The sequence below is a fragment of the Podarcis muralis genome, chromosome 2, assembly GCF_964188315.1.
Source record: "Podarcis muralis chromosome 2, rPodMur119.hap1.1, whole genome shotgun sequence".
Classification (NCBI taxonomy): Eukaryota; Metazoa; Chordata; class Lepidosauria; order Squamata; family Lacertidae; genus Podarcis; species Podarcis muralis.
The window spans coordinates 55895824-56002617 of record NC_135656.1 but is presented as its reverse complement, the minus strand read 5'-3'; the positions used below and the strand labels follow the sequence as shown (position 1 = coordinate 56002617).

General features: G+C 41.9%; 1 protein-coding gene and 1 long non-coding RNA gene across 3 annotated transcripts; both read left to right on the top strand.

Moving 5' to 3' along the window:
* The first annotated feature begins 24315 nt into the window (after positions 1–24315).
* PDLIM4 (PDZ and LIM domain 4) lies at positions 24316–85657 on the top strand. Of its 2 annotated transcripts, none has more exons than XM_028717991.2 (7): positions 24316–24611; positions 38133–38284; positions 48563–48647; positions 75808–75986; positions 77568–77725; positions 80820–80940; positions 81976–85657. In XM_028717991.2, the coding sequence occupies exons 1-7, from the start codon at positions 24519–24521 to the stop codon at positions 82178–82180; spliced, it is 993 nt and encodes a 330-aa protein (XP_028573824.2). In that variant the 5' UTR covers positions 24316–24518; the 3' UTR covers positions 82181–85657. The 2 variants fall into 2 exon arrangements, with proteins under 2 accessions (XP_028573824.2, XP_028573825.2); XM_028717992.2 differs by lacking the exon at positions 24316–24611 and adding an exon at positions 24675–24805.
* A 4247-nt stretch (positions 85658–89904) lies between these two features.
* On the top strand, positions 89905–103612 carry LOC114591255 (uncharacterized). The gene is made up of 2 exons (XR_003705225.2): positions 89905–92068; positions 103261–103612. It is a non-coding gene; the product is annotated as an uncharacterized LOC114591255 (long non-coding RNA).
* The last annotated feature ends 3182 nt before the right edge of the window (positions 103613–106794 follow it).

The window sequence follows — 106794 nt, the reverse complement described above, 5'->3', positions numbered from 1 at the left end:
CAACAAGCCTGAAGTTCTTGTAGTTTAGAAAGCAGCTTTGCTTGGAAGAGATGCACATTTTTTATTTTCTCTGCTCAGAGGCGGTTTTATGGTAGTGCGACCGATTATAATAAATAATAATAATTTCTTATTTATACCCTGCCTATCTGGCTGGGTTTCCCCAGCCACTCTGGGCGGCTCCCAACAGAATATTAAAAACTTGATAAAACACCGAACATTAAAAACTTCCCTAAACAGGGCTGCCTTCAGATGTCTTCTAAAAGTCATCTGATGGGAGGGTGTTCCTCAGGGCAGGTGCCACTACTGAGACGGCCCTCTGCCTGGTTCTGCTTCTCGCAGTGAGGGAACCACCAGAAGGCCCTTGGCGCTGCACCTCAGTGGCTGAATGATGGCTGTGGACACGCTCCTTCAGGTGTACTGGGCCAAGACCGTTTAGGGCTTTAAAGGTCAGTACCAACACTTTGAATTGTGCTCGGAAACGTACTAGGAGTCAATCAGGACCAGTGTTATATGGTCTTGGTGGCCACTCCCAGTCATCAGTCTAGCTGCTGCATTCTGGATTAATTGTAGTTTCCAGGTCACCTTCAAAGTAGCCCCACACAGAGTGCATTGCAGTAGTGTAATTCCCTGCCACTGGGCACTGAGTCAGTGTCCAGTAAGCACTTTCCTGGCTACGGGAAGGAGGTGTGAGGGCTCTGACAGGGTCCTAGCATCCCTCTTCCCCCTTTCCAAAGCCTATTTCAGGCTTCCTCAACCTCGCCCTTCCAGATGTTTTTGGCCTACAACTCCCATGATCCCTAGCTAGCTGGACGAGTGGTCAGGAATGATGGGAATTGTAGACTCAAAACATCTGGAGGGCCAAGGTTGAGGAAGTCTGGCCTAGTTAATGCTTGTCCAACTTTGGGAAGGAGATGGGAAAGCTCTAGGACCCTGCCAGAGCTGTCAGACCTCCTTCCCAACGCCTGACATGGTGTAAGGGGCTGGGCAGGTTGGGAAGCAAATATTGGCCTAGCTCAAGGAGCCATAGTATCAAGGTCCACCCCTGCTCTGCTATTGTCCAGTATCTGTCCAGTTGCATGCCTTCCTGGCTACTACTCATGATGGCTGTACCCTACTAACCCAATGTGTGTGAGCCAAAACATTGAGATAATCGGAAAGGCAGTCTCCTAAAGTGGGGAGCCTTATCTACTTCTGAAGGCTCCTTGCATTATTTCTTTAAAAAGTTAGAAGAGGAATCCATTGGAGTTGAACTAAGGTACTGGGCAGGGTTTTATAATCCACTCCCTGCTGTTATTTTTGCAGTTAAAAAAACCCCCACCAGAAGCTATTTTCTCCATAAGGGAAAGGTTCCAAGTAGTATAGAAGAAGAAAAAACCTTTGCTTTGAACAACACTACTGTATATGGATTCCTAACCAAAAAAACCAGTATAGGTAAATAAGCACCTTTTAAAGATGATTTTGATTGGGGAAATAGCATAGGCTGAAGAGGCTGGGAAACCAAAGGAAAGTGTGGCTATATGGAGGTTAAGTTGTAATTAAGCAATCACAATATGACGTGAGAAGAAGTATCCTACTTATACTGCAGGAAGGAAATTAAATCCGGCATTTTAACTTGCTATTTCTATGTTTTTGGGTGCAGGAGTGAATTTGCAAGCACCTTAATTGTTAGAGAATTTTAGAATTGTATTACATCTGTTTCTTTAGCTGTAAGGTAAAGGGATAAAGGGACCACTGACCATTAGGTCCAGTCATGGACGACTCTGGGGTTGCGGCGCTCATCTCGCTTTATTGGCCGAAGGAGCCAGCGTACAGCTTCTGGGTCATGTGGCCAGCATGACTACACCGCTTCTGGCGAACCAGAGCAGCGCATGGAAACGCCGTTTACCTTCCCGCCGGAGTGGTACCTATTTATCTACTTGCACTTTGACGTGCTTTCGAACTGCTAGGTGGGCAGGAGCAGGGGCCGAGCAACGGGAGCTCACCCCGTCACAGGGATTCGAACTGCTGACCTTCTGATCAGCAAGCCCTAGGCTCTGTGGTTTAACCCACAGCACCACCTGCGTCCCCACAGCGTCACCTGCGTCTTTAGCTGTAGAGATATCTATAATTGCTAGGCCCAGGTGCTAATATCTATAACTTGGCACTTAGCAATGGAATAGCATGGAAAGCCCCAGTTTAAGCTGGGGAGGGAAACCAACGGACTCTAGCCTTTGTTTCGGGTCCAGATACTTGTGTTTAGTTTCCTGTTGAGTTGCTTGGTTATAGATATGTGGTACAAAGGCAGCACTTCTCCTTATAATTAAAAAGAAGAATAAATAATACGTTGGGAGAGAAGCCTAAGAAGGTGTTACAAGAGATTTACTATGGAAGAGAGTTCTAATGATTCATCCCAAGCTAAATCCTTGTCCTCTGAGTGCACGTAACTCCCATTAGCATTCCTGGGAACTTTGCCAATGCACCAGGAAAAAATGGAATAAACAGTGCTGTTTGCACTTGAAAATAGTGTTGCTTAGAGAGTGCGGCATAATCCTTTAAAACAGCTGGAGCACGTGTGCAATCGATCTCCCTACCACCATGACACTCTTTGTTTATGCTGAACATCAGGCTTTCCTTGTCAGCCCGCCAGGGTTGGACCAGACCTCTTTGAGCAGATACTCAGAGCTAAAGTAGTCAAATATGCATGTGAAGCACAGCAGATCTCAACTTATTGTTGGCTATACAGATATTTGACTGCTGCCATTTGCCACAATTATGCTTCAAGGAACGTCAAAACTCAAATTCTGCATGACTTTCATTTGTTTCATGGAACAAAGTCCAGCGGCCTTTCCATCAAGAAATTGCCAGCCTTGGCAGCTTGAATTAGGGAACAATCCAAATGATATAAGAAACACTGGTAGGGCAGATAGGCAAAGAGGTAAAGTAGTGCCTTCCAGATGTTGTGAACTGCAACCCCAGCCAGCAGGGTCCACAACATCTGGAGGGCAGCAAATTGCAGGCTCTGGTATAGAATCATCTCAAGGCACATTCATGAGTATTTAACCAATAAGGTTTATTAAATCAGAGCATTATGCAACCACCTTTCTATATCTCACATGCAGGTTTTTATTTCAGGGACAAATTTGTAGAGAAGTTCTAAGAAAGAGCTGTCAGCCTGACACTAGACTCAACTTCTGCTCCTAGATGCTTCTTGTAGAAGCAATATACTTTCGTATTGACAGCACAACATTTTCCATGTGAATATTCCTCTCTGCTGGGAGAAACAAAATTTACATCAGAATCAACACATTTTAATTTTCTTTAAAAGGGGGTTTCCCCTGAGGTAATCCAAAATGACGGTGCACTATATTATCCAGAAGTCCATAAGATTCTTCTGCCTGATTTATGTTGGGAGGGCCAAATTCCTCTTAATGCCACGGGATGTTTCTGTGCTTTGCACCTCCAGATTTGACATGGGAAGCTTTTCACCTTATTACAACACTGATACAGCAAAGATAGCGTGGCTGCCTGTGATGGGAGAGGCAGAACAGGCGAGGCGGTACCTTTTCCTGGAGCAAGAATGTGCAAGTTCCAAGGAGGTCATCTTCAAACAGAAAAAGAAGTTGGGTGCAGGGAGAGTAAGCAGGTTTAGACTGCAATGAGGAGTAAGCCTTGTTGAACACAATGGGCCTCACTTTGAAATATGCATGCCTAGGACTGAGTGGTCAGGAAGCAATGGAATGTTCGAACAAATGGCTGAAATTCTGGTCCACTATTGCAGTCACAAAGAAGTCATAGGCTGTGCACACATGACAATGGCATCTTTCCTCCAGAGAGGTCAAGGTGGCATACATGGCTCTCTCCCCACCCCCATGTTATCATCACAACAACCCTGTGAGGTAGGTTGGGCTGGTCACCCAGTGAACCTCATGACTGAGTGGGGACTCAGTGCACTCATTCAACACTTCCAGCAACTCCTCCAAGCTAAATTCACACACTCCACACGGTGTGCTGACTTACACCAGATGAGAATTTATGCCACAGAAAAAGACCACTTGACAGTTTATAGTCAATGAGGCAGAAACTGATTTAGAGGACAGCTTCCAAATGCCTTAAGAAAAACCTAATAAAAAATGCCGTGTCTCCTAATCCACGTCTACTCATTTTTTGGGAAAGAGTTGAGAAGATCCAAAGCCAAACCTCCCAGCTGCAGTCACTGTGAGAAGACAGGCCAGAGCTCATGGTCTTCCATCTGAGAGATGTATGGACATGTTTTCTTTAATTCTAGGGTGCAGCGTCAGCAGGCCTGAAAAAAAGAACAGCTGGAAAGACACATCATGCTAGCAGCTGAAAATAAAATGCCATTTCAGCTGTCTGAATGTAGCCCAATAGCAATGGAGTTGTGTTATAACAGTCTTCATCAGCTAACCCCATTCGTAACCCACACCATCCCTACCTGGGCAAACGGGTGCAGTATTCTGCTCCAACAGCAAGCACTGACTCATAAAAAGTTGCTGTCCAAGATCTGAAATGGGTTTTTCTACCAAGTGAGCAGAGGCAATGATTAGGAAACTGCAGGCTACATCTGGATAATTTGGCTTCTTTTCTTTCAAGAAACAGAACCCCGGAAGCCATTTGCTATGGCAGCACTACAGTTTTTCTGTTGGTATCTTGTAAATAATATTTGGCAAAACAAGTGGAACCATTCTTTACTGCTACATGCATGTTATTATTTCCTCCCTCCGGGATGGAAAAATTATGGCACAACACGCGATCAACTTCTTGCTTTCCTTAATTGCACAAGTAGATAGAGTATGAACTTGGAGACCAGAATTATTGATCAGTGTCACCTCAACTGGAAACTTAATAGCATTCTGATTGCATACTTCACAAATTCCTTATTGTTTTAGACACACCTATGATGGTCTGGAACACACCATTCAGCAAAGGCAGAGGACAGCCATCTTCTGTGTATTCAAGCAGCATCTAATTAGTCATTTCTTCAGGAACACACAATGCTAGTTATGATGAAAGAATCACAAAACATGGTCTTAAACTGTTTTATGTAATCAGTTTTTTTGGTATTTTTTTAGATTTTGCCTGCAGCCTCAACCAGAATTTCTTTGCCCTCCCCCGGCCTGAAACGGCACCTCAGATTAGAGCATGAAATCTGATGAAGTCTAGCCAAGACGGCAAGCTCTGTAGGGGGAGAACTACAAAACACAGACCCCAAGAAGCTGATGACACATCCATGAAGTGGTAATGACAGAGAGACATGATACTCTGTTGTAATTGCTGCAAAATATTTAGGAAGCCCGAGCAGCATTTACATGGAGTTGAAAGGTCAAAGGTCAACACGCGTGAGAGCGCACATAGATCCCACTGGACTAACACATTGCTATAGCATAAACCATTCCAGATGTCCAGAGGAACCTCCGGCGGATATTCATTTGTGTCTGGGATCTGTACAGCTGAATTCCTTGATAACATCTGCCCATTGGTGGTCTAGGAAGACTATTTCCTATAAAAACAAAGAAATAAGAGGCAAGACCTAGACTTTTACAGGTCATTTCATGGCTATCTTTGACAGTCTGCACAACTAGAAAAACAAAGGCATGACTCGGCATGCTTAAAAGCACAAAGGGGGCGGAAGATTATGATCTAATTATGATCTAAAACACCACTCTGTTTGTTTACTTTGTTTCCAGTAAAGAAGTTCATGAAGCAAGCCATGCACAGTCTAATATGAAACTGAGAAAAATCCGAAATGATTATAGATAATAGCTGTGTTCAGGATTACCTTTCAGTGTTCAGCAAACAAGTGAGGGGCAAGAAGTGGGAATGGATGTGTTCCCTCCCTCCCACTCATCGTCATTTCACTCACCCTCCCTCTCAGTGAGGGCAACTTTCTGAAGCCAGGAACCTCCTAGACCTTGGGAAAGCAGGGTTCAACTAAAAGGTGTGGGGTACCTTCATTAGTTAAGAGTGCTTCCACTTCTGCAATGGTTTCCCTACATTAGTTGGAGAGCAACAGAAAGCATAATTGAAGGGGTCGAAGGAGACTGGGAATGGGGATTGAGAGGGCAGGGGGTCAAAGCCTGACATTTCTTATTCAACATTCAGCTTTCAGTGGGAATGAAGAGCTGAGACAGTACTGCCCCCAAACCCCCAGCTTTCTTAATGCACTGTGCCAAGCTAATCTAAGTAAGGATAGCTTTTACATATCCGATAAGTTGAAGGTGATTTCATGCAGTGATATTTATTACAAGGGCATGCAAAATGGGTGTTCTAGCTATGGATATCCTTTTTCAAGCAGAGGATTGGATTTAGATGAGCTACAAGGCCTTCTCCAGCTCTGTAAGTCTATAAAGATTCATGGTTGCATCCAAAAGCTTCACTCCACACCTCCCATCCTCCTCTTTCATTGGAAAGATGTGGTAGAACAAAATACGTCAGATCTGATGTCATATTACATCCTTTGTTTGAATGCATATTATGAGGAGATAAAAAGAAGAGACACAAGACTGTGGCTTTTGGTGGCAGCCACACAGTTCCAGCAAAACCAGATCTTTGCACCCAGAAATCATCACCAATCTTCAATTAGAAAGTGATTTGATTGCATCACTCTGTTTAATGAGTAGGATAGCATATGAGGCAGATTCTTGTTCATTTAACTTTTTTTTAAAAAAAAGGTTTTTTAGCATCTAAAAGTGGAGAAGTTAGAGGTTAGCCCTTTTGAAATAACAGTGTATAAGGATAGAAGGTCAAGCAGTACCAAATACAGCTTCAGTGAATCTAACAAAGTCACTACTGAGAATCTGATATTTTTAAGTAGTCTCCCAGCTGGAAAACTGCATATAAACCTAGCACTTAAGGAGTTATTTGGGGGGTACAAAATGAGCCTCCTAACTTGATTGGATTATCATAAAAAATTTCTCTCATCTCTAACAGCCACAAAGTAATGCAATATCCATGCTGAAGTAAACGAACTCCATAAATGGAAATATTAGCAAGAGTTCAAATTCAGACCAAAATCAGCTCTGTGGTTTTGCATAGGCTTTGTGCCCTGAATATTTCATACCGTGATTAAGTACCAGAGAGCTGCTCTCCTGCTCCAGAAAGTTCTAACCCTCAGAATCCTTGCTGAGATATTATGTTCTGTGTCTTTCATACACATTTATAGAAATTAATTAACAGAGTAGCAGCATAAACAAAAAGGAAATAGCCTATGACAGACAGGCACATAGGCAGTCACCAAGTAAAAGAAACATCACTTTGATCCATCTTAGAAAGTAATGTTTCCTAGTAGGAAATTCCTACCTTTACTTCAACTATTTGTAGCTACTACATAAGTGCATGGCGTTTCAAGATATCTGTGAAGCCTGAAACAGTGCAGTTATGGAAGCATTGAATCAGGCTAATGTATAGGGATGCGGGTGGTGCTGTGGGTTAAACCACAGGGCCTAGGACTTGCCGATCAGAAAGTCGGCGGTTCGAATCCCCACGACAGGGTGAGCTCCCGTTGCTCGGTCCCTGCTCCTGCCAACCTAGCAGTTCGAAAGCACGCCAAAGTGCAAGTAGATAAATAGGTACCGCTCCGGCGGGAAGGTAAACGGCGTTTCCATGTGCTGCTCTGGTTCGCCAGAAGCAGCTTAGTCATGCTGGCCACATGACCCAGAAGCTGTACGCCGGCTCCCTTGGCCAATAAAGTGAGATGAGCGCCGCAACCCCAGAGTCGGTCACAACTGGACCTAATGGTCAGGGGTCTCTTTACCTTTATGTAACAGTGGCCAATGCAGGAGTGGACAAATTTCAGGCTTGCAGGATCTGCTTTGTTTTTCACTAGAACCTGAAGATCCACCAGCTGGAGCCCAATGCAAAAGACATAGACTTAGAATTAAAGAATTCTGAGCCAAAGATTTTTTATTATTATTCAAGTGCCAGAACTAAACAAGAGTCAACAGGCCTTCCACACAAAAATCAACTTATTCTTACCATCTTCCAGCTTTCTTTATTTCAGGAAGGTATATAATTTAGGGGAGGAGAATCACTCTGCTGCTGCTACCATTGTTAAACACCGGTAATAATAAATCCTTAATGATTTCATATCACCCAGAGATCTGATTTACTTCCTGCCCACCCTTGCTTTAGGAAGCAGGGCTTTGCACCCCCAAAAATGCTTGTATCCAAGAAAACTCATTAAAAAAATTGACTCGCAGCATCCAGTGAACTTTTACAAGCGCCAACTATCCAAAATATCCAGCACAGAGGATGATTTTAACCCAAGCCAGAACCAAACCTATATTTAAGACTGGACATGGACTGCACCAAAGCAAAAGTTTAGTTGAAGTTCTGAGCCACAGAGATTACTGTCTATCCCATAAGGCCAGAGGGCATTTTATTCAAACTGACGAAAGCAAGGAGTCCTTTTTCTGGTTCCAATACAAGAGAAAAGTGCAAGCAATGAAGAAACAACAGAGAAGGACTAAATGAGTTGTAGAACATGAGGGAATAGGGTGATAAAGAACAGGACCAGAGAAATAAGGAGCTTTTGAAGAAGTTCAGAGAATGAGGCATTTCCTAAATTTAGAGTAGTCGGATCCCAGAAACAGTTGAAAAGTTGACCTTGAAGGGTAAGTATTGACTAGAAACTTTCACACCAGGTAATATTTAAAGAGTGCTGATGTGTTTGGTGTGTGGCCTAATAAAAAGTTACATCTTATTTGCAAAACTGGCCAAAATCAAATATTGTCATTGGAAGTACACATGATTATCACCTGGCCTGTTCCTGCACTTTGCCATTTGATTTAACACAACCAACAAGTCCCACTTAACAGGAGGAGCTAAACATTGCCACCCACTAATTGTTGTTCTTCATGAAGCTGTGAAACGTTGGGTTAAATCTGTACTTGTTTAAGCGTGTATGATGGCCGTCTCAAATGTTCACTCTCTTCCAAAGTATGAAGCGAATGTGGCTTCAGTTTTCTAGCTGGACTGAGGCTGGTTTGAGAGGGGTGCAACAAATGGCAGTATTTGCCAAGAAGCTACAAGATCACTATGGATTGTGGCCAACATCGTGTGAACGTGGCTTCAAAAACTAGCAACTGGAACACAATGGATGCAGAGTAAGCAGTAATTTGTTTGTTTTTTAAGACCTTAATAAGCTGGAATCAATAAGCTGGAAAACATCCTCCTACATATGTTTTAAAGGCTTACTCTTTTTCCTGAGATGTTCAGAGCATGCATACTCTCATAACAAAAGCAAATGACAACATTATCTGCCCATCTCTCCCTCTTTCTCTCTCTGTCAATGTGTAGCAAAGTTGATACCTATCAAAGTAGTTGTGAAATGAAGCCTCATTGAGAAATATGATGCTCATTTATTGGGGTGTCTCTTTAAAATTCCAGATAGAATACCAAGCCACTGGTAAAATGGGAAATTGCCAAGTTCTTTGATGTTGCAGCATTCATAGCACATGGAATGACAAAATAGTTTACAGGCATTTTACTCTCAAGAAACATTCAAGCCAGTGGTATACTGACATAAGCCTTCTGGAAAGGGAGGGGGGAAGATAACCTGATCGTTAAAAGAACATTAAAGCCATGCTGAAACTTTAATCTTCAAAGCTTCCGAGATGAATTAAATACCTAACTTATTCGAGCTTGCCATTTTATGAGACACAAAATTACTAGCTTTTGCTTGATCTTTGTAACACCCCCCTTGCCTTACCATTCATAAGCACCATAAAAAGCAATATTCCTTAGCAATCTTCTCCTATGTTCCATATCTTAATGATATAATACAATATTTATTTTGATGAATTAAGATCCCTTCAAGTACTGCAAATTAGTGGCTTTCTGTGTAGGTCATGTCAGGAAAAAAATACTTGGCATATAACCTTTGATGTGCCTTACACTCTGCTTCAATGAAAGATGAAAGCTAATAGAGATGTGTTCCTTAGCCTTAGAAGTTATAAAGAAAGCTTTTACTTACTTTTGTACAACACTGGAGTTCTTTTAAAGACCTTTAAAGTGAGTTTGGATTAATTCGTTTTGTGGGGCATGTTTTGATTAATTCCCAGAGAAGTGAAACACTGTAGAGGTAACTGTCTGGCCCTTGACCATATCTGGTCCCAGTTCTCTTGTCTGCTGCAGATATTCCTCCTGGAACTTACACAGGGTGACCAGGGGAAGAGCTAGCGCACTCATCCACACTCCTCCCCTCATATGTTCATTTAAGCCCCTATATCACGTGCGAAAACCTCAGGACTGAGGCAAAACATGACTCTCCAAGGCCTTTCTGTCTGGCCATTGGAACTTCCTCCATGACACACCTTTCCTTCTCATGCCACACCCCTCAGAGCCCTACACCACTTTTAAGTGCTTCTGCCCAGCAAAAACATGGCATTGCCAAGAGGCTTGCCTGGATGGAAGAAGAAGGAGAAGTGAGTGAGTGAGTGAGTGAGTGAGTGAGTGAGTGAACACCTCTACTCTCTGCCTGTTTAGAATCCACCCTACTATACAAGGGTAAGAATCATAGAATTGTAGTGTGGGAACAGATAATGACAGTCATCTAGTCCAACCCCCTGCCCAACATGGGGCTTGAACCCATAACCTTGAGATTAAGAGTCTTGTACTCCTGTCTGTAACAGGTTATAGCGAGTAATTGGAAAAATGCAGAAGAGCTAGGGGTGAACCAATGGAGGAAAAAACTGGATAATATTATAATTTTATAATACCTAACTGTGAAGATACATAAAATGAAAGGGTTTAAGGTCAGTGAGAAAGAGGAGGATTGGTTTGAGAAGATATTGAATTATTTGAGTAGGTTTGAACAATTTGGGGTAATTAAAATGTTAAAAGTTAAATAAACCTTGTGGAAGGAGGAGTGTAAAGGTATATAGATGTGTACATATGGTTGATTTGAATATGTTATTATTAAATGTTATTGAATATGTAGATTATTGAATATGTATATTATACCTAACCCTGGGGGGTTTCACTGTTTGTGTTTTGGTGGCTGGTAATAATAAAATATTAAATATTTAAAAAGAAAGAAAGAAAAAGAGTCTTGTACTCTACTGACTGAGTCTCCTCTGTTGCTGCTCTACTTACTTTTTGCTTCAAGCCACTGACATGGGGTATTAATTACCAGGCTCCATAGTCACCACGGCCCATATTCACAATTTAAAAACAAGGTACATCTCTATCCCTTCTACGAAAACAGTTAAGAAACAAAATGTGCAGGTACAGTGGGAAAGGGCTTCCATGTAGTGCTCACTTTTTATGTACAGGATTGTGGAGGAGGAAGAGCAGCAGCAGCAGCATTCAGTGATTGAAACCAGGGGGGGCAGCTGTAACCTTTCAGATGTCAACGGACTCCAGCACTGGAGACCCAGCCAACGTGGCCAAGAGACAGGGAGGATGGGGGTTTGTAGTCCAGCAACATCTCAAGGTCCCCCAGCCTGATGTAATTTCTGAAGACTGAAGTGGCACCTGTGGGACTCAGGATTACCAACTTAGTGTGCTACGTGAGACCTATGCCCGAGTATAAGTTATTTTATGTAAACTCTTTAAAAATACTGCTTATATTCTACAGTCCCTGGATATACAGTGCAATGCTAAAACATTTCACTTTCACAGTTCAATTTTTAGAAAATCTATATACACAAAAGCCAAATATAAAATGCTTAAAATATTAGGATTTATATGAGGCATGAGGGACTGGAGTTACAGCTGGATAAACCTAAGTCTTTCCTCTGTTGCCTCAAGTGAGAAATAATATAAACATTTAGACAATTCTCCAAAGCATAAGTTGCTCATTTAATAAGAGACAGAATTCTTTATGTTCTAACATCTCCCCTAATTTATTAACAATTCTCACCTTTAATGCATTAAACATGTTGTCATTTTCAGGATCAGCATGTGCCTCAAAAGCCCTTAATCCAACTTTAAACTAGAAACAAGGAAGAGTAACATGGAATACGTGCAAGGAAATTAATATATTACGAACTAGATTTCTTTGACTCCCTGCCAAAATGGAAAGCAACACTTAATTACAATTTTCCTCGATTTCATGGCTATGAAAGGCAGTCATATTGAAAACTGATTTGTGACTATTTGATTCCAAGCATCTTCAACACAAAGTCAACTTAGAATTGCTTATCTTTAGACTGGACGCGTCTGTGTGTTTTTTTATTTTTCTGCAAGAATGACTCACTGTTGATTTAGATTTCTCTTTTATCTCCAATTTGATGGAGGAGTCTAAATCAACTAATAAAAGCTGTGAAACTAAAGATCTAGAGCAGCCTTGGCCAACTTGATTCCCTCAGTCTAGCTGTTTTTGGATGAACACTCCCATCAGCCCAAGCCAGGTTGGAAAAGGTTTGCCTAGAGAGAGGTATGGGAGTGGTAAGGTGGTGATTTCCGTGGGATGGCCAGCTAAGGTTGCAAAATGTTTCTGAAAGCTGATCAAATGTTTCTGAAAGCTGATCCCAATCACAGCCTCTGGAAGCAGAATTTCCTCTTCTAAAGAGCCGTCAAGGTATCAAACATTTTGAGATAACAATTAAAGGGTAAAGGTAAAGGGACCCCTGACCATTAGGTCCAATCTTGGCCGACTCTGGGGTTGCAGCGCTCATCTCACTTTATTGGCCGAGGGAGCCGGCGTACAGCTTCCTGGTCATGTGACCAGCATGACTTAGCCACTTCTGGCGAACCAGAGCAGTGCACGGAAACGCCGTTTACCTTCCCGCTGGAGTGGTACCTATTTATCTACTTGCACTTTGATGTGCTTTCAAACTGCTAGGTTAGCAGGAGCAGGGACCAAGCAATGGGAGCTCACCCTGTTGTGGGGATTCGAACTGCTGACCTTCTGATCAGCAAACCCTAGGCTCTGTGGTTTAACCCACAGCGCCACCCACGTGGGTTTAGCCCTATTTAGGTTAGCCTTAAACCAGAAGACACACAAGACTGATTACAGAAGGACTATTTGACCTGGTAGCTCTAGATTTGTACTTAGGTCACTCTATATCTGTGTGAACATGCACATGCATGTCCACACATGTCCAAACACACTTGTGTTTATCTTTATTCCTCCAGTCCTGGAGCGCTCAAATCCCCAAGGCTGGGATCCTCAGACTTGTATGAAGTGTGGCTAAGAAACAAAATGCTTCCTGAGGTTTAGAAAATTTCTCGCTTACAAAATACGACAGTGATGCATGTGTCTGAAACAGAAATAGAACGAAACAGGACAGAGAACCATTGTTCAGCACAGTACTATCCTGCAATTTATATCACATCAGAAGTTTTGACTTTCCTCACCCAACTACTGTTTCTTACAGGAAATGGATCAGTTTAATCCCATAATAAGAGTAATTAATGTTTCCAGAAAAACCCGCCACTGGCATAATTATATTGTCAACTTTGAAAATTACAATAGAATTTTCATGGCCTGTTTTGCATGTGTGCAATCATTTGGTTAGCTGCATAATTTATGGAAGCTGTGCCCTTATTTGTCAAACTGACCTTCCTATGGTAACTCATGACCTGTTGACCCCAAAGCTGAGTTCCCTGTAATTACCTCCTGTGTCTGTTTCTCGGACTTGTTCAGAATGTGCCAGCATTGTTACTACTTTTCCAGGCATCCACGACTAAATTATAAATTATGCCCATCCTGTATGTCAACAAGCAAAGTCAATAGGAGTTTAGACCAGAGTGGGGAGTCTGTGGCCCTCCAAACCTTTTTGGACTCCAACTCCCCAAAGACCTAACCAGCATTCCCAATAGTCAGATATGTTGGGAGTTGTAGAGCTATAGATTCCCCATTCTGGGCTCAGGATAAGAACACAGATCATCTGGTTTGTAATGTGCTGCAAAACTAGAAAATAATAAATGGGTAGAAGTGAGAATTTTGTCAGGTGGCGACACTAATGGACCTTTCCTTAATATCTGACCACAGGCAGTAGATAATAGATATAATTAAACAGCACCAATGTTTTAAATGATCATTTATCCTCTCATTTCAATATCTCAGGAATGTGAGAAGCGGCAGGACAAGGTGGAAACCTGTAAGCAGTAACTCCCTATCCACATCTTTATTCAGTTCAGTGACCTTTTAGCCAAAAAAGAGCAAAAACTGACCAGACAATTCATTCTACATCCTAAATAGGTAGTAGTGCCGTATCAGCTAGGAACCTTGGGCATCATTGTCTGGGAAATTAGGATGAAAATTAAAATTATGTACAGTAAAATAAACTTGCTACACTGTAAATGGTTTCTCCTTTGAGAGACTCAAGAGAGATATACGCACCATTGACCCAAGTGAGGTGGTGTGAGAAAACATGCATAAGATTGTTCTGTATGCCTTCTTTTACCAGCCTTGTTGACTTATCACACCTTGCCTGGTACTGCTGGTCTGAACATATACACACAATGAAATCTGCAACCATTTATGACCCCAACATACACTCTGGTAGCCCAGTTTTGGGTTACAATCAATGATTAAGGAAGCATTTTGTGGAGGCTTTGCCTTTTTCTAATGACATTCAGAGGAATTTGTAAAAAATAAAAAGGTAAAAGCCCTTCAGCTTTAGTTCTAAGTACTACACAATGCAAAACATTGACTGACAGGTAGAAAAAAATGCTTGAGTAACTATACAAAGAATATCTTCAAAGTAACTGTCAAGTTAAGCATGTTTAATAACATACCTCTTTTTTCCATTTTGCGTAAACACATAAATTTTCCTAACAAATGCCTGCTTCTCATTGCTTTGACTTGTTTTTGAAAATATGGTTCTGTAGGCAGATAGGTACGTGAAAATGTATTTGGTCACCTGTTTTAGATTTGTGTTCATTATATTTGTGTTCATTTTCATTTGACTTATATGTGTACTGTTTAAAATGCCTCAGGGGCCAGAGCACTTTAGAAACTCAATAATATGAAACATTGCTATTCATCAAATTGAGGCTAGATAGGACCACATGTCCCTTTCCACTCCCACCGCCAGCCAGAAGCTAATTCATTTCCCAACCATTCATTTTCTCAAGTTCTTCAGCTGGGTCTGATGGCAATTTGGAAGAACCACAGTTGTTCCTTTTGTATGCCGCCAGATGTGTGGCCAATAAGTTTCTTGTCTGAAGGTTTGAAAGGCTTAAAGAGCACTACTGGGGCTGATACTGATCCTTTTGGTGATTACCTGGATATAAGAGCAGTTGGGTTTAGAACTAATGGGGGAGGGGTGGAGATTGTTGAGTATAATTGTACATTGAAATGGAGAATAACTCTGTATGTGTATTGCTAAAGGGAACATGGAAAATTCCAGTGGAGCTAAGTGCCTAATGGGTTGATAATTACCGTATTTTTCGCCCTATAGGACACACTTTTCCCCCTCCAAAAATGAAGGGGAAATGTGTGTGCGTCCTATGGGGCAAATACAGGCTTTCGCTGAAGCCTGGAGAGCGAGAGGGGTCGGTGCGTAGATATGTTAGATATGTTGTTAGATATGTAAGACCCTCCCCCTCCTTGAGGTCCTTAGTAACCTGCTACGTTTCTTATTAATTGATTTAAGGAAATTATACCTTGCTTTTCACTATAGCGTCACATCTTGCCTGTGGGCCAGAAGTTCTCCACTCCTAGTTTATAGCGTAAGAAATTCTAATGTGGTATATAAGTGTTTAAAGTTATTTAATCTTTTACATTACCACTTGGCTTTTTTGCTATATATCAGTCTTATGTAAATTATTATAAACATTTTATAAATGTTTTAAACACACATGTGCAGCCACAGCTCTCGGCACATGAGGATGTTCCAAAAACCTTTCAAAAGGCAAAATAACTCTAAGCTGAAAGTTTCTGCAGAGCCAAGCCTATAAATTAAGTAATCCTTTTCAAATCTCAAGTAAATTCTGCCTTAGGGTTCAGGTTTGCTGGGACATAGTCCAAACAATGAGATTCAAAGATTTGTCTATAAACTCTCTTGCAAAGATGCCATAATTTGAAAGAGTTATTATCAGGCTGTTCATTTAGGTTGAATTATTGTCAAACTGCTGAGTTTGGGACTGGGTCACTGAGGTATATGGGGATGAACTGAATTATACTAAGTAATAAAAGCATTATTGTTGGTCGGACAGTGGACATAATCTAAAAAGAAAAGACCACCAACTAACAAATAATTAAAAATGCTATACAAAAGGAAGAAGGATGGTTGAACCAGAAGCTGCAGTTGGTGTAAAATGTGATGGCTTGACTGCTCACTGGAACACAACATTGCCCATTTTACCCCACTGTTGAAAGAATTGCACTGGCTTCCAATTTTATTTTATTTTATTTTATTCTATTTTATTGATTGATTTTATATACCGCCCTATACCTGGAGTTCTCAGGGCAGTTCACAGAACAAAATCAAAATATAAAACTACAAAATATATAATCAAAATGAAAACAACAACCCAGTAACCCCCCAAAAAAAAATCCCCCACATTTTAAAAGGGCATAGGATGTCAATCAAATCAATATTATGTATTGGCTAACAGACTAATTTCATAGCACTGGCAGAGCTTTTTTTTTCTCTAGAAAAAGAGGTGCTAGAACCAAAGCCATTGAGCTTACCTCCTCCACATAGCCCCAAGCGCAATGCCGGGGAATGGCTACGCAACATTGCAGAGGTGCTGGAATGCATAAAAGAGATGCTGGATCTCAGTTCCGGTGAGTTCCAGCCGAAAAAAAAGCCCTGTAGCTTGGGACCAGGATACCTGATAGATTCTGTGACCCCTTATATATCAAATCTGTCACTGCAGGAGGTGAGGGCTTCCTGCTGCTGTTGGTTGGCATCTGTCCGTCTTGAGAGATAATGGAAGAATGTGCCTTCAGGGATGATGTCAAACCATTGGCGAGTTACAGTGCCTGTTGTGGCTGTAGAGATCAATACAGGAGAGGCTGGTTGTGTTGTTGTTGTTGTTGATGATGATGATTTCATGCAGGTGTACCATGGCATTACTTCTTTCTGAACTCCTCCCAGTGGTCATTCCTCCTCTGGTCACTGCTGTGGATACGCGACCTGACTGTCTCCAGGCGCTTTGGTCGTTTGCAAGGGATTCCCACATGGCAGGCCTGATGTGTGACAGCTGTCACGTTTGCAGACATCTTTGTAATGCAGAGTTGGAGTGCCAATGGGTCTGATGTCGGAAGCCAGCTCCTCACAGTGCACGTCCCTGCGGATCCTGCCACCTTCCATTCTGTGGAAGTGACCAAGCCGGCATAGACGTTGCTAAAACAGGAGTGTGAACAGGCTGGGAATGTGGACTTGGGACAGCACATCTTTTGTGGGATGTGAAACACAAGAGCAGTCAAGTACAACATCCCTAGAGTGAACATAAAAGAGGATGTCTGGACCAGCCAGTCGGAACTTCCTGTTTCTCCTAGGCTGGGACAGACTTCCTCTGCATGTGACTAGAGGTGGGTGTGACCTCACCTGCCCAGGTAACAAAAGAGCAGGACTGGTCAGCCATCTCTCTCTCTGACCACATTCATCGAAGACGCAACATCTGCTTAGGACAAAGGGACTTCTCCTTATGGGATAGTTTCCAGGTGTATATTACTTTTGTAACTTAAAGTCTGCCTTTTGGGATCCATTTGTGAACAGAATGTGTGAGTAAACTCATTTTATACTTTTATAGAAGACTGTGTCGAGTCTATCTTTTTATGAGGGGCTAAAGGGGAAATTATAAACAAAACGTATTTTAGAGGCTTTAGCGAGCCTGAGCAAATGTATCTGCTGTGCAAGTTTAAAAAGGGGAATTTTACTCTGCTAAATTGTAGAACTTGTTAACACAAGTTGGAAAGGATATAATCAAACAATATATCCTCTCCCGCATCCCTGAACATTCCCACATCTTTGAGAGTCTGTCCTGCCATGTGATGCCCGAAATCTTCCTAACACAGAGCATGTGGTGTCTCTCCTGGTGAGTGCAAGTTGCCCACATATCACTACCATAAAACAGAGTGCTCAATGTACAAGCCTAGTAGACCTTCTTCTTGGTGCTGGCTGTATCCTGCAAATGCAGGAGACCTGTTCTACACAATGTAAGAATTGGGCCTTTTATGTTGTGGCACCTTCCATTGAATATCAGGCAGGCACCATCTCCATTTCTTTCCAGTGTCTACCAAAGACTTTCCTCTTTCAACAAGGCTTTCAACAAAGCTCTTTCCCAGCCCCCATCTGTATTGGAATTTTAAAGTGGTTTGTATTGTTTTATTGCTTGTTATTTTGCCTCCCTGAGCTCCCTTGGAAGGGAAGGATATAATTTTTTAAAATATATAATGAACTCAGTTATAATAGTGAGCTAGTTAGTGTAGTGGTTGGCATGTTAGAATTTCGCTGAAGATACTTACCTTCACATCCCGCATGTGGCAAAACTGAAATCCTGTGCATAGTTACCTGGGAATACATTCCATTGAACTCCGTGACCCCTACTTCTGACTGCATAGGTTCAACTTGTATAAAACACATTGTGGTTTTCATGAGAGTTCTTCCGCCATCTGAGATGCAGCCATTAGCTTTTAATTAGAAATGGAAACCAGCAAATAAATATTACCATTTAAACTGCTCCCATGAACCAGGAAAAAGTATCCAGCCTCTGCTTGATCCTTTTCCTCGTTCTCCCATATCCTCTACTAAGCTGTTACAAACAACAGTAAAAACATGAAAAGCTTTGTTATCACCTCATTCACTTATCAGAGCAAGGAGGGTCCATTAATTACCCTGGTGGACCAAGTGGCCATGTCATCACTCCTGCTCTGAACATGTCCCAGAGCTGTGTTGCCTTCCCTCTAGGCCTCCACACCACTGGCTTTGAAAGGGCCTGCAGACCATGTCTTTATTTTCCAGTCCTAGTTCTGCCTATTGAATGATCTGAAATAGCAGCTTGCTTCCCACTGATGGGAAATGTGTCAGTGTTAAATGGAGCAAAGCAATATTAACACCACTAACAGCATAAAAGTAGCTGATAAATGTGTGTGCTTAATTTTTTTTGTGTAGTCAGCTGCTTCCCTTGAAGATATTTCCAACTTTTCAAATATGAAAATTGTGTTCTTATTAAAATATGCTCCATCATCCTTAATGATGCTTACATAATAACCACAAGTATACAAAATTGTTATTGCGATGGAAGAAGAAAAATCACACTCTTGTACCCAAAGGTAAGGCGTAAGGCAGCGGGGCTGTAAAAATATCCCCCTCCTATTCTCCTTTCCCCTTTGGCTTGCAAGCAGACTGTTTGAACTCTCAAGAGATAAAATTAAATATAGTTTGGTGTTTCATTTCTGCCACATTACATCTGAGTGCAATAAGAGCTCTTTCAGAAAACTCATTCAGCTGGAACCTTTGAGTGAAGTAACTATAACAAATGTTGCTGAACTTGATGGATGTCATTTTAAAAATGACTTTTCAGAGCCTGTTATTTTTCTTATTAAATAGGAAAGCACAGTTCTCTGAAATTTTGGAAGTTGCTATCTACTTGCGAAAGAAAACATGAAAGGGATATATGACAGATCCAGTTGGAAAGCTGCAATCATTTCATCCGTATGGAAGAAACAGGACTGTTTTACAGTGCTCAGAATCTTTTCTTTTTCAAGTTTATTATTTTTCCTGCTACTACAGTATAGGAACAATGATAGCCATGCACCTTCATAACAGCATGGCTGGGAAATTCCGGACATATGGCAACCCTACCAGAATGGTGTGCCAAATGGGAAAATAGGTTCCCGTACTTACCTCCAGCCCACTATGATACAGTTGGTTTAAGGAGATGGAGTGGAATTGCAATATAAAGGCCAGCGACTTTCTGTCTGTACTTATAATTATATGTACCAAATGATGTAGCTGTGATTTTCATAACATTATGAAATCAGTTAATCTTGATTAATCTCAGAACTCAGCGTGTTGCCTCAGACTTCATAGCTGACTTCCAATCCTGATGCTGATGAAGGAACGTTTTGAATATATGGAAGTGCCACCAATGGGGCAACATATTCTTGTTGTCAGGATGATAGCTGTCAGTTTGAGCTTCCATATTGAATCAACACCAACAGAGGAAATGGAGGGAAATGCTAGCTTAAGACTGGTCTTCAGCCATTCGCCTGAGAAAAAGAAAACCTTTACTTCAACATGTGGGTGGCAAATGGAAATAGTTCGCCTTAAAAATAGTAAATGAAGTTGGACTTTGTATTAAACACATGCCTTTTGTGGACAGATGAAGGGAGATATTTGCTTTAAAAGAAGACCAGAATGGAGCATTGAGATAAAGAGATGAAAGCCTTGCAGTAGAAAGAGGAATGGGAAACAAGCGTTTATCAAAATTCTGGGGAGGCAAGAGGTGTGTGTAGGGGGGAACACCCATCTGCTGTCAGAATTGTTAATAAATTCTATATTTTGTTTTAATGGCAAATATAAACATGAATGAGCAAATGTGTAAGCTTTGCCTGCAGTTTCTACATCGAGGCAGCACACAGTAATAAAGGAGAATTATATTTCAGTAAAGTCTTTAACAGCCTATCATTTCACACTCTGTTGATGCTTCTCAAGTAAGACAGGTGTTACTTTTCAAAAGGGACTCAGACTTCAATTACTTATTTTAATGACTTGCACTCCCATACAAAGAGTGACATAGACAAGGAACTACTACCATAAAAGAAATCATTGGGGGAGGCTGCCGCTCAGTCTATGCAGGATGTACGGTATGTTCAATCCCCAGCATCTCCTGGGAGGCTGAAGATCTTGGCTGCAGTTCTGGAAAGCTGCTACTAATCAGTGTAGATTAGGGGTTGCTAATTTGGTGCCTGTGGATGCACAGGCACTCATAGAGACCTTCCGAGGTGCCCAAAGGGTCCTATCTTGTTTCCAGCTGAAACTAGGATTGAATAAAGAATTTATTGAGGCCAATAATATAGGATGTGGCTTGTGCTTGTTTGCAGTGTGGGTGTGGTTGTCCGTGAGTTTCTTCAGTTTGCAAATGTGCCCCCAGGCCCCCAAAGATTGGCAAACCCTGCTGCAGACAATACTGGGCTAGATGAACCAATGGTGTGACTCAGTATAAGGTTTCTTACTATTCTACTGCGAGGTAAATGGCTATGGGTCCCTCCCCCCCCCCCCATAGTCTTGTCCATTTTGCTTAGCATTCTCTGTTCAGGATACGCAAAATTCTTGCAACATATGATAACTGCCAATGTCTCTTCTGCCACATAATTACAATTCCTACAGATCCTGCCATCACAAATCCGTGGGCACATTTCATGCTGGTTTCATTCAATACACTGAGAAGCAGTGCATAGTATTGCATTTCTGCATGTGTCCCAGTATTGCTAAACCAGTGGTTATAGGAACTGTCATGCAAGTGGCAGTGATATATGGAATCAATAAATCCCCCTTGGGCAATCTGCACGTAAAATGTTGAAATGTGCATTGACAATACTAGGCGTACTATTGTGATTGCATCAGCAATCATATCTTAGTAATGAGGTTTGCCTAAGGTAGGCTAGAATAGTTAGTATACTGTTACCCAATATGGGCCTTTACAACAGGGTAGATTATAAATCCAGTCAATCAATCAGACTGCAATATCACTTGGGAAAGGTTTATTACTACGCAGCTGCCTTTAAATATCCATGGTGTTAATTTTATGTGTAAGGACTTTTTTAAAGTGTTGTGTTATTTTGTTTTATTCTAATAATATGCTGTGCCCTATCTCGTGTCAATGACAGAGTTGCCTTTAAAACTTCAGTAATGAAAGGAAATGTGATTGCCAATGGGGCACTGTGGCTCACAAAAGCTGCAGAGGCTGGGAATTTTATAAGTTACTGCATTCCACTAGCCACAAGACCACAGCCACTTCTTTACAAAACTTGCACCTCTCTCTAGATGGCGGGGGGGGGGGAGTGATAGAAATGGAAAATGAAGTGGCATCAATTTAAAGCACTGTTTTACTTAAGTAGCACAACATATGAGGAAGTAGCTTTTTGCTTTTTTTTTAACATCATTGTCTTGGAAAAGGTAATTTGATGTAAATGCTCTAGTTGAAATTGGGTTGAATATCAAACCACTAAAATCAATGAAATCAAGTTTGGTCATGGCAGGTTAATTTCAATGGAAACTTAAGTTCTACTGATTTCAATGGGCATTATCAGAGGGGTGAAAATGTAAGGGAGTTCAGGTGAAATTCCCAAATTATGTGAATTCCTAAACTAATTATGAGGTTCCTCAACACATGACTATATATGTTTGGAAATTGCATTAAAACATTTGATACAAGCAAGCTGAAAGTGTGCAGAATCTGATAAAAATCAAATGAGCAGATATGAAGAAAGTCCAGTTTTGCACACCTGTGCCTGAACAAGTTCTCAGTAGTAGATCTCTTGGTATATCGGGTTCTCTGTGTGTGTCTGTGTCTCTCTCCAAGTCCATTTTCACAGAATCATGTTTCAAACAAAGGCAATTTTGTTTAGACTTCCTTGCAAGAATGACTTTCCTGTTCCTGCCTTTACTGGAAAATGAGGGGTTTTCCACTTCACTGGCATGCTGATGTATTTCCTTTCCATAATTTCCATGCAGGTTACTTCCATGATTCCTGCTAATTGTAGTTACAGGTGCCAGGAATTATTTAACTCACCAAGACAATGTTCAGAAGAAGGTGATCACGTATTCTATTTTATTCTCTCTCTCTCTGCCTTTGCTTTCTCTATTAACTCATTGTATTGCAAAGAAGAAATTCATGGGAGCAAGTCCTTTCCTGCACACTCTGGGACTGCAAAAAGGATCAGATAAAGAAATGTTAGAGCACTTGGTTCCCTTGCCTCTCACAACTGCAACCCAGATAGACTCTTTATGCCATGCTACCTCTGAGAATGCACAGAGACCAGGTCAAGTAAAGGTCACAGAGTTGGGTTGCAGGAGCATTTGGCACCTTATCAATTATCTGCACAACAGCCACCAGTGAAGACAAGCCTACAAGTCTATGTGCTTGCGGGGAGCAGGTTTGCATGCAAATTCTCCTGTCCACACATGCAATGTCAGCATGTGGTTGAAACAAGAGGGCATCTAAGGAATCTCCTTTCATGTCTTTGGGTTTTGGTTCTGTGCCCTAGACACGGTCATTCCCAACCTGCCAAAAATGTGCATGGTGCACTGGCATAGACTTTTCATGACCTTCTTCAATTATGCTACATTCCAAGAGGCAGGCGAAAAGGCATGTCACACAAAACTCCTTATTTTGCAAGTAGACAACTAATCAGAAATAGGTCTTTGCACGCAAGTGGGGGAAGTGACGCTATTGTTTTTAGAAGTCTATGATATGGCTAATCTGCGAGAGGCCAAGTTACAGGGAACCAGGCAGAGGGCCTACTCGGTAGTGGCGCCCGCCCTGTGGAACGCCCTCCCATCAGATGTCAAAGCGATAAACAACTACCTGACATTCAGAAGACATCTGAAGGCAGCCCTGTTCAGGAAAGTTTTTAATATGTGACATTTTAGTGTATCTTTCATATTTGTTGGAAGCCGCCCAGATGGGCTGGGGAAACCCAGCCAGATGGGCGGGGTACAAATAATAAATTATTATTATTATTATTATTATTATTATTGTTGTTAGGGGGTGCTGGTTAGGAGATGGGGCTTGTGGATTTTATTACTTTATCCAAGTACCTCCTTTAGCAGAGGTGCTTTACGTATTCACAAAGCAGATGGGGACACCTGTGGGGTTTAGACCTTGGCTTTAGGACCCAGCCCCTATTATAATCTCTCTCTTTTGACAGCAGGTGAGCTACTGTTTGCCAAGTTATTTTAGAAGCCGTTTTCGTTAGAATTTTCCCTGGCTCTGCTCTTTCGTTTTATGTTTTTAGTCCGACACTCCCTCACTGTATGCTTTCGGGTGGCTTTATCCAGCATTTATCTGTCCTGCAGACAGTTTTAATCACACTTTTGTAGGCCCCTGGGGAATGTTTTCTATGAAAGGTGAAGGTAAGAAATGTTCTATATCCATAGCCCAGGCTGCTCATTTCTTCTTCTGTGTAATTCGAGAACTGGTGAGCAACCCACTAGTCCTTGGTGAGAAAACACCTGGTAGGAAGGGCTTGTGTGTGTTGCTATCTAACTCCTACAGCTAAGAGAAGGGCCCTGAGCAGAAAGCCTGAGAGAGAGAAGTTCTCCAGCTTCTCCAACAGGGCTCCTCGGAGCGGGAGGGTCATCCTGAGGACACCTGAGAGCGACCCGTCGGGCTCCGAAGCCCCGACCGCCCTGCGCGCCAAGCGACCCGCCTCTCCCCGCCTCTCCTCTCCCGCCTCCTCCGCCTCCTCCTCCTCTTCTCCCCGAGGTGGAGAAATAGAGAGACGTCAGGCCGGACCGGAGATTAGCAGTCGCTTTAAGTGGATTAGAAAGCAGCCGAGTTTGGGAGAAGCGAGCTGAGAGTGAGCGGAGCAAGCGCCGCTTCCCCCTCCTCAGGCTTCAGCCTCTCTCTCTCGCTCGCTCGCTTTCTCTCTCGAACTGAGGCGCCCCGCCATGCCCCAGACAGTGGCTCTGAGCGGCCCTTCGCCGTGGGGCTTCCGGCTGGTCGGGGGCAAGGACTTCAGCACCCCGCTGACCATTTCCAGGGTAAGTCTCCCGAGGGAGAAACCGCGTCCCTTTCGTTTTCTTCAGTGGAGGGGGGGACGGGCTGGCTGCTGGCTTGAGAAGCGCCTCAGGCACCGGCCGGCGCGAGGCTGTCACCATGCCCTGACCCGCGTTGGGCTCAGCTGGGCTGCTTTCTGAGGGGACGACGACCTGCGCGCCGCGAGGCGAAGAACTCGGTCAGTTTGGGCAGCGCGTGAGGCGAGGGAAACCAGCAAGCCTTTTGCGCCATTGGGCTCTCAACCGACGGGGGGTGGGGAGACGACGGTGCCCCGTCTTCTTGCCTCCCGGGCGCCGCGGGGAGGAGCAGCAGCAACAAAGGCGGCATTCCAGGGACGCCAAGCGCTCCGCGGAGCATCGCTCCCCGCAGAGGCACTTGTTGCGCGCCTCGAGTTCCGCTCGTCGCTGCTGGATGCGGGAGGGTGGCATGGCTTGTGAAAACTTAAGACGACGGAGGAGGCAGGATCAAGACCCGCCTTCAGGGGTGCTGAGGCAGGAGGCTGGCTGGTTTTGCCCAGCTGCTTTGGTTTCAAAACTCAGCAGTTTCCTCTCCGGTGCTGTAAGTGGAGAAGAGGGCTATTATTTGGGATCGGAGTGTGTGCTAAGCAAAGCTGGGTAGCGACTTAGATTTAAAGGAGAACCTGGAACCGTGGATCTTTAAAAACAAGAGCGGCTGCTGAGCGGACCAGAAAAAGATGTTCTCCTTTAACAGCTATGGGTTGCTGCTTCTAACTAGCAGGCTGGGTCGCCTGAGATCTGTTCCAGGGAAGCAAGTGAAAGAGTTTGCACAAAGTGGTCTGACTGGGTGTTGTGTTTGGCCCACCAATGAATGCAGAGCGTCAGCGCGGAGCAGGGAACCTCCAGCCTTTGAAGCGATTGGGTTTATCTGCTGTTTATCTCTTTTCTGCTTGGGTCTCAGCATTTTCGAGCGCTGTGTAGGCAAGGCAATCCTTGGACCAGTCATTTATCAGGAATGAAATTACACCAGCGGGATTTATACCTGAAATTATACCAGCGGGAGGCCCCATTAGCTAATGCGGTGCTTCAGGTTAAGAACAGTTTCAGATTAAGAATGGACCTCCGGAACGAATTAAGTACTTAACCCGAGGTACCACTGTATATGTACACTTCTTGAGCTTCATTAAGCAAGTGAATGTACCACAGGGAAACAGTGGTTTTAAGAAATGAGTAAAACTGTTTCCAACAGGAGTCCAGTAACTGGCAAGATGTCCTTCTCTCTTGGAATTTTTGAAGTGCCTCCTTCAAAACATGCCTCTGACAGAAACCATATATTTAGATACTAGAGAACATCTGATTCTTTCCCTCTCCCCCATCCAGCCACTCAATGACTGCAATCCTATACACGCTTTCTTGGAAGTAAACCCCTTTAAACAGAGTTAAATACATTTCTGAGTAAACAATGCATAGGCTTTGGATGCAAATGTCAACTCAAAATGCCGTAAATATTTTCAGTGGTTCAAATTTGAAATACATAAATAGAGACCCATGCAAATTTGTGGATGTAGTTTTCTCTTTCGCTATTACATTTGTCCTGTTTACATATACACCACTCACAAACCAAATGGCCTGCTTGCATGTTTTCCTATAGCCATCTGGTTGGCCTCTGTGACACTAGGATGGTGGACTGGGTGGGCCTGATCCATCAGGCTCCACTTATGTTCCTACATAAAAATGCAAAGTGCATGGGAGGAGTAACCCCCCCCTTCAACCAGCACCCTTCAGGCACTCCTCCCACCCACTCCAGCTAATTACATCCCTGTTTGACTCTTTCTGCAAACCATTCCTGGTGCCTACCATAATGGTATTTTAAAAGCAGTGAATATGTATTTGTTGTCATTTTTCAAGGGGGAAATGTAACAGGACTTGCTGGGAGAAGAAAGAAAAGGTACAGCCAAGCTAGGCAATACCTGTCAGACTGAGTTTTCCACAGATATTAAGGAAGCTAAAAAGTAAGATATGAATTGCTAGACCAGACCAGGGTTCATATAAATCTGTGATGTGGAAATTTGCAAGCTGATGTAGAGGTAATGGGGGATATCTATCATTTCTGCCCAGGATCTAGCATTCCGTACTTCTAAATATGGAGTTTCTATTGAGCTACCGTAGTTGCCAGCCACTGACCAACTTTTGTCCCCTGAACTGAACTGTTGCGATGTATGGGGGTCATAGGTGCCAGAGATATGCCTTAGTTTTATTGTAGAGGCCACATGTGAGTTCCTATGCACATTGGCCTGAAGATGAGATGAGAGAGGAACAGAATACGAATGAAATTTCTGAGAGCTGAAGATTTCAGGTAGGAGGAGACTGAAGCTGGTTCTCAGCCAGATCTAATGAGAAGAAAAGCTCAAGGGAGGCCTTCAAAGCAAGAAGCTTTTAGACACCTGAACTTATCTCAAAGGTGATTTCACTGTGCTGGAGGATAGAAATTCATGTGATAAGACCAGCAGCAGGTGATGTCAACAGAGCTGGGGCTAATGAGAATAAAAGGGCAGCTTGGAGCACTTTGAAACGGAATGAGCCATAGAATACAGTGGTACCTCTGGATGCAAACGGGATCTGTTCCAGAGCCCTGTTCACATCCAGAGCGGAACGCAACCCACGTTTGCAGGTCGCGATTCACCGCTTCTGCGCATGCGCATGACATCATTTTGAGCATCTGCGCATGCGTGAGCGGTGAAACCCGGAAGTAACGCATTCCATTACTTCCGGGTCTCCACGGAGCATAACCTGAAAACGCTCAACCTGAAGCAACTTTAACCCGAGGTATGGCTGTAATAGAATTGTAGAGATGGAAGATATCATGAGGGTCATCTAGTCCAACCCCCTGCAATGCCAGAATCTTTTGTCCAACATGGAGCTCAAACCCATGACCCAGAGATTAAGAGCCTCCTGCTCTACTGACTGAGCTATCCATCATGAGCCATCTTGCCAGTCAGTGATCAACAGGACCTGCCAGTCCTGTTAATCAGATCAAAGCTTGTTCAACTTCTGTTAAGCATGGAGGGATGCTCCCTTACTATTTAGGAGGGCGCCAAATGGTTGGGTAGTTGTAAAGGTTTTCCTTGTAGGCCTACTGCAAGCTATGTGAGGAACCTGGGCAGACTTTACATTGTGGTGGCTATAGTCATGGCTGTAGTCATGCCATCTTTTTCAAATCCTAGCACCCTTTTTTTGTTGCTTTTTTCCTAAGGAGAAAAACAACAGTGCCTTGGAACACAAAATAAATCATCTGTTTAAAATAACAGAGCTTTATATTTTAAAGTCTCTTCCCCACCTCAGCTTGAGAAAGGGAATCAGTACAATAATCTCATGTGATAAGAAAACAATTGAGGTACTATTTCTTATTCACCTGGAAACACAAAGCACATGACATGTGACCAGCTGGCCAGCAGCTTTCCAGTGTCGCACTAGATTCCGCCTGCAGCAACACTTTTGAAATCTTGTTTTCATAAACTGAGTTTCAGGGAGAGGAGACAGTGCAGAATTTGGCACGTTGTGTGGTACAGGCTTGTTAATACAAAGTTAACCTTGCTATGATTTAACCCAATGGTTAGTAATTAAAGAGTAGGGCTGCATTTTGCCTTTCAGAGAGGCCTTTTGAAGCAACTTCACCGGAGATTATGACCATTTTAGTAGTTAATAAAAATTAACTTTGAATCCTCCTCCCCCAACAACAAAATCTTTACACTGCTAAAGCTAAGCTATTCAACACATCCCAAGCTCTTTTCCTAATATAGAACATCAGCTACTGTCCCAGAGACATAGGGAACATTTAATCTCAAATTAAAATATAAAGTAATCCTACAATAAGTTGTTACCCATTTCTTCTTCAGGCTGCCTTGAAAAATGGATACGTAAAACTCTTATATATATTACAAAGCAGCGAGGGAATTTTTTTTTAGTATTAAAGAAGTATTTTATCACAAAAATACAGAACTTGGTAAATGAGTTAGCAAACATGGTACTATGCTATTTAGACCATTCCATTTTGGGTATTTGTTGTGTCAAAAATACTGACCTCCTTTGTCTTTTCATTGCAAAAATTTGTGAACTTTGAATCTTGGGAGTGTCTTAAAGGACTGAACATTTCTCTTTAAAGTCAAATAGATAACTTGCCTTTTTTATATCACTTTTGTAGCCATTTTGTGTTTGGGATAGGTATACATAATGGCTCATAAAGCTGTCACATACATTGCAAGGAGAAACAGCTGCTAAAAGGTGTTTCCCCCCATGCAGCCTGCAAAATTCATTCTCTGTAGCTGCATTCAGTCCGGAAGAAGTCGCTGCAGTAAATGGGAATCACATCCAGCAATCCTAAAACAAAATGTCAAAGACAGGCAAATGAATAACTTTTCAAAACTATTCTATTTGTAATTGTTACAGTCAATTTGAATATATTTGGTTGCAAAACTCTATATATTCTTCTTAATTTAGATAGGTTTTCCCCAAATCCCATTATTTTAATGGGGGGATTTTAATAACAAAGACCTTGAGTAGTAGCAGGCAAGGAACATGTGACAAGGTACTGATGAGGAGTGAGTAAAATAATACAGACATCTGTTAAACAAGCACATAATAGATATGCCCAGAGGGAAAGCAATTGGTCTCTAGGCATCAACACTTTTTGTTTATTTAAAAAATGTTTGCTAGCTCTCTGCCACCCTTTGGTCTTAATGGAATTTATCATATCCAGAGAACCACCAGATAACCTATTCTTAAGCCGTTTTAAGTGTGATCCTGTTCAGGTTCACTCAGAAATTAGTCTCACTGTGTTGTGAGGTTTATTCGCCAACAAATGTGCATTGGACCACAGCCTTACAGAGCAATCCTATAAATGTTTATTCAGAATTAAGCCCCACTAACCAGGGACTGTGAAAATTTTGGGCCAGTGGGCAGATCTGGAATTTGGACAAAGGGCTAGTCACAAAGTTGCTGCCATTGGGGCATGGTGTCAGGGGCGTAGAGTAGGTAGCTGGAGCCTGGGGCGGGGCAAGTGTTGCATCCCCCTGTGTTAGGAACTGGCTGGATGAGGAAGAGTGGTGGAATCCACCCAACCAAGAGCCCCGCAGGGAAGGCACAGAAGAAGAGGATCTCACGCCTGGGGACTGGTGGTGCGAATCTGGTCTTACCTCAGAGGAGGGGAGAAGCTGGGATGTGCTAGAAGTAGGGTGCTTGTGGGATAGTAGGGTGCTTGAGGGATAGCAAAGAGAGGACAGGGAGAGGAGGTTCCCAGTTTTGATGTAGGTGCTGATAGTGATGACAGAGGGGAGGTAGAACCTGCAATTCTCCCTCAAGGCCGCTTTTCTGCTGACAGCTTCCTATGCCCCACCGAACAACTGCTTCGTTAAGACAGGATTGCCCTCTGTGTGTTCTTTGTTCTGCTTCCTTAAGAAACTAACTGCAAGTTAGCCAAGTGTTTCTCTCTCTTTCTCTGACTTACGAACAACCTGCTCTCCCTGTCGGCTCCCTGACACCCTGGTGGACTGGGCAGCAATCAGTCCATTTGCTGGCCAGCATCTAATCAAGGGAGTCTCTCCTTGCAAACTAGCCCCAACCTGGCAGCAGAAATAAGGCAGAGAAACGTGAAGCCAATAGCACTGCTGTGTCGCCTTGACCTCCTGTCCTTGCAGCTAGGTGCTCTGGGCAGCACACGTGGCTCTGGCATTGCTTTCCTGCCTTCCTCTTCCTCCCTGCCTCTTCTGTGGGTGGTGGTGGCACAAGTGCAGCTGTCCCTCTGCCAGCCATGAGGAGGCACTGCCACTGCCCAGCACCAAAGGCCTGGCCCAGGCGTGGCTTGCCTCCCTACAGCTCTGGCCTCAATGTGGGAGCCTGTTGTGGAGGTGCCTGGTTGTGCCCCCTCATAAATTTGCGCCCGGGGCCATGGCCTCCCTGGTCCCACCCCCACTACATGACATAGCACAAACATGGCTGTCATGGCAGCATAGTGTAATGGCTGCTTCATCAAAGAAAGCACAAAAAGAGACAGAACTATAAAATAATGCAGGTTTCTCCCTTCGCCATCAATGGGGGAAATGCGCCTACATCAGCCACTGGCAGAGGAGATGGTAGGATGAATGTCCAATCCTGGCATCCATGAAATGTGATCATGTTTAAGGGAGCTGGACTAATGCAAACAGGAGCTGAGCAGGAAGTCCAAGCAGTCTCTCATGTGGATTTTTGATGGAATATTTCTTGAAACCTTTCATGGGTATCATAGGATGTATTGGTGGGCACACTGATGCCCATGAGCACCACATTGGCAACCCTAAAGGGAGATGTTTCCAGCTCATGAATATCACAGTCATTTGTGTTTAGGTTGGGAACATGTGCCAACAACTATCAATGTCATAAAACGTTACAGATATATACACTAGAGCAAATCTAGCTTTTGAGTGTTAATTTGAAGCAAGGAAAATATTGATTGGCTTGCATCCATCTGTCTTGGGAGACAATGGAAAAGTGCCCTTTCAGGGGTGAAGTCAAACTGTTGGAGAGTTACAGCGCCTGCTATGATTGTAGAGACCACAAAAGAAGCCTTTGTGTCTTATGGCTGGAATATGCTTCTAGATCTACTTCTACACTATCATGTAATCCATGTGTATAATTTAATCATGCAATACAGCATGGGTGGTGTTTCTCAACAAAAATGGTGTAGCTGCATTAATGGTTATTATTTCCTCTATTTAACAGTGCTTGGCTCCTGATAAATTTTTGGATTTACTGTAGAAAATTCAGTTCTATTTCTTAAGTAGCAATGTGCGGGTCTTTACGGCTCAGTTTTAAATTTCCCTGCTTTTGAACATCATTATGAACTACCCTTACCTTATGCACTTAATAGTGCTTTCCCCCCCACAGAAAACTAAGATAATCTTGACTTTGTGCATAAAATGAATTACTTTAATTAATCAGCCCCACTGATAATCTGGGATAGGAAATCAGACGGAAGGGATGATTCATGTTGTTCCATTCCTTCAAGGTCTGACCTTGGTGGAAGCTTAACAAAATAAACCTCACACACCCTAAACATTTTCAAGCTTTGCCAAGCTGGACAAAACAAAACACATTCAGCCTAATGGAGGGGATTTACAGAACTTTTACAATGTTAGTGTAATGACATCAGTATTTTAAAAACAAAGTTTAAACTATTGTTCTCCTGACGCAGGTGCTCCAAGTTTCTGTGGAAATAATATGCAAACATCAAGGTTCCCACTTTGAACCAAGGACTGAAACCATTTCATCCATTTCTCAAGTAGACTGTCATGATTTGACATTTTCAATAGAAAAACAACCAAAAACATTTTAAAATAGAAAGTGTCACTGAGTCCAAACCTTGTACCTGAAATAAAATGGGAATAGGATCAGGTTCCCAGTTTATAATAGTGATGCTGCTAACACATAAGTATATTTACAATATGTAAATTTAATAGCTTGGTAATAGTAATCAGATCAGTCTAGCTATTGTGCTTATATTTATTCAAAAGAAGCAAAAACAACAACATCCAGTTTTAAAAGGATTGTTTTCATACTCAACCATTTGTTGTGCAAAAGCTCTAAAAGGGAATAAACAGAGGGCAGTGAATTGAATTACAGAAATGGCACTAAGAGATTAAAAAATATATATTATTGCCAGTGATAAATTGATACACAAAGAATATAAATATATTTATATTGTTAGAGACATCTGAGTGAGTGCATCAAGAGGTCCTCATTATATGATTCACAAATGAGGGAGATTTGTTTAATTTCATTAGATAAGCACAATAGCTTTATTGGGCTGGGTGCACGTGTACCTCTTGGGCTCTCTTTAAAAATATTTTCTCAGCACTGGGTGGCTAAGTCATGCACCCACCTTGACACAGGGTAGGCACTCCAATAGGAATAGAGATTTCTGTAAGTAAGGGTCTCCTGCTTTGGCTTTTGAGCTTGGCAGATGGGTTTGAAAAGTTCCTGTAACAAGTTCTCAGCTCCATTGAACTCCTCATCCCCTTGGTTCATGATCTTTGTGCTGATTAGAACAGATTAAAGCACCCCTGGTGCCATTGTTGTCTGTTGTCACAGTCACTAGGTAGGCCCACTAGGGCTCATCCTTGAATAGGAGAAGGCCCACTGAGAAAGGAAAATGCTCTACATTTGTGCATTCCCTAACAGTCAGGGGTGGCCAACACATGGAGCCAAGTGAGGCGATTGTCTCAGGTGGCAAGGTACCCAGGGCCAGTAGATCCCAATGTTGATCTTCCTCTCTTTCCCCTAATTCATTCCTAATGTTGACCTTCACTCACTCCTTCTTCACTGGCAGGGAGAGGGGTAGCTCCATTCTGGGGTTGCCTGAGGTGCTGAAATGTCTTGGGCCAGCCCTGGTTACAGCCCTCATACTTGCCACTGGCCCTCAAAAACACCAGCCCTATGTCTCCACTTCCTCTCTTTCCCATAACCTTTGGTACAAAATGTGTGACATGATGTCACTGAGCTGAGAGTCTCTTTATCCATTCTCCAATTGATTCCCTTGGCCTTCGAGGGTTGGGATTGGCACATTATATGCTTTGTACTGTTAAATGTTTGCCGGGGGAGGAAGGGAGAAAGAGCTGTAAGGTTGCTGCTTTTGGCAACAGCCATATGATTCCTGTAACCGAAACATATAATTCTACCATTAGAGGATGACATGGATGGGGGAAGCCAAGCACTGTGGTGCTCTGCTTCCCTTTTCCTCACTCGTGAGATAAGTCAGCTCTTCTTGGCTGGCAACAAGATTCATAACTAAAGCCATACATTTTAGCAGCAGGCTCTTGCAATCTCTGGAGAGGGATAGCTTTATACTGTGAATGTGAAGGAAATGTGTCAGTCTCCAGGGGACAGAGCTGAGCACTCCACACATCAGCAGATGGAAGCAGCCCTCACAAAGGCAGTCATTGATCCTGTTCTCCCACATTCATGGCTAGAAGAGAAGTTGTGGGTAGTAGCGTTCAGAAGGTTGGAGGGATAATGGGATTACAAGACCTTATAAAAAAACAAAAACACAACCCTAACTCTTGCCTTTCCTTTACCAAGCTCGCACAATCAACTGGAAATATTTAGTGTTCCTTTGCCACTCATCGGGTTGGATTCAAAGAAGAGCAAGCAGAACTCCATTCATGCAGTAAGGCTTTCCTGGCTCCTTCCACCGTTGTACCCTCATGCACCCTGCAAAAAGACGTCCTTGGGAGTTGAGGGACCCTTTGGAACAGCATAGGGTGTTTGCAAACAAACCAGTATAAAATACCAGCCATGCATTGTACTGAAATATGATTTACTCGGACTCTTTTCTATATTTTGCAAGGAAAAAAAGCAGGGAGAAAAATTACAGCAATAATTAGCACAGAAAATCATATTATCATTGACAGCCAAACTACATGCAGCACCATTTTAACAGTAAATAGCATGTTTAGGAGGGTTTGATCTATGCTGGAACCCTAAAGGGATAGGAGGTGGCTCTAACCTTTTGCCCCTCATTGTGGTTACAATCCAGATTGGGTACCCTGTGTCTGCTAACTGCCACGCAGTAAGCTCTTTCTGATTCATAGTTCAGTCTCTAACACTATGCTAAACCAGAGAAAATGCAAACAGTATATCTTACCTTCGGAGGTCATGACTTCATTTCCCTCATGTGTCAACCCAACCAAAGTAATCACGCAAACAGATGAAAAGCAAGGAACTAGGCTGGAGGATGCCTGGCATCCCTTTCAGTCCTGCAATGAAAGCAGAAATGAAGGTACCATTGTCTGTTAAATAGCCCTGCTTTGCTTGGCAAAATACAATAGAGAACTTTCAAGTTCAGAAACTTTTCTAGTCTAGACAAAACATCCAAAGGAAGGTGTCTGTCATGCACTGACTCACTTCATTCAGAATTATGTAAGTTCATCTTAAGTCTTCCTTTGGCTTGCATACGTTTTCCACCCCCATACCAAGAGAGTTAAACTTGCATGATTGTCAATTGCAACTCATCTGCTTCTTGCCAAAACTGCCTGTGGCAATTGTAATCAATAACAGTCAGTGATATTTGCAATCCACTAAAACAAACTCTTCTGTGTTGTTTTAATGGAACCCAGTTAATGAATCTTGTTAAAAGCATATGCTTATTTTAATACAGTGGTACCTCGGGTTAAGAGCTTAATTCGTTCCGGAGGCCCATTCTTTTTTTTTTAAAAAAAATAATTTTTATTAATCGGAGGTCCGTTCTTAACCTGAAACTGTTCTTAACCTGAAGCACCACTGTAGCTAATGGGGCCTCCCACTGCCGCCACACCACCGCCACACAATTTCTGTTCTCATCCTGAAACAAAGTTCTTAACCCGAGGTACTATTTCTGGATTAGCGGAGTCTGTAACTTGAAGCGTCTGTAACCTGAAGCGTCTGTAACCCGAGGTACCCCTGTACAGTTTTTGTCTGGTCTCCTTAAGGAACTGCTAGTTAGGGACAATTCTAAACTTAAACCATTTTATGGAACATTTTAGTGTTTGTGTTTTGGTTAATAAAAATATGTTGCTACACAGGTGTTCTTTTTTATGCTTTTTAAAAATCTAGTCCTTTAAAAGTCAGCAATAAGCTATTTATTCAACTTCCTCTCACCACCATCTCAGTTCTGAAAGAAACGGGCCTATAAGGGGTTTAATAAAAGGCAATGGCTAGAAGGGTCAGACTGAATGTTTAGGTTTCATGACACAGCATCTGTATAATATTGTTAAATTATATAATACAGCATTTGAATAGAAAAGTGACTCTGTCAGTACATACTTCCAGGGTTGCTGCATGGGAGTGTTTTTTATGATATAGAAAGCTTGAGAAGCTGAATAAAATGCTTCTTATACAGCTGCTGAGGTGTATAAAGTAGGAATATAACAGACAACCCAAAACTATAGCAGATTAGATAGCCGAAATAGCTAGGGGAGTTCCAAAGCCTGATTTATTTATTTTTTTAAAAAAGCTTTAAGTGCCTTCCTAAATGTAAGGAGTGAGGGAGCTATTCAAGAGGTGGAGAGTTCCAGAGGTGGTGGGCCATCACAGAAAAGGACCTGTAGAATATTGTCACCTTAGGAGTACCTGAAGGTATGGTTAGAAAGGCTTTTTAATCTTGGGCAGGATTATAGTCCTAACCTGACACAGTTCCAATTGACATTTCTGCAGTGCCAATCTTGCATACGTTTGGGTGCTGATGTTAATGGGGGAGGGGAAGACAGAGAGATGAGGGGAATTGCCTGGAAGGAGCTTGCCTTCTGTGGATTGAGGGGTTTGCTAAATTCAAACAGAAAATGGTGGGTTTTTGTTTTGTGGCTCGGACCCTACCTCTGTTTTATACTTAATTTTGTTTTGTGATGGCACCCTCAGTCATCACACTCATCTAACCTAAAGAAAGCAGGTTTCAAATCTTACATCATTCATGTGCTATGCAATTCGTTTCTGAAAAGCCTGCTTCAGAGAATTCTGCTCTTTTATTGTTTGTTGTTTATTTGTTCTGTTACTTTAAATTATTACTGGCGTTCTGTGAATTAACAGAAAAGTCGTATATAGTTACAGCAAGCTATTAACTAAAAACTACTGTGGTGAAAGTTTTGTCATCTATGATCTATATTAGGCAGCAAGTGCTTATTTATTTGATCATTCTCAGCTTATTTAAAAGAAGTTACACATCTCTTGAGGAAACAGAATTATGGTCATTGCAATAAGAATGATCTCTTAACGCAGCAAGATATAATTAACCAAAACTCCAGAGAAATGTTTCATTAGATAACACTGGGGAAACCCAGCCAGATGGGTGGGGTATAAATAATAAAATAATAATAATAATAATAATAATTATTATTACCATAGTAGTCTAGCTTTTCATAGCAATTGTGCTTGGAAGCAATAACAGATGCTGTGAATGACTGTGGAGAAAGCTAGAGGGTAAACATGGAGTTAAATTATTCACAAATTCATTGGCCACTGATCTACTTCCATTATATCATAATAGATTAATCTTGTGCACGAAGACTATTTGTTCTGATACCCAGTGGTTCAAGGAAAACTTTGTTTCATTTTGGAGTGTAGAATCCACTCCCCATTTTTCATTCAAATTCAAACTACAAATTCAAACTACAGGATGTGTCATTAGCCTCCCTCAAAGGGAGTTACAAGCTTTGCAAGATTTTGGCATTAATACAAAAACAGCAGGAGGGGAAGCGATAAAGATTTAATAAACAGCATGATATTTCATGCATGACTGGAAAGTGACAGGTAATCTGAACAGCAGTCAGGGAAAGTTGTTGTGGAAGATAACACCCTGGCAGAAGGCTGTTAGAATAGTTGCCACCATGTTGACTGTTTCTTTCAATTATAGAAACAATTTCTCATTTGTCCCTAGAACTGAATGAGCTGATCCAAAGCATGTGACAAAACAGTGAACCTTGGTAATAAAAATGGGGGTTTCCAAGGGCCAAATGCATTTGCAGTCTGCTCACAGTATAAGATTCAGCTTGGATTTATCTAGCTTCTGAATGAGTCTCAATTGTAACATTTCCCCCCAGAATATCACTAATAAGTTAGCAAGGTGCAAGTTATATCCCTGTGGCTGTCGTCTGGTGCTGGAATGCCCAACCTGAACATCTACATACTCTGTCTTCAGCTGCATATTGGACAGAAAGTGTGCTTTATCACCTCTCTGCTAGTACACACCTCCCCCATAATGCAACACTGACTTCCCACTACTCTATGGTCCTTATACACCAGGTCATGGAACTGTGTTGGAGTACAAATGCTGCACTGGTGGACTCTTGTATGGCAACCGCCGGATGCTCTCGCAAACAAGGAGCATGAATACATGGTGCTGGAAGTCTCTCCTGGATCAAAGAGCATGAGAACATTGTTGGGTGAAACCTAATTCAGTACAGTGAAATTTCAAAAATCCAGCAGAAGCAGATTCCACAAGCATCCTTAACACTCTTCATTGACTCCAGTGATTCTCCAGTGATACTTGGCCATACAATCATGGCCTTGGTTTCAAGCTTCTAACCTGAACTATTGTCAATGGAGACTAAGTTCACCAAGCTGTTTAACTCGAAATAGGCATCATGCTGGCCACATAACATACGGCACTCAGAGAAAGAGAAAGAGAAAGAGAAAGAGAGAGAAAGAAATAAGCCAATACATTTTAACCTTAGTTACAATCCTTATGAGCTGGAAATCGTTGCAGAGAGACTTTGGCCGTTTGTAATGGATCAGCAGTTTTCCTGTGGGTTTCTCTGTTCTTTTCTGCTGGCTCTCTCAGTTCAAAGCTGCTTGCTCAGGGAAGCTCTAAAAACAGCGTGCTACCAGTTTCTACTCTGCTTTCTTCACTCTCACAACCCCAACAAGAATTAAAGTCAATAAATGTCCTGGATCTGCTTTTTCTCCACATACAGTTTACTTTGAGGAACAAATCTGAGTCGCTCGCTATTAAAACTTGATAGTAATTAAACTTTTCTTTCTCTCTTGCAGATTAATCCTGGAAGTAAAGCCGCCCTTGCCAGCCTTTGCCCAGGTGATGTCATCTTGTCAATTAATGGTGAGAGCACAGAAAACATGACACATCTAGAAGCACAAAACAAGATCAAAGCTTGCCTGGATCAGCTGACCCTATCTGTGAACAGGTAAACTATCTGTGCTTGCCTCTTCATGCTCACATTTGGTGAATGTCTGTGCACACATTCACCAAAATGTATGTACTGAACCTGTGGTTGGACAGCGGGGTTATGCATCTGCTTGCACCTCACTCACAAATGTGCCGTGTGTTGTATCCTAAATGTTGGAGGGTACATTCCTATATCCATTGAGTGGTATTCAAGCAGGTTTTACTCAAGAGTAGACCCATTAAAATAAATGAGCATGATAGGCCCATTAATTTTAATGGGTCCACTCTGAGTAAGACTTAGTTGAATACTGCCCATTCTCTCAAAATGTTCAACTTTTTACTTTCTAGGAGTAAAGATGACCCTTTTAAAAAAGTCAACATGCATAGGGATGTGTGCCTAGACATATCAGAATGTATGAAGCAACTGACAGAGCACAATCAGTTGGTAATTTCCTACCTAATGTTCATGATACACACTTGTGGGTTGTATAATGGATTTTTATCACACTACATTTTCAAGTGCAACCTGTCCTTCTCTCAACCCAAAGAGTCGCCCTCAGGGCAAGTGAGCAACCTGCCCCAACAAGGGTTGGAAGTGAAGCTGAGGCCTTTTGAGCCTCTGCCTCCTAGATTCTTCCCACCTTTGGAGAACTAGAGCAGATCCACACCATACATTTAAAGCACATTCAGTGCACATTTTAAAGTGTGTGAATTCTAGCAACGAATCATGGGAACTGTCAGGGCTTTTTTTTCTAGAAAGAGGTGTTGGAACTTGCTGAGCACCCACACAAAGCTTTTGAGCTTTTTTTTAGGGGGAACAGCCACTTTCGGTAACCCTGCTGCTGACTTCCACTTCCGGCGCGCAGCCACAATTACAATCACTGTGCCAACATGATCGCTGCAGCAACCCAGTCGTCATACTGCACAGCCACAACCCTAAAGGGCTGCTGGAATGCACTTAAGAGGTGCTGGAACTCAGTTCCGTTGAGTTCCAGCTGAAAAAAAGCCCTGGGAAATGTAGTCTTTTAAGGATGATAGGAATTGTAGCTCTGTGAGGGGGAAACTACACTTGCCAGAATTCTTTGGGGGGTGCCATGTGTTTTAAATGTATGTTGAATGTGCTTTAAATGTATAGTGTGGATCTGCTCCAAGTATTTTAAAGCTCCAGTTGCTGCCCTTAAATATTTGCAGCCTGAGGCATCTACCTCACTCTGCCTCTTGGTAGGGCTGGCTCTGTAGAAATGTAGAAAAGATCAAAGCGGTAGTAGGCGGAGGATATTATAGGGAAGTGTCTCAACTCTAATGATAGCTTAGCAATAGAACACACTCAATAGAGAAGCTTTAAAATGCAAACTGAATTATCATCAGTTTCAGTGAATTTAAGTATTGCATGTATAGATACTCTAGATGATATCTGGGGCCCTGTTTCTTGCTATCATTCTCATATTGTAAGACAATGAGCTATGTGGGGGTGTTTATCTCTAGTGCAGCAGGTCTCCAATAACTGTGATTGAATGAGACCACATTGTTCAGAGACAACATGATGTAATGCTTTCAACACCACATGTGTTTTCACATAACTTTAACTAGCATATTTCTGCACCAAAATAAACTCTATTGTGGCTAAAGTAGATTTCTGGCATTTTGATAAAAGCTTAGCTGAACCAGGGAAATGAGTTTTGTAAACATTTGTGCAAACTCAGAAACTGCCTCCCATTTTGGCTTCATCCCAACACCACCACCCTAGAAAGGATATCAAAGCATTTGCCCTGGGGGAGGAATAACCCTTGCAATATATGAGAACTGGGAGGGCAGCTTCTAACATCTTTGCTCCATCTGCCTTCAGAACCAGTGAGAAAGTCTTGGCCTGTGAGGAACTAAAATCTAGCTGCTTATGCAGCCATGTTTTCTAGGAGACCTCCAGCCAATTGGTAATCAGAACATCTGGCATTTTTGCTACCCAGCGCCTCCTGCATTCGCACTGACCGGATGTCACTGAGTAGCTAAATCAGGTTGGCTCTATGGCCCGAAGAAGTCATCACAATAATTACATGGTCTCTGAAAATTTTATCAATTATTGAAGGAGAAATTCATGAAGGACAAGCCTATCAATGGCTACTAGCCAAGTTGACTATGTTCTGCCTCCATCTGGGAGGTGGTATGCCTCTGAAAGCCAGTTGCTAGGAATTATGAGTGGGGAGAGTGCTGTTGTGCTCAGGTCCTTCTTTGGAGCTTTTCATAGGCATCTAGTTGGCCACTGTGAGAACAGGATGCTGTACTTCATGGGCCATTGGCCTGATCCAGCAGACTCTTACGTATTTAGGAAGACAAAGCCCAGTTAAAGTATTTTTTTAAAGTGCCAAAGCAACCAAAGTTTGAGTGAACAATGGCTGCAAACGTAATTAAAACTGGAAAGTAGAGTTTGGGGGAGTGCACACATTCTCAGAAATGTGTGAGAATGAAAATTCAACATAGTTCTAATTTTGATCACAAATCTATTGCTCTGTAATGCTCCAATCTGTTGGAGAATAGAGCTGTTACTTTTCCACAATTCCTCACTATTGTACTCTGCTCTTTCTTGTAAGGATTTGATTACTGTCCAGGACCTACTAACATTACTGGATGATACAGGAGTTGGGGTTTCTTTTGTTCCTTTCACTTCTCCATGTCAGGTCATTGTTGCATTTATGAATGCTTTATAAAGAATTTAAATCTAAAATATATTTGCCTCCAAAACTGAACAACTGCCTCTTTGTAAAAAGCAAGGCCTCTCCTAATGGGGAAAATCAATTTGTTTATTTTGTGCTTCAGCTAAAGCAACTACAGTAACATTTTTATTGATTCTGTTTTTAGACTGGACCAAATTAAACATAGGGGTAACGTGGGTTTTTTTATTTCTCCACTCAGCATTTAGAAATTTGTTGAATTCCTAACCATTCTGTCTGGCCAATAAAAGTTAGTCACTATTCAAGCCACATCCAGGTCTGTTTTGTCACTGAGAATGAGTCATCCTTGCATAGCAACGCTTCTCAAAAGAAATGGGAAGCTACCCTTCTGATAATTAATCTAGACCTCCCGTATCCAAATACTTCTATAAAATCAGCATGTTTAACATCCATTCCTTACCAAAAAAAAATACATATGTGTTTTATGTCCACAAAATTCCTGCATTGTGATGTTCAGACATCAGAAGCACAGAATGCATTTGCTTTCATTTTCCTACTTTCAGCAAAAAATATTGCATTCTATTACATAAAACTGATTTAGCATTTACACTGAGCTGACTTTCACTTGTTAGATGATTAGGAGAAATGTTCAGCTTACTGTTAGGAGCTGGCGTAACCTACAAATACCTTGCATTTCCCTCCAAAGTAAGTCCTGTTGAGTTCCCTCCAAAGTAAGTCCTGTTGAGTTCCCTCCAAAGTAAGTCCTGTTGAGTTCAACAGGACTTCAGCCTTGGCTGCATCATTGTAAAAAAATAATTTAAGGCCCAGTCTTCAGAAACTCTTTTCAGTTTGGACCTCACTGAAAGGAATAAAACTTGCAAGTACTTAAGAGTTCAGTGATACACATTCCACAGCTTATAAACTGGGGGCTACTGTCTTAAGAGCATTAACAGTTAGCTGTCATTTATATTCTGTGATTCAAAAAATGATTTTTGAAGGATTCCTGTTTATGTTTTAACGTAATAGCCTTCTGGAACCTAGTGGATGCCTCTTAATGAAGTACGTTGTTCTTCTTAGTACTTCACAAAACAGATATCATAGCTTCTCATTTTATATTTTTAAAATTCTGTTATTTCTTACCTTGGCAGACTTGAGGGACTTCAATGAGATTTGAGATATTAAGTTCCAGTGCCAATTGGAAGTATGATGCTTTGGTTTTCCTTCAGGTTGGAAGGATGATTATATATATATATATATTTTAAAAAAGGCCAGTCCTGTAGGCCAAATTCTCAGCTGGCATGTATTAGGATAGCTTAGTTGGTACTAAGATTTTCACTGATTGCATATGTACCCTTTAGGTTTGGATTCAAGCTAAACTTCTAAGAAAACACAGACAGGGAGGCTGGCTGTTCTTAATAGTTTGGATAAGTAGTTCCTGTAGTTTTGAGACACTGTGTTTTCACACACATGCATTCCTATCAATGAATTATGTTTCTGCTTTCCTGTTTATGTCCTTGACATGTTCTACTTTGTTTTCTTAATTTATTTTCTACCAGACAGAAGGGAGGGAGGAAGGGAGAAGAGAAATGAAATAATAATTAAAAAAAACCCCACTTTACTTATTTTCCATTTAGTGAGAGTTAAGAAAAAGCGCTGGGGGGACTTCTGTAGACCAATTCAAATAGCCTAGTTGTTTATGATTTTGTTTCTCTTTATATATGCTGAGTGAATCCTCATGGAATTTGTTGCTGCTCACTCTTTGCCAAATAAGGTTCCATGGATACCCAGCTATGGCCATGTGATTAATGGTTGTGTCAAGAGAAAGGACATGTCTCAATGAACATCTTTCATCCTCTGGCAATTGTTTTTCCATCCACTATCCTTCATTAAATGAATTATTCCCATTGTGATATGTAAGAATCGCCCCTCCCGCGGCCCCTCTTCATACTATGTTCAGCCAATGCCCTTTCACTCCCATTGGAAAGTTCAGTAGGAAAATAGCAAAGTGACAGAATATTTCCATGTTACCAGTAAAATAAGGATTTTAGTTTTGAACAGTGGCTGAGTTAGACACCAGAATCATTGTTCTAATTTCAGAAGTGTGCCTTAGTTATCATTTTGATATATTTTCATATAATAAAATTCAATTGTATTTATTCATATATTCTGCTCTTCAAGGATTCTCAGAGAAGCTCTCTCTCTCTCTCTCTCTCCACCCAAACACACATTCATTTAAGTGTAAATGAAACTATAAACAATGAAACTATAAACATTAAAGTTAGGAATAATGAGAACAGCACTGCAGGGACAATGCAAACATTAAACAGACGTCAGACTAACAAATCTCAGAGACCTGCTGTATTCATACATTATATTTAAAGGTGTACACTTAAAAGCATCCTTGGTGTACATCGGAATGTGTGAAGCGGCCACAGGTAGAACACCCACTGACTTCAAAGCATAAGGATTAAGCCATAGATATGTGAGACTACTGTGTTGACTGAATAAGGGTAAGACAGTAGCCCATTTGTTCAGATATGAGGCAGTGGAAAATTCTGACCAGTTCCAAACACATCCAGCTTATGGCAGTGATTCATTTGTGGTAACTGACATAGATGAGGAATTACCTAGACATCACCATGAATGCTAGCAGATGGTAGGTCTAAAGTCCTTTTAGACGCAGGGGCAAAATGACAAGGCAATACAGTAGTAAGGTGAGCTAGGAGTAGCACACATCAACCATTTTATGTGGGAGAAAGTAAGTGATGGGGGTAGGTGAAGTTTTAGCAGAGCAATTTAGGCTATAAATCAACTTATTTGCTTCTGTGTCTTCTTTGAGCCAGCGTAGAACATGGTTTCATTTATTACTCTGATGTGGCCAAAAGAGACTAAAATGTCAAGTTTATAGCAGATGTTTAAGGAAAGTTTTCTAACACGATTCTCTATGAATTCTGGTTCACAGAAATGTGATGTAAAGATATTTGCTGTTTAGCTGTTAATGATGCATTCAGGGGACTTTAAGAAAACATTTTCTTTAATAATTCTTCTTGCATGTCAGCTTTATGGACAACTGAAGCTGTTTTCTTCAGTAAGTAAAGAAAAGCATTCCAAACCAGTAAAGAATGCATGATATAATGCAGAGAATTGAAACAATATGGGTTTAGGAATTGACCTTCCAAGTTTCCTTAGGCTGAAACTCTGAAGGGTACTACTGAGCACAGTGGTCACATAATAATGATGTGTAGTGCGCAGAAGGGGTGCAGTATGTGAGGGCAGTGATTTGTCATTGGGATGAGTAGAGGGAATGCCGCACTGTGTTCTGTGTGCCCTTGCCAGCCCACTTCCTGGCAGAAGGAGCACAGGAGGCAGGAGCCAATTCCACTTCATGGCAGCTGAAAACCACAGGCCCAATCCATTAATTTAGGCAGTGTGTTTGCAGCACATTTGGGTATAAAGCAAGGCTCCTTTGACAGGGATGCTCTATATATGTTCGTTCTGTGCCGAGTATGGAAAGTGTTACTATGCATGACGGTCTCAAGTTTCCAAAGAAGGTGCCACTGAAAAAATGAATCACACAATTTTCTTCTTGTAACTCCTCAAATAAACGTGTGTGTGTGTGTGTGTGTGTGTGTGTGTGTGTGTGTGTGTGTTAAAAGTATGCAACTAATGGTCCAAGGGCAATATAGGCAGCTATCAATCAACCATTTTAATTAAAACCTATTATTAGGAGAAAAAGAGATACTACCTTCTAAAAGGTTGATGGGCATTTCAAATAGTAAGCAGATTTGGACAAGCAATCTCAATAGTTCTGTGTATTCTTTTTAGCATGAAGGAACTCTCCCACATACATGTGGTTCTTCTCTGATGAGGACTAAGTTATGATGTGACCAATTTGCATCCCATTTTATGGGACTAAGTTATGATGTGACCAATTTGCATCCCATTTTATACTGGACCAAGACTTAGGGTTTGTGAGTTGGACACCCCATATGTGAAGGTACAGCGCTGCAGATGTATGCCTTCCCCCCATTTTTCCAGGGCTGCTGAAGTGGGCAGAAAGGATCTCCGTGTCCAGCCCCAATGATGTGCAGTTGCCAATAGCCAGACCTCATGATGGAATAGAATTAAGCTGAAGTAATGCATTTGTCTGGTGATTCAGAAGTGTCTGGTTGGAAGAACTTTCATGGTTGTTCTCCAGTGCTTTTTTTCACAGTGCTGTAAATCAGTAATATTTTTACCAAGAACTTTACAATCAAACTGTGATGAAGAATTGTCTCACTGTAGTTTGTTTCAGACAGCTGTATGGCCCAAAAATGAAACTCAGAAGCATTGTACTTGCTTTCCTTGGGCATTTTTGTAAACCACTGAATCAGATTGTTTTCCAGTTTTTCTAAGTATAAATTTTGATGGGGAGAAAATGTGTCAGCTTTGGCCCTGGCAGCAACATTCACAGCTGTACAGATTTTTTTGAAGCCTAAAAGCTAAATTTCTATAATACCTGTAATGTCTCTGCTGTTCTGGCTTTAAACCTAATTCTGAATACATTTACTGACTACATTTATTTGAAGTTCTCCTTGATCACAGTAGAACTTGCTTCCAAATACTGTATGTCTGTTTAGAACTCAGTTGTGGGCATAAATTCTTCATGCAGCTGTGGAAGATTTTATTTGTGTGTTTCATTGTATCTTTCATTGTGTCTGTTTCCTGTTCTGCTATTAGCAAGATTTATTTAAGGATTTTGATTATTTAAAAAACCACTTGCCGTTTGATTGCAATCAGAACACAAACACTGATTCTTGCTACAAGCAAATATCAAACTAATTGGGCTCATTCTGATGTAGCCTGAAACCATGGACTTAATTTGGGGGTAAACAAGCTTTGAGTTTCTGTGTTCCACATTCTAGACAAACTGGTTAGTTTTAGCTATGGTTTAGGGAAACAAGCCAACTTCAAATCATGGTTTATGATCCTGGTTTGCATTTCTAAACCATTCGTTGTTGTCGTTTAGTCGTGTCCAACTCTTCGTGACCCCATGGACCAGAGCACACCATAGTTAAGGTTAATCATGTCTTCAGGTTCATGCCTAACTATAAATCACAAATAATTGAAAATGGAAGTGAAAGCTTCTTACCTCCTCATGGCCGCACCAGAGAGGGAGGAAGGCACTAGACCAAGGGTTGTGCATATGACACTGAACCATAGTTTAGCATTACATTTGAGCCAGATCAAATGGATGGATGAAAATGTATACATACTGCCAATCTAAAAGGAGAAAGTTACACACACACACACACACACACACACACACACACACACACACACTTGCTTACCTACACCTACAAGGATACTTTCTTCTTGCAAATGCTGGCTGAAACCAAAACAGCAACTTGCAACTGATTATTTCAGTTTTAAATGTCAACAATGATAAAGCACTTGGGCGGTTTCTGTTCAATAAGATACATAAATGAAAATTCAACTGTGTTAGGCTTTACTCAAGAGGAGCTTAAAGCATCAGAACCCTGCCCATGGATTTCAGTGGCTCTTCTGTTAGACTCAGCATTTTTCAGAGTTCTGAAGTTAAAGCAAAAATCACATTAGTTTTGAAACAGAAGCCTCTAGGTAAAATTTCCATGCTTAAGTTGCACATGTGTCCTACAACCTTTCTGCTTAATAAATGCCATCAATTCATATTAAATAAAACTGTAGTGTTGGGCAGATTGGGACTGAAATCTAAATAAAAGATTATGGGCTACAACAGTAAAGCTGTACCTACCAGGAACAAGAAGATCCATATTTTCCAAAGTGACATGCATAGGTCTCCTAAGGCTGAATGGAAAGTTACACGTTATACACAGAAAGATTCCAGTTTTTCCCTAGATTCACTTTCATGGCCAAAATGAAAAATACAGAGGCTTGGATCCAGACAACTGCCAATGGAAGGAGGTGGGTGGGAGCTACTCACAGGAGGTGCCTCGACCCAGTTTTCATAGAATCATAGAATCATAGAATCATAGAGTTGGAAGAGACCCCAAGGGCCATCGAGTCCAACCCCCTGCCAAGCAGGAAACACCATCAGAGCACTCCTGACATATGGTTGTCAAGCCTCTGCTTAAAGACCTCCAAAGAAGGAGACTCCACCACACTCCTTGGCAGCAAATTCCACTGTCGAACAGCTCTTACTGTCAGGAAGTTCTTCCTAATGTTTAGGTGGAATCTTCTTTCTTGTAGTTTGGATCCATTGCTCCGTGTCCGCTTCTCTGGAGCAGCAGAAAACAGCCTTTCTCCCTCCTCTATGTGACATCCTTTTATATATTTGAACATGGCTATCATATCACCCCTTAACCTCCTCTTCTCCAGGCTAAACATGCCCAGCTCCCTTAGCCGTTCCTCATAAGGCATCGTTTCCAGGCCTTTGACCATTTTGGTTGCCCTCCTCTGGACACGTTCCAGTTTGTCAGTGTCCTTCTTGAACTGTGGTGCCCAGAACTGGACACAGTACTCCAGGTGAGGTCTGACCAGAGCAGAATACAGTGGCACTATTACTTCCCTTGATCTAGATGCTATACTCCTATTGATGAGGCCCAGAATTGCATTGGCTTTTTTAGCTGCCGCGTCACACTGTTGGCTCATGTCAAGTTTGTGGTCAACCAAGACTCCTAGATCCTTTTCACATGTACTGCTCTCAAGCCAGTTTTCAAAGTTCCCAATTTCCTACTCATGCCCCTTTCTCCTTAGCCTACCCTGAATTCAGGAAAGGCTTGGGGGGGGGTTGGCAGAAGTCTGAGATAAAGCTCTTTGATCCAGTGGTGACTTCCATCAGCAGAATGGGAAAGGAGGCAATTATTACAGTATTAATAATAATAATAATATTACATATATATTTATACCCTGCTTTCCCCCCCGACAGGACTCAAGATGGCTTACAGATAAAGACAGGAACCGCTAAAAATTAAAAACTGATAGAATTAAAACCATATATATATATAAAAGCCCAGTAAAACCATACAAGTATTTACAATACAATACAGCATAGCACCAGCCCTTTCATTACAGGGAATTCCAAAGTCTGGGAGCTGCCACCAAGAAGGCCCTCTCCTGCGTCCCTACCAAGCTTGCTTGTGAGGATGGCAGGACAGAGAAGGGCCTCCCCCAAAGATCTCAAAATGCGGGCAATTTCTGCTAATCCCTCTCCCCACCCCCTGCCACAGACCCCTTCCCATGTTCTCCTCAGGGGTTCACCAACCCTTTGTATCAGTTTCTCAGCAAAAGCTAGAGTTCCGTGGGCAGCAGTCTGGATGGGGGAATAGGGCTGCTGCCTATACATCTATGTGATTGGTGTTTGTTGTATTATGGTTCTGTTCTGGGTATTTCAATTCCTGCTCACACTAGGGGGGGGAATGAAGCAGGAGGTATCCTCACATTCACAGTAAACCATTCTATGGCTTACTACAGCATGTAAACTGGGCCAGTCTCCTCCAGGCGTTTGACTCTTGGATGTGTATATGTTTTCATTAGAAGAACACCAATATCTTAACTCTGCTCAACTTCAAGTTTACTGCAAAGTAACAAGCTATATTATTATATAAATATATAAGTTATATAAATATATGACTTTGTGTTTCGTATTGCAGAGCTGAAAGCAAGGCTTGGCCCCCTAATATTTTAGAAGATGGAAAAGCACAAGCTTATCGAGTCAATGTAGAACCAGAGCCACAGGTATGTGACCCTTTGACACTATACTATCTGTGCCATTTTATAAGATAAAGCAGGAGGCTACTGCCTTTCACCAATTAGCTGATCAACAAATAAATAGACACATGAGATGAAATTTTAAAAGATAACATTTTTAATGTACAAAGTGCTTTCACTCATATCCCATATACAGTGGTACCTGGGGTTAAGAACTTAATTCGTTCTGGAGGTCCGTTCTTAACCTGAAACTGTTCTTAACCTGAGGTACCGCTTTAGCTAATGGGGCCTCCCACTGCCACTGCACGATTTCTGTTCTCATCCTGAAGCAAAGTTCTTAACCCGAGGTACTATTTATGGGTTAGCGGAGTCTGTAACCTGAAGCGTCTGTAATCTGAAGTGTCTGTAACCTGAGGTACCACTGTAGTGCCAAGTGACTGTTCATCAGCACAAGGGTTTCTACTTATGCAACAGGACTCTCTCTCTGCCCCCCCCCCCCTGCTCTGGGTTCTGTTCTGGAGTCCTCCAACCCTCTGGAGCAGATTTGGGGAGTGTGCAGTAGGAGGGGGGAGTTCTCTTGCACAAGCATAAATCCTTGCCCTAAGAGGGCAAGGGAGTTGAAAACATTTACTGTATTTCATTCATGTTTACTACAAGCCTTGGCTTAGCTACCATGCCACACTGAGCTAAAAATCTTGCTTTTCTCATGATGTGTGACTGGAATCAATTCGTGGTTCTCTCAAGCACATGTCACAACACACAATCAGTTCAGTGACTAATGGTACATTGTTCTATGAGGCTCTCCTCCAAGCCTCTGGCTGAAGTGAGGTGGGCAGCAAGGGGAGGCAGGGGCTTTTCCATTGTGGCACCTTGTCTTTGTAGTTCTGCCCAAGACAAACTTGCCTGGCTGGCATACTATCACTTCTCTTTTTCAGCACCACTGGCATGCGCGCGCACACATACAAAGTCAAATCTTTTGTTCTTCATCAGGTTTGCTTCTCTGGTGATTTAACATGAGAAGCAAAGTGGCATTTAAAGATGTTGTGGTGGCTAGAGTAACAGCTGAAATTAATCCACCTACTACCTTCATAGGAAATGGTGGTGATAAGAACTGATTTGTTCTTTAACAGTTTTCACTTTTTCACTGTAGTTCCTGGATTACTGGAGAATTTGACTGCTGGTGCCAAAATGGGGTTCTGAGTGCATCTTGTGCTAATTGCTATGAATGTCTGATAGCAAATTAGACTGAGTAGGAAGTTCAGTTTCAGTGACACTTTAGCCAAAGCAGCTCAACACTTCTGCCTGAACAGAGCTGCAGTAGAATACCAAAAGCCCAAGTGCACAAACAACCTTTTAACATAATATTTTGCCACTCAGTTAAATGAGCTCCTGCTGACCAAATGCGCAAGGGACTCAACAGAGAGAGAGGGTTAGTCACTAAATCAGATGGCCATTATGTACAAGGTGTTGAATGATGATGTGTACATGGGGTGTGTGTGCTTTAAGTCATTACATTTCTTGCTTTTCAGTTTACATTTTCCTCTTAGTATTTTTGGTGATACGTACAATGACTTCGTATGTGGAGCCAGCACAATCTGAAATGAGGAAGGGGGAGGGGGACAGCAGAGATGGTGAGGACTGTAAATCTCTGGATTTATGGGAGTTAATCCATCAGACAGATTGGAGTAACACCCTGGGGTAGGGTGGGGGGAACAAAGGCTGGTTATAAAGCAGGCAAAGGAAAGTCTGTCCACTTCTGGTCCTTATCACATTTTTACCCATAACTGCATTCAATTTCTGCATTATTTTTAACAATCTAAAAAAAAAAAAAGGTTCCCAGAATACAAGAGGTGCAGATCAGGTCTTTCCAGATAGAAACTTGTAAGCATCAAATCCCTCAAGAATTCCTACTGAAGAATATTAGGTGATCTGACTGAACTCAGCGACACTTTGTTCTGAACAGACATGCACAGGATTGTGCCATAACAGACTGAGCTGTAAACCAGGGAGTATGTTGCTTCTGCTATGGATTTAGGAAAGCCACTATACTGTCAGCCACTATTCCCAACCTCCATATTCTGCAATACCGAGATGATCATACTGACCTACCCTGCAGGGTTGTTGTAATCATGTGTATAAAGTGCTTTCAGAATTCTAAAGCACTATACAGTGGTACCTTGGGTTACATACGCTTCAGGTTACATAGGCTTCAGGTTACAGGCTCTGCTAACCCAGAAATAGTACCTCGGGTTAAGAACTTTGCTTCAGGATGAGAACAGAAATCGTGCTCCGGAGGTGCGGCGGCAGCACGAGGCCCCATTAGCTAAAGTGGTGCTTCAGGTTAAGAACAGTTTCAGGTTAAGAATGGACCTCCAGAACGAATTAAGTTCTTAACCAGAGGTACCACTGTATATAAATGCTCCTAGTATGGTGTAGTGGCTAGAGTGTTGGGCTAGGTCCTGAGAGACCAGGATTCAAATCCCCATTTTGCTCTGCCCTGAAGCTTACTGGGTGACCCTGAGTCTGTCGCTGTCTCTCAGCCATTACCTACCTTCTAGGGTGGTTGTGTGGATAAATTAGGGAGGAAATGTGGAATACGAATGTAACCATAACAACTCTCCTTTAAAAACTACAACACCTATCTCTGTACCCGAACACAGCCATTTTCCTCCTCTAAAATAGAAAGAATGCCTGTGCCACTGAGGAAAGGAAATCATTAGTATAAACTCTTCTGTGCTTTGTCTCTTATAGATTTTTTTTTTAGTCAAAATACACCCACATGGTGCTAATAAAAGAATGGGTTGTTTGCTTTCTTGACCACTTGCATAGTGCCGGATTTGACAGCTTGCTGGCATAACAGAGATTGGAAACTCATGTTTCAAACTGTGAGGTCAGACTCTGTTCTTGTTAATTGACAGTAGTTGCTGATTCCTGGTCATTAGGGAGAAGTGGGGAGGGGGGAGATTGCTGAAAAATGGGCATTAGCTTTGTGGAAATTCACAAGGCTGAAACGGGAACAAGGAAACAAAGGGTTTGGCAATACATTGCAGAGCCTTTCACTGCAAAGTCACTGGTTCGTTTCCAGTCCAAGATAAAAGTGATCAAAAGGTTTTGGTGAATTTAGTCTTGGGTGCCTGTGGTCAAAGATCCCTGATAGTAATAATAAAAAAGTTAGCTGGCCAATGGAACCTGGTATTTAACTATCCATTCCTCTTGATTACAGCTTTATCAGAAAGGCCTTGGGGTCTCAAAAGCAGTACACAGAGCCCAGATTTGTTTGCTTAAAGTACACATCACTCTTGGCTTCCGGTGAAATAAACAGCTACTTTTTGTTGGGCCAGTCATACCACCCACATAAGTGTCTTTTCATTTGTCCTTTTGAAGTCCTACAGGACAATAGTTATAGCATTAGTGTCATTCTACTAGTCTAACATGCCACTTAGCTGTGTTTATTTCCTATGGAACAGAATTCTCTTAATGGAAGCACCATGAAACAACGAGTTAAATATTAATTATTTTTTAATAGATGTAGCTCCAGTTTCTCCTCTTGGACAGACAAAGAAGATAATGTTTCATTTAGCGATAATACTTAAAGCATGTTTTCAGTTGTTATTCTTAAGATAGAGTAAAAAAGAGAGAGCTATAAATGAGCCATGACGTTTCTGAAATAAATGGCAGGTTGGGAGACGCCACTAAACCATTTTGAAAACAAATTCCTGCTTCACTCATGAAAATTGAGCAAGCCTAATTATCCCTGCATTTCATATGAAAACAAGCACTTACAATACTACATCTAACGTATGTTTCATTCTGCCGTGCTAACTGTAATTGGTTGCATATGTAGTAGATGTATTTTGAAAGCAAGGCTTTAAAACATAGCTGGTTTTAAAGAATTTATCATAGAACCTTAGGGATGATTTCCTTTACCACTTGAAGCTGCAATGCATATTTGGTTTATTTCAGTTCACACTAATGCCCCAGTTCTTTGCAGGTGCCACACACGTGGGGCCAGATTTTCTGCATGACATTGGAAAAACCACCCTAAATCCATATTTAGATGGGATGGAATTCAGGGTGGGGAGCCATGGTCCCCCCACTTATTTGGGGCCTGCCTTTGTCTTGAGTTAAAATTCCATCCTGGGGTACGAATAGGTAAAGGTAAAGGTACCCCTGCCCGTACAGGCCAGTCTTGACAGACTCTAGGGTTGTGCGCCCATCTCACTCAAGAGACCGGGGGCCAGCGCTGTCCGGAGACATTTCCGGGTAACGTGGCCAGCGTGACATCGCTTCTCTGGCGAGCCAGCGCAGCACACGGAAACGCCGTTTACCTTCCTGCTAGTAAGCGGTCCCTATTTATCTACTTGCACCCGGGAGTGCTTTCGAACTGCTAGGTTGGCAGGCGCTGGGACCGAACAACGGGAGCGCACCCCGCCGCGGGGATTCGAACCGCCGACCTTTCGATCGGCAAGCCCTAGGCGCTGAGGCTTTTACCCACAGCGCCACCCGTGTCCTTTTGGGGGTACAAATAGCTGTGTGCTAAAACTGGGTTCCTGTGCTTGATGGTTACTGCACAGAATCAGTGGGCACAGCAATTCCAAGTGGTCACCGTGTGCCCATATGATTATGTGAATGGACTTTTACTCAGGATTGCTTCCATGGTTTTTCTTTTTGTTCTCTTACTTCCCAGTGATAGCAGACTTTTCATAATTTTCATTTCAGTTAATTTGGAGTAAGGCATAGAGGTTAATTGTCATTGTCATCCACATGTCTTGACTAAGGAGCTTTGGAACAGATTTCTCTTATTAGCTGACAATTGGAATGAGAATGTCCCATCTGTATGGAGCGTTCTGTTCTGGCAACCTTCCAGTATTAGCTGATGTGGAAATGATCCCATGATATGGAAGTGGTGGTGGTCCCTTTGGGGATATACTTTATAGTGGTGGTATGGAGAAGATCCCACAGAGTCAAATTAAAGCAACATAGTGTTGCAGGCCACCCCAATCTCCGAGTGGTGTGAGATTCCAGGAGTTCCAGGGGTTTGTGTTTCCTTTGGAATGAGAAATAGTAGAGACTGTGGCATCTTTATGATATATGCTTTATTTACCGTGTTTATACATATATACAACCTGACCCTACAATGGAGGAGTTCGCAGCATAAACACTCCAAAGAGTCTTGTTTCTCCCATAGTCTTGGATTCAAACAGAAATCAAACATCGTTCCTACACTTTCTCCAGCTTGCTTTTCCTCTAGTTCATGTCACTCCAGACTCTGGTCTCAACTCTGCCTTTGTCTTTCTACCTATTTGCAAGTTGGGAGAGGGGCTCCACTCAATTGCCATCTCACACAGAGCCCCTTTGTTCCCCTTAATAGCCCATCACCCAGGTGATTGCCTTACCAGGAAGCTAGCATAGCATGTATTTTAACTCCTGCTGGATCCAGGGCTTAGAAAGGTCTTGGTATACAGCCTATTTTCCCCTGCCTAAACTCATAACATGGGACGCGGGTGGCGCTGTGGGTTAAACCACAGAGCCTAAGGCTTGCCGATCAGAAGGTCGGCGGTTTGAATCCCCGCGACGGGGTGAGCTCCCGTTGCTCGGTCCCTGCTCCTGCCAACCTAGCAGTTCGAAAGCACGTCAAAGTGCAAGTAGATAAATAGGTACCGCTCCGGCGGGAAGGTAAACGGTGTTTCCGTGCGCTGCTCTGGTTCGCCAGAAGCGGCTTAGTCATGCTGGCCACATGACCCGGAAGCTGTACACTGGCTCCCTCGGCCAATAAAGCGAGATGAGCGCCGCAACCCCAGAGTCGGTCACGTCTGAACCTAATAGTCGGGGGTCCCTTTACCTTTAAACTCATAACACTACATCAGTGGCTCCCAATCAGCTAATTACCCTTGTTTTTCAAAAGCTAAGCCTACCCCATACTTTTGAAAATGTTGATATCTCTATGTAGTTTTTGTTATGTGAATGGTGCCACGGACCTCCTGGGTGGGTTACGCCGACCCCGCAACTAGGAACCACTGCACTACATAATATGTGGGTCAGCATGGGTGACAGGACTGCCTAACTACTGTGTACACTAGGAGCAGCTAACCTTTTTGAGCCCAAGAGCTATGTAGACCTCAGGTCAGCTCTCTAGGGCCCATATATAAGTATGCATGGCCATAGCCAATTTTTTTTTTTTAATGAACTTAATTTCAACCACTGACACATTCTTCTTATTCCTCACCTATTTTGCAAATATAACAGGAGAGAGGGGAGATTTAAAAAAATTCATTGGCAGCTGACATTGACAATAAGAATATTCCACCAGTGGTAACTTAAATGGGATAAACAGTCCATATGTCCAAAAAGATATCTAAACAGGATTGGTGACTATAAACATAGAAAAGACTATGAAATTTTCAGTCCACTGAGTAGTACATGGTGGTTGTTTATAATTCCAGCCCTGCACTATATGGGTTGTATTCAACTAAGTCCTACTCTGAGTAGACCCATTAAACTTAATTGGAGGAATTCAACAACACACTAATTAAAGTCACTTAGCAGTGTACTGTTTACGCTGGAATGGCTTGCACCAGCAGAATGGCTTGTGGAATAAAAGGGACAAGAAGTCAGCATGGTCCTTGTGTCTGATTGCACAACCGATACTTCCTGTTGAGCTAAACGTCACACAACAAACCTCCGCTAGCACAACCACTGCACTGCATTTCATATTGTGCAACCTTTATTTTTGTCCTTATGCTAGGCTAGCACAACAACTTTTGCACTGACAGTTGGAGAATGTTGACGTTAGGTCAATAAACCTAAGTCATTTGTGCCCACTAACTTCAATGTGTCTACTCTGACTAGGCCTGGCACTGAATACCATCCATAGTTTCTTTGGCCTCACAGGATACACTTTGTTCATTAGTCATTACTAACATTAAATATTAAATTCAACAATTTATTAAGAAAGCACTAGCCACTAAACTAAGAGCGTCCCCAAACAAATAATTATTTTAATTCCACTTCATAGCTGGAAGCTGCTTTCCCTCTTACTCACTCACACAATTAATTTCATTTCAATTTACTTCTGAGCTATAAGCACCCTGTACCTCCCCCACCCACATAATTAAATTCATTTCACAAAGCACTGGCCTGTTTACTCATTTCACTTTACAAAGCAGTGACCTTAAATTACATTGAATTGTGCTATTTAAAAGTTGCTGTTCAGTGTCCCTTTGGGTGCCTCTGAATGCTTGTTCTCTACTTTGGTTGGCATCAGCTGTCTCCAGTTGCTGATGGAGAGATATGATCTCTCCTGATTGTTCCTAAGGGGAGCCAATGCATGAAGCAGCAGGAAAAACAACATACTGAGGTTTCCAACTGCTGCAGAAGCCCTTGTCAATAAGGAAGTGACAGGCAACTTACTGGATATGCTGCTGCTACCACTTCTAAGAACTTTAGGGGATTTTAGGGTGCTTTGGGACCCTGTGAAAACTCACTGAACAACTAGATATGACAGTGGGAGACAGTAAGGAAAATGAAATAATACTTAAATAGATTTCAACAGAGCCACCTTGGAATGGCTTGGTGACATGGACTGGCTTAACACAGAAGAATGGTTTTTATTTGTTTTCATTATTTATGCTCTGTAAAATGTGTTCTTAATGTTGTACACCTCCCTGGGATATTATAGTAAAGGGCGGTATATAGATCTAATAAATAATAATTTTTAGTTGGAGTTGCCTCTCTGGAAATCGAAGGCAGGATCAGTGGATGTGCTACGTGTTGTAAGTGTCCATTCATTTCTACTACATTCTACCTATATAATTGTAAATAAAATAATGAAGATAATGTAAGTCTTAAGTGCCAGGGGCGCCGACTTATAAAAAATATTGGGGGGGCCCATACCGGGGTCCTGCCCCGGGAAGTTTTCTAAGCGAATGATCAACGGGAGGTTGTCTCGCCTCGGCTTTCCCCCTTCTGGCCAGCGGCGGCGGATTCTCCCTTCCCGAGAAAGGGGGCGGCGCTGGCGGGCCGGGAGGGGCGAGGGCGGGCCGGGCGGGCGGGCCATGGGCAGCCGCGCCAGCGTGAGCGAGGAGCGCCTCGGGGTTTTGCTGGCACTGCGAGGGCCGGGCGGCAGCTTCCCGGGCGGAGGCTGCGGAGGAGCGAGGCGAGGGCAGGCAGCCCCCGACCCCCGAGGGGACTCCCGCCCGCCCGGCCACGGCGCGGCTCCCCGGGCAGCCTAGATCTCGCCGCCGCTTCGCCGCCTCCGCCCGCTTTCACGGGGAAGCAGTGCGCGAAACTAATAACTTTCTTAAATTATTGGGGGGGCAGAGCCCCCCCAAACGATTTTTTGAGGGGGCTCGGGCCCCCTCAGGCCCCATGGAGTCGGCGCCTATGTTAAGTGCTGTCCCATTCCAAGGAAACTGTGCCCTGAAGCACTGGCCCCAAGTCTCTTCAGCACTTCAGCAATTAGGAAACAATATTATTGCCAGCATGAATTGAGATATTAATTGTACCATTCTCCTGGGCAAATATAGTTTTCTTAGTTATAGTGACCTTTCTATAAGATACAAGCTGGGGTGGGGGGGGGTGTAGTATTGTATATGAATCTTTTTGGGAATTACACAGTATCAAAAAAAAACCAGCATATACTGCATAAAATCTCCAAATGAATTCAGTTAAATGCATCACCAAAGAGAAAAAATAGTTTTCATACTTTTGAGAAAACAAAATATGAGATAATACCCTGGCACAGTCCTAGATTCCCAATCACACGGGAACTGCAGGCTTGACTGAGGGCTGATTTAATGGTAGAAACATGCAGAAGCATTACAGCTACTGTTATTCAAATCAACCATGAATGGAAGGAATTTGTACAGAGTTCTCTCCCCACCCCCCACCCCAATACCACAACCATTCAATTGCATTACTATTTTGGAGACAACTAATTCCTTCAGATCAAATTGCTAGAGTGAAAAAATGGCAACAAAAAAGATTAACAGTTTTTTGCTTCTTCATAAAGGTCACATTAAATATTGCATCAAAGCAGGATAAATAGTATAATATAATGATGTTCTTGCTAGTACTGGCAAGACCACTAAATTAATCTCAGTTATATAGCTTAGCCTGTTGACACTATTAGGAAAGTTTTATTTGTGTATTGTCAATAGAATCATAGAACTGTAGTGTTGGAAGAGACCTCGAGGATCATCTAGTCTAGCCCAACTCCCTACAATATAGGAATATGCAGGTGTCCCACATGGGGATCAAATCTGCAATCTTGGCATTATCAGCACTACACTCTAACCAACTAGGCTATTCTGCTTTTGCATCACGACCCGCATCCCATTGTTTTGCTATATTTGAGCATCGTATGAGCCATGAAGGCTTAAATAAGGAAATGGCCAGGGGCATGTATGCCCCCCAACTTCCTCAAGCTGCAAGAGAGTTTTTAAGTGAGTTGAGCTGGATTCCTTGGTTTAGTCTTGTTTTGGTCTCTGTGCAGGAGGCAAGGGGGGGAGCTAGATATCCAGTACTGTACAGGTGGCTAGCCAACTCCAGAGGACTGAGGAAGCAGTCCAGTATCAGGGCAACCCAGAAACAGAGGGCCTTAAGAAGAAGCCAAAGCCAAGTAGAGTGAAACAGTTTAAAAGGGGGCACGATGTAACAGCAGGGTTGTGAGACAATGCCAAAGTCAAACACAGCACAGCAGCCCGAGGTGTAGTAAAGATTCCAAGAGCAAAGTGCTAGCAGAGGTCAGTAGCACAGGATCAGTTAGGACAGGCATCAGAAGCAAGAAGCTGGGTTGCACAGAGCTAAGGTCCTGCACTGATCCAGCAGCTAACAAGTCTGCAGCTGTGGTCACCCTGGCCCAGCTGCAACTGGTTATCTCAGACTTCCAGGTTCCTTGCTTCCAATGAGTCCTTTGCTCCCAAGGATGACTCTTACTCCTGAGGACCCTGGTTCTTTGGGGCCTTAAGGCATGCTCTCTGTTGAATGAGAAGTCAGTCGGGCTCCAGCAGGGCACCTCCTATAAGAGCACAGCTATTGCAGGGAGGGTTTCTAAGTGCATTCAAGTAAATGTGCTTGAAAGCTATCTTCAGACCTTTTTGCTAATCACTCAAAGATCCCAAGAGCCTGGTCTGCTGCCGGATGTGGGGAATGGGGTTTGTGTGCCCACCCCTGCCCTCCCCCCTGATTTAATGCCTGCACATGGCTATTGTTACCAGCACATACCAAAAGTAGGGATGTTGCTAAAATAAGTGGGGGGAAATCCAACAGCAGATTGTTGGGTTCAACTTGAAAATTTGGGGGAGTTCTTGGGTTTACATTTCTTGGGTTAAAATGCAGCTGCTGCCACCATGATCACAAATAAGAGGGGATGAGTGAGCACATAACTACTCCGTGGGTTACAACAGTAGCATCAATAGCAATGGTTTGCTGGCCCTCGCAAACCGGTGTTTGTCACTGTCATTATTAACATGGTTGGCACCTCAGGGTGTCTAGTCCTAGAATAATCCATATCTCCTAGAGGATTTCCAGAGTTTCAGCAGATATTCTCATGAGCGTAGCCAAGGGGGGGGACAGTTGCTCCCCTAAATCAGTAAAAATCAATAAAAATATAGCTAACTGAGGTTCTGCCCCCCCCCCAACAAAAGGCCTGTCCCCCCTAACAAAATTTCTGGCTACACCCATGAATATTCTTCATAATAAGCAGCAATGCTATATTATTTTCAGACCCGGTTCAGTGGGGTTGACCATCACAAGTTTTTTCATCATGTTTAACCATAACTCTTCCCAGATAAGGAAAATCTGGAGTGGCTGAATCTCATGAATGTTAGATTTTCAGTTACATTACAGTGAATTTGTATAAACTGTCACTTAACCCATTTTTAATCTGCTACAACTGATATCTATACAACAGTTTCTCTCAAATCAAGCATCTTAATGCCAAATAATTACAGTATATGTTAAAAATGCAGCATTTAGCTCAGGAAAGACTTGTTTCCAACTGAAATGTCTTTGTAGTCAGTTCTTTTTCCTGGCTTCCATACCTCCTGCCCTGGCTGCCATAAGTAGGGAGGGCTGTGGATGTGGTCCTGGCTGTGCCACTTCATCAAGTCTTACTGGCCTAGAATTGTAGGCAAATGTGCTGCTTGCAAATAGATTTGGGGAGAAGAGTTTCGTATGCTTTCTGTTGCTAAAATTGCTACAGTTGTGTAAAGTTCAGCTCCTTAGTTTTGCTGTGCTTTACCTATGTGGCCAAAGCCCATGGGAGACATAATGATGGCCTTGGTTAATAATGTTTCTCTGTTTTCCACACAGTCACTTCCTGTGAATTAAGCACTGTGTAGTCATTTGTTACCATTTTCATACAGCTCCATTTGTAACCAAGCAACCAATATTGTAGGTAAATAATTCTGATCACAGTGCAATACTTTGGTTGTTCTTCAGGGAAAAAAATTCTGTGATTTTTTTTCCCTTCCCCTTTTTAATGTGGCGCTGAATCATTTGGAAAATCCTGTTTTTCATAATATAAAAGGGTAATTTGTCCTGTGTCCCAGATAAGAAAACTTGTTTCTCACAGTAGGCTCTACATACAAATAATATGATTATTTACTAGATATGCATTTTAAATTATTATTTCAAATATCCAATCATGAAGGTTACCATATGTTCATGGGCTACATTTTAATTAATGTATTTTAAGACACCTGGAGTCAAAGAGTCACTTGAAATAAAACATTAGTATAATGTATGTCATGGACCTAGGAAAATGCAAATAAATATCTAGTAAAAACAGAGGTGGTTTATTTTTAAAACAGGATCATATACAAACTTGAAAGCTAACATTTAGGCCACTCTATTATCTTCTCTGACTGTTTGACACAATCTAGTTTAGAACTTTAGGTCCCTCACACCATAATTTTAAAACTTTATCAATATGAATATAGAGATTTTTCATTATTCCAGATTCATAGTTTAATTCTGAATAAAAACTGCTTGTTGGCTATGGTATTCCATGCAATCTTGGTAAAGGAAGAAAAAATATAATTAAAACAACTTTTTCAGCAAAAGATGAACATGCAGATTTTAAGAAATTAATGCTATATTCAATTTCATTTAATATGACTACAGAATTTATTATCTCTTAGGAACTGACCATCGGGCCCACAAGCAAACAGGGCCACAAATGAGCTTTGTAACTCAGCCATTTCAGTCTAGCTGTTGTCAGAATTTTTTTATGTTAGTAAATTGGTAGATCCAGATGGACAATAGAAAGTGCTCAACGATATATACTCTGTGAAGTACAAGTAGAATGAAAACAGTTGAACAGAAATGGAATAGAAAAGTCCTTATAAAACTGAAAACTAAATATCTAGAACTAGATACTGACGCTGGTGGTGTGATACCATATATAGGGACCAGTAACTAAAGGCTTAATGGCCAAATTTGGACCTCAGAGGAATCCCACCTACAGGGGCACCCCTTCCTGCTTCACCACTGGATATGTAATGGAAATATGTCCCCTTGTCCCCCACACTGCCTCACCCCACCACTTCTGCCCCCACTGTAATGCCGCCCCCTTTCGCTGAACCTGCAAGGCGTTGCTGCTCCTCTTCCCCACCCTGGGGAGGGGAAGACGAGAGGCAACACAGCATACCAGAACACCTTCCTCTCACCAGTGAGAGGGGGCGCTCTGGCAGTGGTAGGAAAGGTGGTCTGCCAGCTACTACCTCTTGCACTTCCTCTGTCTGAGGTGGGTGCTTTACCCTGCCTCATTGGTGGGCTGGCTCTGATCACCTGACAATACAGAGGCAGTTGGTCAATATAAATGCATTACATGTACGTGGGGAAGGCAATGACTGTAGGTGGCAGCAGAATGTTCTGCAAGTCTTCAATGGGAGTGGAGGTTAGGCCTAGATCACCACTGCCTTCATCTCCTCCTAAAACTCTTATAGAATTAGCTCTTGCCGTCTATGGACTGATTATTGTTAGAACCATTTCAATGCAGGAACAAACCTCTGAAGCATCCTGGTGACATGAAAGTTGCGCCCAAGATTAAATGTTCTGTTAGTAAACAAATGTTGAAAGTACAGCATTGGAAAAGTTACTGTTTTGTTTGTTTGGTGTCTTCGGTGTGACTTGGCATGTCATGTCCCATTTTGCAGAGGATAACCAGACCACATCCAGAGCAGTGCTTGCAAGGAATGCAGTATTTGGCACAACTCTGTGCATTTGGAAACTTACATATAAGTGCAGGCCTGCTTGCTTGGATTCTGTAACCTTGAACCAAATGGCAGTATTTTCCTTTAGAAGTGATATATGCTAGATTTAAGAGCCAAATGAAGTGAGAACCTTATGCTTATGCATGGTGTTTTGTATTCCTGATATCACTGAGTACCTGGAGTTGAGTAGGAGGGACAGTTTAGGAGAGATTCTCTTATTCAGCATGGTTGCAGAACCTAAGCAATCTTGAATTACTATCATGATTCCTACCATTTTTGGATTCCAGTCAGTGATTCAGTGATTAAAGGGATGGGAAGGCCTTCATTCTCTTCCATAGAACGTGTTCTGCAAAACTATTTAGAGCAAACTTTTACATTATTTGCGGTATTTATTAATTCAAAGATAATAGTTATCTTTGGACATAAGATGTATTGTTCTGTAAAGATTGTAGATTTGGGGTGAATAGTGCCATAATTTTATCCATAGAAAGATACCCTTTACAATTACCATCTAGGTTTATTCTAAAATCCTTCTAAACTTATTTTCCAACTGTTTTATTCCTTGAAAATGAAATATTGCATATCAAAAATAATTTTAACCACTGGGATGTACAAAATAGAAAAATATAATATGAATGTTGCTACAACTTGTTTGTGAAATATTTTAATGCAGTTTATTTTAATAAATAATTTTTAATAAAAAGGATATCAGTTTAAATCTTCCAATCATCCACCACCCCACTTCAAAGCTTGTGAAACCTATTTTGCCTTTTTAAATCACAGTTCATTAAGCATTACAACCACACAAGCCCTACTGAAGTTAATGATGGTTAGGCAGGAGTAGCATTTGGTAGATTTGTATCCTATGTTACGATAGTACTGGAGTTTTCTCAGCAGGAATTTGAGTACTGAAGATATATGAGGCACAGTAACAGAGCATGATTGTTTAAGCACAGAAGAATGACTTTTCTTTCTAGACTGTTCTTTCACTAGAGATGTGGCACAGATTTGTCTAAAAAAATAAAGTACTAGGCAAATAACAGAATAAAAAAGACTTTTGTTATTAGTGGTGCAAGGCAAAGGTTGGCTTCCTGTCAGAAACAAAAGGAGAGCACAGCAATTAGGAGAAATTATTGGTTGCCTTTCAACTTCATGGGGGGTGGGGAATGAACTGTATATACTAGTATCTTCAAACATGTTTTAGGAAGAAAAGGTTTATATATATTTATTGAAAAGCCTATGACCTGACTTTGGTTGTTCCATTCCATACATCTATTGGAATGGAATGGAATGGAAAATTCTTTGTAAATTATGCTTTTCAAGCGTGTAGAGAGACACCACTAAAATTTTATCTTGTCCTGGATCAAATACTTGTTTGAAAGCATTGCAAGCATACAGGGCAAAAAAGTTAGCCTAAATACAACACTGTGTACTGTGTTAGTTATTTGAAAACATGCCAGGCATATTCTTCTAGCACCCAAGGTGCTTATAATTTTCCAGCCACAGAATTTTCCTGTAGACAACATGAAGAAGTTGTAAGGGCCTTCTTGGTAGTGGTGCCTGCCCTGTGGAACTCCCATCAGATGTCAAACAGATAAATAACTACATGACTTTTAGAAGACATCTGAAGCCCTGTACAGGGAAGTTTTTAATGGTTGCTGTTTTACTGTGTTTTTACTATTTTCTTGGGAGCCGCCCAGAGTGGCTGGGGCAACTCGGTCAGATGGGTGGCATATAAATAATAAAATTATTATTGTTGTTATTTCAATTTACAACAACATTAATATAAGTATTTTCAGCTTTTGTTAAAGATGAAAGATTATTCCAGTTGTTACAGGGATTCAGACTGTAAACATCACTATTTGGTTCTTTGTTTCCAAAGTATTCGTTTCCTTGGTCATCTTTCAAAGGTTTTGTCGATGTTCCTATCAAGTATGGCAGCCAAAAATGTTTACAAAAGTTGCATGAAAGGTGCAGGCAACTCTTGTGAATAATTATTTTTCTACCAGAAAGTCCATTCAAAATAAGACTGATTTATCACACACAATTCACACCCAGATGTTTCATACATTGTAGCAGCTTCAAAGTTATTGAAAATATATGGGCATACTGTGTTGCCACGACCATTTCAGCATATGGAAATGATGGGGAGGGGGAGCTCAGCACCAGTGGAATTCCAGTTTCACCTACCCATGACAAGACAATTGCATACATGTGTTTGCAAGATGCTGAATTCAATCCAGATCAGCTTTTGTCATGCCACCACACATATTTCATTACGCTTGTGCTGGCAGGCCGAGGGCCAACTCATGCTCCGTTCCATGCAGGGCGGCAGTGTGCATGTGGCTGCCTTGCCACAAGCTGAACAAGGATGAAATCAGCATGGGTTGAACTGTTCCCTGACCATCACATGGTGAACGTAATTATCAGAACAGGCAGTATCTCGACTTAAGCAAAAGTGAAGACAGTCCTTATTTATGTAAAGCACAGCATCTTTTGGGGGGGGGGGACTGAGATTAGCTAGTTTCATTATGCTTCCACTTTCATGATGTATATGAAGACTGATCTCCTGACACAGCTTCCTCTCAAACTTTTACTTGACCTGCTAATATTCTGCTAACATGCAAGTATGCAGAAACCACTTTTGTTATAATCAAGCTGCTGAACAACTGACATAAGGATTGCATTGCAGATTTCAGTTTCATGGGTGAAACCACAGATCATTGAAATATGTATTTCATAACTTTCACACCAGCCTAAACAGGGAAATCCCAGCATCCCAAATCAAATTCTTCAGCCAGGACTTAACTCACTCTGTTTATATATTCTTATTACAAAATGTAAGCCTGATGCATCTGGCTTTGCCGTTCAAGGTCCTTTAAATGTATTTTGAAGCTCTTTCAGCTATGAATGTTTTGATGTGGATATATCTGGAGCAGTTCAGTTTTCCATGTCCCCCCCCACCTCCAATAGCCCAATACATTTTGCTGCCTGAGGCAGATTGGTAAATTGCTTCCTACCCCCACAAAACTCAAGGTGCAGAGTTGCCAAGGCAAATCAAGTTATTTTAACACCGGAGCCTAAACATCCCAGGAGTGTTTTTTCCCTTTCCCTGGCAGCAGAAGCACAATAATAATAAATAAAATAAGTAGCAATTTCATGAAAAATCGGTTGCCTCACTCTGCCTAATGGCAGGGCTGGTATAACAGCATTCTTCCTAACCCCATCAGCTTATTTTAACAATAATATTTTTAGATGGTCTGTGAACATTTTTTTCTCCTATACGCTGTCATATGGAAAAACTGAACCTTTTCAGATGTTCAGGCCATCAATTTTCTTTTTCTTTTCAGAATTCCTTAGGCTGGGAACAGCTAAACAATTCTGATGGAGTAATGTTCACTGATGGCCAGGCCATTAAATTTTTGTTTTTCTCCCGACCTGTGTTTGCTACCAGCTGGTATTCAGAAGCACACTGCCTCTACTACTGGTGACAGTGCACCGCCACCATGACTAATAACCATAGATAGCCTCATCATAGTTGTCAACTTTTCCCTTTTCTTGTGAGGAATCCTATTCGGAATAAGGGAATTTCCCTTTAAAAAAAGGGAAACGTTGACAGCTATGAGCCTCATCCTCCATGAATTGATTTAATCCTCTTTTAAAGTTTATGGCTATCATTACCTTTAGAATAGAATGTTGAAGTCTGATAGGAAGTATAGGTGGGAGAAGGAAGCCAAGCTTCATTTTGTATTACTGGATTTGTTATATTGCACTTGAATATGCACAGTAGCATATAGTAAAGAAGTATGATAGGGTAAAGGAAAATGATATTACACTGATCCTACTCGAACATAAAAAATAAGAATCTGAATGCTGGATTCTAACTCCCACCAGCCCTAGCTGCCATGGGCAAAGGTCGGGGTGATGGTAGTCCAGCAACATTTGGAGGGCCCACAGGTTCCCTACCCTTGATGTAGAGAGAAAGTCAAGACTTCAGAACAGTCTCTGTATTAGAAGATTAAGTTTTAGAACAACTCGGTTTAAGCTTTGCCTTCTGGGTACAGTTGCTTTTTACCTTTTTACATTTCAGCTGTTTTGGATTTATTTCCTTTTGAAAAATCCTACAGCTGAAGCACATTTATTTCAAAAGGCAAGAAGAAAAAGTTCTCTAAACCATATAGAAATGGCTTTTCTCTTGGTTACTCTTTCCTTTCTGTTTTAGAAATCAAACATTGCTGCAATTTGGGGGCATTTTTCGTTTTGTGTGTGCCTGAGGGAAAGCTTGTTAGGTTTCAATTCATCAGTGCAGAAGCATGGGGGAGTGTATATCATTTCAGTCCCTGCTCACATCATCGTAGTTTCCTTTCCCAAGTTTTGTCTCTTATAAGGACTTATTTTTCCTGAACAGAATATACACAGTTAATTCCCTGCAGGAGAATTAAATTGCACTAAGTCTTTATGAGCTAGGGTTTTGGAGCTGATTTCAAGTACCGCTATTCAAAATTGCTCAAAACCAGAGGTTGAAGAAGCAACCCTGGGAGGGAGAAGCAGTTTCCATTCGCTGATGGGTGGTGGGAACATGTCTTGCTACAGCAAAGAAACAACTGGGCACTCAATTTATGATCAGGAGGTCCTGCATGTTCCTTTGAAGCCCGGTCCTTATCTGCCTGTATGATGAACAGGCATGGCTTGCCAAACATGGCCTTGCTGGCAAAATGGGGCGGCCAAGCAGACTAAGTTTGGAGGTTCTCCAGCCTTGGTATAATGTCTGCTTAAGACACACGTTAGCAACATGGCCACAGGATGAGTTATAGCTGACAGGGAACTCAAGGGAAGGTAGAATGGAGGCCGATGCTTAAAGCAAGAATGCAGGTGGATCAGTGGGCAAAAAGAATGTAATGTCCACACCATTTGTGCAAGGTCTACAATGGCATAGTCACACCACCAAGTAGCTAAGTTTGGATCCTCATCAGACCTCATCTCCACCCAAGCAAGCGACTGCCAAAGGTCCTCCCACCAGTGGCAGATAGCAGAAAGTCCAGAATGGGCCTTTGGAGGGCACTGGAAGCTTTGGACATGCAGGATCCCGAGGGACATGACACGTGAGCTGCTGCAGCAAAAATGGATGGAAAACAACCACCCCCAACCCACATCTTCTGCCCTGACAGGCAGGAACCAGCTGGGCCCCAGGTTAAGTTCTTCCAATCCAATGACCCCTAGTCCCATTGAGGATGGCTTGACCTGCCAAAGAAGGGGGTGGGTGGGGGGCGGGTAGCAGGGAAGTGTAAGCTCTATGAAAGAAGTAACAGACAAGACCTTCAAAAGACTATCTCATCTGCTAGCTATATGTGTACTGATAGAGATTTAGGAGGGCAAAAAAGCAAAGTGCTACTTATTCCAAATATTTTAGAAAAAATTATCTGATTAAAAAGCCTTCCAAGCAAGGAGAACACATGCCAAATAGCACCGAAATAGTTCATGAACATGGTGAGACACAATGCTGGCACCCTCCACATCTCATTGTTAGTAATTTAACTAGGAAGACAACGTAGCTCTGATTGCCAAGAAAAGGATTTCAAATGCAAATCCCTGACTTAAGATCTTTTGAAATTTTGAATCCATCAGGATTCCCCCTAGGCAGACAGTCTTTCGGTCTCAGGCTCTTGATGTCAGATATTTTTAAACCTTAATGTGTTTTATATTTGTGTTGATTCCACATAAATAAGTCTATAAAACATGACAAATACTCCATTCCCAAAATGTGTATGAGAGAATACTTTTGTACTCCTTTTCCAAATTCCTTGCTGATGACACCCCCCCCTAATTATGGGACCCAGATATTAATATTAAAACTGCTCCGCTTGGTGCAAATGCTTTGCTTAAAGATTGGATTTCATATGTTAATTAGGAATCATAGGGATTATTAAATATATATTTGCTTCATTCATTCAACTAGGTCAGAGGTCATTGTAAAACCTTAAATATTCTAATAAAAAGCCGAACACACATTCCTCTTGGATATGTGTTTCAGAATGTAATAAGAGCCAGATTATATTCTCTCATTGGACATTTTAACCCTCTCCTGCCCCACTTAATTATTTTGGTATATTTCTCTATTACTTGGCCTATCCCTTCTGCTGAAATGGATGAATATGAAGATGCTATGAGTGAACAGCACTAGGCACCTAAGCAGAGTGCTGAAGTTGAATACTTACAAAATAGTACAATAGTAATAGTAAAGTTCAACTGTGTCTGTGGCTAATTTTAAAATTCAGAACATAAAAATATGTCCTCTCTCTGAAAAGTAAAATAATACCATTCTGAGCACTTGTACAGCAACACTATTTGTCTCTTCATTTGAGACTTTCCATTTGCTTCAGAAATGAGGTATTTTTTTTGTTGAGCCACCATTTGAGAAAGCTTTATGTTAACAAATAAAATTCTTGAGACTAAATGCTGCTACTAGAGCCAAAGTTCCTTTCTGGTTATTTGATTTTTCCATTGATCATCTGCAAAAACACATTTTGAATACACATTATTCAAGCTTTAGATTCTAAAAATTCTGGGAGACACAGCTGCCCTTATAGTTGTTCTTTTTGTGAATGTCTGCGCACGAGATACCACACAGAATGAGAGACTGACTCTCCAGAAATGCCATTTTGGCTGGATCTGTGTGCTTTTCAGAGGGTGTGTTTCTTCGTGTTGGGGTGGGGAGTTGAGAGAGGAGGGAGATTCCATGACTATAAACACTGAACAGAGCAGAACTCCGAGCCACCTCCTGTATAATCTGATTTGCCTTTTATATGTGGTTAACTCATCTCATATGTGCTAGATTACTGAAAGAAGCTTCCAAAGCCTTTGTTTGCTCTTACATTTACTAGCTAAACTGGTTTGATTCAGCTGACCTTTTAACGAGTAATCAACACAATAAATGGCTTTTCAGTTGACATTATATACACCTGCAGAAACTGCTGCTGAAAGACTACTAAGAAGTAGTCTTGAACTATTTATTTGTTTATATGCAATATAAATACACATATATATTTAGTATATTCTCTTTCACTCGCAAATTACTTCTGCAGAATTAAAGGTTTTACTGGTGTAGCTCAATCCTATGCATGTCAGCACAGAATGAATAGCCTTTTCAGATAATTGAACATTCATTCTGACTCATTTACACAAAACTTTGTGTATAGTTTATACAGCATTGCTGTTTGTTGAGCATTCATTCTGATTTGTTTGCAGGGAGGTTACTGAACATTGCTTGATATTGTTGCTATCCCATACATTCCAGTACAGCTTCCTGTCCCTTTATGGTTTGTTGTTTTTATTCGTTCGTTGTGCAAAAGCACCAAATTCACTTTAGTGGTGCATCCTAAATTTGCTGGTATGCAATTGAATCATACCCACAAATAGTGACTGTCTGGAAATGGCCTAAGTCCAGCTAAATGTAAGTGAGCATAGAATTGCTGCCCAAAGCCACAAAGAAGAGGCTTCTTGCTTTCACCCATATTTTTGAACCTTTTGAAACATCCCCTGCATTAAAGTTGATTGATTGGAAACAATTGATTCATTGTTTTCTTTCTTTCCTGAAGGTTTTTGTAATATGATGTCGGATGACCTCACTAACTCTAATAGGAAAGGAAATTGCATGTATACACCCAAAGCCTTTTTCAGTTCAAACAGAAATGAGGCCAAGTAATCGTGAGCCTCCCCCCCCCCCCTTTTTGGAAGCCTACCACAGTTTCAAGTAAGATGCTGCTGAACATGTGTAAAATGTGCCGAACATAGACCTTAATGAATGGATTTATTGGAAGGAAATCCAGTAGCTTTGAATGCACCAGGCAATACAGTACCTCTCCAGAGACAGCACTTAAGTCAGCCTCTGATACAAGTACAGTACCTGCTTGCTGCTAGTGTTGCTATTACTATAAAATGCATATACAGTGGAACCTCTGGTTATGTACTTAATTCGTTCCAGAGGTCCGTTCTTAACCTGAAACTGTTCTTAACCTGAAGCACCACTTTAGCTAATAGGGCCTCCTGCTGCTGCTGCTGCTGCTGCTGCGTCGCTGCCGCATGATTTCTGTTCTCATCCTGAAGCAAAGTTCTTAACCCAAGGTACTATTTCTGGGTTAGCAGAGTCTGTAACCTGAAGCGTATGTAACCTGAAGCGTATGTAACCCAAAGTACCACTGTACTTTGTGCACAGCCAAAAAGAGTAGATGCACATTTTTGGTAGTCCCTGCTTTCTATAACTTTTAACAAAACTTTTTTTAAAAAAACAAAACACCTCCAGGATACACAAGTTTTATCACCCAAATGCAAACTTATATGGTGAGTAATAAATCACCGCATGTATCTTAAAAAAGAAAACTGTGAACAAGTTTAAATGTTGCTTAAGGAGAAAACAATGACTATACAATATGTGGTACTTGAGCTGTAAACAGCAGTGGTAAAAGTGATTTCTTTTTTTAAAAAAGTTTTGGTTGCTCTGGAACAGTTAGTTTGGAAAACTGGCACAATCTACCCATAAGCTGATGTGGAGGAATCCATTTTCCTATAAACATTCTCAGTGTCTTTGTTTGTCTTCCTACACAGAGTAGTTTATACCTCCGGAGGTAAAGAAGTATGTGACTGTTTCTCAAACAATGGGGAGACAAAAATGATATGTAAAAGGTTAGCCTAGAGCTAGCGATGAAACATGAGAGCTAGTAGTGTTCATTTAATTCATTTGAAACACTATGAAATAACAATAACATTGTTGCATTCATACGGGAAACTTCACTACTTCAGGAACATTGCATTCTAAACCACAACTGATTCTGCAGTAAGTTTACCTTTTAGTACAGATAACTACCATTTTATTTTCATTCATTCATAGAGAGATAAAACTGCCAGTATCTCACACATTTGTCCCGGTGCAGACTTTCCGCTTCATGTCTGACGGGAGAGGAAGATATTCATATGACACTGACAGGTGGAGAAATTGGGTGCCAGCCTTTCCCCAACTAGGTGGGACCCAACTGCAGAGAAGAACTTCAGGCAGGTCACAGGTCCTTTGGTGTCATTCAGAGATGGTATTAACCAGAGACACAGAACCTCTGACCCATATCCAAGGCAAACGTGCCTCCTAGAAAGGGTGATCAAATGCTTATGGACAACCGCAACTCTTCCCCTGCCCCAGCCCTCTGGGCCATGCTGATGCTGTAATGAGTACCCCAAGGGCAACAGTGGGGGTCAGATTAACTCCCCCACTAGCCCAGGTCTCTGTGTGGAACACCAAGTCCACCTCTTTATCATTAAAAATTTTTCAATGAATTTTGATTTATTGCAGACAGGCTTGGCATTCAGCAATAGCTCCACCAGGTCAGAGGGCGACTGGCATGGCAACTTGGATCCTGAAAGCAAACAGCCAATACCGTGACATATTAATCCTTTTAAGAGGAACAGTTCCCATGTGTGAATGAAGCATTCAGTAGCTTCATTAAATATGTGTGTGTTATAAGATGTCCATCCCTTTTGAGTTTAAATGTGAACAAGGCCTTAGTAGATCTCCTGAATATAGCTTGCATTTACCACAGCAGTAATACATATGTAAGGTACTGCTCAAGTACAGTGGTACCTCAGGATACATACGCTTCAGGCTACATACGCTTCAGGTTACAGACTCCGCTAACCCAGAAATAGTACCTCGGGTTAAGAACTTTGCTTCAGGATGAGAACAGAAATTATGCTCTGGCGGTGCGGCGGCAGCAGGAGGCCCCATTAGCTAAAGTGGTGCTTCAGGTTAAGAACAGTTTCAGGTTAAGAATGGACCTCCGAAACGAATTAAGTACTTAACCCGAGGTACCACTGTATTATTGTTCCTGGAAAGTGTATTACCTGAGCTCCTCAGCACTCCTGTGTGTGACAAACACACACATTTCTCTAGCAGGGTGTGGTGGGTTGACCTCTCTGTGTGCAAAAAGATTAATTTTAATTTGAAGAATGGCATTGCTAAGTTTCTTCTCAAAAGCATAAAAACAAATCGAGGCACTAACTCCTTTTTTAAAAAAGGAAAGGGAAAAGGAAAATGCACCAGAAATTTTATACAAGTCAGATCAGTTAGTCTCCAGACTGAGGAAATGTCTGTAATTTTAAACTTTTAAAGCAAGAGAAGAATATGTCCCAATATGTTGCAGCTACTTCATCAGAAATTGTGGGGGCAAAGGGACCACAATCCAAGAAGGAAGTCAGGAAGGAGAATAGGCAAAAGTCATGGATAAGAAAACCTGCAGGGCATCGCATTTCTGAAACATGGTTCCCTGGATATTTTGAACGCCATTGTTTTCTTATTATCAAGTGCCTGCTATTTATTTATTGCCCATCCTTCACCGTTAAGGTCCAAGGGTGTGTGACAGCATTAAAAACAATTAAAAACAACTTACTAATACTAATACAATTAAATAAATTTATTTCAAAGTTAAATTAATCCCAAACCTTGGATTATCGGGGACTCTCTCCAAAAGGGTTTTTGCTTATGATGATGGCAAAGAAAAACCTGAAACAAAGATGCTGAATTTTGGCTGTGTAGTCAAGAAATGTTAACTTTCACTTGTGAAGCCAAGTATCTGGCAAAGCTATTACAGTTATAAAAGTGCTGCGTACTAGTTGACATGACTCAGCAGGAAATACGATAAAACATAAGAAAGGTTTTCTTCTGGGGGAATAAATCTAGTTTATAATGGTCAGTGAAGACAAAATGAATCATAAAAGAGACTCATGAAGTCTACTTTGGTATCCAATATAATGAGGGGTAAGGGCTAACCAGTCTAGACTCCTAGGCAAATTGCCATGTACCAAACGTGATATCCCAAACATTTTAAAAACATAGATTTCTGAGTTGGTCTTTCTTGTACAAAGCTTTGTATTTAGGCATGACCAAAAGCCATATTTTCTGCCTCTTTCCATTCGCCTTCCCTGCTCCTCTGCTATATTACAGGGGCAAAGAACAGGAAACATATGCAGACAAAGTTAAGTCGAAAGAGAGCCACAGGGAGTGGGAAAATCTCAATGGGTTTGGAAGCTGGAACACATGGGGGAGAAAACATGAAGAAACTGGACACTTCCAATGGAAGGGACAACAAAAGTTGATATTGAAACCAATAGCTCCAAGTCTGGCAGATAAATATGAAATCATATCAGTTCTCATAAACCAGTTCTCATAATTGCTCTTCCCACCACCTTTCTACAAAGTTAGTACCGTTGAGCATACAGTGGTAGTAAAACTAAGACCTTTTATGTGATTGCTTATGATGGCTTTTTGGTAGTGGGAACAAAATTAATTTATTAATCTTGAACTCTGAAAGTAATAAATCCTGCTCTTCAGCCAACAAGGCTCCCAGAGAGGCTCACATAAGATCAATAAACGTAATAACAAATCATTAAACCATACAAACTGTTATGTATTCAGTGGTTTGTGACTTCACAAGCTGCACATTGTCTTTAAATAACTTATTTAAAGAGATGGCAATGATAATACTTCCCTTTGCTTGCTGCTGTTGGTCCTGAAGGTCTCTGTGGCAGACAAAGCTCTTTCAGCTGAGCCCCAAACCAATGTACAAGAAAGGTGCTTCTAATCTCTTTTAGGGTATGCTTCCTTTTTCATAGTTTCACAACGAGCAGAGTACGCTTCAAGAAACAGAGGAATTGTGTGATACCACACTGTGCTACTTTTACAAGAGAGAATAGATATTTTGAGGCATCAAATAGGGCAGGGGAACCAGGGGCCTTCCAGATGTTGAATGATCACTCCCATCATCCCTGACCACTGGCTGGAGCTGATAGAATTTTGAGTCCCACAACATCTGTAAGACCACAGGTGCCCCAGTCCTGAAATAGGGAATTATGTGAAATTGCTACCCATACCTGCTGAGATGAAATGCTCCTTTGCTATTTATAGTAGGACTCAGGGATTGGAAGTGACACAAAGTTTAAAGGGTTGTTTTTCATGTTCAAATGATCCTGATTTGCTGTTGTCTGGCCACAAAAAAAGCCCACAACTGGTGAAGTCATCCCTTGTAAAGGTGTATTAAAAGACCTGGTATTTCTTTACAGATAAATGTTGTTTTTAATTGCACAGTGTAGCATATTTGAGCAAAACTCCAAAATAATCTTAGCCAGTGCTTTTTTTCTAATAATAATAATAATGTTTAGGGGTATGTTCATTTTGACTCAAGAAAATCACCATTTTATAGTTCAAATTGGGGGAAATACAGTAAATGGACAAAAGTACAAAGATTCACAAAATGTTTAGGGGTATGCGTCCGCCCTGCATCCCCCCAGAAAAAAAGCACTGATCTTAGCATCCTTATGCATATCAGTGAAGTTTTATGCCTTCTGGAAAAAAAATAGAGGTAATAATTATAGTTTTGTAGTTATTCAGTGTGTATTCAAAACTCCTTTTGTTTAATACTTGGTGGTTTACAAAATGCCTAGAATTAAAGGAAACCACAGAGAATGTGACTCTCTGGATTATTTACAACACAATTTATTTTAGTTTAATGTCATTGCAAGGTTTTTAAAAAAGTAATATCTCATTGAAAGAATAAGCTGTGTGGTTGGGAGGCAAATGAAAATGTAAAAATGGATGAGGATCAATTTTGGGGTTTCTTTATTCCATCAAGAAGGTATGGAGGTTTGTCAGGTTAGTTTTAGTGTGAGGAAATGCTGTATGTACATCAGCTGTAAAAAATATAATAATTCAGCAGTTTTCTGTAACCATGTCTGTCCTATTATTGTGCAGTGTTGGGTTCCTTTGGGCATGATGCTATCAGTGACCACCACCACCCCTAACATGAATAGAGCCACCTCCTTGCCTCTGTCACCACCATTGCCCTACATTCCCTCTCCCTCTGACCCCAGTTAGCAGCACTGCTCTGGTGAAAAGGGCAATCCTAATGCTGGCTCCTCCTCCTGCTTTTCACCACTTACACTGGGAGAGACCAGGTCAACAAGTAGCAACAGCAAGGAAGAGAAGGAGAGTCAGGAGGCTCTGGGAGTCTGCAGTGGGTTCCTTGTTGGGGTGCGGGCCTTGAAAAAGTGCCTCAGTATCCCAGCTCCTCGCACTGGTCCTGATTGTGTACTTTTCAAGAATGGCTGAAAACACAGCCACTCTGTTTAATGAGCTATCGTTAACGAAGTATTTTTTAAGCTTGTATTCTAAGTTCTGATTGCAACCATAAACACCCAGAAGTGGTGCCCGCTCTGTTATCCCTTTTGCTGTTTATCTTTTGCTTGTAGTATTTTTTCTTCGATGTATTAACAGGCCTTAGAAGTTGGTGCAGAGGGATGGGTGTGGAGAGCTGGCCTCTGAAACTGAGTTGAGTAGAAGGAAGAGAGGGAATTGGGACATTCAAGGGGGAGGTATGTTAGAATGGGAGTGATGAGTTGAAGAATTTCTCTACACTCCACCCATAAAATCTGACAGGCACTAGCTAGCACTGTTCAAGAACACAATGTTTCCTCAAAATATAGTAAGATAAAATTGTCTCTCATATACATAACTTAATGTCCCACATCAACAATGGCTTGTGTTGGCTTCCCAGTGTTTATGAAGCTCAGCTAATCCCACATAGGTCTGCTCACATTAATCAAGGACCAAGACACTTCTTCAGATACAAACTTGCTGTTAAAACTTGAGTATTGCGGCCAAAGCCTAACTAAATGCAATACCTCAACAAAAACAGCAGCAGTCATTCCACAAGAGCTACAAAATGCAACAAACATTTATTTCCTCCTCTTTTCTCTCTGTAAATTCTTTATCTACCAATAGCAGGCTGCATAATACTAAAGCAGTATTGTTAGCAGTTGAGAGGCTCTACGCACAAACTACTGTTGCAGACAGGCGTGGCATTTAGCAGAAGAGGTTGCTTAATATTGGCAATGACAACTAGTGTTACAAAACCTCTGCTTCTTTCCCTGTTTAGGATAATGGACCTGTTCCAAATAGAAGACCAGCAACATTTTCGCCTGGAGGAAGTCCAACAGACAACAAACAGATATCGAACGTGCAGTACAATAACCCCACGCGGCTATATACAAACAACAATGCAGATTCCAGTTTACCATCACAGATGAGTAGTCTGCAAATCACATCTCCCCACAGGTATGAGAGTCAAACAAGACATGGTGATGGAGATTATTTTTATGAATAGCTGCTGTGGGTAGGGAGGGGGCTTCACCGTGGCAGGAGGGAGGTTAATCCCTTCTCTTGGACTATTCTTTCAATGAAAATTGCATGCAGCCACCCCAAAGCTTCTGTTTGCTTCAACTGAAAAGCTGCCTCAGTATCCCAGCTCCTCGCACTGGTCCTGTGAAGCAACAAAGAGGCTGACATACTTATACAGTAGTACCTCAGGTTACATACACTTTAGGTTACATACACTTCAGGTTACAGACTCCGCTAACCCAGAAATAGTGCTTCAGGTTAAGAACTTTGCTTCAGGATGAGAACAGAAATCGTGCTCTGGCGGCGCGGCAGCAGCAGGAGGCCCCATTAGCTAAAGTGGTGCTTCAGGTTAAGAACAGTTTCAGGTTAAGAACGGACCTCCGGAACGAATTAAGTACTTTACCCGAGGTACCACTGCACAAAATAAATATACCAAATTATTAGGACCAAAACACTGCCACAAAAGGGACCCATTCATGCAAAAACATACCTACTTCATTTGAAGAAAACAGCTTGTTGAATTTGCTAGAACATACTGTTAAAATGGAAGTTAATTTAAAAAAAAAAAAAAAAGCTGTGTAGGGACAAATAGATGAAGTTCACACTGGAAAAGACAAATGTGAGCACTAAGGAATCATCATAAAGTAGGATTGCCAATAAAAGTGCTAAATCTCATGTTTAGTGGCCTTCAAAGCAAATTTGCCCTAAGGCTGCTTTGTACATTTTAAGAATGAGCACAGGAAGCTGTTCATAGATGGCAGAACACATACATTGGAATGACCCCCCCCCCCTGCACGCAGTTCTGGGAGTTCTCCCGACCCACACAAGCCAATTTCAGGGGGCCTGGAGGGGAAGGAGAGGTTACGTGAATCCCACCCCTAGTATTTTAGCATTGTTTAAATCTTGAGGCTTTTTAATAAATATATATTATGGGTACATTAGAAAATGTGGACTAATCCAGGAGGAAATGTGCTACAAGGAAGTATTTTAAGATTTTTTAAAAAGTACCCTTGAGACCATGTTTGGCAAAAAAACATATAATGCCCTAACTGCCAGATATTTTTCAATGGTTGGGTGGCTTCCAGGTTCTTCAGTAATTTAATTTAATGCATTAAAAAAAGATCCATGTGTGGCATAGTAATTCACAATGAATAGCAGCAGCTGGCCTGTCTGTGGTGTGTATGTTCACAGGTCACTCAAGCCCCACTGCACAGGGGCACGTAGTGTATGGCTACAAAGTTTGCCCTTCATAGTCTCTACAATGATCTCTACATTAATAAAAAGCTAGTTCAGGAAAAGGAAGCATTGTTAACTAAATCCCCATTAAAATAAGCATAGGGTTTGCTTATGGGTGACCTGTTGCCTTGTGCTGTTGCCTTGTGATGCAAGAAACACTAGAAAATTTTGTTTAAATAACCCCTCACAGTTCACAAGGAATTAACTCCCCCCCCCCTAAAGAACTGATTTTATTTCTCTAGTGTACAACAATCCTTTGACCTTCATTTTGTATTTAAATAGTGCTGACCCTTTGAGGTCCCTACCAAGAAGCAGAAATGGAATTGACATGGACTCAGATGTGTACAAAATGCTGCAAGATTATGAAAGACCAGTTTCAGAACCCAAGCAGTCAGGATCTTTCCGATATCTGCAAGGCATGTTGGAAGCAGGGGAAAATGGTAAGGAACACGACATGTTCATTTCAAAAAAATTGTTTAATATCCCCCCCGTACTTTATTTTAAATTTCAAAGGTGCTTACAAGGAGTAATTGTGCCCATGAAGGACCAGGTGCACAGCCTGGCACATGGGCAGCTGTCCAGGGCAGCTGTCTACCAGCTCCATCTGATAGGCAGGCTGAGAACCTATCTACCCGCAGACTGTCTTGCCAGAGTGGTGCATGCTCTAGTTATCTCTCACTTGGACTACTGCAATGCGCTCTATGTGGGGCTACCTTTGAAGGTGACTTGGAAACTACAACTATTCCAGAATGTGGCAACTAGACTGGTGACTGGGAGTAGCTGCCGGGACCATATAACACCGGTCCTAAATGATCTTCACTGGCTCCCAGTACGTTTCCGAGCACAATTCAAAGTGTTGGTGCTGACCTTTAAAGCCCTAAATGGCCTCAGCCCAGTATATCTGAAGGAGTGTCTGCACCTCCATCATTCAGCCTGAACACTGAGGTCCAGCTCCGAGGGCCTTCTGGCAGTTCCCTCCCTGCTAGAAGTAAGGTTACAAGGAACCAGGCAGAGGACCTTCTTGGTGGTGGCACCCTCTCTGTGGAACACCCTCGCATCACATGTCTAAGAAATAAACAACTATCTGACTTTTAGAAGACATATGAAGGCAACCCTGTATCAGGAAATTTTTAATGGCTAATATTTTACAATTTTTATGTGCTGTAAGCCACCCAGAGTGGCTGGGGAAACCCAGCCAGATGGGTGGGGTACAAATAATATTTTACTACTACTACTACTACTACTACTACTATTAAGTGGCTAAGATTCCATGGCTGCTCTTTGTTTGGGGCACAGCTAAAAGCAAATGGGATGGAGGAGAGAGACAAGGAAAGAAAAGGTGAATGTGATCAGACACATATTTCAGACTTTGCTCTTCTGTTGCCCTTTCTATACTGCCAGTGTACTTCTGAATGTGTCTTACAAGTCCTACAAGCAGTTTCAAATTGTGCTGAACTGATTAAAAAGAAGATTTTAAAATTTTTATGGGGGAGAGAGAGAGAGAGAGAGAATTACTCTCACAAAAAACCCCAGGGCAACTAACAGTATCAATAATTCAACAAATGCAACACTGTTACTGTCACAAATAAAATATTAAAATGCAATGCAACAGTCATTGATAAAATAGGCAAATAGAGCCACTATGTTCTGAAGGTCTGCATAAATAAATGAGTTTTTAGCTGACACCTGAATGAAACCAATGTGCAGGACAGCCAAGTCTCCCTTGGGAGAGGGTTCCATCTGCTTTATAAACATGATTGAAGGGACGCTTTCTGGAATGATGACACCCCATGCATTGTTCGTACTTAAATGATTCAGTTTTAATTTATCAATTTTCTTACATGGATTTCCATTTCTGTTGCTTTAAAACTAAATCTTCCATTCGTCTAACCTCTCTGATACAAAGCCACTTATGAAGTACCTATGCGCAGTCCCAAAGAAGTTAAGAAACTCCTTAGAATGTTATTTTTCTCCCCCAGGAGCTCTAGGGTCTTTTCTTTCTTTTCTTTAATGAGCAGCAACACACTGTGTCTCTAATAAGAAATGTTTCCTGCAGGGAATCAGACAGGATTTGTAAGGCAACATAACAGTTACCTCGGTAGGTGCCCCTCAGCCGTGAAAGATGAGCCCTCAAACCACAAAGCAGAGAAAAGAATGTTTGGGGTTGTTCGATCACTTTTTGCAGAGTTTTGTAGCTGCCTAGTTGAGAAGTTGAGGGACATAAATTTGGGGGCGAGAAGCTTGGGCATGCAGAAACAAAGGAGAAAAACAGCCATGAATGCAGCAAAGTTCAGCATTACTTTTAAACTCCTTCCTCACTCCCTAAGCTGGTGAGGAGACTTTTCACTAAGTGCTCTGTAAATTGCCTGCCATTTTGAAGCCTTTATCATTGACTAGAGCTTCTGGGAACCTTTGCAGTAAATGTATCGAGAAGCTATAGTCACCTAAAGCAAATTAGTTGAGTGAATTTACTTCAAAAAAGGAGGCAGAAGGGATCGTGTGGCAGATGTTGGAGTCCCATCAGTCCTAGTCTGCACGGCTAATAGTCATGAAGGGAGTTGCATGGCTAATAGTCATGAAGAGATGTTACAATGCAGGTATCATAGTGCTGCTTCATTATTTCATTTTCGAATGAAAGTTTAATGTAAGTGTCCTATTTTGAGTTTATTCCCTACCAGTGAAAATTCCTTTTTTAAAAAAGCACTGCTGTGAATTTCCAAATATATGCACTTGTGTGAATATATACATGAACATTACAGGATGCATTAATAGCTTGCCAACATACCCCTTTGTACATAAAGATTTCATTGCTTCCCTTTTTCTGGTTGTTTTTGAACACATATGAAGCAAAACCGAACGCCAAGAAAAGAGCCAGCGTCTAACATGCTGCCTTACTTTTGTTACAGACTCTTAAAGGTCTTCCTGAGTCATGACATTCAATAAAACAAATAAATCTCTCAAGTAGTAAAAGTGCACTTTAGCAGTGTTATTGCTGGGCTTCCCCCCCCCCCTTGCACAGCAAAAGGTTTTAAGCTTTTTTCCATGGGGTTGAGCATATATCAAAATCTTACTAAGTTAGACAATGTCTTTTGTTCTTCTATGGTTCTTCTATGGTTTCATGTATGTGCCTCTTTTGTACCAGCTCTCGTTCTTTTTCCTTGGCATGCTTCCCATTAAAAGGTCAATCTCTGGTTTATCCATTTAAATCAGAGCTCATGTGTTTGCATGCCTTTTTATTATTCTTATGGTCATTCCATCATTTCATTTTTTCAAGTACTGTTGTTAGCATATGGAGCCTGCTTACCTAACACTACTAGGATCAGAGCACTTACAGCCCCGTCCTAACCATGTTCACTCAGAAATAAATCTCACTGATTCCAAGAAAATTTACTTCCAGGTAATGATACCGTGGAGTGCATCCTTTGTCAGAGTTTAAGCATAAATCACCCCTTCAGTTGAGAAGCTTGTGTGTTAGCAACATTCCACATCCCTTAAACAGATAACTCCAAAAACGCTGTCTTAAATTCTTGGCAGGTGAAAAACATGACAGGCTGACGAGTCCAAGACATGTTAAATCTCCAGTATCCAAATTGGGTGGAGCCATGCCTGGCTTACAGATGCTCCCCGAGTGCACCAGATGTGGCAATGGAATTGTGTAAGTACATGAATCTCCCCAAGAGCCTTGGTGTTTAATATACCGTACTTTTCCATGTATAAGACGGGGGGGGTTAAAGTTGAATTAATGTGTAAAAATTGGGGTCTTCTTATACATGGGTAGTGCCGTGTTGGAACAGGGGAATGATTGCTGCTGCAAGCAGGAGATTGTCAGCGGTGGCTGTGTGAGTGATTGATGGCTGCAACATGGGCTTGGATTGATGAGCTGCTGTTGGTGGCTAGCGGTCGAACGTTTGGTGTTTTTTGCATCACGTGCGATAGGAAGCGTTGTTCAGGGAGGTGAGTGATTTTCAGCAATTCCCCCCACCCATAAGAAGCTCAAGAACTCTGGGCAATCTCCCTGCATTTTCTATATTTTGAGTCCCCCAAAATAGGGGTGTCTTATATACGGAAAAGTACGGTACTTTTTGGTAAAGCTAAATAAGGAACACACCACCTGCTTAACTGTAAAATCTTGTTATAATGTAATTCCATAAGGCAATGTTACTTGAAGGGGGGGGAGACGTACACATCTAACATGGCATTTGTGCTGCATGTTACAAAGAGCTTTTAATATTAATCAAGGTTATTCTCTTGATCCAAAGCCACTTGGTTGCTCCAAAGTGCACATGGAAGCTCCAGACAAGAAAGAACTGTCCTGCCCGCTTACATGTCTGGCAGTGCTTCACACACAGCATTTTATTCTACGGCATTCAGAATGGAACAGCTCCTATTTATACGGCACTGCACTGTGTGCAGCAAAGCCCCATAGATTTTGCAAAAGAAAAGAAGAGTGCCTGGCTGAAATACAATTACAAGGGTGGGAATATATATATTCTGCACCAGATCCCTTTAAGGCAGGTTATACAATTCAGGAGAAACAATGTACTGTGTTGCTTATGGAGGAAAGGGAAGAGATTTGTCTATACAGTCCCTTCTATGGGACCCATAAAAGGCAAGCCACTAATAAAACCTGAAATGAATAGTAATCGTTTGAAATGTTTGCATTCTAATCTTATCTTCTTTCCTGCGACAGTGGCACAATAGTGAAAGCCCGTGACAAGCTCTACCATCCAGAATGTTTCATGTGTGATGACTGCGGCCTCAACTTGAAGCAAAGGGGCTACTTCTTCATTGAGGAACAGCTGTACTGTGAAATGCATGCCAAGGAAAGGGTTAAGCCGCCAGAAGGATATGATGTGGTTGCTGTTTATCCCAATGCTAAAGTTGAACTTGTCTAAATAGATACTCTTATTTCCTGGAGAGGTCAAGAGGTGGCACACCCACCCACAGGCACAGGCACTGTTTTAAAGCATGGCTGTAATCAACTCTGATTATTCAAGTCTCAGTAAAATGTCTTTTCAGAGATAAAATGGTTTGCACTTGGGATCTCAAGGGGATAGTGCTGAAAGGCCTCTGAAAAGGATTTCTCTCTCCTTTTGACACTTGCTTTTGGGTTGCTGTGTTGCTGTTTGGGTGGGTTCTGTTTTGTTTCATTTTTTACTGCACATAGTTTCCATCATACCCCAGTCCAAAACCTGTGTAAATATGGGTGCTTTTTAAAACACTGTTTCATATAAAACCAGTATTTCTTTTATTCTGGACTCAGCTCAACTGGTAAAGAAAAAGCGATTTATATGCGTTGTATGTGCGATATAACATTGTGTCACCAGGTGGCGACGTGGAGTCCAGTTTTTCTCTATCTGTTTTCCCTGTTTAAATTTACGTTTTAAAACTGAAACGCTTCTTTGATGTGTCTAGATCCAGCCTCTGTCTCATTATAAAATATAAAGAAGACTGCATATAAAGAAAGCTCCATGAAAAGAAGGCACTTTAAGAAATGACATTGACATTTTACATTTTAAAGCATTGCATCACATTTACTTTTGTCAGTAATAGAGATATGCCACAAAGATTGCTTTGTGGCTTTCAGAGTGATAGAAAACTGAGGCCACGTGTAATGAGAATTTTAAATATGAAGCTGGCTGCATGAGTTTCACCAAGAAACTTGGGAATGAACAGGTAAAGGACTCGTAAGAACACAGATATATATATAAAAGGTAATGTCCTGCTTGCCACTTCCAAACAATACTATTTATTACATGTAAGACTAATCATTAACATTCAGTAATGAAGAGGTTGGAGACCCTATTAAGTTTCCTCAGGTCTTTCCAGATCAAGGGGACCCTAATATAATTTCCATTGTGACACCAAACTATAACTGTGTAAACCACTGTTGTGCCCTGCATAAAAATGTTTAAGAAAGATTTCACATATATATATTGTACATGTGGTTTCTCTCTCTCATCTTTGAGAAAGCATGGCTTCTTTTGCAGATATTCTTGGTTACTGAATCATCTAGGCACCTGCATTTATTCTTTCTTTTTCTTTTTTTAAATAAAACTTTGAACAAAGGGCTTTACACGCCAGCCATAAACACTTTACTTAAAACTGCTTTCAGACACAATGAAGTTGACCTGGTCAACACTATGTGCAGAACATCTAAATCCAGCCTAGGATGAAAAGAAAAATAATTCATTCCAGATTCTGTTCTTAGGGCAAGGCATCAGACCTAAATATCATAGACATTTAGGAGCTTTCAAGACAATCATTGTGTAGCACAACAATTGCACATTTGTTATTCATTTGTTACATTTGAAATTGTCATGATAGACACAAATTGTTCATTTCTTGAGAGGAATTATGTCATCACCAATCCTGATTACAGAGCTATTGGGGGAGGGAACCCCTGCAGTTTTTGAATAGAAGGATATGACCGAGACCTTACAGAAGTCAACTCCTGAACTCAAGTATAAACAATCCAGATGTGAAAATGAGGGTGGAGTGCTCAGTGGCCCTTGTGCTCTCCGAAACAGTGATTGCCCTGGGCAGCCAAACTGCTAATCCTAAGTGTAAAGGGGAGGAAATAAACTTTCTATGTCTAAATGTTTAAGCCTCAACTGCATTTTGGCAACAGCTTATACACCATTTTTAAAAAAGACAGAATGCATTACATCTTAGGCAATACGGTCACTTTATGGAAGCGGATCCAGTATGATGTAGAGGTTCAGAGTTGGGAGGCCAGGATTAAAATCCCTACTCAGCCATGCAGCTTGCTCTGTGACCATGTGACAGTCGCAGTCTCTCAGCCTAACCGACCTTATAGGGTTGTCATGAGGATAAAGTGGGAATGGAGTAAACCATGCAGGGCACCTTGAGCTCCTTGAAGGAAAGGTGGCATAGAAATGTAAATCTCTAATGAAACCATTGGCATATTCTGTTCAGTGGAAGGCTCTGCACAAGTAATGCTATGAGTCCAATTCCTAGTTAAGTGCTAGGCACATGCAATACCAAAAAATATAAAGAATGATTCATCAAGCTTTGTATCAGCGATATTGTTTGGCTCTTTGAGGGGGCATAGGCTTTTCTCAAAACACAGACATATAAGAAATTCAAGCAGGACCGCTTAAATCCCACCCACCCAAGATGGGATTGATGGGAAAGTTCACTGTTTGCCATACTAGATTTATGGCAGCAGAACATCAACAGAACTCAGAGTAGAGAAAGGCAAGACTCACAGCATTATTATCCAAGGGTTCCGCTATGTGGCCTGCAGGTATAAATTTTTAACAAATATAATAAGCAATTAAGGTTTTGTGCAAACAGAATGGTTCCATTTGTTTTAGGAACTATAAACTCCTACACCACAGGGAAAGACGTGTACCTTGCTTAGAAACAGTATTGCTTATCCATTTCACAAACACCATTGCTAGTAAGAACAAGTGTGAATCCACGCTGCTCTGTGTGAATAGGTATGATATAAATTAATTAAGAGAAAAAAATGTGGCAACAAGCTAAAAAATAATTGTGTGCTGTTAGTTAATCCACGTTGCTCTTTACAGTGAATACAGTTCTGTGTTTTCTACCCAGTTACCTTAGCTAATTAAACAGATGAGGTTCAATTCGTTAATTGATTGATTATATATGCACAAAGTTGTACAGTATATGCAAAATATTAGATCTAAAAAAGCATACCGTCATTGCCTTTGGATGATGTATACATCTGCCACAACAGGGATAATTTTCAAAGAAGTCATTCTTTCTCCCAAAAGGGACTCCTCTTATGGTGAAACTTGTCATCTGCAGTTGTTATACAGTGCTTCTATTAAAAATTATTTCAGTTTTTAAAATTCTTTTGACCCATTAATTGGTGATTCCTTTTTAGTCGGTCAACACTGATTAATCTAACTGCTTTACTAAGCATTGGAACCATTAATATTTTCACATTATGTCCTAGCAAATCTAACGTCAGGTGATCTTTGAAATTCTACTTTGAAATTCTTGTAAACACATTGAAGGCAGCTTTGCCACCAATGAAGTTTAAGTTTGCTGGTCTGGGGTTTTTTTGTTGATGATGATGGATCCGTATCAGTACAAATGAACTGAAAAATTATAAATGTTTATCATTTATTAATAGCATAAAAATATTGTTGATGTTTTATTTACTGGTTGCTAACAGAAACATGTTTCTTTGAGATAGTCATGGACATTCATTTTTATTTTGTTTATTAACATTGTTGGTCCTCAAGGACCCAAGCTATTTTTTTGTGGGTTTCTATATTAACTAGCACTGGAAAATGCATCTTATGAACCTCTGATTTTTCATACTGGTTATGTACATTTCTTTTCAATAACAAATACACAGTATATTCCCTTTACGAGGTAACTGATCATTCATATGGCTAAGCAAACCTGTCCTTAAAGTTTATTTTACATCTTTCACTCATTGCCATTAGAAAGTAAGCTCATTAATCTTGTATTGTAGGAGCTAGAATATATTGCAGAAAATTCATTGAAATTAATGTTACAAAGCTTGCGTGCCACCCCCAATCTCTGCTGAGATTCCAGCAAGATTTCAGGTGCTTCTAGGCCAGGGGTCAGCAAACCTTCAGCAGGGGGCCGGTCCACTGTCCCTGAGACCTTGTGGGGGGCCGGACTATATTTTGAAGGGGGGAAAAGAACAAATTCCTATGCCCCACAACTAACCCAGAGATGCATTTTAAATAAAAGGGCACATTCTACTCATGTAAAAACACACTGATTCCCGGACTGTCTGCAGGCCGGATTTAGAAGGTGATTGGACCAGATCCAGCCCCCGGGCCTTAGGTTGCCTACCCATGTTCTAGGCACTAACCCAGGGTTGTGTTTCAAATGGGAAATCAAGGCACAGCGGAGACTTTATTGTACCCATATTTACCCGTGGGTCTACTTTGGAGAGAGTTCAGAGCATTACATCTCAAGAGGAGCTTGCTCTGACCTCCATCTCCATGCCTCTGTCCCAGCCTGCCAAGATGGCTCTGCCTTCACAGCAGCTCATGGAGTCCACTCCCTTCTTCCCCAACCTCTACATTTCAAAAGGATGCATTTTTCCTGTGTAACCTCTCCTTCCCATCTTTGCTATTTACCCAGAGCTCAGGCAGAGGGTCAATGACTGGCCATTCTCCATTGATGGCCCTTGTCCCCAGGTGATTTCCTTGTTTAGCGTGCATTTTAAATCTAAGGTCTGGCACCCAGGAACTTTAGGCGATCCTTGCCCCCCTGCAAACCCATGACAATAATATCAAAGCTCTCATTCGTACAGCTAGGACTTTGCCTTCAGTTGTAATCCTGGAATTCTATCGAGTGACTGCCTCTGGCAAACTTTTAGCAACATCGACTTGTGGCATTCTCCCTACGATGGCAATAACATGATTTTACAGGAGTTGATGGGAGGCCCTGCCACCCATATGCCTTGCTATAATCTTTTACAGAAATGCAGTTTTCTTTTTAATCAAATCTGCTTCTCTTTCACCAGACCTTGAGTCCCTTCCTCTCACTTGAAACAATTCTTTCTTTCAGGAATTCACAGCATGGTCCCATACAATAAAAAGACACAACCATATGTTTCACCATGTTTGCTCGGACTATGAAGACCCTGTTTCTCCTTCTCCTTCTTACATATGTTTATTATCTGTTTAAAAGCTACAAACGCCAATCGTATATCTCATTTTCATCGTACTTATTTTCTCATTACTCAGCTATTTACAGCAAGAGAACATGAAGATTAAAAGGCCCCTATCTAATGCATGTGTAATAATAATCATATGGTTACTTAACAGAAAATAGGAAATAGTAGAAGTTTGTAAACAAACGAATCCACCTACATCTCAGTCAGAGAATGTGTCACAAGCCTCACGCAACCAGCTTTTTCTCATATAATGTGAGACCTACATTTTTGACATGTCAGACCAGTCCCTTTTGTTACCTATTCAGCTCCAATTCTAAGGCCATTTTTCACCCAGTAGGTTCCACCGTCTACCTCACATGTGTTACAATAGTACTAAAATATGTACCCATCTTAGAAATTCATAAGTGGTTCCATTACCCCTGCATCCAGAGATTATAAATCACAAAAACCTGTTCGTGTAGGTATTCTTTGGCGATCTTTTTCAGACTTCTTACAAATAACAACCCTGGCAAAGAAACAAAACATTCCTGGGCTCCCATCTGAACACACGTTCTTTTAGGAATCAGAATTTCCACACATTTTTCTCCTGGCTATGTGTGTGTTTTTATGAATTGACAACTCACCAGATTTTCCCAAGTCACATCAAGAGAGCCGCCTTGCATAGTAACATCCTGTAGCTAACTGGCTTCTTTCTAGGTGTATTTTCTTGTGCTGTGTTGAACTTGTCACAAATTACAAAAATGAGAATGCAGCTTTACAAACCTCTGCCAGCACAACTGAAAAAGAATCTTTTTTATTATTGTTAAGTGGCTGCTTAGTAATGCAGCAAAGCGTTTTTAGGGAGACAGTTCGTAATAGGCTTTAAATGTATTACTAGTCCTTTGGGCTATCAAATTAATTGTGAATGGGCAATTAACTTTATCACAACTGCAGAGGCCATAACAATCTTTCAACAGTATATCATATAATTTTATATTTGTACACTGAAGAATGCTGCATGTGGTACATACATTCCAGTCCACCTGGGCCTTGCCACTACTATTAATCTATTTTTCTTTGATTCTGAACACATATTTAACTTCTATAACAGGAATTCCTCTTGAATAATAGAAAAGCAAATAAAACATGTAAACAGACCTGAAACATTCTGAATATATAGTGCAGCTTACTATCTAATGTATATATACCTTTTTAACACAATTAACTGATTCTTAATAACTGTTAGGGTTTTGCAGCAGGCAGCTGTTCTGAAGCACTGAATGCGCCAGTGGTCTTCATCCAGATGTTAACAGGCAAGTGCCCATATTACATTCAATCATATGTATGGGGAAAGATCAGGAAGGAAATGGGCATAAAGGCCATGTCCATAGCACAGTACAGTAGTACCTTGGTTCTCAAACTTAATCTGTTCCGGAAGTCTGTTCCAAAACCAAAGTGTTCCAAAACCAAGCCACACTTTCCCACAGAAAGTAATGCAAAACGAATTAATCCATTCCAGACTTTTAAAAACGATGCCTAAAACATCAATTTAACATGCATTTTACTATCTAACGAGACCATTGATCCATAAAATGAAAGCAATAATCCATGTGCTGTACTATAAAATAAATAAGACAGTATTGTAGATGATAAAAATGAAAATTATTTTTTTTCTTCTTCCCTGCACTGATGATCGTCATTGTTTGGATTGGGGGGGTATCCATTTCCGCAGTCACACAATCAATCAATCAATAGCTGAACTGGGTTCCACACAGTCACAAAAACATATTAACTGAAAAAGCCTCAAAAACAAAAACGGCAAATGTAATCCATTCTGGAAGTCCGTTTGACTTCCGAAATGTTTGAAAGCCAAGCTGCAGCTTCTGATGGGTGCAGGCGGTCCAGAAACAATAGCCAACAACCACATCGGACGTTCGGCTTCCAAAAATCGTTCAAAAACTGGAACACCTGATTCCGGGTTTTCAGAGTTTGAGAACCAACGCCTTTGAGAACCAAGGTAAAAAGGTAAAGGTGCCCCTGCCTGTACGCGCCAGTCTTGACAGACTCTAGGCTTGTGCGCCCATCTCACTTAAGAGGCCGGGGGCCAGCGCTGTCCGGAGACACTTTCCGGGTCACGTGGCCAGTGTGACAAAGCTGCATCTGGCGAGCCAGAGCCGCACACGGAAACGCCGTTTACCTTCCCGCTAGTTTTCAGAGTTTGAGAACCAACGCCTTTGAGAACCAAGGTAGCACTGTACAAACTTGCTGCTGCAGCATGTCTATGAGTGGAAGAAACAGGAACAACTAGACTTGGCATCATGAAACGAAGACAATGGTTTATATATGCAGCAGACTTAGCAAAATAAAAACCATGAGGTTGGAATCCCCTGTTGTGTTAGGGTAGCAGGAAAACAGGCAAGGGCAAGGCTTAAGTAGGTATTTGAAATGCAACTCTCTCTTATTGCTACATTTCATGTCTGGGCTAAACTCTACCTATGAACATGCAGACTACAGGCGTTCAGAAGCTCCAATGAACACTAATACTGAATCACAGTGTCACCATAGATTCAACGAGACCAACCAAAGTGCAGCTAACCTAACATACTCAAGATGTGTAGGACAATCCCGTGCATATTTACTTAAAAGTAAGTTGCAGTGTGGGGTGCGGGTGGCGCTGTGGGTTAAACCACAGAGCCTAGGACTTGCCGATTGGAAGGTCGGCGGTTCGAATCCCCGTGACGGGGTGAGCTCCCGTTGCTCGGTCCCAGCTCCTGCCCACCTAGCAGTTCGAAAGCACATCAAAGTGCAAGTAGATAAATAGGTTCCGCTCCAGCAGGAAGGTAAACGGTGTTTCCGTGTGCTGCTCTGGTTCGCCAGAAGCGGCTTAGTCATGCTGGCCACATAACTCGGAAGCTGTCTGCGGACAAATGCCGGCTCCCTTGGCCTATAGAGCGAGATGAGCACACAACCCCAGAGTTGGTCATGACTGGACCTAATGGTCAGGGTTCCCTTTAAGTTGCAGTGTGTTTCCTGTTTGTGGACCCATGGAATTTACAGCCAGGTAAGTGTGGACAGGAAGAAGCTGATTTAGGCTGCAATATCCTTGGAATGTGTACACAGCTTGTGTGTGTAACCAGCAGTATATTGAGATGCCCCCATCCACCAATAGCAGGAGGAAAGAAACCTGATGTGTTAGGGGAACCACAAAATTCACCAAATCATTATTTCAGACAGCAAAAGGCATTCTAGTTTGGGAGAAATTGTCAGTTTCTGAGCTCCTTCTGGGCTGAAAGAAACACTGTAATTGTGGCAGAGCCGCTATCTTGAGGGAAGATTTCGGGATCTTTGGAATGATAGTTGTAGATTTATTGTACTATAAACCGATGGTCTGGAAAAACTCCTAAAATGGGTTATGGGTTGAGCTTTTGAAACTGCACAGATTACAGGAGCGTGGTAGCTACAGCAGAGTTCAACATAAGGCTTCCAGGTGAACATACATAATGATCACCATTGCAGCCCCTTCCACAAACTTCTTTATACTACGTATCTCGTTCACTTCTCATACAAATGTCTACACTGTGACAAAATATATTTTGACTATCTTCCAACATATTTGCATGTTGCAGAGGAGCAGAAATCACAGGGTAAAGAGGATTTGCCACCAAAGGCAGCTTTTATACTTGAAATCAAAATAACCTCCCACCAAGACAGTCCTCCCAATGGGCTTGAGGCAGATAGCATTTGTGCTGCATTGCTACCTTGGTCTCAGCAACACATGTACAGATATCTTCCTGCACAATACATTCCCATTCAAGAGGGCGGCTTGTCGTTGTCCAAAAAGTCGCTTCATATTCGATGTGGCGATAAATGTTCAGCCATACATGGCATTTGTTATGTAGCCCTTGCCTAATTTTGGCCCATTGTGGAGAAAATTTCAGAATAGTACATCTCACCAAAATCTGAGCTCTCAAGATTAAAAATAGTAGAGCCTATCCCCTCCTGTCTCTCTTTGTGAATATTGTCAAAAGAAGATTATCCTCAGAGTTTTCAAGGAGAGGCTGCAGGGCATATCAGTGATGCTAAAACAGTGGATTTCATTCATCAGCAGGTGATTGAACTACATGAATGTCCAACTCTATGATTACAGGTGTAGGAACCCCAAATGTGGTTCAGACAAGTCCTCTATGCTCTAATCTGGGCCAATTTATCTGCCAACTGAGAAACAGCATAGGAGAAGTGTGATGTGTCCAATCGATTTAGCAAATGCAATGAGGCAAGAGCTGTACATAATGTTCCGAGTGTGGGTGTACCTGCCACACGACGTCTCATATGCCCTATGCAAGAAGGATTTGTGTGCTAATTAAGCAGGGCTATCACTCAAGTAAAGAGATGTTAATGAGTTTTAATAAATGATTCACTTAAATGTCTTTTTTCTATTAAAGGGAAGATTTATTTGTTTGTTTCTAGATAATGCACACATGTAGCATAGCAACCAAACAGAAATCATTAGGTCCACAGCTAAATAAATATTAAAATGGAAAAAGTAAATTGCTAAGCATGTTGAGGGACTTTAAAGAAGATTGGGGGCCATTTTCGCCTGTGTGAACTGGAGCTTTTCACATGGTATCTGTGCCATGTGCAACGGTAGCGAAGGCAGAAGATAGCATGGTTGTACACTCCCACCAATATAGGTTTTTCCAATTCCATTACAGAAGGCGCTGCCCCAAAAGCACATCAGCCACTCATGTGAAAATGCCCTTTGATTTAATGAGCTGTCTCCCTAATATAATAAGCCCCTGTTACAGACACTGGAACAAGTTCATAAACTACAGATAGCAACTGGCAGCTGGGAGCAGCGACACAAGACTGGCTCTTTGCCACTTTTTACCATGCCAGGACTGACTTCCAAGGCCTGGTACAGACTGGTGAGTTTAGCCCACAGAAATCATTCCGACTTGCTTTCCCCCCTGATTTTGCTGGGAAAGGACAAGTTATTGTTTGCCTCAAAGCAATTCCCTGATGCAACTAATAAGCTTTCAAAGGGGATCAGTCACACTTGGCACTTCATGGCTACTTGCTGGGCCACGACAGTTGCGTTTTCCGCTCTGGATTGTTTGCAGTATCTTTTTCCCAGGGCCTCAAGGTAAGGCATACCAGATACGCTTCTGTGCTTTCTCTTCCACCCTAACCCCACTCTCATTCTGCGCACACCGAGTAAATGATCACAGCAGCTCCTTGACGACAAGGCTTGCCTTACATAAAACTGGCTGGGTTTCTCAGAGGCCCTTCCACCGCTTCATGTTTGACTGCACTGTGCTGCCTCGGTCTCTATTCCTGCCAGTTTACTTCTTTCTTTAATTGTTTCTGACTAAGAGGAATGTGGGACAACATCCGAGGCCAGCCAGCACAGGATGCCAAGAAAGGGAGGGGGGTATTAAAAGGTTAGACTACGCACTGCTTCTCCTGGGAGAAAATTCAAGCCTGAGGGATAAGGGGGTTTCCATTTGGCCTCACAGCCAGATTGCTCCAGCGAAAGAGTTTGAGTTCACTGAACTGACCAGGCCTGATATGGATTTGAGCAAACAGTGCAGAGTTTTGCCACATTCCAGGACCTCAGAACTGGGTGGCCTGGTCTGCATATCATGCAAAACATTTGCCGTTTATGCAAAACTTTTATTCAGATTTTGTATGGGAAATGAACTTTATGAGTTTTTAACATTAAAAAATGAAATGCATCTGCATGCCATTCAATCGAGCGCGAGGCTTCTGCCTTCAGTTAAATGCTGGATTTTGGCCTGGGGAAATTAAACTTTGCTGTGACCTTGCGGGTGGCAGTATTTGGGACTGGAAATTCAAAGCAACCATATAGAGCAAGTGAACAGAAGGGGCGCGATGGGGGTGATCAAAGAGAAAAACTGGCTATCATAAACCAGTAACAAATATTCTGAGAAGAAGTGATCCTGCAGAGACTGTGTGGAGAATATTCACCCTGGGGGTTTCCATTTCACCCTGTTCTTTTCTCAGCTGTATTGTCCCTTACACAGTACAAATGGATTGTAACAGCTAATATGATATTAGTAAAATATGGTACCAGATTCTGTATTTTCTGTATTTAATGCTAGTAACCATGATTCAGTTTGAATCATGCTTAGAAAGGTAATTTCATGACTAGCTGCATTAGACTGTAGATGGGGCTGTGCATTCCAGATGGTAGTAATGTAAATGGGATAGCGCAGGCATGTCCAAAGTCTGTTTTGGGGGCTTAATCTGGCCTGCCGGTTGGTTTAATCTGGCCCCTGTGGCAGTTTATTTCCTGGGGTAAAATCCTAAAAAAACTCAACAACTTCAATCCTAAAAATAGCTCAAAAATCCTTAAAAAGGTCAACAACTTTGGTTGGCCCTCACGGCGGCCCTCCATTTCATCAAATCTGGCCCTCTTTGAAAAAAGTTCGGACGCCACTGGGATAGTGGATAGATGGCACTTGGACTCAGATGTACCGTGTGATGCATATTTGAGCACACAACAGATTTACAGCATCTGATGCATAGCAGATGATAACCCCATAAAGGCCTGCTTACATGAGCCGATAGCCTGATGCTGGATGAGGGCATTTGTTTTAGCTGGAATTAGATAAGCATTATTTGTGCATGCCTTCAAAATATGTGTTTCCATTTTCCGTGGCCATAAAGAACAAAAGAAGGCCAGATGCGACCTGCTAGCTTCTGTTTCTTCCGCATGTTGCCATAACCGAAATAAGCATTCCGAAAACCACAAACACGGTCTGCAAAGAGCGGAGGACGGGACATTGTGCAGAGGAGCTATTAACAAGATAGGTGGTCCAAAGAGTATAAACAAGTACAAATCATGCTAGGTCACGCATAGCGAAGAGCATCTGGAACTTGGAAATGTTAGCTCTTTCTCTTTCCTAACATTTTTAGACAAGTTTCTCCAAAGAGTCTCACGCACCTGCCAGTCATTTGGCCGGACTTTGATTACTGCTAACAGTGAGTAGGAACAGAATAGCCTGTGTTTCATCTCTCACCAGAAAACCACTAGGCTCCAGGGGGAGAGAAAACATGTGGGGAGGGATCCAACCAGAGCATGTTATAGGTACACAGCTAAAGGGCTTTCATAGATTTCTGTTTTGGCAGCAGCCTTTCCTCTTCTACCCTTGAATTCACAAAGAGAGAGAGGAGTCAAAATGAATTTGGAGGTTGGGGAGAATGGCTGTGGAATAAATGATGGGGCATGTCCAACTAAGTCACTGCAGGAGCAGAACAGAACTTATGCAATGAAACTGCTCTCCCTGCCATGCCCCCAAATCTGCTCTGCGTTTCTTCCCCACATCCCTCTGGAGAAGTTTTGTATAAAGGAGGCATGTGCAGGGAGAGGAGATGGAGAGGAAGTTCTGTTGCACCATGACTTTGTTGGATTCAACCCTTTATATATTTACTTACCTATATACTACCTTCTACATAACAACCTGAGGCACAGCACAACAAAAATAAAACAAGTTGTTGTTGTTTTGTTGTTTTGTTGTCGTTTAGTCGTGTCCGACTCTTTGTGACCCCATGGACCAGAGCACGCCAGGCACTCCTGTCTTCCACTGCCTCCCGCAGTTTGGTCAAACTCATGCTGGTAGCTTCGAGAACACTGTCCAACCATCTCGTCCTCTGTCGTCCCCTTCTCCTTGTGCCCTCCATCTTTCCCAACATCAGGGTCTTTTCCAGGGAGTCTTCTCTTCTCATGAGGTGGCCAAAGTATTGGAGCCTCAACTTCACAATCTGTCCTTCCAGTGACCACTCAGGGCTGATTTCCTTAAGAATGGATACGTTTGATCTTCTTGCAGTCCATGGGACTCTCAAGAGTCTCCTCCAGCACCATAATTCAAAAGCATCAATTCTTTGGCGATCAGCCTTCTTTATGGTCAAGTTCTCACTTCCATACTTTACTACTGGTAAAGTACAAGAAGTTAACACAGTTTAAAACATCTAAACAGCAGTAACAACACAAGGAATAGTGACAATGCAAATCCTGAGGTGTCCATAGCAGTTCCACCCATTTGCGGCATATATACTTAATATTGTTCTTCCATCTGATATTTGATATAAACTGGTATCTATATGCCACAGACAACAGTTACTGCAACTACTGGACGCTACATCTATTCTCCTCCTACCCTTGATTTTTTAAAAACTGTTCATCCAGTGTGAACGAGTAATGGCTGAAATGTAAAATACATGGTTTAATGTTCAAGTGGACTCATGTGAAGTCAGCGAAATACAGAGAGAGGGAGAGAGAGAGAGAGAGAGAGAGAGAGAGAGAGAGAGAGAGAGAGAGAGAGACTTAGGTTTACTCAACTATTTGAGAGATTTGGAATTGTGGGGTTTTGTTTTTGTTTTGTTTTTTAAAAAATCAGTTTGTGGGTTTTTTAAATTACGATTCTTTTCTGTTACAAATTATCAAAGAACAGTAAAACAAACAAAGCTATCCCTCCCTCGCCCTCCCCAGGAAATGAAATTACTAGATTACCATGAAGCCAGCAACCATTAGAAAAACACAATTCCAGTTACTTATCCAAATGAATAAACAAATTATAGAATTACACTAGCCAGAAAATTTTGTAGCATGAGGAAAGTTCCACTGCATCTTCTTTAGCTTTATACATAATAAAGGTGTAGCAATCCATTGTAAATGTGTCCTTTTGTATCAAACGGGACCCTCCCAAAGAGATAGCAGACCTCCAGCCCTCTGTTCTTCTGATGCACACCACAGAATAAGTTGAAAATAAGCACCAGAAAAGTGAAAACATGCATGTACTATCTTTTGCCTGCCCCATCAGCTCTTGCATTTGCTTTGTGTAGGACAGACTCTTACTCAGATTATAGAGCAGCAGCAGTGACATAATCAGCATGCTATCTGCAGATGTTGCTGGCTTTTCTGAAGAATATTTTCCTTTGACCACATCTGTAAAAATCTTTCTCAAAAAGCATGAAGTCACCCTCCTCGTTCAGTCACTGGAGCACATCATATATCCCAAACCAATCTTCTATGATAACATGCTCTAAATTTAAACCTGAAGCTCGGGAATTAAATGGAGAGGCTTTTATTATTGGTCTCCATACTGTGTAATCTGGGTTCCACTGAGGAAATGTACAAAGAAATATGAGCAGATAGCAGAGGCAGATACACTAGAGGAAAGGGGCTTTTTAAAACTAAGCAGCTTTGTGTTGAGCAGGGCCCTTTTGCTTTCAGCTTTAATAAAGGACTTGGGCTTGTAATGATTTCCATCTGGGGACTCTTCTGCTTTGGAAAAGGCAGTCAAGGATCTCCATCTCCAACTTGGTGAGCTGTAGGATCAGCAGAGTTCCTCTCATCAACAAAATGCTAGACCAGCTATATAAAAGTTTATTGATGTTCTATGGATTATGTTCTGTCCACCAAAGGGTGTCACCCAGAAGAACAAAAAAGAGCTTGGCTGCTGGATCAAGTCAAGGACCCACCTAGTCTAGGATCCTGCTCTCACATGGCCAACCAGATGTCCATGGGATGTACCTGATTGCCACAGTGCTCTGCTCTCCCCAGTCACAATTTCCAACAACTGGTTTTCAGAGGCATACTGCCTCCCAGGGAGAACGCAGCCCTCATAGCTGGTAGCCATCAACAGCCTAGTCCAGGCATAGGCAAACTCGGCCCTCCAGATGTTTTGGGACGACAGCTCCCATCATCCCTAGCTAACAGGACCAGTGGTCAGGGATGATGGGAGTTGTAGTCCCAAAACATCTGGAAGGCCGAGTTTTCCTGTGCCTGGCCTAGTCCTCTAATGATTTGTCAATTTGTAGCCAGTACTATGAGAGGGTGTTTGTACTCACAGCTGCAGCACCTGTCAGGTGTCAGGAGTTAACATAGGTGTTCTAACAGCCCTATCCAGGCATTCAGTCTGGTCATGGGAGTGCTAAAGGTGTGCAGGGGGGCTACTCAATGCCTTCTGCATGCTGGACATGTCCTCACACAAACACCGATCTTTGGGTGTGTAGCACTAAAATCGGAATATGGCTTCTGGACATGTTCAGCTGTTTCTAGATCAAACAGAGCCTTCTAACCGCAACCAGCTGGACGTGGTTAACTGCCCTCTTCAGACCTTTGTGCTAAATTCTCAAATTTTGTTGGAGGAGATGGAGCCAGCCCTCCCTACACACACTTAGCCCATCAGCCCATCTCATGACCAGGCTAAGTGCCTGAAGAGGTTATGTATTATTTGCAGATATTTTCTAAATTATTCTGGGTAGGTTACTGTAGAAGTCATCAGAAGATGCACCATCCATTGGTCTTAATTACAGCTGGCATCCTTTAGCCCAAAGGGAGAGTTTTCCACATGTAATGCCACATGCTATGAACTTGGCTCCAAGCAGATTCAGAATAATTTCAGCTATGTGGACTTCCACGTGACATGTTTCTTCCTCTGCCAACAATGCCTTAACAAAACTGACAAGGGATGGAAAGAATTAAGAAAGCAAGAGAAGCCATTCCTGTGTGCTGATTGTCTGCTTGCCCATCTCTACCACTTTCATTCTTTTAAGGGTGTTTCATTTTCTGCTCTCCTTATAATTCTCACTTCTTGTGTTTATTTTCATAAGATGTATAAGGCCTGGGCTGTCATTTTTCTAAAAGGACCATTTGCAAATATTTTACATTGTTTTAAAATGTTGCTTCCCTTATGCAGGAAGCTAGGGTCATCTTCTCTTTAACAAAGACAATGTAGTATACAGTATATCCTTTTCTTACCCCTTTCTGTAACTGGAAAGGAAGGCGAACGATATTTAGAGAACCCTGCTGGATCACCCCAGAGGTCCTTCTCATTCAGCATTCTGCTCTCACAGTTACCTGTAAGAAGCCCATAAGCAGGACGTAAGAGCAAAAGCCTTCTCCTTGGGATTAGTTCCTTCATTTATAAAAGGTAAAGGTAAAGGGACCCCTGACCATTAGGTCCAGTCGTGGCCAACTCTGGGGTTGTGGTGCTCATCTCGCTTTATTGGCCGAGGGAGCCGACATACAGCTTCCGGGTCATGTGGCCAGCATGACTAAGCTGCTTCTGGCGAACCAGAGCAGCGCACGGAAATGCCGTTTACCTTCCCGCCGGAGCAGTACCTATTGATCTACTTGCACTTTGACGTGCTTTCGAACTGCTAGGTTGGCAGGAGCTGGGACTGAGCAACGGGAGCTCACCCCGTCACGGGGATTCGAACTGCCGACCTTCCGATCGGCAAGCCCTAGGCTCTGTGGTTTAACCCACAGCGCCACCCGCATCCCTCCTTCAGTTATAGTTAGCTGTAATATGAAAGGAAATTTTTATAAGGTTGTCTAGCAATGCTACCAGCTAGCAAGCAAAGGTCACAACCGCCAGCACACTTACATCCATGCAACAGCCTTAGGACCACAACATTTGCATTCATAATGGTGAGTAATGTGTTTTCTTCTTAATTTTATTTGTTTATTTATTTATTGAATTTCTATACCGCCCTATACCCGCAGGTCTCAGGGCAGTTCACAGAATAAAATCTAAATCTAAAACTACAAAATACAAAATACGTAATCAAATGAAAAGCAACAACAACCCAATAACCCCTCCCCTTTTCAGTTAAATGTTTCTTGGTGCAGTTTCCTGTGTTATGCAATCATGTTTTCTGAACACCCACCTTTTCTGTAAAACCTTTGGCACAACGCCCTAGTTCCCATGCCCTGATGCAACTCAGCCTGACAGTGTCAACATCTGGCAGGGTGAGGCAAATGCCAGGGACCAACACCAGCCTTTTATTTTGAGGGGGTGATGTTCTTATGACCTGACACTGCAAAGATCTGCAGTGGGCTAGGTAGCTGTGCAGCCTCCGCCACCATTATCCCCAGAGGTACTTGCCCTTCCCAAGTACACTAAAACAATTTTGTATTGCTCTCTGTGGAGCAGCATGGGTGGTGCTGCATTTCTCAGCTGGTTTCAGAACACTGCAGCTCACTGCTTCTTACTATGAAGTCAGCAGGGAGGTCATCACAGTGCAGGTGCAGCAGCAGGAACGTCAGATTTGATTGGCTCTGCTGCTGCACCCACACTGGCTGCTCTCTCCAACGCCTCCTCTTGTGGTAAGCAGCAGTGGTGCAGGGTGTTCAGAAGCAGGAGAGCAACAGTCTCTGCCCTCACCCCCAAGCCAGCCATTCCTCCCTTCCAGGGGCATCTTACCCATAGAGGCTAGTGGCGGGGCTCCAGGATGCCAAGTTCTGGAGGGCGCCAGGGAAGAGGCACAGGCTGGACACGGCACCTCCTGGCATCAGCTCGCCGCCCTTGCCCACCTCCGCCATGCTGCGCCAAAGCAGCGCCGCGCCCAGAGCCTCTGTCTATCGTGGCCACCACAGCATGAAGCAGCCAGCTTAGCCAGGACTGGATTTAGTCCAGTCTCCTCCTCTTCCTCACCAGAGGAGTCACCCTCCAGCCACTGCCTGCCTTCTCCAGCCCCACCGGTCCTCCCTAAAAAAAGGTTGACAACTCTGGGAAATGGGGTGGGTGGAGGTGCACCGGAGGGAGCTTTGCACCACGGTGCCGGATATGCTTAAGACAGCCCTGCTCCCTTCCTCTCTCGTTTCCCAGATGCCAAATTTTAGTTTGCAAAGTTTTCAGAGCAGGGCCCTGACCTCTTTGTACTTGTAAGTGCAATGGACACTGATGGCCCTGTAAATAAGCAAAATTGAAACCTGCATCTGCTGTTGGATTCAGGAAATATTTTAAAAGCCTGTGGGCTGTAGTCACCTAACCAGCCCCAACAATGGAAGCCCTGTGCAAGGACCTCCACTTGTGCAACAAGGCTTTCCCCCATCTCTCCTCCCAACACACCCCAAAATTGGGTCGGGAGGGGAGGGGTCAGGAGAACCTCCAGAACAGCATGCAAGGGGGGACAAACTGAAATGCTTGTACAAATGGAATGACTGGAAGAGCACATCATTTAATTCCACCTGATATATGTTGCAATTTTTTGCAAAGGTTAGTTGGATCTGTGCTGTCAGTTCCACTGAGCATGCAGTGAGAAATATGTTGTGCTATTTTTCTAGAAAAAGATGCCAAAACTCACCAATAGAGACCTCTCTCATTTTCTTAGAATGGCAATGGCGCCTGTCTGAGAGGTGCCAGAACTGAGTTCTGGTGAGTTCTGGCTGAAAAAAGTCCTGATGTTGAGGCATTATGCAATCAATGTGGACACACACCAGTCACATAATGTATCAGCCAGGATGCAATCTTAAAACTGCAATCTTACATGCACTTACTTTGGCCATACTAAGCTCAGCAGGACTTCCAGGCAAACCTGCATAGGATTAAGCTACGTAGTAAAGGGTCAGTGAAGTGAATAGGACTCTCCCCTGCGTCCAATTATATACTCAAGGCATTTGCAGCAGTAAGTCTTTATGAGACTACTACAATATTTCAAGTCATTAAAATGAAATGTTTCCAAGGGTATCAGGGCAGGTGAAAGGCACATTTTGTTTTGAAACACTAATGTTGCAAAACGTTAGGCCCATCCCAAGTTGTTCCTAGTTATAAATGAGGGTACTACTTAGAAAGGCGGGGCTGGGGACCTGGGGAAACGTGGTTGTGATAAAGAAACATTTTCATACACTGATAAATCACTATTTTTGCATTAGCTAATACTTGGAAAGGAGTTTTAGAGTTCAGCCATCAGTGTAGCTTAATGTTACTGCAATAGATTTAAGAATCAATTACCTGCCACGAGGTCAGAAAGACTTGTAGCCCTGCAGCTGGGATGTTTAGGACAGTGAATACAGCTTGTGAGCCAGCTGTGCACATAACATTGTTTAGATGTCCACCTAAGGGTTTTTGGGTGCAGGTAAAAATGTAAAATGTGAATGTGATCAAACAAACAGGGACATTATACAGCATCAAACAGTGACGCTTATCAGAAAATCATGCTGGGCAGCTCCCAACTGAGTGTGCTTTGAAATCATAGCAATTCCTGTACTTCAAAAATAAATGGATTATATCTAATGGCAGCTTTGAAGCAGCAGAAAACACTGATTCTCATAAAAAATGGATACTTCCTTGTCTACTGCAGCCCTTTGTGCCTTGTCCCATACAGTTCTGGAGGAGCCAACCCATAGAAGCAACTTTGAAGAGGGTGGCATGGTGGGTAAGGGGGAAATCAAGGACAGTAGAAAGCTACTGCAAAGCCAGTGTGTGTATCTCATGAGTAATGCAACTTGCCACCTTTAATGGACAAATACTTTGAACCAAAAGCAAATATATTGGGCTAGTCTTGTAACAGAAGCGTTGTGTAGCCATCTTAGTTGGACTATAGATTGAGGGTGATTCCCCCCCCCCAAAAAATGTGGATATCTCTCACATCAGTATATTATGATGGGGAAAGTGTTGGATTTCATATGGAACATACATTAAAACACATGCGGCCAGCTCAGAGCCGATAGCTAGGTGCTGTGAGAAATAGCCTTCTGCTCATGTGCTCCTCATTTCTCTTCTTCTTCCCCTTGTATACTCAGTTTGTTACTTCCTCTGCTGCTGTTATGTCTGAAGCTATGCCAGTCCTACAAACCAGGACGGCTAACTAGCTTTGCATGGCTTGCAATCGTACTTTGGAGGAAAATTACAAGCCTAGGCTGCTGCTATGGAGGGAATGGAAAAATTGTGCTTTGTACTAAATCAGAAGTAGCTAGAAGGATGCCAAAGGAGGGGGCTGAGAGAATGTGTGATCACAACATTTGCTCCCATAATGCAGCCTTTGCCTGCCAGGTGCCTTCCAGATGTTTTGTACTCCGACTTCCATCAGCCAGCATGGGAGTTGTGGTTCAAAATATCTGTAAGGTGCTAAGTTGGTGAAGGCTGCCATAGTGCTGAAGCCTAGCTTGGCAATGCAGCTGAACTGAGCCACAGCCACTTTGAGGTGGCCAATCCCAGTTTCCACATACCAGCTGTAAATCTGGATTAAATGAGAAGGCAGGCCGGCATTTTGATTGCAGTAACATCATGCGGACACTGCCGGGGGGGGGGGGGACACCTGTGTGCATGAGAATAAACACCCATCTGGAAGCATCCTCAATATTGTAAGGTTCAACAACTGATTTAAGCTCCTTACCCAAAGTAGTAAAATATTAACAAGCAAGTCTTATTATATTGTTGGAATCCACTGCCCATCTCTGAGCAGTGAGAGAATCCAGGGGTTCCCGTGTCCTTGGAATGAGGTCAACGGAGACTGTGATGTCCTTAGGATATATGGCTTTATTTACACTTATATACAAACTGTGCCTAGGATGGAGGGGCTCATAGCATTAACACCTCACCAGATCTTGCTTCCTCACTCTGTTGCCAGCAAGCCCCAAATTCCAGCACAAAGCAGCACAGAGCTAACCATATCTCTCCATCCTCAGCTTCACTGTCTCCTCCACTTCATTTACACAGCAATACTTTCCAGCCCTGCTTGTTGCTTCTTTGTCACCTATACAAACTGAAACCCAACCTCCCCTCTTTTGAGTGAAGCAGAGCACTAAAAGTGACCATCTGGTCTTCATCTACAAAGGAACCTGCTTAGCCAATTCCTTAACCTCCCCCAAACTCATAATACGATCAAAGAACTTCAAGACATTTTCCACATATGTATGTATCACACAAAAAAATATAATTAGTTTTGTGGAAAGTTCTTTACTTTCTGATGACATGGAACATCAGGAAGGGTGTGTCCACCATCCCAAAATACACCGTCCGGCCAATTTTGGTAGAGGCTATTGGAGTGTGGTTTTAATTTAGCTGGCTGTTTATACCGCTGCTGAGCCCAGCTCACCTGGAGTCAATTGTCACCATTTCAAAACACAACAAAATGGAAGAAATGTGTACTAAAACACCCTTCCCCTGTAAAGGCTGTAACCATGGTACAGAATGGCCCAAGTTAAAACTCCAGCTGTGTAAACTGTTTTAATTCTGGACGAAACTTAATTATAGCAAGAGCTGAAATCTGATCCTCTGCCCTTCACCATATATTTCCCTGCTTTTTAAAGGTTTAGATTCCCTGATTCCGATTTCTTGAACTGGGCAGGTCTGCAATATAAATAGATTAAAGGCTTTCTAAAAAGAGGGAATGGGTTGCATTTTGCTCTCGTGCGAAGACGCACAGTACATTTTATGTTTTCTATCCCGACTCTGTGCTTTCCCTGGTCAGTTCTGTAAGCCAGCAAATTACCTGTTCCATTGTGGAAGCTTCTCTCTCCAGGGCTTTTCTAATGCTGAATCTATAAACCCTGAAATATCCCTTTCCAAATCTCTTTCCCAGGAGTAAACATTTGTATATCAGCCCAAGACCAAGATGACATAATGTGACTGGACGGATTTCAAGGACTTCCACTTTTAAATTACTGCATGGATCTGCCTGATCTGTGGGCCTGAAGCACAGTTGCAGAAAGACAGCAATCCATTTCCCCACCTGGAATATAAACAGGCCTTATAACTTTGTAGTATAAGTGCTTTGTATTTCAGAGCTATATTGTGTATTGGAAGCCTTTCAAAACTGAGATGTTGATGTATTGTACTAATTGAGCTGCCAGGGGAGTGGGGATCGGCGGAGTAAACATTTCTTAATTGTTTATATTTTTCCATTAATCATTAAAAGTTTCCTACATAACAAAGCCCGGAGCTCAATGTCCATCCCTTTTTGATTTCTTTTCTTAAAAATTGTTTTAACTTTTTCTGCTGTTGGATGCCTGCCACATTGGGGCACGAACAAGATTGAGACTGTTTCATTCCTATTCAAATAAACTGCTGGTGCCATCCTTAGTTGACAGATGATAACGAAAGATAAGTGGGAGAATGGTTCTATGCTAAAATAATGCAAAATGATCCCTCTTGCTGTTTTATTTTAAAAGAATATCAGGGCTAAAAATAAAAAAGGCACACAATTGTTATGGAATACTGACAAAGCCTTCCTGCATATCTTTTCAGTAGACATAACAAAGATTGTCTTTGCTCATAACCATTTAGAGAACTGTTATGTACTGAAGTTCTCACCCTGGGCCAGCAGGGGGATACTGTAGATAGTTTTCACTCAGGTCCACATATGCAAATAAGGGATTGAAAGTGATGTTCAGTGATTGGATAGTTACAGAAAGTGGTTGCTGTTGCATTCTAGTGGAGCTCTATGTAAGCAGGCTGGCTGAACCCTTCCGTTCAGTTCTGTTCTGGCCTGTGAATAAACAAGAGCTGTTTGAAGAATCGCTGTGTCATCTGATATGTTCACCCACAACTTAACAAGATCTACCTGAAAAAAGGCTTTCCTCTTCAGGTAGGGATGGGAAGCTGGCTTACCTTTTCCCTGCCCTGCTGTGGGATAACTTTGCTAGGTAGGCATTATTAGGATGTCTGGTGATCTTTTCAGAGGCCGAGAAGCTGATGGGTGCTGAAAGGGAGCTCCTTTGAAGTCTGTTTGCAGTATGGATTCAAACCATGCCAGCAAATGGACCGTCTTGCCATTCTTCAGCCTTCTTTGGGTGTTCAAACAAATATGAGCGGGGCTGGTGTAACAAGTGTAGGGTGTGTGCTATGTTCCCACTCCACCCGAGTATTCCACAAAAAGCAAGAAGATCGGAACTTGAAGTGGGATTCTCAGATGAGAGAAGGAACTGTCTGTTCTCAGGATTTGCAGTTGTGCAGAGTAATCCAAGGATGTTCAAACACAAGTAAGAGTCCGTCTTCAGACCTTCCTAGGCATTGAGCAACAAACTCTGACACGCTGCCTTGCTGCCCTCTTCACTTTTCTCAGCAATTGCCTGAAGAGGGCTTGGGTCAAATCCCTTTTTATGGGGTATCTACATGACTTTTCGGGGGGGGGTCATGAAAACTCCCAGAAAAAGAACAAGGGGAAGAGGATCAGTCCATCTGACAAGCCAAAATGCTTGTGCACACTGAACATGCAACATAGTGTGGCATTGAATTCTCAATGCCACACTATGTGTGCCCAGAGAGTATGATGAAAGTGGGTTTCTGGCTGATAGGTCTTTTATAAGCCAACATATCTCAACTGTAAGGTTTTCTTTTTTTAATAATAATAATAATAATAATAATAATAATAACCCTGACTCAAGATATTTATCAGAGAAGACTGAGGTAAGAACTGCAGGTAGGTAAGGCTCTCAGAAACCTACCTATCATACTATGCCATGTTTGAATCAACAAGGCAAGTAGTATTCCAGAGTGTCTGAGATGCAGCATAAAACCCCATTTTGTTACTTCTGAGCTGTACCTTGAAATCAGATTCAAAAAGCCATGAAAATACATTCACTGTGATGAGATTCATGGTGCTGCTATTTCAGTGAGACAGACAATGTTTCTCTAAATGGGTGCAAACCTTTCCAGGGCCTCATTAGTTTAGTCTGCAAATCTATGGCTGTAACAGAAGTTCAGGGACACACAAAAAATTAGATATGACCTGAGCATTTCCTGATTCTCAAAGTATTCTTCCTCTTGTTAGCTAGATAAATAAATAAATATAAATAATTTATTATTTATACCCCACCCATCTGGCTGAGTTTCACCGGCCTATAAGCAGAGACAGGTGCAATATCTTTTCTTGGGAAGGAAAGCACTGTTTGGGCAACAGTCAGGTAGTGCAGACATCACCAAAGCTTCAGAATGCAAGCAGCAGGGAGGGATGAGATTTTTCTTGGGATGACTCTGTTTGTTTTGTTGGAACCCCCCTTTCCCTTTCAAAAGCTAAGGGCGGCAGCGATTTGTTCCTAGACACTCTCCCATCTGAGCAACTTACAAGCATGAGACCCACTTAGCTTCAGCTGTGGTAATACATGACATGCCTTTTAGTCTGTTCTCCAGGTTCAATACCAGAGAATAGATTTCAAAAGCTATCTTAAATCAGGCTTTGCTGTACCAAGTCCAGTCTTACATCTCATAATAAGCTGTACACCAAGCATGGTTTTCCTACTATATTAGCAATGACGCAGTGTAACTCCACGGGAGTCAAGGGCAGGTTTTCCTGGATCTGCCATTGAAGCAGGATTTGGCTAACTTACATAAACTTCAGCTCTGGAGGCTCAGCACCTCTGGAAGTCAGCCCAGTATGCTTTTGTCATGTTTTCATAGGCACACAATAATTCAGACATCCCAAAGAGCTCAAAGTCAGCGGGCAGGATTAAAAGCGGGATTCTAACCTCTTCTGAAAATGTAAGTCCTCCGTTACAAAAGCTGAGATCTTTTGAAAATAATTGCAAGGTCACTTGGCACTGAGATTAGATCACACACTGTGCCTCTATCCTGATAGGAACTGAGATGAAAGACATTCTGATAAGGATGGAATGAAAATGCTTAACAGCCTTTGTGATTTTATTGGACTAGTTCATCCCATTCCATTTATATTACATCATAACCATTCTTTGGGGTGGGCTATGCAGACAATGTACCAAGGTAACATGGCTTTGACTGTACTCTTCAATTAGAAATAATTTCCTCCTCAATGCAGCTGCCCAACAAACATTAAAAATCACTCTCTCTCTCTTTTTCAAAAACATATTGTTAAATTACCAAGAAGTGTGGTCACACGCATAGGCTGTAATTCTACATGTACTACCTTGGGAGTAAGCCCTGATGTACCTAGCTGGACTTACTTCTCAGTAAACATGGCTAGGACTGCACTAGCAGCAATCCTATCATATTTACTCAGAAGTAAACCCTGCTGTATTCACTGGCTTACTCCCAAATAATTAGTCATAGGACTGTAACCTTGGTGTCTCTTCTGCAGCTAAAGACTTGGGTTTGGGTGGTTTTATGATTTGTAGGTCCCAAACTGCAGGAGGCAGTGGAA

Bases quoted from the DNA above. Each gene is read 5' to 3' on its own strand.
- PDLIM4 (XM_028717991.2), top strand. From the start codon at position 24,519: ATGCCCCAGACAGTGGCTCTGAGCGGCCCTTCGCCGTGGGGCTTCCGG. The intron at 38,285-48,562 runs GTAAACTATCTG...TTCGTATTGCAG, and splicing joins CTGACCCTATCTGTGAACAG to AGCTGAAAGCAAGGCTTGGC. The intron at 48,648-75,807 runs GTATGTGACCCT...TTCCCTGTTTAG, and splicing joins ATGTAGAACCAGAGCCACAG to GATAATGGACCTGTTCCAAA.